General features: G+C 38.3%; 9 protein-coding genes and 1 long non-coding RNA gene across 14 annotated transcripts; 8 read left to right on the top strand and 2 right to left on the bottom strand.

Annotated features, from left to right (window-relative positions):
* The first annotated feature begins 873 nt into the window (after window positions 1-873).
* arhgap4b (Rho GTPase activating protein 4b) lies at window positions 874-23,475 on the top strand. Of its 2 annotated transcripts, none has more exons than XM_060895121.1 (24): window positions 874-1,223; window positions 6,068-6,512; window positions 6,691-6,862; window positions 6,946-7,108; window positions 7,189-7,251; window positions 8,344-8,517; window positions 8,762-8,890; window positions 10,116-10,337; window positions 10,466-10,567; window positions 10,818-11,003; window positions 11,141-11,225; window positions 11,360-11,387; window positions 11,747-11,843; window positions 14,284-14,344; window positions 14,450-14,527; window positions 15,980-16,108; window positions 16,320-16,425; window positions 17,904-18,134; window positions 18,232-18,287; window positions 18,575-18,746; window positions 19,372-19,470; window positions 19,572-19,757; window positions 20,724-20,808; window positions 21,000-23,475. In XM_060895121.1, the coding sequence occupies exons 2-24, from the start codon at window positions 6,446-6,448 to the stop codon at window positions 21,207-21,209; spliced, it is 2,901 nt and encodes a 966-aa protein (XP_060751104.1). In that variant the 5' UTR covers window positions 874-1,223; window positions 6,068-6,445; the 3' UTR covers window positions 21,210-23,475. The 2 variants fall into 2 exon arrangements, with proteins under 2 accessions (XP_060751104.1, XP_060751105.1); XM_060895122.1 differs by having other exon boundaries at window positions 18,620-18,746.
* A 3,560-nt stretch (window positions 23,476-27,035) lies between these two features.
* On the top strand, window positions 27,036-28,418 carry cav4b (caveolin 4b). Its single transcript, XM_060894990.1, has 3 exons — window positions 27,036-27,224; window positions 27,908-28,095; window positions 28,268-28,418. Exons 1-3 carry the CDS (start codon window positions 27,036-27,038, stop codon window positions 28,416-28,418), a joined length of 528 nt encoding a protein of 175 aa, XP_060750973.1.
* Window positions 28,419-30,684: 2,266 nt separating this feature from the next.
* On the top strand, window positions 30,685-41,071 carry ikbkg (inhibitor of nuclear factor kappa B kinase regulatory subunit gamma). 4 transcript variants are annotated; one of them, XM_060893881.1, is made up of 15 exons: window positions 30,685-31,012; window positions 32,056-32,110; window positions 32,218-32,412; window positions 32,511-32,797; window positions 32,909-32,980; window positions 33,866-34,054; window positions 36,549-36,610; window positions 36,815-36,862; window positions 37,049-37,151; window positions 37,226-37,341; window positions 37,424-37,576; window positions 38,175-38,265; window positions 38,422-38,565; window positions 39,807-39,981; window positions 40,433-41,071. In XM_060893881.1, the coding sequence occupies exons 3-15, from the start codon at window positions 32,229-32,231 to the stop codon at window positions 40,552-40,554; spliced, it is 1,746 nt and encodes a 581-aa protein (XP_060749864.1). In that variant the 5' UTR covers window positions 30,685-31,012; window positions 32,056-32,110; window positions 32,218-32,228; the 3' UTR covers window positions 40,555-41,071. The 4 variants fall into 4 exon arrangements, with proteins under 4 accessions (XP_060749864.1, XP_060749865.1, XP_060749863.1 ...); XM_060893882.1 differs by lacking the exon at window positions 32,056-32,110 and having other exon boundaries at window positions 40,436-41,071; XM_060893880.1 differs by lacking the exon at window positions 32,056-32,110 and having other exon boundaries at window positions 30,686-31,012.
* Window positions 41,072-41,813: 742 nt separating this feature from the next.
* Window positions 41,814-43,854, top strand: ssr4 (signal sequence receptor, delta). Its single transcript, XM_060893901.1, has 6 exons — window positions 41,814-41,972; window positions 42,285-42,403; window positions 43,016-43,090; window positions 43,178-43,267; window positions 43,411-43,476; window positions 43,579-43,854. Exons 1-6 carry the CDS (start codon window positions 41,921-41,923, stop codon window positions 43,681-43,683), a joined length of 507 nt encoding a protein of 168 aa, XP_060749884.1. The 5' UTR covers window positions 41,814-41,920; the 3' UTR covers window positions 43,684-43,854.
* A 1,319-nt stretch (window positions 43,855-45,173) lies between these two features.
* On the top strand, window positions 45,174-51,007 carry sephs3 (selenophosphate synthetase 3). Its single transcript, XM_060893694.1, has 8 exons — window positions 45,174-45,576; window positions 46,296-46,399; window positions 46,554-46,661; window positions 47,525-47,679; window positions 48,019-48,109; window positions 48,242-48,341; window positions 48,906-49,118; window positions 49,223-51,007. Exons 1-8 carry the CDS (start codon window positions 45,294-45,296, stop codon window positions 49,510-49,512), a joined length of 1,344 nt encoding a protein of 447 aa, XP_060749677.1. The 5' UTR covers window positions 45,174-45,293; the 3' UTR covers window positions 49,513-51,007.
* A 6,886-nt stretch (window positions 51,008-57,893) lies between these two features.
* On the bottom strand, window positions 57,894-74,825 carry avpr2ab (arginine vasopressin receptor 2a, duplicate b). Its single transcript, XM_060894527.1, has 6 exons — window positions 74,511-74,825; window positions 67,383-67,733; window positions 65,747-65,992; window positions 65,341-65,487; window positions 64,029-64,668; window positions 57,894-60,814 (listed from the first exon to the last, which is right to left on the bottom strand). Exons 2-6 carry the CDS (start codon window positions 67,722-67,724, stop codon window positions 60,612-60,614), a joined length of 1,578 nt encoding a protein of 525 aa, XP_060750510.1. The 5' UTR covers window positions 67,725-67,733; window positions 74,511-74,825; the 3' UTR covers window positions 57,894-60,611.
* Window positions 74,826-90,374: 15,549 nt separating this feature from the next.
* Window positions 90,375-100,540, bottom strand: LOC132862214 (isocitrate dehydrogenase [NAD] subunit gamma, mitochondrial-like). Its single transcript, XM_060894135.1, has 13 exons — window positions 100,283-100,540; window positions 99,859-99,906; window positions 97,554-97,651; window positions 97,371-97,486; window positions 97,215-97,275; window positions 96,580-96,712; window positions 96,244-96,377; window positions 95,526-95,628; window positions 95,189-95,335; window positions 95,001-95,095; window positions 94,487-94,547; window positions 92,653-92,781; window positions 90,375-91,693 (listed from the first exon to the last, which is right to left on the bottom strand). The coding sequence occupies exons 1-12, from the start codon at window positions 100,358-100,360 to the stop codon at window positions 92,677-92,679; spliced, it is 1,179 nt and encodes a 392-aa protein (XP_060750118.1). The 5' UTR covers window positions 100,361-100,540; the 3' UTR covers window positions 90,375-91,693; window positions 92,653-92,676.
* A 1,294-nt stretch (window positions 100,541-101,834) lies between these two features.
* On the top strand, window positions 101,835-114,495 carry fam120c (family with sequence similarity 120 member C). Its single transcript, XM_060893722.1, has 16 exons — window positions 101,835-103,183; window positions 106,225-106,471; window positions 106,588-106,670; window positions 106,785-106,913; window positions 107,115-107,217; window positions 107,389-107,462; window positions 107,568-107,845; window positions 108,352-108,598; window positions 110,005-110,176; window positions 110,583-110,832; window positions 111,226-111,340; window positions 111,444-111,653; window positions 111,738-111,954; window positions 112,334-112,469; window positions 112,595-112,658; window positions 112,858-114,495. Exons 1-16 carry the CDS (start codon window positions 102,650-102,652, stop codon window positions 113,137-113,139), a joined length of 3,141 nt encoding a protein of 1,046 aa, XP_060749705.1. The 5' UTR covers window positions 101,835-102,649; the 3' UTR covers window positions 113,140-114,495.
* A 5,720-nt stretch (window positions 114,496-120,215) lies between these two features.
* LOC132862234 (uncharacterized) lies at window positions 120,216-126,208 on the top strand. Its single transcript, XR_009650002.1, has 3 exons — window positions 120,216-120,258; window positions 125,350-125,417; window positions 125,732-126,208. It is a non-coding gene; the product is annotated as an uncharacterized LOC132862234 (long non-coding RNA).
* A 650-nt stretch (window positions 126,209-126,858) lies between these two features.
* On the top strand, window positions 126,859-131,422 carry hsd17b10 (hydroxysteroid (17-beta) dehydrogenase 10). Its single transcript, XM_060894699.1, has 6 exons — window positions 126,859-126,944; window positions 129,201-129,365; window positions 129,622-129,786; window positions 130,084-130,212; window positions 130,297-130,405; window positions 130,847-131,422. Exons 1-6 carry the CDS (start codon window positions 126,921-126,923, stop codon window positions 131,035-131,037), a joined length of 783 nt encoding a protein of 260 aa, XP_060750682.1. The 5' UTR covers window positions 126,859-126,920; the 3' UTR covers window positions 131,038-131,422.
* The last annotated feature ends 12,757 nt before the right edge of the window (window positions 131,423-144,179 follow it).

The following is a 144,179-nucleotide window of genomic DNA, read 5'->3' on the forward strand; positions in this document are numbered from 1 at the left end:
CTTTGTGTTTCGTATTCTTCTGCTTTTAGCTCTTAACCACACAAACACACCCTTACTAATGGAAAAGTAACACACTTATCGACACAGATACATGATCTCATGTCTTCCCTCCCCCACTGTTGGTCTAGATGTCTTTGTGCATCTTCATAACGCTCTGCTGTATATGTCCTACGTGATGTGTTGTACGTGATGGCCGATCGGGCACCTCCGTTTCCTCTGAGATACTGTTTTTGCTGCTTTGGCACAGAGAAATGATAAATTGCTATTGTTTAAATGGTTATCATACACACAAAGATGGAAGAAATTGAAAAAAAAAAACCATTAGCATGATATGTAACACACCTGTGATGAAATGGGTTGCGTTGTACATGTTTAGAATAGTTGCTGTGTTTCTGTGTGCAGAAGCATCAAGTGGTGGCATTGTTATTGTGCACAGCTAACCATCCTTAGTATTGATTTGGTCACGACTCTCAGGGTCTGCTTTCAAGCCACATCATCTGCAGGGTGGTCGCTTTGAGTGGATTCATGGCTGTAAATCACCACCTTGGCACTTGTGTGTGTGTCTAAGGGAGAGTGAGAGAGATTACAAACCCTACATCCTACATACATGTGGTCTGCTGCTGGTCACTGAACACAAATACAAGGTCACAATCATCAACACATGGTAGGGAGAGAATGAGACAAAGGGAAAACAAGGGATGAGAAATGGAGGTGAGTGAAGAACCTGGACAACAAGAAAGCGTATTCATATCCATCCTTGTATTTATAGCAAGCCTGCGGGGAGTGGGGAGAGATGGGGGCGGGGCTTAGTTTATGACATCCTCTCACGGCGAGGGATTGGTGGTGTCTGAGAGCGCAGTCGTGTGTGTGTGTGTGTGTGTGTGTGTGTGTGGGAGAGAGAGAGGGAGAGAGAGAGAGAGGTCAGAACAAGCAGGAGGGGAGCTGTTTTCTCGTGTGTATTTATGTGCGCGAGCGTACGGAAGAGAGAGGAGGGCTATTTTGAATGCGCGCGCGCGCGACAGAGAGAGAGAGAGAGAGAGAGAGAGAGAGAGAGAGACTGATACTGTGTTGAATGTGTCACAGGGAGAGAAATCAAATTGGTCTGTGAAATCTCTTTGACTCCAACACAGTGTTTGTTCTCTGTGTTCACGGGTGAGGGAGGGAGGGAGGAGAAAAGCAAGAAATCGAGCGAGAGTGACAGCCAGAAGATTATAGAGAATGAGGTAAGGGTTTGGTGTTATTATTATTGATGCATGTAAATCTAATGTCTGCACTGTGTGTGTGTGTGTGTGTGTGTGTGTGTGCGCGCGCGCGCCTGCGTGTGAAAGCCTGCAGCTTTGCTTCCCTTCTGATTTACGCACAGATGCATGTTTGTGCATGAAACAGGCAAACTGACATATAAGCCATTTATTTTCCTAGAGCTGTCACTTCACCAAAACTGAATACAGTCTTGTTTACAATCTATGAATAATAGCAGTCTTTGATGAACTTGTCTCAGTAACTGTGATACCTGTAATCTATATGCACATGGATGTGCTATACCTGTTTGTGTGAAGGTTATTTGCCATTTGAACTGCTCGTGTGTGTGTGTGTGTGTGTGTGTGTGTGTGTGTGTGTGTGTGTGAAGATGGAGAGGTTGATGGCTGATGAAGGAAGGACACCACTAACGGTTAAACATTATAAGACTGCTTCCTGTTTCATTATGTCTCAGCATTGATCTGTTTCAGACAGCTGGATCCACCCCCTAATTTTTACCCTTCATCATCTCAGTCTCTGGGATCCCATAAGCATTTAAGGGTTAAGATTCTTGCTCAAGACCCCATAAGTAGCTCACAATGTTCCAGTCTCATTGTACATTAGAACAATAAGCACTGAGCTTACACTCTTCCTTCACCTCTCATTAGTGTCTGTCTCTCTTTCATGCATCTCTCACTCTTCATTTCCTTTCGCAATTTCACTCTTCTTTCTTCATCTTCTTTAAGATAAAATCTTTCACTCACTTCCTTTCCGTCCGTCTCTTACTGTTAGTCGGCGTGTGTTCTGACAGATAGATCAAGACATGTTGTAGTACTTCAGAAATGAAAGCAGCGTTTATCCATCTCCTCATTCTCAAAGCAAATGCAAGTGGGGAAGATTTTGGAGTTGACAGGCTTCATGGCTGACAGGCGAGTAGAGATATCTTCTTTACCTAATTGGTTAAATATTGGTGGTTCACATCATTGTTTTTTTATTCTGGCTACAGAAACCATTATCAAAAGCTCATATATTTTATTTTGAGCTGCCAGAAAGTGAGGCTCTTTCTTGTTAGACACTTATTTATAAAATTTATTTGATTGATTGGATTGATCTTGCTTTAGTTTCTGCATTTGCTCACTAGATTAACGTGTGGCCTTTCACATAAACAGTGTTTGGTACTACAGTGATATGAGGAGGTGTGATGTGGTGAGTGTGAACACATGTCTTATTAATACAGTGAGAAGATAAACAGACTAAGGAGCTTCTTTAACACAGCTGAAAATCCGCTTGTCTTAATCCCGTTGCTTATTACGCATTGCAGCTCTGTAATTTGTACCTATGTTTAGCAGAAAACTGGGGGATTTTGGTGCACTGCATTTGGTAGAACTGAGGGTTTGTATTTCCAGGGTTTTACTGAAGTAATAGAAGGAGTTGTAATGTTGAGGCAGTTTATCTTTAAATGCAGTTTGTGCATTTCATTGCTGTAAGCAATACTGTAAGCTATCTCTAAATTGAAATAAAGAAGGCTTCATTATCATTCTTTAGGTTTTGGTATCTTTGATCTCACAATACAGTAGAATATATTATTACTAGTTGGTATCTGTTTGCAGTTTGCATTGTGTTGGGTCTCTTCTGACGAGAGTAGTTAATTGACTTACTGTAGCCTTCCAGTCAGCTCAAACCCATTTGGCCATTCTCCTTGAAAATAATTCATCAACAAGGCATTTCTGCCTGCATTACTGCTGCTTACTGGATGTTTTTCTTTTGTGTTTTTTGTGTTTTTTTTTTCACCATTCTGTGTAAAATCTAGAGAAAGTCCCAGAATTACAGTAGTTTCCACAGATGCCATAAAGTCACTAAGATGGTCAATAGGATGCTTTTCCACCATTCTCCATGATTTTCCACCATGAAGTGTTCATAGCTGTAGGCTTTTATTTGTGTCCCTGCCACATGATTGGCTGAATGGATAATTGCACGAATGGATAATAATTGCAAGATGTACAAGTGTTCCTATTAAAGTGACCAGTAAGTGTATGTGTGTGTGAGTGTGTTTAAGTGAGTGAGTAGGTGGGCAGTTGAGTGGTTGAATGGCTGTATGTGTGTCTATAAGTGTGTGTAATGAGCTGGTCCCTCTGCTTAGGGAAAGATAAGGTCTAGTTCTTGGTGTCATCTTTGGCCCACTGGGAGCGTAAAACAGGATTGATCTCATAGACCTCTAATTCCCTGCAGCTTCTTAACTCAATACAGCAGCAAGATCAGGTTTATTCAAGCGTTTCCATTTAGTCGATACTGCCCTCACACACATTTATTCCACCCCTTCATTAATATATTTCCATTTAAAACAAATATGAAAGGACTGCACGAAGATATAAATGGTTATGTAATTGGATGAATGGTCATTTCATATTATACTTACAGACATGCGGTCTTAGTGGCTACATTCTTTTCTTTGACAGCAACAAAGTGTGTGTGTTTGTGTGTGTGTGTTCTTTTATTAGCCATGGCAGAGAAAATACAAACCATAAGAGGACATGATTCACTCTTGAGTGCACACATAAGCTGAGCCCAGGCCATTTCATGCTTAACTGCTAGGTTGGTCAAAATCTAATAATTGCATGTCTATAATAGTTGAGGGATGTGACCTCTAAACTTAAGCCCTGTGCATGCCCTGGTGTAACTGAGTCAGAGCTACAAAAGGATAAATGTGGGCAGCCTAAGCGGTTGATGGAGACAGTGTAGTGCGGTGACTTGCAGGGTCACTCATAGAAAGTTACTTAGTCATGCTGAACACCCTTCATCCCCCCATCTCCTACACACACATACACAAGATACACACACACACAGAATTCACATAGGCTCTCTTTGTGTAAAAGCTCCTACAGCTCAGATGAAAGTCCCCTCTGTGCCACTTCCATCATGGCTACATCAGTTTCTTCAAAAGTCTGCAGGGTGTCTGTGTGTGGGGGGGGGAATGGAATCCTCATGAGAGCTTTTTTGACACAAAAACAGCTTTAATTTAAACTAAATAATTGTTTCCTTTTGATTAAGATTCATCTGATTATGGTTAGATTTAGGTTTAGCATAAAACTTAATAACCGCATTATAAATCATGCCATTGGAAGTTACTCACAATGTTGGCAAGACGTGTGTGTGTGTCTGAGTGTGTGTCTGAGTGTGTGTCTGAGTGTGTGTCTGAGTGTGTGTCTGGGTGTGTGTGTGTGTGGGTGTGTGTTTGTGTGTGGGTGTGTGTGTCTGAGTGTGTGTGTGTGTGTCTGAGTGTGTCTGAGTGTGTGTGTCTGAGTGTGTGTGTGTGTGTGTGTCTGTGTGTGTGTGTGTCTGAGTGTGTGTCTGAGTGTGTGTCTGAGTGTGTGTCTGAGTGTGTGTCTGAGTGTGTGTGTGTGTGTGTCTGAGTGTGTCTGAGTGTGTGTGTCTGAGTGTGTGTGTGTGTGTGTCTGAGTGTGTGTGTGTCTGAGTGTGTGTCTGAGTGTGTGTCTGAGTGTGTGTCTTGTGATTTTCACAAGATGCTAGGAATACACAACAATTTGCAGGCACACATTGCTGGACCTCATGAGGTACTCTCCTACAAGCTTTTATTTGAAAACCTAAACAACTCAAAAGAGAAAGAGTGAGAGACAAATATGACTCAAGTCCCTCCACCCTGTAACAGGACCAACACGGCCACCACTCTGACGCATCCCACGCAGGATCCCCAGGACGACTTCGGTTCCCCACAGTGACTCAGACTCTAGGAAGTGAAAGGAAATCTTTTGCAGAACTGTTTCTCTCCTGTACATTTCATTACAGTTGAGGATTATTAAAATGAATATTGTCAGTATTCAAATTTTATGTATAATATACTGTGCACACCACAGAGGACATTGACACATTAATTACATCAGTTTGTTAACTAGATTTAAAATACAACAATTTTGCGTGCCAAATTAATAAATGGTAGTTTCAGTGCTTTATAATGACCTCAGATATTTCCATAGTCACTGATGCAGTTTGCTGGAGTATAAGGCAATAAATATAAACTCTTCCGGTGTAAGTATTTATGAATTGTGTAAATAATCAGCAAAATAATCTTGTTTTATTTATCTTTTGAAATGTTCAGCAAAATTTGAAAAACAATAAAAGTGCCACATGATGTGAGCTTGTATGTTGATAACGTTTATTTCTATGATTTTGACTGTCTGTGTCCTGTAGAATAAAATAAAATTACATTAAATAATGATAGAATTACCTGTACAGTAGCAAAAATAGAAATTTATAGAGAAAATATCAAATATATTCATATGAATATGGATTTGTGGCTAAACAGTATGACTATTAGGCATAAAGTGCTGATGTGTTCTTCTTGCTAGCAGATCGTATCTTCTTAGCTTAGCATTTAGTTTAAGCAGCTGCTAGCTATGACCTAGAAGTTACACAAATTTACCATAACGTAAAAGCATTTCATTCATCCCTTTACTCCTAGAAGGGAAGGGTTTAAAATATCTGCCAATGTACACAGAGCATGAAAGGAAACAGAATTGTTTGGAATTGAATATTTTGAAAGTTTAGGCATAGGTATGAGAGGAACCTTTATGAACATGGCACCTCAGACACTGATGCCATGAGAAGGAGGTAAACAATCTATCGTAACCACATCTTAACACAAGACATGGCTTTCAGTACTATGTGAACAGGATGCGTTGGTTAGTGTGTCTGATGTAAACCGGATGTGGCCAGGTGTGCTGAAGTTAACTATTTTAATTATTTTTCTCTGTTTCTGCAAGAAATTCACTGTAAACTCTTCTCTTGTTCTTGGTCTTTTCTTTTTGCTTCACAGGCGAGGACAATCACATTTATCCACTCGCTCAGGAAACAGATAAAGACAACTACTGAGTTCTGCCCTGCTTAGTTATACAGCTGAATCTATAAAAGCACACAGAATTGAGATCAACTGCAGCGCTGAGGAAACCGATAACTGTCGCTAAGCTGACTGAAACAGAAACACACACACACACACACACACACACTATCGTTTCTCTTTTCCGTTTCTTTTTTTCTTTCAGAAGATTTTTGTGTATGTCAGGCAGAGCAATCAAAACGTCCAACTGTGACTGGTTCTTTTCCTCACTATAAAAGGGCTGTGGGTTGTGAGTAGTAAGAGGACCATTAGTACACATTGTGACGATTCCTGATACAGCATAGGATTTTCAAGAACATGACATCACATGGCAAACTGAGGAAGGAAAGGGGGTGTCTGGCGGAGTATGAGACGCAGATCAAAGGTAAAGTTGGGGACATGGTGATGTTTTTCTTTTCTCGCTTTCACTCTCTTGTTCTTGTTTTTTTCCCTTTTGATCAGACATAGTCATGCTTTTCAATGTTGTCTGATTTAGTCACACTGTTTCTGCTTACCATGTCCTGAGACTTCCCCGGTCTGACCCTCTGTACCTCTTTTTTCAGAGGTGCGTAGTCAGCTTTCAGAACAGATGAAAGTGTTAGATGCACAGTTGGAGCAGAAGACCCAGCAGCTCCAGGATCTTAGTGATTATTTACGCCGTCGAGGAGAGATTGAGTCTGAGTATGCACGCTCTCTGGAAAAACTCAGCGAGAGGTTCACCCTCAAGACCAAAAAGTACATCTGCTTAACCACTTGCACAGAAATTCTATATCAGATATATGGGGCTCTGAGTTAAACGTCTTTTCTTTGTCCTTAAGGAAGGACCATACAGACCAGTCTGTGTCGCAGTGCTGGTCAGTACTGCTAACACAGACCAAGCAGGAGAGTCGGGACCACAGCTCACTCAGTGAGATCTGCTGCAGCACTTTCACCCAGCGCCTGTCTCACTGCATCGAAGACACACACCGCCTGGCCAAGAAGGTATACACATGGCCAGAGAGTGTATTGTCTCCGTTTCTCTAATGAATTCACAGAGCTGAAGATATGTGTTTGTGTTGTAGAGTAAAGAAGTGGGTCTCCAGATGCAGGATGAACTCCTCAAGGTCACAACTGAGCTGCAGACAGTGAGTGTGATTTTGCTGTGTAATTGAGGCCAACCTGCATGTCTGTGATTAAACAGGATCAAACTAGACTAAACAAATTTTCATACTCCACCAAAATACTCCAAATGTTTAATTAGAGAAAGGGGTGCTTTTTATAATGTACATATGCATTCCTTGCAGATTGGTTGTGGATTTTTTGTTTAATATGCTTTGCAAGAGCACGTGGTTTAGTGGTTAACACGTTTGCCTCACACTACTCGGGGGATGGGGGTTGCCATATGTGTGGAGTTCTGTATTTGTTTTTTGGGGGTGTGAGTGCATGTGCATGATTGTGGCCTGCGAAGGACTGGCAACCAATCCAGGGTCCTGTGTAATATAAGCAATACTGGATATGGATGGATGGGTGGCTGGATGGACGGGTGATATTGTACAGTGTTGTAAATTGTGATCATGATAATCAATTCTTTTTACTACATTAATGAATTCATTTGTATTTTATAAGTGATTGGTTATATTTACTTTACCCCCGGGCAACAGGTGAAGTCTGTCACTCAAAGCTCCTTGCTATGACAAAAATAACATGGAAACTGTAATCATTGACCAGCTCTGGATGTGCTTTCCATTTATTCAATCACAGCATTCATATTCAGCCAACCAGCCTCCGGTCTAGAAAACGTCCAAAAGTAAAAATTCCCTAAATCTGTTAGAAATTATTTGACATGAAGACATGGATGAACTTATTGTGAAGGATGTACTGTGCAACTTTTATTGTATGTGAGCATCACATGATCAAAAGCTTTTTAGGATCCCTGGGGCAGGGCATAGATCCCCTACCCCAGTGGTCTTCTGTGGTCGAGCCCAGGTCACATATCCTGATTAAAACTACCCACTCTTCTGCCAGCTGGTTGCTCTCTGAAAGTCTTCACCCTTCACAGAACAGCTTGCCTGTCACGAGTGTCTTGGCTCTAGGCACTTGGCTTGTGTGATTGTGTGTGTGTGTGTGTTCTTTATTTTGCCGAATTGCCAAGATAAAACATTTCCTTTGTTACCTATAAAAACCTGTCATTAACCAGTAAACTAAATCACGTGTGTAATTATTAATTCCCACTTTAGGCTCTAAAAACTTATCACCAGTACCACTCCGAATGTCTTTCTGCTGAGGGCAAACTTAAAGAAGCTGCAAGACTGGAAGAGAAACAGACTAGTAAGGGTTCTGAGCTCAGTGCTGGTCAATCAGGAGGGCAGAGACGCAGCTCAGTAAAGAAGATGGAAAGGCTAATGGAAAAGGTACAGCTGAGCTTGTTTTTCAGTTTGTGATGAGCAGTTTGCTTTGTCTGAAGATGGCACAGGAAGATGTATCGGTTCATATCTGTAACCCTCTGCTTCCTCTGTGTGTGTGTGTGTGTGTGTGTGTCTGTGTGTGTCTGTGTGTGTCTGTGTGTGTCTGTGTGTGTGTCTGTGTGTGTGTCTGTGTGTGCGTCTGTGTGTGTGTCTGTGTGCGTCTGTGTGTGTGTCTGTGTGTGTTTTGCAGAGGCAAGGGAAAGTACAAGAGACCCAACTGAAGTGCACTAAAGCTCGCAATGACTACCTGCTCAACCTCGCCGCAGCCAACGCTGCCATGAATAAATACTATCTTGAAGACATCTGCACTCTGATTGACGTGAGTGCCATGATAATGCCAGTCTGCTGTCTGATCTCTGTTTTACTGGAAAATATGTTTTAGTTCCCTATTCTCAAGTAGCAGCAGACCTATAATAGCTTAGTTCTCTGTATTCTCTGTTCATGGTGCCTGGTTTCATCATGTGGTATGAAAATATTTGGAGTGTCTACAATTAACTGCCAGTCTGCAGCCGCTGCACAATACTTTTTTTAGTAGACAAATTTAAAGATTTCTCATTATGAGATAAGACTATTAAGCTTTTTTTTTTTAGACAATAATATTTCTTGCTTGAAATGGTCTTGTTCTATTGCAAGATAAATTGGCAAAATTCAAACATATGTTTTGTACAAAAAAGCATGACATTAATAAAATGTAAAAATATGCGTAATAATTTAACATGGCTTTATAATAATCTCATAAAAAGAAATTTCCTGTATGCTTAGGCTATGATTTTTTTGCAGTGTGCATCTATGGGGTTTAAATTCCTGTGCTTAGTAGCCGAACAGCTTAACATTGGGAAAACTATGAGCAACTCCTCAGGCTACTATGGTCTTAGACTGCACAATGTAGCATGCATATTGGATTGTGTTGTATCTTTGTTTGTACAAACCACTCATGTGCTACGTGCTGTAAATGACACTGGAATTCAGGCTTCAGATGTGACTGCAGACTTTGTAGAAAACACTTATATAGTTATATATAGTTATAGTGCTATAGTTATGTGTGATTCTGTAAATAAGTGAATAATCTCTATTAAGGCCAGATAAAAGCTTTTATTCATTAATAAGGAAAGCATTTCAAAATGAACAAAATTATTGGCAATTAATTATAAATCTGACAGATCAAGATTGCAAATTAAAAGCTTGATGTGAAAACTTACATCATGCACATACACTGTGATTTTATACTCTGGCTGTAGTATCTTTTGGTCTCATTAAATCGTTTGCATAATAACAATAAATTATTAATGCATGATAATAAAAAGTGAAATAAATCTATATTACCTGTAAGGTCCTTTCACTCTTGCTGTATTCTGTGCTGGATCAAGTGCTATTTTATTAACTGCTGATGTGGCAGTCATGTTGGTAAATTACCTTCTTATTTACATACATGTATAATCAAATTAGTTGAAATGATTACTCCAGACAGACTAAAGTTACCTTAAAGCCCATAGCCTACGTGCTACTTCTACAACTCATTCTGTTGTCGTCATGTCTGTCTGCAGTGCACAGATCTCGGCTACCACCTGTCTGTGACACGGGTGATGCGTGGCTACTTGTCCAATAGGAACCGGGCACAGCAGAACCTCAAGAATGGACTGCAGCAGCTTGAAAGCGCGGTGAGTGCTATGGACCAGGGCCAGGACCGAGATGCCCTGCTGCAGGCCCATAACACTGCCTTCTGCCTGCCATTCCACTTTCAGCACCAGCCACATGAGGGAGACCAGGTAAAGATACCCCCCACCCCCCAAACACACACATACACCTTGTGTGTGTCAGAATCTGTTCTAGGTGCACACTCAGACATATAATGGTACTCTGTGTGTGCGTGTGTGTGTGCATGTGTGTACGGCAGGTTTGTGAGGTGAGTGCAGACTGTCAGGTGAGGTATGAGATGGACACCAGATACCAGCAGTTGCAATCCAGGCTGTCTACCGTTACCCTGGAAACAGAGGAGGTACATATAAACGTGCATAAATTGAATCAGATCTCTCCTCATCTCTATTAATAATCAACTCTACTATTTATTTCTGTGTCCTTTTTTAAATTAATACTGCCTTATTTTGACCTGGTCAAGTATACATCAAATACAATACAAGTTAATGATATATGTGAATACATATGATATATTTTTATAGAGAAGTGAAGATGAATAATGTTATATTTATCTCATATGCAGACTCTCATGTCATTTTATTTTTTCTCAGGTCAGTAAAACTCTCAAGGCCACCTATGCTGCTCTACTGGAGAGTATCTGTGATGATGACTGTAACCCCAACCCTGATGTCTCAGCTAGCCTATCACAGGAGAGCACAGGCGATGGCCCTAACACCAAGCTGAGCTTAACCAAGCGCAGAGCCAATCAGCAGGATACAGAAACCTTCTATTTTAATGTAAGCACAAAATAAATCTGGCATTTGCAAATTTGATTCTTATCAGCATGCATGCTAAAGTTCTTGGAATACAAATTGACAAACAGAGTTGATTACTGGTAAAAAGCTGTGAACTATAGTGTAATTTTTTTTTTTAGAAAGTAAAGGAGCATTTCAATGGGAGCTCACTGATTTGCAAACTCCAGGCCAAACATGACCTGTTAAAGGAGGCCATACAGAAAGGTACAAAAAAAAAGGCAATCTTGTGATCTAAAACAGACATGTGCGTTCCATCTTACACTAAATTGTAAAGGAGCACAACTTTGCCCTATTATTTTTAATCTCTATTTATTTTTTTACTCATTTCATTCTTCCAGCTGAGGCAGTTGACAGTGATCCCTCCAGGTACAGTTTATTTTCTGTCTATATGTCTATCTGTCCTTTGTTTTGCTACTGTTTACACATGGGTGTGTTGCTGATCCTGACCACAGCCCAGACCACCTTTTTTCATTTTCACCTGTCAGAGCTCACTGTATGTTTAGAAAATCATGAGCCAAAGTCACTGAGCTGAATCAGGAGTGTACTCTCAAACTCAGATAGATAAGACTTGACCTAAAAGCGGTAGATCCTTTCAAACATGAAGTTTTTTACTGCAACACACCAGTGTGCATGTGTGTCTGTGCATGAAAATGGAGTGCATGTTTGTTACATGCATGTAATGATGCCATGGTTTCACAGTGGAGTGCCGTGTATGTATTTCCCAGAATGCAGTCTGGTAGGTCAGTGCGTGTGCGGAAAGCCAGGCCTTGCTCCCAGTACAACCACAAACTCTTCTCTGGAAACATGCTGTCCTTCATCCAGGTACAGCCCTGTGCTCCACAACAGCCTTTAGCTGGATTTATGATGCATTACTGCAAAGCTCCTTTCTGCCACGTTACTCCTCCCTTCAGCTTCTGTGATACGAGATTCCCTGTCACTGACTCTCCAATCATGTGCCATTGTTTCACAGTACTTGTGTGTGTGTGTGTGTGTGTGTGTGTTTGTGTGTGTGTGTGTTGCTTGCTTAAATTTTGCCTGGCTGAAACAAACAGTTTCTTTGCTTTGTCCCTGGAATTCTTTGCTAGTCTGATACACCTACACTAAGAAAGGGGAAAATTATTAATGTGATTGTTAATAGTATGAGAATGTGCAGCCATTTATAGTGCCAGTTCAAACTATTTCTACATTAAAATCATATTTCCCCATTTCCCCTTTGTGATCATTTCCTGAAACTGTTCCTGCTCAACTGCTGTGTTTTGTACTTGCATGCTTAAATGATTGCGTAAAAGACTCTGAATTGATGCGTCATTTTGTATTTCTTCCATGAAGTTACACTGCTTGGTATCTGTTTTTGGAAAGAAATAACTATTGTCAGCTATGTTTGCTTCCATTCAATAAAAAAGCTGTCTGTATCTGAGAGACAGCAGACGGATTTATATCTTTAAGCAGCAGTGTATTGTGCGTTTGCATCTTAGGCATGTGTAAGTTTTCGATAAATACAGTTATGGCTGTTGTGATTGAAAAAGTAATATTCTTTGGTTACCTGTCCTACGTGCTGTGATGCAGTGTTATAGTCAATCTGTCCTCCTTAAGCATCGTTGCTTCTTTGAGCTTCTCCAAAGTCAAAGATTTGAGAATGCATGTCCGCTTGTCTTTGGATACCACCACATTCTGCATATATTGATAACTTGCGCTTGGATCAGTATTCTATACAGCGTCATTTCTACCACTTGATATACAGGACTCATTTAAATCCCATAGTGCATTGCATGGTATGATATGATTTATCATACAGTGCAGTGTGTAACTAAAATTATGTGGACACTTATCCATCACACAGATATGTGACCATTCCAAAAAAAAAATGATGATGTTGATGATAATGATGATGTTGTTCCCCCTGATATCAGTCTCCACACTTTTATGAAGTCTTTCTTAGTATGGATCCAGATTCTTGACATCACCACTATGACCAGACCGAGCTAGTAAGCTATATTAAAGTTATTAAAGATAGCTTTTCTAATCTTCTCTTGGTCAGTGTATGATAAACATCCATTCCACTGATTGCTAAACATTTTTGTCTGGGACTTGTTTTGATAATACGCTTCCTTTTAAACAGGGCTTTAAGTAATGAAACACATAGCACTTGGAGCTCTCTTAGAAGCTTGCTCTATTTTCCTGGCCATGAAATTCTTTATCTCTGGTGTCCTGGCTGGCCACAGCAGAGTACATGTGCATCCTTGAAAGCTTCTAGGTGACGGAGAGAGGTGCATGAGTCTGATGGGACTGCCATCTGGCCTCTGCTTATTCAGCTAGTTTTCACAGTGCCATCTTCCTTTTCCTCCTCTCTGCATCTCTCTCCCTTTATATTGTTAATTAATCAGAATGTCAAACTGCACTGTGCATTAACCCTGGCCCATCTCTTTCTCTGAAGTGGACACTAATCTATGGGACGTACTCTCTTGTTATGCCACACTATTGTATAATGCAGTCAGGAACACACGACTGTTTTTCTCTTAAGTGAGTTATCAGTGTGTGTGGCCTCTTGACTCTAAAATGCACACATTTCTGGTTGAGTGGTTGGAAATTAGATTAACACAGAAAAAACAAGACTTTGTTTGCTCTGAGCCATGCTGACAGTGTATTACTATGGATGTTTAAGCTGTGGTGTCCAGTTCCTTTGTGTAAATGCATTAAAATTGCTGTTGCTGCCTGCTGAATATAAATGGGGAAGCAAACGTAGTCTTGTGCTAATTGCTTTTCATCTGACTCTTGTTTCTGCTTTTTATCTGTCTCCACCATCTACCCCTTACCCCCATTGTTTTTTCTTGCTTCTTTCTTTCCTCTTTTCATTTGCTTTTGGTTGCCTTGGAATATTTTCTGTCTGTGGATCTCACACCTTCACTTGCCCTTGCTGCATTTTCTTCTTTCGAATATTTTTTTTTTTTATACTCTTTCCCCTATAACTGTTCTGTTTGGCTGTTCGGTGCATCAGGAGAAGAAGGCGGATGTCTAGGACTCAGGTACTTCTTTGCTTGTCCTAGACAGACTTCCTCAGTACCTACACACAGGCTGTGTACATTAATGCACTTCTTACATTAACCTTAGTTTAACCCACACTTCTTATTTTCTATCTTATGCTTATCTATGCAGTATTATACTGTTATTATCACAGCATTGTGACATTCCCATTCTAGTAGCCTCATTTAAAGCCACTCATTGTAATTCTCATGATCTCTATTCGTGTCTACCTGCCTAACAGAGCTCCGGGCAGCAGATTCCCTTAGTGGTGGAAAGCTGTATTCGCTTCATCAACCTCCATGGTAACCTCCAGGCACCAGCTTTCCATGATTCATGCTACTGGATGAATTATGTATTTGTAATTCAGATAAATAATAAGTTTGCAACTGAAATGTGTTTGTTTTAAGGTCTGCATCACGAGGGCATATTCAGAGTGCCGGGTTCTCAGAGCGAAGTCAATAACATCAGAGATTCATTTGAAAGAGGTAAGAAGATTAATCAGATTCTGTTCAGTCATTTTCACATTGTATTATCATTTCCGAAAGAATTGTATTTCGATTTCACACCAAGTTGTAGTGAACACAACCCCAGTCCCCTGCTTCATATGCAGTCTTTATATCTCTGAGCTGTGCCTGTTGAACAGACTGTTTATTAGTCACCACTGAATGTACTGAATGCTTGCTTAAAAGCAGAAATGGCCTGGCCAGCTCACACTAATGCCTTGAAAAATACTTATTTATACTTGGAGGCAAACTCTAAAGCTCTCTGGAGGTAACAGTGCATTGTGGAGTTGGCTGTACATTGATGCATGAACTTTTATGCCATCCATAATGAATAACACATTACTGATAATAACCCAAGAGAAGGGAATGGGGAATATCACACTTAGTATTTGGAATTATTGATTTAGAGTATTTCAAGTATATCATGATATTAAGTTATCTATGCAGGGTGTGACAACCATTTCCTAGCATGTCCCTGAGAACAGACAACATTTATAAATTCTCTGAAAAAAATAACAGGGTTATTATCCAGCCAAACAACATCAGAATGTACAATGGGTAATGGATATCGGTACTTGATTGGTGATTTTGTTGGTGGTTTGTGAACAGGACAAGCAAGTAGTTTGTGTTTAACAGCCAAAGCACTGGGGTCAGTCAGTCAAAATCCCAAATTGTAACTCCGTAATGTTATGAATGGATAATTGCTATTAAATCATGGAAACCAGGCTGTGATTTAATGCTCTGACCAGGATAGTTTTGGGTTATGGGCCTGCAGCCATGGTTATCTTAAAACAGTGGAACTGTTGGGGATTCTCTTTATGGTATACAGGATGATGTACAGTATGAACCTTTAACCGGGTAGCTTTCTATTAGTGGCCGATGAAAAACCAGCTGGTGTATGTGGTAAGCCGTGTTGTGGGTTATCAATCTCTGAAGATGTTTTGCAGTGATGTGGTCTATGAAGCACAACAGAAAAATGTTTGTGGTAATAGCAGAGAGGTTAGTCGCTGCATTGCTTCATCACACACTGTCCAGTTTGAATCGGCTTTCTAAAAGCTGGTTGCCTGAGCTGAGGGCACATATTACAGTGGTTGCTCTTCTTTGGTGACTAAAGGCTTGGATGAGGATATTTTATCAGCAAGGACCATATAACATCTAGTCACTATATCTGCAAGCATGCTTGTTGACTTCTGCAGATTTTCTGACTCAGACCGCAAACAGAAAACAGAACCCCCCGAAACACGTCTGTACTATGCATCTTGCTATTATTATTATTATCATTATTATTCATAGTAGTAGTAGTTAGAATTGGTCATTCAGTGTTAATGTTAAAGTTTTACTCTGTGTTAATGCTATTCTTCAAGCAATCATAAATAACAGAAAAAAGACATATTTATTGCATTTATGGTGCGAATAAAAATGTCTTTCTCCCAGGGGAAGACCCTTTGACGGACAGCGAGTGTGACATTGACTCAGTAGCAGGAGTTCTGAAACTGTATTTCAGAGACCTGGAGAAACCTCTCTTCCCAGAGGAGAGCTTCAGTCAGCTGATGGAGTGTGTCCGTAAGATAACAGTCAGGCACTTTTGTCTGTGTGTGGTCTAATGAATTGATGCTGCGATGTTTTATTGTGCTACTGTGCAAACCTTTATAGCTTAGATGGTGATTTAGAGCCATGACATGTTATTGATTGAAGCTACTCCAGTGTCTAATGCACAAGATGTGATCATGTTCATTTGTGTTTCTCTAATCCACCTTCTGTGTGTTGTCAACAGAAATTGAGAACCTTGCAGAGAGTGCAGCACAGATAAAGCTAGTGGTTTCCTCCTTCCCCAGACCCGTCATCATAGTGATGCGTTATTTATTTGCCTTCCTCCATCAGTGAGTAGTGCTGCCATTCTCTCATTATAATGAGCTGCAAGCACAAATAGGAAGCAATACAATTCATTAATGGTTTAAACTGGATATGAAAGTAAAAAATATGTAGTCAATTTGGTTTGGATGTGAGCAATTCTTTTTTTTTTTTAATGTCATGCAAAGAAATTAATGAGGCGTTCAATATCTGGTGTGACAACAGTATTCTCAAACCCACTTTGACCCCCTGTTAACACGGACACGTACAAAATGGTATGGAACTGAACTGAGGGACAAAACATTCTTTCAAAATATATTCCATCAAATAATGTTTTGGCGGTTTGTGCTGTCTAATGCATCAGTCTAAAATCTCCCACAAATGTACAAGAAGACTGAAGCGTGTTCTGAAGTGAGCTATCAGTTTAAATGCCCAAAGTGCCACCACAGTATAATAATTTGTCACATGTCTGTAAATTACGGAATCAATAGAATGTCTAATGTCTCGCAGATTGGGACACTTCTGTTTTTCATACCTAATATACCTCTAGAGCATATATCCCCTTCAAAATGATGCACTTGATGTCTTTTGACTTTGTACTTATGCACAAAATGGTATGTATTCATAGACCTAAAATACATTTTTAAAAAAAAATTAAATGATGGGGAAGAATCTAATCTGACACCACAAATGACCAACATGAATTCGCAAAGTTGTTGCTGGCATTTGCATCTCTATAAACATTAAGTTTCTAGAGTGAAAGTAAGAGCCCAGGAGTTGTTAATAAGACTAAACGACTCGAGATTGTAGTGCTTTAGAAAACAAAATGCAGCCATATGCACATCATTATGAAAATATCACTACACACAGAATGAAAGGAGCTGATTAGATTGTATATCATGGTAGCACTGTTAATTTATGCATTCTAACATAACCCTTCTTAATGATGCTCTGCAGGTTTCTGACATAATCTTGCTCTTTTTTTCTTGCTGATCATAAAAATAGACATATTTCCTAGTTTCACTACACTATGCTGCTCTACTCCTCATGCATAGGTTTTGTGTATCAATAAATATTATTATATAATGTATTGCATAAAAACTGAGATAAAGAGATTTATATTTATTACTTTTGCACCTTCTTTAATGCCAAACAACTGGGAAGCTGAAGATTTCAATGATTCTGTGCATACAGTAGCCTCAGTTATCTGATTATGGCCGAGAGGCACTTCAAGGTTCTTTGTGTTGTGCTTTTCTTTTTGCCATGAGTGTAAAGAGTTGCCAGAACCTGACTGGCCATTCTTTGCACACTTCATTTATGGACATGGTGTTTTTTGGCCACATAACTGGATGTTTTTTTATTTGCACCATTCTGATTTTTGATGCATCCAATTTTATTCAAGGCTAAATGCTTAATAATAATCATGGATAAGGGTTTATATGGTCTTTAGGCATAATATAAATGTGAAATGAACATACTGTGTGTGTGCGTGTGTGTGTGTGTGCAGTGTGTCTCAGTACAGTGATGAGAACATGATGCAGCCCTATAACCTGGCTGTGTGCTTTGGACCCAGTCTGCTGAGAGGTGGGGCTGAGTCGGGCGATGCGGTAACTCTGCAGCCCCAGATTAATGCCCTGGTTAAGACCATGATCCACCAGCATGAGAGCATCTTCCCTGGCCCTGCTGAGCTTCCAGGCCCTGTCTATGAGAAATGCATGACCTTAGAGCAAGAATACTGGTGAGACTTTTCATCACCAGTGGCATTAACATCTGCTGGTAATGATAGACTAATTTTCTTGATTTATATCCAATAATATCTGCCTTTCTGTCTGCAGTGAACCTATTATAGAGGAGGGTGAAGGAGAGACTGAACATGCTCCAAGTGAGGATGGTGAGGAAGAAAAATTCTGTTTATAACCTTGATAACACTTACAGATATACTTTTGATTTCAAATAATGACTAATTATAGTGTAGACATTTCCACTATTTATAAAATACTGTAGTAAAATAGAATTAAAATACAGTGCAAACCTGTGCATTGGGTCAAAAATGCTCATCTCTATGTTTGTGTGTACATTGTCTCGCTTGTGTGCCATCATGTGTGTTGTGTCCATGGGCCATGCTTTGTTTTGTGTATATATGTGTGTGTGTGTGTGCATGTGCGTGTGGTTGTGCAGAGTGGGAGGCTGTGGCTATGTTTGATTATGTTGCACGGTCTGCAGCCGAGCTGTCATTCAAGCAGGGGGACCATGTCCTACTCCACAGCAAGGCCTCTGCTGACTGGTGGAAAGGAGAAGTAGGAGGAGTCAAAGGCCTCATTCCTCATAAGTACATCAGTGTGCCTGAGGGGTGAGAATTCCTTTCTAATGACGTTATTACAAGATTTTTCTACAGACAGTCTTTCCAGAACTGGTCCTGTGCACGTTTAATGTCTGGAGGAATAATTACAACTCTGTTCCATGAAAAAAAACACTGTTCCATGGGCTGTGGAGAAATGTGTGCAAATATATCTCCATTGTTGTCAGTGTAAGAATCTGCATTTTTTCAGTTAATATATTTTTTATTTATTTTATTTTTTATTTTTTTTCACTGAAAATGCAGTTGCCTCTTTTTATTATAGCCTGGAGTTATATAGTCATCATCTTGAGCACTGCACATGGTTCCCTTTGTATATCAAGAGGAGGGCTGTATCTACTCCTACCATTGCTTTATTCCTCACTAGGTTTCCACCAACCTTTAAGCCAAATTTGCATTATCATTAGCCATGATGTCTGGCAAGAGAAAGTACCATTTAAGATAATAGTAACATAAATGTAATAGAATGCATGTTTTATAATGTAATGCAGTTTCTTCACTTTGATTTCACATTCTGATTTTCTTGAAATGATTGAAATACATTTACCCCATACTCATATTCCACTCATTTTGTTAAGTCCTAAACTACAATCATTTATAGTATGCTCCTCTAATCCAGGGCGGTACGAAAGCAGGAGCGAGGGAAGAGGGAGGAGAGCCGAGGCGGCAGCACGGGAAATCTAGCTGATGAGCAGCAGCAAGCTGAACACAGCACACGGTGTGTCATTAACAGAGGGCAAATTTTTTTTTCTAGATACTGATTTATCCTTTAAAGATTTAAGATGTAACTGCTGAAATCTTTATATATCTCACTCCCAGCATGCGGGTGAACAGTGATAGTGCATCACTTCCTGGAAGGCAGCGGGCCGGCAGCGGAGGTGGTGTTGTGGTAGGAGAAGTAGGGGGTAGTGGAAACATCAGTCCAATACGCAAATTCCCCCTTCAGGTACCAGAGGGACGACTCATCTTCCCAGTTCAATCAGCGGGAATGGCCCGGCAAATCAGGTAGGAGAAAAGAACAGACAGCAATGAAATACAACAATATTATCTCAGTTGATTAGACAATATAATATGCTCATCACATTATATAATTAAATTAGGCTCTTAAATGCTCTTGTTTAAAATCTTAAAGACTCTGATCAGAAGGTTGGGGGTTAAAGCCCCTGTCACGTTTGCCCTCTGTTCCAGGGGCAACCTTATCATGTCTGACCCTGATCTCTGACCCCAAAGATCTCAGATATGCATAGAAATCTTCACTATAGTGTAATGCAAATATGACATATAAAGGCCATCACCACATTTTTTGTTCTCTTTGGATGAATTATGGTTATTTAATAAATTCATAGTTCACATTTATTCTGGAGTCTGGAATCAAATGAATACATTTAGGGTCAATGTAAAGCCCACATGCATCTGCAGAGAAACGGTTTATGAAGAAGTCAGAGATACCAGATTCATGGATTCATTTTTCGAATCGTGTCATGATTGTTGATTGCTAAACCTCGCTGCTGACTACAAACCATCTGAAACTGAGGCCAAATTAAATCTCATTAGATATGGGATATCTAATTTGCAGTGTGCACATATGTGGAAATTGAATTGTCTGATTAACCTCAGCAGTTCCTACAGAAGTTTTTTTTTTTAATGATTGTTGCTGCCAAAAGTGCTTGATTTGTGCTGCAGAATTTTCTGAGCTTTTTTTGTGGAAAACTAGTTAAATTGGTGAAATTTCAAGCACATGATTCATCTCAGTGAAGACTTTTAGCTAATGACTTTCTTGTACTTTTGCTAAACAAAATAGCAAGATAATTTTACTTGTTTTTTTTTTTTTTTTTTTTTTGGGGTTTGCATTAATTTCTGCAAACAGTGATTAAAGGTGTGACTGTTCAGCACATTAAACCACAAAATCAATAGATCAATAATTACTGAGTACACTTATTGATATGGAAATATAAACATGTTTTTTTCCAGTCTACACGAAAGGAGACATACTTTGGACAGCGTCAGGCCCATTGGAGGAACAGCAGAGAGGCCGACAGTGCAGTCTATTGATAAGGTCTAACTTACTATATTTTACAGCTTTTTTTAGTGTTTTATTGTATAAACTAGTACGTCTTAAAATGATCTGACTGACCTGTAAAATGACCTGTTGGTTTTCATCTCAAACATCCGAATTAACTCTCTATTTCTCTCTTTATCTCTCTCTCTCCCTGTCTTTATCTCTCTCTCTCTCTCCATCCCCCTCAGGAGGTCACCCGGCAGATGAACTCAGTATTCAAAGAACTCCTTTCCCGGCAACCTCCTCAAGAGAGCAATGTTTCATCAGCTGTACCCTCTTCCTCCTCCTCCTCCTCCTCCTTAGCATCCAGTGCACCTTCTCGGCAGTCCGTAAAGAGGGGAGCAGGAATTGTCCTGCGCACCCGAGGCCTCTTCAGACCCTCCGAGCAGCAGGACTGATGGAGGAGAGATGAAAGAAAGAGAGCAGAAAATGCATGAATGGAAGGCAAGGGAAAGAGCTAACACAGCAGAGATTAATATATTTTTTCTAAAGTATAATATGATGTTTGTGAGACCTCAGTTCTGAAAAAAAAAATTGTTTATGAAAAGTAACTTCGGTTCATGTAGTGCCAGTGACTCAGCCAGTCATTCATAATGGTATTGAAATGACTCACTGGTCATGCTACTGGTTTTGTTTGTGCTTAACATAAACGTATTGGTACGTAACGTAGAATCTTTTTCTTTCATTTGTTATTGCCCCTGTTCCAATGATCATTTATTATAGTGGTGTGCAGTCGAGTACCTTAATTCTTTTTCTTGCATTCATGCACTGTTTTTAACATGCTCTTGCAACAGCACTTCACATGTGGTACCCATTGTCTTTAAACACAATGCATTGCTTGCTATTTGGCTTTGTAGCAACCAGTCTGAACTTACCCAGAACTATTTTTATTTCTTTTACTATTTTTCTTTCTTCTGGTCAATTTCTGGTATCTTCTACAGTGAGTTGTGTTTACTAAATCTCTCAAGTCTCAGAGACATCATCTCGCATTCAACTCACAGCTGCTGTTGATTCCCTTAAGGGGGAATAATGTGAAAGTTAATAAGAACATGTTAAATGCCGTTCTGGAAGGCAGCATTTTATAGTAGTGTAACTTTCACTGTCATTGGGATTTATTGATTTCTCTCTACAAACTTTAAAAATCCACTGCTTTATTGCATTAATGCAATGCATTTGTCATCTATTACTCAGAGAGGGAACACAGCTATAAACATAAATTTTCATTCTGGCTGCAACTGGAATAGACAACTATTTTTTGAGAATTAATATTTTTATAGTAATTAGTTTTTTTTTAATGATTATTTTAGTTTTGGCTTAATCTTTGCTATTTAACTTGTTTGCTTAAATAATTAATTGTTTTATTTTTCATTTTGTTAGATGTTTATATTCGTTGACCTGACCTTATTAAACTTTTTTGTTTTCAACTATTTCTATAGAAGAGGAGTTGCATTAAATCTAAACAGATCCCTTTCCTTTAAAAACAACCAAAAAAAAACGAAGAATTCTCTAAAACCCTTTTAGTCTCCATTTATTAAAACAATATACACTGAAAATGATGAAATATGCAATTTATTCTAGGACTAGGCTCTGCAAAGTAAAAAAAAAACCTTCCTAAGTGGAAAGACCTTATTTTGGTTTCTCCATACATTAGCGTGATATTTTCCCCATAGTCTTTATGCAATCATATGTGTAATGTAAAAAAATTTCAAGTCAAAGATCGTTGTACAGGAAGTGCAATAAGTGAGACGTGCACACACGGACACACACAAACACAAAAAGTAGGAATAGTGCGATAACCAAAATAAATACAACTGCAGTATGTTGCTTCACTTCACCGCACAAACTTATCTTTGTCATGCACAAAACATCTGCTGGATATCTGACAAGACAAGTGTATATAACACATTTGATAGATCAGGGGCAGCTAGAGAGTGGGACAGAGATACAGGAAGAGTCGTAGAGTTAAGAGGACTGACCAAACTGTGAACGAGCGGACGCAACCACAGGTAGTACAGCAGCACATTCACTTCCTACTAAAGCCCTTTGTACACCTCTCATAGGTTCCTCCTGCTTTGTACCACTCAGAAGAGGGAGAAAGGTATTGACTAAAAAGCAGCTTAGCCTGTAAAGCTGCATACTGCCTTTAAAACACAAGCCAGTCTGACTAGACTTGATTCATGTCTGTCAGTTTTTGCTAACTAAAGCAATGCACATGAGCTTAATTGGTCCTTGTGCCACTTTCAACGAGGATACAAACATAAATTAAAAAGCTAAGTAGCTACAGTAAGTGCATTCCTTACAGGAAGATTGTTTATTTGAAGTACCTGCTTCTGGAACCCAAGATTAGGGAAAATATTAGACCAAAGAACCTTCAAAAGCTCAGATAGTCAGAAGCTAATGGTTCAATAGATTATACATATATGAACGGAGGGAAAAAAACACCATGAAATTTGCGATAATATCATATATATGGCGCGTTACAAGCTGACCAGGCTTTTAGTCAATATCTGCTTCACTTTTCTTCTTTTTGTGCCGCTCACTCCTATATCCTTTCTGAAAAATGTGTTTCATAATGTGTTACATAATGACAAATGTGTTACATAATGACTTGTTGTTGTATGACTTGCAATATTATCACAATAAAATGATCGACATTCTAAAACACATTTGATCAAGAATGAATTTTCTGCGTCTGGGTTTAAGAACCTCATAACTCACCTAACCAAATATTATCATTTGGCAGTAAAAGCTTTCACTAATTAATTTCTCTGTTAATCGATATAGCTACTATTTTATATTTAGTTGATGACTTAATAAAATAAAATGTGTGTTTGAATAGTCTATTCAGTTGTAATATGATCTCTCTTCCTCTATAAGCATAGCTATATCATTCCTTTCCCAAAAATAACCCAATGTTCCTCTACTAATTCTTCACTGAGCACAGACACATGCTCCCACACACCACACTTGACTGACACTCATGCTATATGATACAGGCGAGTAGTCAAGGGAAAAAAATGAGGTCAAAACTACGGGACTCCCTCATGTCTTCTTCTACATTCTAGTTTATACTGTATTACAGACCAAGATATATTTTATGCATCTTATCTGATAAGAAAATTATCAAGTGGAACGTGTTTCAGCAGATATAAATTGTACAGGAGCATACCAGGACTAAACTGAAGGTAAGTGAGAAAATATTCACTGATGCTAAATATACCTATATTATATATACTGTATATAATCCATATTTATCTAACATGACACTAAATCACAAACATGGAATTAAAAGATTTAAGCTACACTGTTTCTAGCAAGTACATGAATCAATCACTTTATAGAGTGACTGCATTTGATGGCTTGTCACAAGTGGTTAGAATGTAAAGCCACAGTAATGAAAGCATGTGGCGAGACCTGTATGGAAGATATTTAGCTATTCATCCAAAGCAGCTGTTCTGCAGCCTCGAATTAGTGGAGAAATATGTTAGGATTTTCCCATAGGTCCAGTTGTTTTAACTTATTACTACAAGACATTCAAAACGACCTGCAGGAAACTTCATACCATAGACATACCGTAAATCTACAGCTATATTAATGATCACAGCCTTTCCAAACTGGACACGAGCCAGTTGATCATTCATCTGTGGCATTTTCCACATATTACATAGGTATATTGTCAAAGTTTGTCAAGAGTCAATAATCACTATCAGCATTATTCTTATTCTCATTGTTGTTCTTATAAATTATATCAGTCTAATCATATACATTGCCGTGAAAACGTGTTGGCCCCCTTCCTGGTTTTTTATTTTTTTGCATGTTTGTCATACTTCAATGTTTAAGATTCTCACTCACTCATTTCTACCGCTTATCCGAACTACCTCGGGTCACGGGTGTTTAAGATTATCAAACAAATTTAAATATTAGTCAAAGATACAAGTAAACACAGCATGCAGTTTTTAAAACAAGGTTTTTATTATTAAGGGAAAACAAATTCCAAACCTACATGGCCCTGTGTGAAAAGATGTTTGCCCCTAAACCTAATAACTGGTTGGTCCACCCTTAGCTGCTAGAACTGCAATCAAGCTTTTGCGATAACTTGCAATGAGTATGTTAAGGAATTAACTGTGGAGAAATTTTGGTCCACTCATCTTTGCAGAATTGTTGTAATTCAGCCTCATTGGAGGGTTTTCGAGCAAGAACTGTCTTTTTCTATAGGATTCAGGTCAGAACTTTGACTAGGCCACTCCAAAGTCTTCATTTTGTTTTTCTTTAGATATTCAGAGGTGGACTTGCTGGTGTGTTTTGGATCATTGTCCTGCTGCAGAACCCAAGTTCGCTTCAGCTTGATTTCACCAACAGATGGCCGCACATTGTCCTTCAGGATTTTTTGGTAGACAGCAGAATTCCTGGTTCCATTTATCACAGCAAGTCTTCCAGGTCCTGACGCAGCAAAACAGCCCTAGACCATCACTCTACCACCACCATATTTTACTGTTGATATGATGTTCTCTTTCTGAAATGCAGTCTTACTTTTATGAAAGATGTAATGGGACACACACCTTCCAAAAAGTTCAACTTTTGTCTTGTCAGTCCATATTATTTTCCCCAAAGTCTTGGGTATCATCAAGATGTTTTCTGGTAAATTTGAGACGAGCCATTATGCTTTTTTTGCTCGGCAGCGGTTTTTGTCTTGGAACTCTGCCATGCAGGCCATTTTTGCCCAGTCTCTTTCTTATGGTGAAGTCATGAATGCTGATTTTAACTGAGGCAAGTGAGGCCTATTGGATGTTCTTTGGATGTTGTTGTCTTTTGTGGATGAGTCGTCCCTGCGCTCTTGGGTAATTTTGGTCAGCCGGCCACTCCTGGGAAGGTTCACCACTGTACCATGTTTTTGCCATTTGTGGATAATGGCTCTCATTGTGGTTCGCTGGAGTCCCAAAGCTTTAGAAATGGCTTTCTAACCTTTTCCAGACCTTTTCTCAATCACTTTCTCTCATTTGTTCCTGAATTTCTTTGGATTTCAGCATGATGTGTAGCTTTTGAAGATCCTTTGATTTACTTCACTTTGTCAGTCCGGTCTTATTTAAGTGATTTTGTTGATTGTGAACAAGTGCGGCAGTAATCTGTCCTGGGTGTGGCTAGAGAAATTGAACTCAGGTGTAATAAACCACAGTTAAGTTATGTTTTAACAGTGGGGCGAATGCTTTTTCACACAGGGCCATGTGGGTTTGGATTTTGTTTTCCCTTAATAACACTGTTATTACTGTTTTTAACTGCAATAATAAACAATAACAAAGTAACAAAGTATTTTAAACATGTGCAATAACAGAAATTTTGAAAAACGTGCAATAACAGAAATTTTGAAAAACGTGCAATATTACCTATGTGCAATATACATTTTTTTATACATTTTGTTTTGTACATACTGTATATTATATTATGTCTCCATTATTTTTATATATTTGCATTTTATTACTCTTGGCTGCTGTAACAGTGAAATTTCCCCATTGTGGGACGAATAAAGGTATCTTATCTTATCTTATCTTTTCTTATAATAAAAACCTTGATTTAAAAACTGCATGTTGTGTTTACTTGTGTTATCTTTGACTAATATTTAAATTTGTTTGATGATCTTAAACATTGAAGTATTACAAAACGTGCAAAAAAATAAGAAAAAACAGGAAGGGGGCCGGGGGGCACGGTGGCTTAGTGGTTAGCACGTTCGCCTCACACCTCCAGGGTTGGGGGTTCGATTCCCGCCTCCACCTTGTGTGTGTGGAGTTTGCATGTTCTCCCCGTGCCTCGGGGCTTTCCTCCGGGTACTCCGGTTTCCTCCCCCGGTTCAAAGACATGCATGGTAGGTTGATTGGCATCTCTGGAAAATTGTCCATAGTGTGTGATTGCGTGAGTGAATGAGAGAGAGTGTGTGTGCCCTGTGATGGGTTGGCACTCCGTCCAGGGTGTATCCTGCCTTGATGCCCGATGACGCCTGAGATAGGCACAGGCTCCCCATGACCCGAGATAGTTCGGATAAGCGGTAGAAAATGAGTGAGTGAGTGAGTGAGTGAGTGAGAGAGGAAGGGGGCCAACACTTTTTCACGCCAATGTATATGATTAGACTGATATCATTTATAAGAACAACATTGAGAATAAGAATAATGCTGATAGTGAAAATATTTGTTGTTTTACAAATTATTACATATTTGTATATGTATATAGTCATCATGATGTCTGATGAATACTTGGTGGAGTGCAAAATAGACGATGATGATGACAGTGACAATGACTATGATAAAGATGTGATGAAGATCCACACCACACCAACTCCACCACCACAGTTCTGCTCCAGCTCCCAAGTGTCCATAAGCCATTGTGAAACCAGAGACCCCTATGGGATCAACAATCACTTGAAGGTGAGGCGTTAATTTACTGTAGGCAAAGTTTTAACTAATATTAAATTCCAAAATGTTCAAGAAATTCAATTAAAAATGTTTTACATGATGTAGACGGTCCTGCTCAGAGGTTCATGCATGTATTTATAGGTGGTGATTACGGGAAAAATGTTGTTGTAACATTTCTGACATGACTTGAAGGCAGCATTAGATTTAGTTTAGTTTTATGTGTGACTTTTTTTATTCCTTTTTTTTGTACATGCCTGCAGCAATTTGTTTATAACAATTTTTTATATGTCATATTTTTTATATGACATATAAACATAAATAGTTCATAGTTAATTTAAAAAACAGCCCCACCCTATCCATGTGGTTATTAAGCATGAATAAATAAATGTTGTAAATACACTGTTCATATTTACTGTTATGAATGTGATCTTTTTTTGGTCACACATGCTTATTATCTGCCTGCTACAAATCCTCTAGCTGGCCTGATTGTCCCAGGATCCCATTCAGAAAGCTTTTATATCTAGCATAATGAATAATATTTGTATCTATTTTTTTGGTCCTTATAACTAATGTGTTCATATTCAGTTACATACCTAGTGTGTACAATATATTAAATTGTTAAAGGAAAAAGTATGTGATTTTTTTTCTCTCACTGGCTATCTGGCTCTTTTTGCTTCCTCTTGCTGATGCTACAGATGGAGTTTAGTGATGTTTTGGCAGAGCCAGCCTCTCCACACAGTTATGAACGTGTTTGGGTGTACAGTAGCATTGGGTTTGAATCAGCACGAATCTGGAGTTATCGTTGCCTCACGACACTTTTTGCAGTCCCAGTTTCCTTCCTTTCTGGCTGTCTTTTTGCACTGCTGGCCTGCCTACACATCTGGTAAGATTAATCCTTAGAAATCACACAGCTTTCTGTGCACTACTTGTCCTGTTACACAGTTTATGCTCAATGAAAAGCGTGCATTACTGTTGTAGCCATAACAGATGCAAATATCATATGAATTCAATGAACATTCTAACAGATGTGTTGTTCCTCACTTCCTTTTTGCCAGGTGTGTGATGCCCTGTGTACAGGTGTGCCATACCTGTTTACCCTGTGTGCGGTCCCTATGGAGGAGTGTGGTGAATATCTTCATCATGCCAGTCTGCATGTCTGCTGCTCACTGTTGTAGTGGAATACATGTATTATTCTCTAATGAATGAGCAATAATTATGTACTGTATTTCAAGGTTCAGGGCTCGGAATGAATGGAATATAAAGAATGTTCAAATAACTGCTGGTCACTGTGTGGCTTGATATAACAAATAGAACCAGCTGTAGCTAGTACAGTATATGGGTGTTACACATTTTATTTGGACAATAATGCATTATTGTTATAAGTTATTACAGTAAATATTATACATTTTGGTTACAGTATGCTGTAGAATAGTGGATTCCTTGTTCCTTGCTACAGCTAGATTGTGTTTATAAGCTACTGTTATGTCACAAACATAATGTACCTACTTCACAGTTTCATTCAACAAATTTCATCCATACTGGGTTACCTTGTACTGGTAGAAAGGAGGTTTCCCTTTATGAATTATACATATATATATTTTACATTTACAGCATTGTTTGCACTTTGCTTTTGAATGATAGTACACGTCAGTGAGACAATGCACTGGATGCTGCTGCCCTCTAATGGTGAGCTTTTAACAAACATCAATAGAATTAGGTATATTTACATGTTCCCTGGTAGCCTGTAGGGTATCAATGACAGAACTGAGCTGCCAAAGAACACCAAGACATAGTGCAGAGTCAACAATATCATTTCTAGTCTATATTCTTACTGTTATCTATCCCAATAATCTTTATAATGTTGTTACCTACTGCCCAACCCAGTCCCCTGGAAACCTCATATAAGAGCCCACTGCATACATCTTAATTAGACTCTTCCGATCGGATGGACCCTCATTCAGTCTCCTTGGGGACTTTCTTTCAAACAAGCTACAGTCCGACAGCTGACCTTCCTCAGCTCTAGACATTAATGTTTCCCTGCTCAACTTTTCAGATAATCACATTGTGTCTGACACTTTCCCCCTCAATAACCTGCCCATAATCAACTATTGATACCCTTCCACACTATAAATCCCATTCGATTTGCTCCATTCTCTTTCCTCCCCCTTTGGCAATACAACTGATACTGAGAAGCTGATTCCACTAGATTAGTAAAACTGTCCACTCGTTGACCTCTCTGCAGAAACACATAATCTGATAATAACATTTTGGGGCTCATCTGGACAATCATATATCATTCTTGCCTCATATTGCTAACCTGGCCTGGTGATGCAAGATTCTCCTTTACGACAAGTGGATCCAGACATTTTCCCAATAGAAGTCATTCAGATGCTTGTCACCTTGAGATAGGACTAATGAACCTCACTTTTCTCATACACAAACACACACATGCACATCAACTGTATGGACTGCACAGACCTATACCAATTACACACTCTTCCGTTATACATCCATCAAACTGTTTACATGTTGTTTTGCACACTGTTTTTTGCTCTTTGCATATTTCAGTTGATTTTTCACAATATTTTACATTAACTTATGCGACTGCTGCTGTAATACTGTGTTCATTCCAGTATTTCTGCACATGTAATATTGACTGAACATACAGTATTTACACTGGTCAGCACTGTATTGTTTTGTTTGCCTTTTGTCCTGCACTGTCCTTTTGTCTTTTGTCCTGCACTGTTTGCACCAGGTCACAAAGATGCACTTTATGTATCTAGGACTAACTTACTGAGTACTTATAGGTCTGTCTTTGCTTTTATGTAGCACCATGGTCCTGGAGAAACGTTGTCTTACTTCACTGTGTACTGCAATAGCTATATATGGTTGAAATGACAACAAAAGCTTCTTGACTTCCATGCTATCCAACTCCTTACAGCTGATCCAGAAAGGAACTGCATTCATTGTTTACATTTACAGCATTTAGCAGACACCCTTATCCAGAGTGACTTACAACTGAGCAACTGAGGGTTAAGGGCCTTGCTCAAGCACCCAGCAGTGGCAGCCTGGTGGACCTGGGGTTCGAACCCATGACCTTTCGATCAGTAGCCCAACACCTTAACCACTGAACTACCACATCCCACATTGTTTGCTCTCTACCCAACTTGCTCAAATATCTAAATCTTGTTGTCCACATTATTAGACGACAGTATATTCCTAATTGCTTCAACAAAAAGTTTTAATCTGAAAATGTGCACGATTTAGACCCTCTCTATTGCCCAATGATTACACAGACTGACTACACAATGGAATTGCACCTACCGTGTGGTACATATACCTGATTGAATGGGTGTAATTAAACGACTTGTAAATGATATAAAAAAAATAATCACGTGTATTACAGGCTTTTATAGATGTAAGTGTAGAAAATGTGTGCAATATTTGCGCATGCGCAGTGTGTGTCGGGCAGGAGACGCAGGTTGGGTAGTGACAGGGCTCTGCGGCGGTAGCGCTGCTGTGATGAAGTGCGGAAGAAACAAGGGGAATTCCTCAGAACTATCCACCTACATGAACCTATTGAATTGCGTTGCCTTAGCAGGCTAGGCAGAAAGCAACGTTTATTTTAAATATGGTACTAATATCTGGAAACCATTGTTAACCAAAAACGTTATTAGCGTTAAACGCTTTTCTGTCGCCTCAACAAGTCTTCCGCACTCAGACCATCGCTAAGTTAGCTATCTGTTTTGCTAGCTAGCTATCTCGGCTAAAGCTACAAGCTACGCGTTAAGGACTGCCAGGTAACATTGATATGGTTTTCTGTTTTGGATTTTTTCTTTTAAAATCTGATATACTGCGTATTGATCTCGATTCGCATCGTGATGTTACCTTTGTTGTTAATGTTTTATTAGCTGTGTAGTTAGTTCTCTATTTTGCTAGCCAGGTAGCTAGTTAACTAGCTGAAAATATAGCTAGCCGGTGAGAGAAATGTCACTGAGACGCCGAAGAATCATGTTTAATTTTTAAACATACGCCTGAATATTAGATAACGTAATTCAGTCTGCCGTCTGTCCGAGTTACGAATTACAAATGAAACGGTTATAACTAAAATAAAAGTTTAATAGGTCTGATTGGTCGTGATTCTTTCAGCTATGGCATTTGCACTGACGTGACTTAATTTGGTGTTTCAGTCGAAAATGTAGATTAAGTTTAAAATACACACACAGCAATACAGGTCGAAATAAAAATGTATGTTTTTGTACGTGTTTCTTAACGTTGTAGACGCAAATAAACGCACATACGTGCAAAGTGTGTCTTGTCGATGTTCTAAATGTAATTTTATAGTTTGTGATGTATAGAGATAAGAAATAATGATTCTTATGACTTGTCCTGTACTTATTACTCTCTAGATCACTGCTTTTCATCCATTGTGTGTGTGGAAGATCTGTTTGGAGTTTGTGTGTCTACTCATTACCTCTTCAAAATCTTTAGCTCAGCTCAAATGTTTTGATGAAACAACAAACTACTTTGGTTATGCTTATCAGTATAGTTTTATTTTTTTCTTCCTTGTGTTAAAGGCAGTTTGTTCCCTTTTACTCCATGGGGAAGATGTTAAAAACTGGGCTGGTAACAAATGACCAAGTGTCCTGGGACCAACAAGAGGATATGGTTAAAAACAAGCTCTGTTTAATTGTATTGTCTCTTATTTAGTCAGATTACTAAGTCATTGTTAAATCTGTTTAGATTTGACATTGAGGTGTGGTGTATTCCATATGCTGTTGACTAATGTGGAAATCAGTCAAAACCTTTGTGACACAATCTCCCTGACTTTCTGTTTCAAAAGGAAGTACGCCAACATACAGAATTAAATCAAAGCATGGACAGCTAAGCAGAAATGAGTAAGCTGTAGAAAGAACAAAGATGACCATTACTAAAAATGAGGTTTGGAGTAAGCTTTAGTGCTCAGTAGTGTCAGTCACAAACATGCTGTGTTCTGTGTGTCTAGGGTCCTAGGACATGGTCCAGCCCCAGCCTTACGGGGTCAACGCCTTTCAGTGGGACATGGCAGGAGAGGAAGCAGTGGGGGCTGCCAGTCAAGGCTCACTAACGACAAGTTCTCAAGGATCACTAAGGGTGCCACCTGAATTAGTTGGACATGAAGTGGTTAGCAGACTTATTTTGGATAACCACCAGTTACGAGGTATGGTAAACCATTCCATTCAAAATGACTAACGCAGTGTCAGAGTTTTGTATTTGTATGTCATTGTGTGAGTAAGTGTCTTTCTGACTCTCCCGCAGAGGCACTTAAGAGGAGCAATGATGCCCTGAAAAACAGATGTGAGGAAATTGAGGGATGGCAGCGAAAATCTAGAGAGGAAAGAGAGTTTCTGAGTGGCAAGTTTCACGAGGCACGGGTTTTGGTTGAGCGACTGGCTCAGGAGAATAAGAATTTGCTAGGCAAACTCAACTCCAATGGCAGTCATGTAGTATCTCAAGGCATTGATGTTGGCACAGAGACAGCATGTGAAAATCGGAACAAAGAGAGTTCTTGTGCAAACAACAATGGGCTATTAGATAATCCTAATGTAAGTCTACACAACCAGTGGCAAATCTCTTTTTTTACTTAGACATTCATTAAACATGATGCCTATCCAAAACCTCATTCCTATTTGTTTGCTTTTGCCTTTCATTACCAGGACCAGGCCATGAGTGAGCGGAAGGTTGATACAGAACAAGACACTGAGAGACAGACAATGCCTCGAAGTTTGGTAGAGAACATGTTTTCCACTATACACCACAAAGTTTCTACTTTGTAATGTCTATTTATGTCTTCTAGTATGAATAAATCCCCTCAATAGTTGTATTGACAGTTTTGGTGAAAGCTTGCCCTATGGGCTAGAGGTACACCTGCGACCACTCTCCCAACCCCTTTAAGCGGAGTGCCTGCTTCCATAAATCCATGGACTTCTATGGGGGTTTTTACACCTGGTCACTTCATGCATTTTCTGTGATCGGATAGCTATCTGATCGTAAAAAGACCAGGTCTAAATGACCAGAAACAAATGTAAATGCTGTTTTTTGTAGCATAACCGTTGTAACGAGTTTTTTGACTTCTTTTTGATTGCATTCTGAAAATTCCGCATACACCAAAGCGTGTTCCATTTCAATTACCCCAGAAATGAGGTAAAATATATTTGCATTTTGGGTGGGAGTGGAAAGATCGGATCGATATCCGATTCGCCAAGACACATTTATGTGGCCTAATGTAAATGGAACAGTTTTAACAAATCAGATAGCTATCGGATCAGAGAAAACACATGAAGTGACTAGGTGTAAAAAGGCCCTTTGATTTCTTCCCTTTTAGTTATAATTGGTATTTTATTCTCTTAAGGCTGCTCCATGTTGCTCTTTTTACCATTATAAAAAATTCCATAATACAGCTTAATTTTGACTGGTTACACAAGCTTGATAAATGATTCTGCACTGTGCAAGCATTTACTAAGTTAAACATGGTTGTTACCCAATTTGTAGGGGTGGAAAAGGACACTTACTCTTCTTTTAAGTAATCCTTTAACCCTATGTTTTTTGCTTATGGGTAAGAGTAAAACATTTGTGGCTGGTTTGCTAACTCTATATTCCTCTGTGTTCTGTAGCCTAGTGAAGGCTCCAATGATATCCTAAGGATACTGAAAAGTCATAAAGAGAAGCTAGAGGAAGGAATGAGAGAGCTTAAGAGAAGAAATGAGGAACTGGAGAAAGCAAAAATGGAGAGAGAAAAAGAAATGGAATGCCTTCAGAATACTGTGGACCAGCTAAGCTTCAAACTGACACAGCTTACTCAGGTGCTTTCATTTTGCATTCACTAAGTACCACAGCTAAACGTATGACCTGGCCCTCTGGTATACTTTTTTGGTTTACTTTTTTTTTCGACATTAGTTTATTAGAACTGAAATCATGGGTGTTGGCAATATGGCAACAAATCACATTGTGATACTTTCATGTTTTTTTAGGATACATAAAATTGGGTGTTTATTGGCTGAGTGACATCAAAATAAATATTAAACACATATGTTCAGAAATGTTTAAAAAATTGTATTTCCATTTTGTATATAAATCCTGTGTAACCTTTAGAGATTGTTGTGTGTGAGGATCAGTTTCACAATTTCTCAAACCAGCCCATTTGACACAAATAATTACACACAATACAGTCACTCAGAACAATCATGCAGGAGTCACATTTTTCCTCATTTTAATGTTTGATTTTTGGTTTAGTTAGTAAAGTTGCATATGACTTTATGATGTTGTATGCTGTACCACAGGAGTACCACTCAATTTCTGCCAGGCTACATCAGCATTTCTTCTATAAACCCAGGCTCTGAAATGAGAAAAGGATTTTTCTAAGATCTAGGATTTAAAGTGCATGCACTATTGGGTAATAACATTTATTATAGGCCTACTGATTATAATAAAAGTTATTTTTTAATGAATCCATTCCTTTTATAGTTACATTTATTGCATAACAGCAGCTGTTATGAGAAACAGTATTAGCCAATTGGGATTATGCATCTGGCCTACTTCTGGCCTATAATCCAGATAGCTACACTATAAGCACAGAGATAGGTAGGTGAAAGCCAGTAGCCTGCTGCAAGTCAAAAGAAGTTACATTTACAGCAATTGACAGATGCTCTTAGTCCTGGGATTCAAACTTGCCACCTTCCAATCAGTATCACTTTACAGATAGATGGTTCCAGAGCTATTAATGAAATTTTTATTATTCTTAGTGGAGCTGTCTCAAAGGCATTTATGGCAACAATATCAATTTGGAAACATTGATTTGTTGCATCATATTGTGCCTTTAAATAAAGATTAGTGTCATGACCGTGCCTACTGTTATCTGACCTCTACCTGAAATGTCACTCACCAGTTTGATCGCACAGGTCAGGGACAGCAATCATGATATTAATTTGTTATTTCCTCATACCACCAAAAGTCATTTCTGTTTACAGCTCTGCCAGCTCAACACTCAGCTCATTGGTGGCTAGCCATTGTGCATGTATATACATTATGGTTTATGGTAACTACCCATTGGATGGGAGAAGAAAAGGTTGCCGTTTGCAATTTTAGTTAAACACTGAGAGGTATAAGCTGCCCATGCTGTATGGTGGCGCTTGCTATGCTGTGGATCTGATATGAGTTCTGGTTAATGTGAGAGTGTTGATGTGTAGTGCACCACAGGCTATTTCAGTATTACTTTTTTCAAAGTTTACACGCGTCACAAAAAAACCTTGTTAACTAAAAAGCCCTGTGGTTGACTCATGCCCTTAGTGTTACATTTTCCTTTCACTGGGACAATCCCTAAGTTCACACTAGCAAGTGACAGGTCACTTGGTTAGTATGAAGTTTGTCTTTGGGGGCATAAAGCAAGCAACGCTGCTGCTGCTGTCTGTAGCTGTGTACTATCTTTCAGAAACAAGGCATTTAATAAATGCACTTTAAATGAATTGTGACATTTTAAAAAATTAAAAAAATAGGTTTTTTGATGTACAACAAAAATGCCAGGCGTATTAATATAAAAACACATCACGTGACAACAGCAGCAGCAAAAAACAGATTTAAATATGTATTATTTTTTCATTAAAAAAAATCAACATCTGGATAAAGAAGGGATACGGTGGAATGAGAGTCACAATCCAGATCATCACAACCCCATTGAGATAATGTGGTGAGATCTTAAGAGAGCTGTAAACAAACATAAATAAACTGAAGCAATGTTTTAAAGAAGAGTGGGCCATAATTAACTCATAAATTGCTACAGAATCTGTTACTTCAAGGTATTGTCTTTTGGTTCTACATACTAAACTATATGGTATACTGCTTATTTTTTGGGGGGTAAAATACTACATATTAATATCTGTGGGATTTTTTTAGTCACCTGAGGTTACTTGTTTGTTTAGGAAGTTGTTGAGGGCCGACCTAATTATTACCTAGACCCATTGATGAATTAAAAAAAAGTGTGAGTAGTGCGAGCCTCCATTAAATTCCCCAGCACACACACAAACACACACGTTACATGTTGCAAGATGCCGTTTGCCATGTGTCAGAGCACAGACCTCAACTTTACTTTACACAGTTTTGGCCGTGTATCTTTATGATTTTGTGTTTTGTGCTCCTTCCACATGATTGGTTGTTTGGATATTTGCTTGAGGTGTACAGGTGTTACTGTTAAAGTGGCCTGTGTGTACAGATCTGTAATCTTCATAGTATTACTTTGAAGATAGTAATCACTTTGAAAGTGTGCTTAAAATTTAGTGTCTGGGTCTTTTTTACTTTTTACAGACTGGTGCTGTAACAGAGGAGACATTTCAGAAAACAAGTGCTTTTACAGTGTCTCCAGAAAGGTACAGGCCTATCACTATTTATTTATTTATTTATTTTTATTTATTTGCAATGGCCAATAAGGACTCAGATCTACTGTGTGTGGGTTCTGTAGAGGGTTTGACAATGAAAAAAATCCACTTTTCTCTTGATTATCAGTAAATGAAACTTTTTCTTAGTGACTGTCTTAAATCACGTTCATTTTAACCTTCTCTGTGTCTGCTTAGCTTTCACTTGGCTAAACTAACAGAACAGCTTCAGGCTACTCAAGGCAGGTGAGGAGAGCTGTGCTTCACTGTATGTGTGCATGTACAGTACCTCCTTCCCTTTGTTGAGTCGCCATGAGTCCATTTAGAGCATGTTCATTAGCTGTGTAAAATAAGGAACATCATTTGATGAGGTACTCGAAAAGAAAGTTGTTGATTTGGATGGATATGCCTTGTATTTGTCCTGTTGCTTAGGTATAGAGAGCTTCAGGAAAAACTGAATCTACTAGAACAGAACACAATGCAAAGGGATAGAACAGAGGCTCTACTCAAACAGAAAGAGAAGGAGTATGTTCAGGTATGCACACGATTTTCACATCTCTCAGACCATTGTGTACGAATTGGTACGAATTGTTGTATTTTGTTTTATAGTTGACCAAGGATAGTGAGGCTCTGAGGGCTCAGGTCACTTCTCTACTTGGTGAGCTGAAAGAGCGTCAAGCATCCCTAGACAAGTGTGAAGAAGATAAAAGACGTATAGAAGAAAGGCAAGTCAGCATGTTGTGTGCGCACACGCACGTTTTAGTGTTGTATGTGTCATGGATAATAACCTCCTATGTATTTCCTTAGGCTGTGCTCTAATACAGAGAAGCTGCAGACTTTAGAGCGCGACATGGAGGAGCAAAAGAAACAGCATTGCGTGACTGTAGACAAGTTATTTTTGCAGACGCAAAATCTGGAGGCAGCACTGAAGAAAGAGCGGGCCGTCATTGTGGAGGAGAGGTGAGGTCCAAGCTGCTGCTGCTGCTGCTGCTGCTTCTGAGTTTCTAAAGGTGTCTGGGGACAAATCAAAGGGTGATGCTACAGTGATTTGATCGAGTACTGTGCTAAGTAAATTCATTCGTTCTGCAGGTAACTTTGACAGAATGATATAGAATGACCGCAAAAAATATCTACTTGGTGAAAACAAAAACTAGGTGAAAATATTTTTACACTGAAACTGAAATACACTCATTTTGTTTGTTGCTCTGATACAGCACCAATGTCAGTGCTCAGGGTATTGGCCAGTATTGGCAAGATTTCTTTTACTAATAAATGCAATAGTTGTTTAAAAAGTGTTGCTGTGAGTAACAAAATTCCTTTCAACTTTTAAAATTGACAAAAAAAAAAAACATTGGTCTAAATTTTGGCAAATCTGTCATATTGGATCATCCCAGTACAGGTAGAATTTTTGACTAGGTGTTGAATCAGCACATCATTTCATGCAGTATGCATACTGTCCATTTGCTAGTAATGGCATGTGTTCATTTGCAGCTTGATGAATATTGACTGGTTTAATCTATAATTGCTTTTTTTTCTCCATTAATTCATTCCCTTCTAGGAGGAAGCTAGCTCAACTCCAGCATGCTTACACCTGTCTCTTTCAGGATTACGACACCAAACTGAAAACTGAAAAACTACCCGGTCACAGGGTGTGTAAAATTAATTAGCTATTTAACCAGTTGTATTTGGAGTGATTTCATGTAAGGAAACTGGGTAGCTCCACTGGACTGAATAAAAGACAGGAGAATGAAGTGTATAATGTTTTTCTCTCTGTCTGTACTCTCACATGTTTGCATCTCTGTTAGAGTGGAGAAACGGAGACACTTACTCAAAGACTAGAGGAAGCTGAGAAAGCTCTGGCGTTAAAACAAGCTCACATCGACAAACTCAAGGAAGAACTGGAGCAGCAGAGAGCCTTACAGGAGACTATTGAAGTGCTCACAGCACAGGTCAGCATGAAAAATCCAAAAAATCTCTCTTCGACAAATACACATGCGTCCTTCATTGGTAATTGTGATGTTTTCATCACTAGATCTAGTTGTCTCTAATTTGATTTGTGGAAGAGAAATTTGCTCAGTCTGGTTTAATAAAAAAAGAGTAGCCAGCAACTACATGTAGCTAAACTTTCTTTTGCTAAACAAACTCAACAGTGGTGGAGTCGAAATGACAGAGCGGAGTCTTTTTCACAGTGCTGTTGTTTTCCCCCGTGTTGGGAGGCAGAGCTGCACAGTGTACTTGTACATCTTTCTAGGGGTGTGGTGCAAGTGCCAAAAATAGTAAGATTGTGCTTTGTGCTTGCTTGTCTCTTGCTGCACTTATACCAGCTAGCTAATTAAGGCTGGATTGTGTTGCAAGCAGCTCTACGGTCATGAAAATAAGTTGGCAGGTGCTTCAAAGGTAGTCCAGATATACATGTGTGCTTATGTTTCAGTGATACACAAATGACACAGATTGCAAACCAGGCCAAACACAAATAGCATGTTTAAAAAAAAAAGACATATGTGGGATATTTGATTCGTGTATGATACATGGTGTATTAACAAGTTCAGTGCAGACCATCTTTACAATTGCAAGTTTTTCTTTTGTAAAACATACACAAAATAACACACTAAACACTTGAGACTCAGATTAACTGCTGAGGCATAAGACTTGGGCTCCAGAGCTTTCACTCTAGACAACTTTTCTGCTCTAACAGTGTGCCAATCATTGCTGTTTATGATTGAAATTATATTTGTAAATTGATTTCGTAATGATCATATTTATGCTTAAATCTATGCAGCTGGTATGTAGTGATAGACATTTGCTGCTTGAAATTTCCAGCTAAATGTTACCAGGAAACATCTAATTATATTCATATTATATACTGGGTCAGATATATTTTCTACCAACCTTGTGCTTTTCAGTATACACTAGGCACAAATTCTACAAAAATTTTTTTTATTTATTTGCAAATGTGACTGTTTTAAATGAATGCTAAATGTTTAGGTATTTCCCTGTTAATGTTGGAGGTGAATGGAAAAGTAAAGTTTCCTAGAAAAAAAAATAGATTTTCAGCTCAGGGTATTGTTATCCTGTTCCATCGTACACAACTAAATATCTGCTCCATTTATTTGGTGTATAATGACAGCCTCCCCTTTTCATGGGAACTACAAACTACTTCCATCTTTTTTATACGTGTCCTCTTTCTCAGGCCGAGATCTTCAAATGCGACTTCCAGGCAGAGAGACGAGCGCGAGAGGAGCTCAACCAAAAGAAGGAGGAGCTGCAGGAAAAACTGAACCAAACACTCACCGAACTCAATCTCCTCAAGCAGGAGAAGATGCAGCAACGACACATGGATAGTTACAGACCTCTTCCACCACCTGGTATGCACTTTAATATCTCAGCTGCTATTCCTCTCTAATCCTGTCTTCATGTTAACAAGCGTCAAGTACCTCGTCTCACTCACAGCTTGACTGTTATTGTTTTCACTTGTGGGCATGTTGTAGCTGTGTCTTAATTAAGATGAGAAACACTCATAACTATATCTAGCTTAGAAATGAGATCTTGCTTTATAGCTGTGTCTGTCACTAAAATCAGACAGTGTCATGCATGTGTGTCATGCATGTGCATAGAAAATGAATAGTCAGGTGGTGCTACGGCATGCCAGAGGGAGAATGGTGGTTAAATCCAAATTTCCTACTTATGTACATTTAAAATCTATGTTTGGGCAACAGTGTTCTGTGGGTAATACTGTAGTATTTTCTGACATTTGGGTATACATCGGAATATCTTAACAACTTTGTGACTTACTGGCCTGTTTTTTTTCTCTGGTAGCAGTAATTCCAGGTGCAGGGATACAACAGCCAAATCGAAATGAATACCAGTGTCCTAAGTGTCAGTACAATGCTCCGGATATGGACACCCTGCAGATTCACGTCATGGACTGTATCCAGTGAGAAGAGGACAGCCACGTATAGAAAATAACGAGCATGATCTACAGAGGTGGAATCATATCAAAGGAAATTTAGCGTAAACAATCTAAGCACAAAAAATAATCATTGAACTGAATTGTTTTTGTAAAAGAACAGATCCGATTATTGCCCTTTGCAACTGACCAAAAAAGAAGATATCTAGTGGTTATAATGGACATTTTATTTTGGAGTGCTGGAACTGTCCATAGTGTACTATTTGATATAGTATGTTAGTTAACTGTTAGAAAAGATGTTGTACTGCGTCTCTGTGACTGTGTAGTGTAACGTACTGCACGCATTTTGATGTACAGCACAAGTCTGTCAGTGACAACAGTCCTTTTATAAATGTACTATTTGTCATTCTGAATGTGTGGATTCTGAATGTATGGATTCATATCATTGTGTGTTAATATTGTCTGTCTGTAATCTTGCTTGAATGTATTAAATACTTTGTACAGACTATGATGGAGAGTTTTAAAGATTAAAAACAAATTGAAATTGGTTCCAGGCCAAACATCACTTTAATGCATCTGAACAAATCTGGTCCAGGTTTAATCTGAATGATTTGAAATAAAACAGGTCCCTGATCTAACAACTGGCCAAAAGCATCCGTTGAAGTCATAATGTGAAGTGTGAGCTGAGAAATGATTTCGATACCAGCGTTTCAATCTTATTACTGACCTGTACCCTACCATCATGTTGAAAGAATGTCAGCATGGTTGATGATAAATACACTCGTGTCCAGATCTGAACACCGGTTGCATTATGTTCATCCTACAACAGGAAAGATGGCAGGAAGATCCTAAAAACCTCAACTAAATAGCTGGCAGGTGCAATTACAATACAAAGATTTATTTACTGCAGTAAGGACTTCTCAAGGGGAACATATAGTCTCTCTCTCTCTCTCTCTCTCTCTCTCTCTCTTTATCTCTATATCTATCTCTCTTTATCTCTATCTATTTATCTCTCTCTCTATCTATTTCTCCTTATATATACACCTCTCTATTTCTTTCTCTCTCACACACACACACACACACTCTCTCTCTCTCTCTCTCTCTCTCTCTCTCTCTCTCTCTCTCTCTCTCAGTCAGTCAGGTAGGTCGGTGTGTGGCACTTTTGTAATTAGTCTCGTCTCTCATGTGCCATACTTATGTTTTCCAGACTTATTTGTCGTTGTGTTGCTGTAGTTTCGGCGGCTTCCCCCAGAGGGCGCTCTCTCTAAACCCGACCAACACCATACACAGAAACATGACGTGTCTGTGCATTTCATTGGCTGATCCTCCGACTGCTCATCTCTTTCCTGCCTGAAGTCGCTTTGCTTTGGGTTCTCGCGACCAACTAAGAAAGCAAAATGAGGCGAATAATTGTAGCTGTTTTGGCTTTCTGTCTGGCTCTTTGTGCAGGTGGATATGTTTTTATGGTTTATATTTTACTATTTGTGACATTTCAGCGTAAATCTCAAAACTATTCGTTATTAAGATAAACTTAAAGCATCCGGTAGTTTATCTGTAAAGTCTGATAATAAAGTTGTTTCTGTTACATTACCTTTCTGTACTGTACAATAAAGTTCATTTAACCTTCAGATAGACTTATAAAGTTCTGCAGTGTGTGAATAGGTGATTATAGTGGAATCCCAGGCTTATTTAGTATGGGGCTGTTTCATGGCTTTGGATAAAACATTCATGTTTGTAAACAATATGTGTCTCTTCTCCCAGCTGATACTTGCACAGAGCCAGTGATCTCCACCTCATCATACACTACAGCCGATGCCCTGATCTCCTCTGAGACAGTCTTCATTGTCGAGCTGAGCCTGGCCTGTGGAAATGGAGCACAGGTAAATAAATAAATAAATACAGTGTTGAAATCAGCTTTATGTACACCTTTTTTAAACATTTACCAGCTGGATGACTCTGGTTAAATAGTTTGTCTGAATTTGATGATCATTATTAAGGTAACCCTAGTGTGTGGGTTTTTTTTAAATTTATTTTTCTCCAGGATTCATTGTGGAAAAATGTAGGTCCACAAAATGTAAACTTTGTGTTCTGTAACACAACTGTAGATGAGATTTAGATTCCCAGCTGCTATTGTGTCCATGTTGAACTTTAAGGTACATTATATAAGATTTTCCTTTCCCCCACCCAAGCTTAGATTTGTAACGCTTAGGTCAGTGTGACATTGGAATGATTTCTGGTCATGGTTAGAAATCTCTGCCCCCCTGCATTACAGTGGCCTGTAAAGTGTTTATAAAAAGACTGACAGAAGGCAAATGCAAACACACACATGCATTTCAAACTGGCGGTTCTATTGTCTAAATATGTTTTCTCAGAAAATTTAATAAACTTTTGCTAAAGCCAAATCTTCTAACTATTTTCCTCCAGTACCTCTTACTACCAAATCAATCTGCACCATAACCTAAGCAAGCTCTTCTGCCTCTCTCTGTCACTAGAGTGTCGCCCTCTACGCAGACGTTAATGGCAAACAGTTTCCTGTGACCAGAGGTCAGGATGTGGGAAAATATCAGGTACATGATGTCATATGTAGGTTCGTATTAAACCCACATGACTTGCTTTTGTTACACACAATTCACCTGATTATTTTTTGTTTGCAGGTTTCCTGGAGTGTTCCCCACAAAGAAGCCAGCTCAGGCACATACCAAGTGAAGTTCTTTGATGAGGAAGCTTACAGCACCCTGCGTAAGGTGTGGCAAATTGATTCAAATCTTTATTTCAGATGTTTAATATATGAAAGAAGGTGTTTGCTATGACGGAGTAGTTGCAAATGGAATCTATAAAGCCACCAATTTCATAAATGGTGTAGATGATAAATATTGTATTTTTTCAGGCCCAGAGAAATAATGAAGATGTAGAAGCTATCAAGCCTCTGTTTTCTGTCAATGTGGAGCACAGGGTGAGTAACGTTGTACTTTTCGTCTTCAGTGGACATAAAAGCATCGTTGTACTGCTGTTTAAACCACCTTTCGATCGAAACTATGCTTTGTCTTTATTCCAGGGTGCATGGAGTGGTCCTTGGGTGTCATCTGAGGTCCTGGCAGCTGTCATTGGCATTGTTCTATACTATTTGGCTTACAGCACTAAAAGTTCAATTCAGGCATAAAATATATCAAGTGCTAAAATTGTGTAAAAACTTGGTCATGTAAAAATACTCCATAACAGCCTTTAAGTATTTCTTGTACCAGCAAGTTTTTTTTTATGTAATTATCTCATTCTGGATTTATGAATATCTGCTTGTCAATGAAATTCATTGAATAAAAATGAACATTTTTAATGCTGTCAGATTATTATTTTTTTGCCATCAGACGAGCACAAATTTTAAAGCTAGTCATTGCTGAACATTTCAATTAGTAAAATAATAGTTTCATGTGTTTTGGTTTGTTCCAACTGCCTGGTAGTGCTGGCCAGTTCGTGAACGAATCGTTCTTTTGAACCGGTTCTTTTTAGTGAACTGGACGAACCAGTTCACCAAATCGGACTGATTCGTTTTAAACAGTTCGCGTCTTGAGTCAGCGCTGATCCACAAGTTACTAAAGTTACTCACTTTAGGTCATGCCTGACAGCCCCTCCGACTCTAAATAAACTAATATCCCGGAGTATATGTAACTACTGTACACTGAACTGAGACACGTTGTGCTGAGAGAACTGAGCTCGAGCTGTTGATACTGCGCATGAATCACTGAACCGATACAGCGAATCATAGGTGCAGAACTGAGAACTGTTTCTTTCGGACGCGTCCGAGAACCGATGAGCTGTTGATACTGCGCATGCGTAAATCACTGAACTGATACAGTAACAAATGTAAATGGTTATGATTTAATGTCTTATCAACGTATGAGTGTTTAACTAAGTTGCATTAGTTTTTGAAACAACTGATGGAGCGAAAGAAACATTTCAAAATTATGCTTTCTTTTTAAGTTTTTGTAAGTTGATGGTTAGTTTATTAACTTTACATCTTGCCTGTAATGCCTGTACTGCGTGTTTTAGTTGCAAAACTTAAATGTAAGAAACGTATTCAACTAAAGTTATGATTACAAAGAACTTTTGTAATCATAAGCGGGATGAAGGAATTTACGTCATTGTGAATTACGTCATTACGTCAGGACGTAAAATAACTGGTGAACTGGATTATTGAACTGGTTCATTAAAACAAACTGTCCGAAAGAACCGGTTCGCGGAAAAGAACCGAACTTCCCATCACTACTGCCCGGCTAATGGCTGGTCAATACCATTTAAAAAAAAACGGGGGGGATTGGGTAAGATCATACATTACCGATTATGATCTGTTTAGTCTAAGGTTATTTTTTATCAAGTAGGATTTTGTATTTTGTTTGCTAACAAGGGAAATAAAATGTATAAAGATAAATAAGTTTTTAGTTTAAAATACGCAATTGGTTGATAACTCCCTGTGTTTGGCTTTAATGGATGGTATCGACCGAAAACGGTTTCTGACTCTATCCCAAATGCCTGCTTACTCCCTATATAAGTACACTATATAGGGTGTAACATAATGGTTCATGCTCCCTTTGTAGCACACTACGTTCTCAGTAGAAATTAATTTGAGATTAAACCTTGTACACGACAGCTAATATGTTACAACCGTTTTTACATCATCCGTGTTCACTTCCTGGTAGGAAACGGCGTTTACTAGTCCACGCCGTTCGTTATTTCACCATCTGAATGAGAGGCGATTAACTGCCGAGAGCTTTAAACATGTCCGTTTCACCACCGTCGTCCGCTTCGGCAGGATTCTCGGCCTTTTACCCGGCCGGCTACCAGGCTCCAGAAACCCATGGACTGGACCGCACTTTTCGACTCACGGCCTTTTCCGATATGAAGGGATGAGGGTGCAAAGTCCCGCAGGAGACTCTGCTCAAGCTCCTGCAGGGACTGGAGCCCGACGCTCATGCAGGACCGGACGGAGCGGAGACAGGAGCCGGGGACGAGGCCTCAGACTTCAGTCAGCTAGTTTCAGTCTCACACGGTCCCCGGTTAGGTGAGTCAGGCTACACTACACCACATAACTGCAGTAAAGGACAAAGTTGTACTGCAGCTTATCATAAATACTAAAGAATTTCAATATAAACGTTTATTGTAGTGGTTTACCTGTTTACCTCTTCATAAATATACACCTGGTTAATATTATGGTGTGTAGCAGGCTGCACTGTACCTCCACCATCACTATGACAACGAGAGATGTTCTTGTTTATCATAAATAGTTTGCTATTTGTTAAAGCTGTTAAATTGCTTACAAGTGCTTAAAGACACTCATGAGGAATTTGGTTCCGGCTGTTTGTGACTCTCAAATGTACAGACATAAATAACACTATGCTGTACTATACAAGACAATACAGACGATGTGATACAATATAGACAGTATGAGTATTAAATTTGAATACAGAATATATGACTGATCAGTTATGTACATAAAGTGGGAGAAGTGCATGGTAGTGCAAATAAATAATAAATAACAACTTTATGTGCAAATATATAGTTTTTTTTTTAATTTAATAAATCAGTATTTTGTTTTTGTTTTTTATTCTGACTGGTGTGATCCAGTACACTTGAACTATGCACTACTGAAGAAATAATTCATCAACACTCAGCTTGACAACAGCCTGTTTTTTCCAAGCAAACCAGCTTGAAGGAAAAGGTTGTGGCTTCTTCATAATGATAACATGTAAAATTTCATGTAAAATCATGTGTATGTTGCAGGCATTGGGATGGATTCTTGTGTCATTCCTTTGCGGCATGGAGGTTTGTCCCTGATCCAGACTACAGATTTTTTCTATCCATTAGTTGAAGATCCCTACATGATGGTAAGTGTTACTATAGAAATCTTGCCATGTTTCTTCAACTGTGCACATTGTCTTTATTCATCTATTAACATTGCATCGGTTACTTATTTCATGTTAACACATCATGCATCGAGCTGAACTTTGCTCTTGTAATTAATCATTATTCACATTCTAGGGTCGTATAGCATGTGCAAATGTACTGAGTGATCTGTACGCCATGGGAATTACTGAATGTGACAACATGCTGATGCTACTGAGTGTCAGTCAGAGGATGAGCGAGAAGGTGAGATGTCTAACACACACATGCACGCATGCACGCACACCACCTGTATTCAGAATAATAGTAGATTTTGTGGTTTGTAGAAACCTGTAGTTTTGCATAATGCTTTTGCCCAGTGCTTATTTATAATGTTAAAGAAATCCCCTCTGTGTTGGGTGCTCATACTTAACACTCTATGGTGTAATCTTGGCAACAGAACTATTTGTATTCATTTGCAATAACTAAACATTGTTCACTTTATGAAAGAAAAGGAAGAGTTGTGGTGTAATAGTTGTGTTGCAGTAATCATGTGACTCTGGCATTTCAAACATCTTGCTGTTCACCCCAAATTGTCTTCAAAACAACTTTATTTAGCTATTTTCCTGTGGGGAAAGTTTCTATTCATAATAATAGGTAAATAAAGGCTCAATTTAACAGGTATATTTGATGATTTACTAGTCTAGTCACAAGCACCATATTCATAACTTAGACTAATATGATTGTCAGCTTAGATGAATTTGCAATAAGGAGCTGCTGCTGGTGACTGCAACTAACCGCTTTTCCACAGAGCTCCTTATAATAAACCTCCATTTACAGAATGGACACTTTTTTAATGACTCTTGTTTGCTTGTACAGCTTTTTATCTAAGCTTTGAAACCTTCTGTCCTTTGCCTGAAAGGCAATGCATTGTGCAATGTTGTGCAATTTTAGAGTTGCGTTAAGTAAACCGAGGAACCAAGTCCTCATTTTCCTGCTTTTGTATTTAAAATGATATGTATTTAAGCTAAATGAAGTGTTAAAATATACTTGAACAAGCTAAATTAAAGCACCATCATGATTCATGCTATCTATTTTACATATCTATTTTCGTGGTCTTTTTGTTATAGGAGAGAGAACAGGTGATGCCCTTAATGATGAAAGGGTTTCGTGATGCAGCTGAAGAGGGAGGCACGTCTGTGACAGGCGGACAAACAGTTGTGAATCCTTGGATCATCATAGGGGGCGTAGCCACGGTAGTGTGCCCACCTACTGATTTCATCATGTGAGTGGTTTTACTTGGAATATTGCTTATATATTTAAATACTGTGTGTGTGTGAGGGAGAGGGCATCACCTGTAACTGTACATTTGCATAATGTGCTTGCCCTTAAATACATTTTAACATGCTTGCCCTTAAATACATTTTAACATGCTTGCCCTTAAATACATTTTAAGAATGTTATTTGAAGTACTTGTCTAAGGAGCTCGATGGCAAAAAAAAATGTCATGTTTTGAGTGAAAATATTCTAGGACATTATATTACACTGTTTATATTAAAATCCTTGATGGTATGTGAAATATCCATAATGACAAAGTTTCATTTCTTCTACGTTTTCTGCGCAGGCCAGATGGTGCTGTACCAGGCGACGTGCTTGTTCTGACAAAACCTCTTGGGACCCAAGTAGCTGTCAACGCTCATCAGTGGCTGAACATAGTACAAGTTTTTTTTTAAATTTTATTTATTTATTTATTTTTTATCATCTTTACACATTATGCTCTGGTCTGTGGTAGTTTACTTTGTGGTGGTTTCTAATTATTTCCTCAATTTCTGTCTTCATTCTCTCAGCCAGAAAAATGGAACAAGATCAAGCTGGTGATCTCAAAGGAGGAGGTGCAGCACGCTTATCAGGAGGCCATGCTCAACATGGCTACCCTTAACCGCACTGGTAATATGGCAGAGAATGATGAAAATAATTCTCATAATGTCTCATATGTACTAAGCTTCACTACAGTCAAGCCTGATGTTTTTACTGCATTTGATGGGAATATTATTTATACCATATTGTGCCTTATTGAGTAATACCCATCATCATGTCTCTGTAACTCAACATGTTTAATAGACCAAAAAAAATCTTTTCACAAATGTTACCGTAAGCTGTTTCTTCATCTCATTTTCCTGGCTTTGTTACATTGAAACAACAAAACTTTTACTGAGCAGTGGAATACATTACAGTAAACGGCACCGCATCCGCGTTTAATATTTTGATTCCCTGCAGCAAAATTGGAAATCACTCTGGAACTGTTCATTTAATGTTTCGAACGCACTCAGTGGTTAATTAAAAGTCTGCGCTGATTTAAATGTGTTCGAGTGAAGATGTGCAGTGCAGGCGTATTCCAGGACTGCTTTAGATACATTTTTAATTATCTTTCCTAATTACAGTTGACAGCTTGTAAGTCACTCAGTTAAATGCAGAGGGTTCATTTTCTGTGATATTTTCATGTTATTTTAGCTGCTGCTCTAATGCACAAGTTCAATGCACATGCTGCCACTGATATCACCGGCTTCGGGATCATTGGACATGCACGGAACCTGGCCAAGCAGCAGCGTAATGAAGTGGCCTTTGTTATCCACAACCTGCCAATTCTTGCTAAGATGGCTGCTGTCAGTAAAGCTGGGGGAAACCTGTTTGGCCTTCTGCATGGCACCTCCTCCGAGACCTCAGGTCAGGGTTTGAGGAAAAAAAACTAATCTATGTATTTTAATCTAAAGATAAAATGAATAAAGTAATCTATAGTTTTTTAGACACTTTCCCCTTGTGCGTCTCAGGCGGTTTGCTGATCTGTCTGCCGCGAGAGCAGGCAGCACGTTTCTGCGCTGAGATGAAGGCGAGCCGGACGAGCTCACTGGGCGATGGACAGCAGGCCTGGATAATTGGAATCGTGGAGAAGGGTAGCCGCTGCGCTCGCATCATCGACAAGCCCCGCATCATTGAGGTGCCATATCGTGGCCTTGCTGCAGGCAACACACAGCAGGAGATCACCAACACTATCACTACCGCCGCAGCCACCAACACCTGCAGCAGCCCAGCGGAACCTCAGCCCAGCCTGGCGCAGTGACACAGCCTCTAACACAAGCTCATGCTCACGGTTCATTTTTGTGCTTTGTACATTTCACCTCTCTCTGTGGGTGTGGCTACTCCGGTTGTGCAAGTTATTGAGGGTGGTAATGTGTGAAATGTGTGGTATGTAGTTTGTGCTGGTAAGACTGGAATTTGTGTGAGCATGTGAGCGCACGTCTGTGCCTGTGAGAGCGAATGTGTGTGCGTGTGAGAGCGAGCGAGCGAGTGTGCGTGTTAGAGGGAGTGAGTGTGTGATAGGGTGCTTGTGTGATTCGGAGGGAATGAGAGAGGGGAGCTGTGCATTCTCACTGCTTTTCATTTCATCTCCCTGTTCAGCCAATGGGTTGAGAGCAACAGACCAAAAATTTTCTTTTTACCTGGTGGGAGGTGGAATGGATTGCTTGTCCTTGTATTTTTTTGTCTTTTTCCATCTTCTTCAATTCTGTTAAACTCATAAACGCTTCCTCCCATTTTAGAACTGGGTTAAAGGTTTTGCTGAAAGAATGTTTACCAGGCAGTTCAAGCGTTAATTGAGAAATTGAAACTGATTAGAGCCATTTTCACTTTTCCATCACATTGATAAAAATTCCAGACACTTTCGATCAAATGCGTCTTGTTTATGACAATCGGAGCCAATTAAATACATTGGAAAACATTCTTTCAGCAAATCTTGGGGAATTCAAATAATTACAATCAAGCCAAATGTATTGCTGAAGATATTTAATACTGGCAAATTTAATTTATTTGATATTTAATTATATAATTTGTGTGTGTCATAGTTTTGAATGCAATCAACCAAATTAATGTTAATTATCTGATCATGCTGGTGCCCTTGTTTTAGTTCTGATCAGCTTGACTTTCTTCTGAAGGTCTTTAGCTGTCTGTGTTGGTTGAATGACTTGTTAGACATTCATTTAGGTTTCTGAAACATGTTCGTTAGTATTAATTTGTGAAATGTTTTGCATTTGATTATGTGCTGTGAATCTGTACTGAGGTTATTGTTGATGTTTTAAAGTCTTAGCTAGTAATGGTGCATCTCTTTCATCGTGTATTTGGGCTGCAGTAGCTTTTGGGAGGCGTGCACTTGGTTTTGTGTGATGCTTAGAATCATGGCAAGCCTGTCTTCCCCTTAATGCAGAGGTCTTTCTCACTTCTATCTCTGTGCTAGCATTCTCATTTTGATCATTGGAAAATCGGATGTCTGAGTCCTCGCTGTGTATCGAAGAGAGGATTGAGCAGCTCTCTTTGGTCCTGTGGGCGAGGCCAGAATCCCAAAGGCATCAGCTGAACGGCTGCAGTAAATCAAAAGCACTCAACCTTCCTGATCATGATGCGTTTCCTGTTAAACCCCAGCCAATGGGGAAGGGAGAAGTTGATGTTTATTTGTAAGGAAGGGTGGGAACTGGTCTGCTTCATCTGTTCAGCTGCCTCAGGCTTTGTCCTGATTTACTGTCATCTTAAGATAATAAAACTGATCAAGGAGTTTGTGTAAACTGTCTCTGTTTTGCTTCTTCACTCAGTGATGTATTTTGTACTTGAGCACCTAACAGATGTATGCTATGCATGTAATTGTGATGTGTTTACCACAAGGTGGAAGCAGACTGCAGTATCTGATCATTCACACTGCTACGTGTATTACATGGATTCATGCACACGTGCAGTCCAGACATCAGGCCTGGCCCGTGTCCGCATGAACACGTGACCTTATAAGCTTAGAACTGATGACAGTAGTGCTATGTACTGAACTAATACTCACACCTGTCTGGCCTGGCAACGAGCACACACCCATGCGTACACACATGCATACACACATTATATATATATATATATATATATTTGTCCCTTTGCTTTAAAAAAAAAAAAAAAACAACAACAGGGGAATCTGTCAGTTCTTCAGGAGACTGTTGCACTTTACTGCAAACAAAACCCACCAGCCTTCGTTGGTCTGTAACTTAATATGGTGTTTTCGTTACCCTTATTTGACATAAAAATATTTTTTTTTCTGTAGGATAAATACAGAAAATGTAATGCAGAAATAATAAACATCTAAATCAAATTTTAAGCACATCACGTGGACATCTTTTTTCTACATCATCTGGACTGCTGGGTGTGTTTGTGATGATTACCTGAGCATGACGGGGCAACACAATGCACTATGGGAAGAATTCCTTGTGCAGTCTTTTGAAGAAAAAAGATCAAGTTGTTCCTCGAAACTCCCCAATCTGATCGAGCATCTGTGGGATGTGCTGGACAAACAAGTCTGATCCATGGAGGCCCAATCTCACAACATTATAGGACTTTATAAGGATCTTCTGCCAATGTCTTGATGCCAGATACCACAGCACACCTTCAGAGATCTTGTGGAGTCTATAGAATATAGTATATTTCATAAGCAGTAAGTAAAATCATGAATTTGTGATATTAAGTGTATTAAGTGCTTTGTACAAATTATCAGATCTTCCTAAACTCCTAATTAATTAACGTGTTCAGTGTAAATCTAAATTAAATTATAAAGTAGACTTAAATAAATCAAATCTTTTTGTTCTGAATAATGTGTTGTAATTAATGTAATACTATATGATAGTATATATATATAAGTGAGAGAGAGAGAGAGAGAGGGGTTGCTTTTTTGGTTGCCTTCACCGCTAGTTGACCCTTGTTAAGAGGCCTGCTGTTCCAGATAATAGCCTCATGAAAAATTGTTCTTTTGGACACAATGCCTGAACAAGTCTCAGCTCACACATAATGTTATAAACAATAATTTCAGTTTTCAAAAGCTGAGAAAACCAGATGTAATGCTTGTCACAGCTTCAAAAATATTTTCTTTCTCCAAATCCCTATTGTTTAACACTACAATTAAGTAAAGAATGAAGAAGTGTTTTTTTTTCTTCCAGAAACCATATTGCCAACAGTTTGTTGACACCTGAGAATGTCACCCTCATGTACTTTTTGAACATTCCCTTCCAGAGTTATTTTCCCTTGGCTGTTTTAATACCATTCACACTCCTGAGAAGGCTTTCCACTAGATTTTGGAGCTCCAAATTCCCCAGATCTTAATATGACCGAGAGTCTATGGGATGTGCTGAACAAACAAGTCTGATCCATGGAGGTCAAACCTCACAACTTACAGGACCCAAAGGATCTACTGCTTCATCTTGGTGCCAGATAACTCAGCACACCTTCAGAGGTCTTGTGGTCAAGTTGTGGTCTAGTGTCTTCTATTGTAGTACAGCATGTGTTCACTGGGGATTTGTGCTCATTCAGCCACAAGAGCATCAGTCAGGTCTTACACTGATTTTAGGTGAGATTGTCTGGGCTGCAATCAGTGTTCCAGTTCATCCCAAATGAGTTCAGTATTTTTGGTCAAGCATGAAAAAGTAAATCTATGCTTGCAAATTATGTAGTTTGGAGAATGTACACATATGTGTGTGATGGTCAGTTTATGGTCATATAGTGTATTTTAAGGTTTCTGTGACACTGGACTCTAGTTGTCTACATGGTCATAACTGTAGAGATTATTCAAAGCCATTATTAAAACCAAACCCTATTTCTAAATCATGTTGGATCAGTACTGATCAGGGGAGGTTAGTACATGCTTTTTTGTGGTTGGAATTGTATTGAAATAATTTGCCAAGTTTGATATGAAGCTATAATGATTGTCCTCCTGAGACCTAGAATATTTGGTGTATATTTTTAATATCCCATTGTTATTTGTAACTGCACTTGGAAACAACAAAACTTTAAAAGTGCCCTAAAACAGGGAGTTGTGCACGTAAAAATGATCTCCTCACAGAAGATACAGGGTCTCAGAGGGATCTAAACTAGTTAAAAGAAACTTTTTATGACCACAGTATGATTCAAGTGCATTTTCATTTTCATTATGTCTGTAATAAAATAGCAATGGCAAACCCAGATGACAGGCCTGCAGACCTCCTGTGCTTTTCCCTTCACATTCCCTTCATATTTTACTCATGCACAGCAGTAAAAGTGACCTTAATGAAAACAGGATAAGCTATAACCTGTAAAAAAGTATTGCAGCATCATAAATTAATACTCTCCATATGACATCTTGACAGCTGTCATATCCAGGTTTCCAAAGAATAATTTAGTACAGCATTAAATTTATCCTGGACAAAAAGTGTCTGTGGCCTTTGCATTGTTGCTAAATCCTGCTAACTGGCTATGTGTGTGTTTGTGTGTGTGGTGATATTGTGTGATAAGCTCTGGATCCTTTGCAACCCTGACCAGGATAAAGCACATACTGAAGATGAATGATTGTATTTATTTTGACTTCAAAGTAAACTTGAAAGCACAGTTTACAATGAAATATAGCCAGTTCTCCCTCTAGAACACAAAGATGGAGAGGCTGAGGATTTCTTTTTCAGAATCTGTGAAGCCACTATGTGATTTTTAAGCTAAGAAAGGAAGTTCCAACCACAGGCCACTTTATCCAGGAGCTCACAAACTCATAAAAATCTGACATTTGTTTGACATCTGTTGCCGTTTTATAAGTCAGGTTATACAATTCCTTATTTTCTTGAGTTGTATTGGTAGCTCAGTGTTTAAGCTGTTGCTCTACTGATGAGTAATGAAATCACATCCTGTCCCTACTGGGCCCTTGAGAAAGGCCCTTAACACTTGACTTGTCAGTCGCTCTGGATATGTGTGTCTGCTAAATGCTCTAAATGTACATAAAATCATCAGACAAAGCACTGCACAAAATGAAAGTAATATGAATAAAATTCTTTTTTAAACAAATCCACGAATACAGCTTTGCTGCTGCAAATATCAGTGCATCTGTAGTATTTAACTTTCGACACTGTTAAATGAATTCCTAGTTTCTGGTGTCACATAACATTTGGCCAATTTGTCATAAACTGCTGCTTAAGTCAAGAAACTGCTGCTTAACTTCCAGAATCCAGTGTGTGTGTGCCTTTGCCAAGCAGATGGGTAGTGCATTTCACATACTGTATTTCATGCCGTTTTCATATTGTGAAATTTCTCCCTGTTTCTCTTTACTGCAGTTATACAGGCTAGCCTACTGCGGTTATAGACAGGGCCTCTAAGGAAACACGCACACACACACACATGCACACACACACACACACACACATACACACACACACACACGCACACACACATGCATACACACACACACTTACACACACACACACACATACACACACATGCATACACACACACACTTACACACACATACACACACATGCATACACACACACACGCACAGGCACACACACATGCACACACACACATGCACACACACATGCATACACACACACGCACACACAGGCACACACACACACACACACACACACACACACACACACACACATGCACACACACACACACACACGCGCACACACACATGCACGCACACACACACACATGCATGCACAGGCACACACACGTGCACACACACACACATACACACACACATGCCTTCCACTACTTAGTCCTTCTAAATCTTTCTTTTATGAGCACCTTACATATGCATAAATATCTGTTATTAACCAAAGATTTAGTGATGTGTGAAAATGCAGTTGACCAAACTATTTTATAAAATATTACATTAAAATATGATTGCATAGGTCTATATTTTGTCCATCAGAGTTTAGAAAACAGATGAATTTAAGGTGGATTTATTACGCAAATCAAAGGACTATTAAACCCTCTTGAACCCAGGAAAGCTTCCCTTGCTGGTTGTCCCCCTGTGGTGGAGATGCTTCATTTAGTTTTAGCAGTTTGTTAGCTCTGTTCTAAATGAATGCAACCGAACATGGAGAAAAGGATCACTATATAAACTTAGATTTCTATTTTTGGTTGTGTGTTTTCAGCACATATGGTTGATGACAATTACTTCCCCACAATAGCTAGTGTATAATGCATCCTGTATGAGCAATTTGGAATTCAGCCAGTCAGAGTGAGGTCCTCTTCTGTCCTGCTATAAACTAAAAACACATTTAAAAACCATTTTGTTTCTCTTAATCTGTCCATCTGTTTTCTCATTTTCTTTTCAATTGGTATGTTTTTCCTTCCTGAAGAAATCAGCTCCTAAGTACACACATGTGTTGCTCCTCTTCCTAACACCCCATTTCCTTCCTACATGGTTTTTCTAAAACAATGTCTTTTTTGGAGCTCTTCATGCATTCTCTCACAAATAGTTCAATCTGGCCTGCCTAGTCTCAAACTACCGGGTCTCCAGAGTCTGCTTGGCTGTGTGTGTTATCAATACTAACAATTGGCTTTAAGAAAAGAACTCATTAGCACTAACCAGACAAACGATGACTCATCTTATAATAGTGTGTCAGCAGAGACTTTAAATTGCCACCTTTTATGTCACCTATCCTTTGCTTTACTTTCTTTAGATTTATCTACCACATTTTCTATTAGTGTAGGTGACCTGGTCACTTAAGGACGTAACTGTGAAAATGAGAGTGTATAAAAAGAATGTATAGAAAGGGCTCTTGTGGTTTGGACTCGGTATCAGATTTGATTTTCCCCCCCATTCTACAAACCTTCCCATTGCAGCTCTTCTCAGAGCTCTGTACCTACATATGGACCAGAATTCAAACTAATCTTGTGATGTCTTTATCATTTTTTGATGAGAATGATTCCTTTCCTCTCCTCTCCTCTCCTTTCCTTTCCTTTCCTTTCCTGCCCTGCCCTGCCTGGTTTGAGATGAAAAGATGAGCATGGGAAATTACTGATATTTAAATCTAGATGTGTTAAATGACTTAGGATGTAACAATATTGATGGCAAACCTCCCGGTCTTTAGATAAGCAAAATTATTGGAACAGATCTTTATATAAGTCGTAATATTCAATATGTGGCTGCATCTAGTGATTGCAATAACTGCATCAAACCAGTTAGCCACAGACCTCAGCAAACTGCAGCGTTCTTCTTTTGTGATGTTTCTCCAAGTTTGTACTGCAGCTTCTTTTAGTTGTTTGGTTTAATTTTCAGGGGTTTCTCCATTCAGTCTTCTCTACAGGAGACAAAATGTTGCTCAGCTGAGTTGAGGTCTGGTGACGGAGTGAGGTCTAAAACCTTTTTTGATGAACTTTGTTGTGTTGGCATGTGTTGAAGATATGATGAAGATCCTCCCAATTAGATCAGATGCATTTCTTTGTAAATTAACAGATAAAATGTTTCTGTAACCTTCATCTTACTGCTGATGATGGTTTGTGTCTCATGGTATGGCCTATATATTTCTGCTCTCAAAGTCTTATTGGGTTGTTGTTGGTGTCAGTAAATATTGTTTTTTTGTTTTTTCTTCACAGCTCACACAACCTTTCTCATGTTTCTCTCACAATGTTGTTCATCAGCTGCTGTTGTTTTTCTTGGGTGACCTGTTCGATATCTGGTTAGTACAACAATGATTTCTTTTTTTTTCCATTACATACCAAATTGTTGTATTTTGTTTGCCTGATGCTCCTCTGATGATTCTGTGTGGTTTCTAACTTTTTTAACACATCTCTGTCAATTTGACTAAATGAAAGCTGAAATTCTGATCTATCAGCTTTCTAGCTTTTGATATCAAACCCAAATGACTTCAGAAAATAGCAAGAAAAAAGAATTGGCCACACCACTGCTGATTGATGATGGTGGTGTGTTAATATGGCAGCTGGATTGTTCAAGCAGTCACAATGTTGTTTGCTGTACTGTGTCACTGTGTTTTTGTAAAAGGGAGCTGAAATGAATGAAACACTGCTATGGAGTCTCATTATCATCTGAGGCAAGGACACAATTTTAACGAAAGTGCCGCAGGATAATTGTGTTATTTGGGAGAGCGGGACAGGAGAAAGACTCCTTCTCTCTCGTCTATTTTCCCTTCCCTTCCCTTCCCTTCCCTTCCCTTCCCTTCCCTTCCTTTCCTTTCCTTTCATTGCCTTTTATTTCCTCTCCTCTCCTCTCATTTCCTTTCCATTTATTTCCTTTCCTTTCGTTTCTTTTCGTTTCTTTTCTTTTTTTCTTTCCTTTCCTTTCCTTTCATTGCCTTTCCATTTATTTCCTTTACTTTCGTTTTTCTTTTCCTTTCCTTTCTTTTCTTTTCCTTTCCTTTTCCTTTCCTCTCTTTTCTTTTCCTTTCCTTTCTTTTCTTTTCCTTTCAGTAGACATGTAAACCATACCTTTGCACTCATCTTTGCACTTTGCACATCTTTACAGAGCCCTGTAGCTCTTATTTTGAAAAATACTTTTTATTTTTAAAATATTATTGCCACATATTATTTGCCATATATTAATTACTTTTCTATATAGTTTATCATTTAAAGAAAAAACAGTGAACTTTTGTAGGTATTTAAAACATTTATTACAATGTTTATTATAATGGAGATACCATACATCAGGTAGGAACATTAAATAAATTTTCTTTCTGTGAAAAAAAAACAAAACAAAAACAAGTTTATAATTATACACTGACTACTGTATAGATGTTCAGAATACAGACACAAAACCTTCTCACGCAGTTGTTAATTTGCACAATGACTTATCAATCTCATATCAAGTAGTTTAGGATACCAACAAAATATTGACAGCTGCTCAACATTATAGACTTGCTATGATTAACATAAAAATGTTAGTCACTGCAACTACCCATTAAATGAAAGTGTTGTTTTTACCTTTCATCCGTTTTTAATATAGTGACAATAATCTACATGATGCTACAGTTTGAGGAAAAAACAAAACATATAATATGGGCACTTTGCAGAGGTAAGGTTTTGTCAGTACGATATATTAACCTATGTATATTTTCAATACTTCAACATATTGTTAAATTAGAGCATTTGTAATTTCTTTTATACAAATAAGTTATTCTACAAGTTCTGAACAGAATACAAATGGTCCCCTAATTCCAACCATAAAACACATTTGTGAGAGCAGAAACAGGCCGGAGGTAGAGCTGAAACTATGGTAAAAGATATTATTTCTGCTCTTTATTCTGCTTTATAACAGAACTGGTAGATAATACAGAGGCTTTATATTATACATGAGAGTACCAAAGCTCTGAACAGATTCAAAAAGCTACACAGAATTACATCATTGCAAAAGGCAATAATTAGAATGGTGTCCTACGTGTACAACATGGTGGGTTTTCATTTATTTTTAGAGTGTTATATTATATTTAAGTCCTATACAAAATCTTATAAAATAGAACCTTTTAACTATAAGTACACTATATTGGCCCCACCAGTTTGAGAAAGTGGAGGCTGTAGCATCCTCTTGAATAAACACAGTCTATATTGTGTTGCACGTCTGTACCATCACACAATGCTTTGGCTTCAGCTTGCCCTTGTGGCCATCCATGTGCCTGATTGACTGGTGAATGCGAATGAATTTTTTTGAGCACCATGCCAGTGATGCTATGTATTTCACTTAAATCTAAAGCCAAGCAGTAGAGCTCACTTCCATACTGCTAATAAGTGCTTTTCTGGGTATATTCCCTAATTGCATTCTTGGATTTTAAAGTACCGGTAAATTGTAACTCTGGCTTTGTACCACCAGGCCGGTTTCCTTAAGAACTAGTGGAGAATTCTCATTTGCTCCTTTCCTTGATGAGTAATGACAACAATATCATCACCTGATAATCATGATCATAACACCATATGGGTAGCCTAGAAAAACTTGTCCTCTGGCCATTCACAAGAGACTCAGGTGGTCTGGCGATCCTCGATTCAGTCCTGCTGATTAATGCGCAGGGCTTCATCAGCCTCTGATGTTATTAATCTCACTGCACTGCTGTTGAAATCAGTATGCATTCCCTTTTCCTGGTTTGAAGCTTCTGTTCACATGTGAGACATTATGAGAAAGCCCTGCAACTTTTTTGGGTGACTGTACCACAAAATGTACCACAAAATGCTACACGTTCAATCAGCGTTGTTCAGTGGAAGAACCTTCTTGACTTTCATAAGACAGCCTTAATATCAGGCTGCAGTGCATTTGCTGCTGCTGAGCCATAGTCCTGCACTGTGCTCTAATCATCAGAACACCCTGATGAGAGGCTGTCAGCACTCACTGCTAGGGTAGGCTCATTATTCATACTTAAAGAATGAGAATCAGTCATAGAGAGTACACATGAGACTGTCTCTGTATGCACGGCAGCTGTAATAAGCTCCTCCATGTGCTACACTTCATTGTGCTGTTGTATCAAAGTGCTTGCATTTGTCTCATGCCTACTGCCAGCTCCTCTTAATTCCAGCATTGTAAAGGCACTCACTCTTCCTGTTTGAGGAGGCTGAGCAGCTGAGCTTTCTGCCTATTTCTGTTCCTTTTACCTTCCAAGTGGTTGCATGTCTGCTGTTCACTTCATACCCTGCTACAAACATCGCATTGTCAAAGGAAAGAAAGAATGTTGAACCCACTTCTTCATCTACCCAAAAAAGACGGAATGGGAAAGAGGACAAGAATGATGCGGGGGTTACAGTCATGAAGACAAGATGGAAAACTTCCTTGACTGTAAATTTCCCAACAAGGAAACAAGTAACAGGTATATTCCACTAGCGCTAAAGGAAATTGCCCTGGCAGTCCAGAATGAATAGAATAGAAATGTCAGTTTTGGGAAGTGCGTCTCTAACTGCATTTTGTGACAAACTCTAGTGTTCAGCTCATGCTGTTTTTTTCCCAGCACCATCCAGCGCTTCTTTTATAGTAATTCTGACATCATTCATATCTGGTAACCTGAAATAATCTGTTTGGCAGTGACACAGGTGTCCACAATAGTCTCAACCACTGTTCTGTTCCAAACAGTGGCATCTGCTCTCTGGCTGGTCTTCTACCAGTCTGGAGTAGTTTTCCTGTTCAGACATTTGGCAATGTCTCACATCCTCACAGCTTATTCTTGACTCGTCTCCCAACTATCACACACATACATAAATTCACACACATACATATGCAAATGTCTGTTCCGTCGCTTACATTCAAATCACTGAACTTATAACGTTTCTCCTTCATGATGCTTGCTGCCCATGGGGCACTGCCCTCTTAAATATAGCCAATCTTATATCGTATAAGCGTTGTGAGAACTGGTACTGGTGAATTTGAATCCGGTGGTTAATCCATGTGTGCTTGAAGCCATGTTAGTAGATACTGTCCTTAGTGGTGGTTGAGGTGTGTGTTGTAGTGGAGTCGTCGGGCAGCGAGCCTCGGCGTGGGGCGGACACGTTGCAGCGAAGCAGAGCAAGCAGCTCACGTGACACACTGCTTGAAAAAGCTGTGTAGATCCAGGGATTCGTGCAAGAGTTCAAGCTGGCCAGCAGCATCAGGATGGTGAATGCTACTCCTGCAAAACAGAATGCAGGTTTCTTTTTTATTTCTTGATCACTTAAGAGGAATAGGAATTCTTATGTAGATCTGAGGTGGATGTTCCTTTTCTCAGGGTTGTCAAATCATACTTGTAGGTCCTGATCGTTCTCTCATGCCAACCCTATATAGAGATTAAATATCTCATGGAAAGACACCTGTAATACTGCCTCCAGCTCTGGGCTGCCAGACGTACATATTGTAAACCTGCCATTAATGTATAACATGGAGCTCGGACCAATTATAAGTAGAAATGATAAAACAGTCTAAAAGCAGATAATTATGTCTAATCTGGAAACTTTGTCCTTACTTAAGCATTATATTTGTCCTCTTTCTGTGGTAGACAGTTTGTAAAACAGAACAAATCAAATTTCTTTCCTGCTTTCCAGGAAAACCTGTTAGTGCTAAAGATTACACAGCTTAAGCCAAATTATGCAAAGGGTAATCAAAGGTAAGTCAGTTATTTTTACACAAAACCTCCAGATGGCTGTAGGTGATCATTTTAAGATGATGACAATGAGGGTTTGGTTAAAAAAAAAAAAGAATTTAGGGTTGGTAAGTTAACACATAACTTAACATACACATAACTCATAATAATAGGTAACTTCTGGGAATTAATAATAAGATTAACAAAAGGAGATTTTTTTTACCTACATAATGTAACAACAGCAGTATTTGATTTATCAAAACTATATTATAAGTGTATTATACTCAGTGATTTGAATCTACTTACTGAGTTACATGACAAGAAAAACTGAGAGAAAAAGAGGCATTTGATGTTTCTGTTTCTTGATTCTGTTTTATAGCCGGAAAGGAAATGAGGAAAAAGCTAGTTTTAGAGAATACATTATGGTTTTACTGGTTTACCATTATGCTTTCATGAGCCTCATAGCCTTATGTCATTCAAGCTTTTTATTGCAGAATAACCATGTAACAATACTCTAGCTAGGACAGGACACTGCCAGCTCACTGAGCCCTGAATAATTCAGATACTGTAAGTCGAACTCAATATCTGGGCATTAAGCGCCACACTAGGTCAGCTGAGAGAAAAATCGTCACTGAGTCATTTGAATAATAGGTCATTACTGCAATATGAGAACAGGGGTACATGGTACCAGTCGTACTGCCAAATCAGAGGCCATCTGTTTGGTGAGGTTCTGGTTACTTGGAAACCGGCTGGGCAAACTCCAAGAAGCCTACTTTAATTTAGACATGGAAATGCTGCACAGGGCCAGTGAGATTACAGTGCACCTTGGTGGGGTTACATCTGTGCATGTACATGTGGACACAAAGTTGACTACAAAACGGTTTGTACCCTTCATGACAATGACCAAAAGTGAAGCTCAAGAACTGCATTTTGGATTCTTTGGATTCTTGGATTATTTATGACTCTTTTAAATGAAATGTATAGAAATATCATTTATTCTAATAAATATTATATAATATACATATAATTATAATATATCATTTAAAAGCATTATTAAATTGTATAATTTCATTAATATATACATTTTCTCTCCTGTAGATCCATCCCTTTTGTGCTGAAACTAACAAGACCCCAATTAAACTTCTGAAACTTTAAATGAAATGAAAAAATCCAAAGATAACAACTGATTTCATTCTGTGGGATTTTAATTTATTATAATAAGACACTATGGTGAATTGGATATTAGAGAACAGAAAAGATTAGAATTGGATTTGTAATATAGTTTAAGTAAAGTAAATAAAGTCATTTATTTGTATTTTTTTTATTTACATTTCCTTTTGTTTGAATAGTTTTACATTACATTAATACTTTATAGTTTATTATATTTGTTGGATTTAAATGTAAACGACTGCTGTGGGAATGAGGGTAAATTTTATGTGCTTCAATTGAAAAAAACATTTTCAGAGCTTAGTACTTAAAATAAATATTGGTATTGGCTAATTCTTTAGGCTTCAGTATTGATCAGAAAAGAAAATGTGGTTTTGTTGCATCTCTAGTAGCTTTAAATATAATACACACACCTTCCACTTTAATAGGAACATCTGTGCACCTGCTCATTTATGCAGTTATTCGGTCAGCTAATCTTGTGGCAGTAGCACAATGCTAAACATCATGCAGATACAGGTAATGGTCTCTGGAGTTTATAGAGAAAGGTGCAAAAAAATAAAAAAAACATTGAGTGAGTGACAGATAAAAGAAGTCAGAGGAAAAGGGGCGGATCTGTTCGAGCTGCTAGGAAGGACATAATAACTCACATAATTAGAACCATGGTGAGCAGACAAGCTTTTCAGTATGCACATTGACCTTGAGGTGGATGAGCTACAACAGCAGAAGACCACATCATGTTCATCCTGTCAGCCAAGAACAAGAATCTGAAGCTATTATGGGCGCAGACTCACCAAAACTCTCTGGACAGTTGCAGATTAGAAATAAAATCCAGTTCATTGAATCTGTGTCCATGATAGACTCCGATACATCATCCAGCCCATATGGCACCAACATCTATAGCGCGATAATGTCACAGGGATCACAGTTTTGTTCCTGTCTGATTCTAAACAGAAACTGAAGCTCTTGATCCGTATATGTGAGAGTGTATATGCCTGACTGTGATTCTGTAATTCTAACTAAAACTACAAGCAGCTACAACTTTATTTATTTTTAAAATGTTGGATATATTGACTTTACTGTACTATGTATTTGACACATACTTAATATATTGGGGATCATTTTGGGAGCTTAACCATAACTATCCTCAACAAACAAGCTTTAAAAACAAAACATGTCTTTTATACTAAGCACAGTTATGTTTTTCTTGGAGATTTGATATTTCTGGAATTTGGACTTCTGGAATTGACTTTGTCTTAGTCTATCTCCTTTGGTTTGTTAGTGCGAAAAATAAAAGTTGTAATGCAAAACCAGCAGGTTTATATTATTAAGAGAAAGAGAAATTTAATGATCCTTCATTTATTTCCTTGTGACAGTCTTCTAGCTTAGACTGAAACTGGTGAAATGTGCTGTCTGTTTACAGAGCACTTGACATGGAAGGAAAACAAACACTGGGAATGCAACCAAGCTATTTATTACAGGCTGTAACATGAGAATGGTGAGCATAAACAACAATCACACCTCTGCTGTTTTCTGTAACCTGTGACAGTGCAGGTGCAATAAAGAACCATGTAATGAATTTGATTCACATAATCTCTCTAACCTTGGTCTGGAGGGTTCGGGTCCCAGGCCGCCCACAGCTGGACGATGAAGAAAGGAGACCAACAAATAGTGTAGACTAACACTATGACCAAAGTCATCCTCACTGTCTTTGACATGGCCTTAGAAATGCCAGGGGGAGGTGGTGGGGGATGATCTGGTAACACATCTGGCCAGAGTTCAGGAGTTCCTGAAAGTTGGCCAGCCATTAAGGATGAGGCTCTGGACTGAGCGCGTGTACTATTGGCTGTCAGAGCATGTGCGTAAGATGGATCAGATGGATCAGGAGAGAATTTCTCTAAGGGTGGGTTGTTTGATGTGGAGATTTCTGTGGGTGGCAGGGGCACAGAGCAGGGGTCACAGGAATCACAGGGGTTATATGTGGAGTTTGCAAATGGCTCAGGGCTGGACAGATTGTCATATGAACTCTGAAGGTCTGTAGGGGCGGAGTTACTGCAATGACATCCATGAATATCAGTCTGATGATTATGGCTACCTTGTGAGTCTCTGTCTCTCCCATGCCTCCCATAATGCCCTTCTTTCTGAGGGAAATGAAAGACCACAGAGTTCCTCTTAAACTCTGCTGTCACCATTCTCTCTGACTTCAGGTAGATATTGTTGTGTATCTCTCTGAAGATACGCACCTGAGATGGAGGAATTAAACAGTTATTCACTGGCAGCAAATTATGAGAAACATGTAATATTGATATAACGAGCAAAGTGAATGCTGTATTTACTTTAAGAGGAACTGATGGCTGTAACAACAACAAAAAAAAAGCTGAAATATTTAATCATTGCTGATTCCATTACTTCACTGTTTTTACAATCTTCTGTCATCTTCTTGCTATAATAACAATGAAAGTTTTCATATTCAGACTCTCATGGTAGAATGTCATCTGAGATCATGGATCAAATTATAATGTCAAGAGACCCAAAATGAATCTCTTTTTTCTATCTAAACAGTTTATATATTGAGACATGGCTTAGAAACACATCCTCTAGCATTGCTGGAGTGTGATAGAAACAGATCCAGCTGCAGCACAGAACTGCTGACTAACAAAGAAGACTGATCTGATCATCTCTGTCAGACACAGCACTCTGGCTTGACAAATATTTGATGGGTTATCGTACATACTGTATATAAACACAACCTTAAGAGGAATGCCCTGCATTAATCTGAGTGATATGGATGTAGCAGAAATTTTGGGTGCAGATAAAGTACAGTGAAGAGGAAAATAGACTTGTTAGCCAAAATAGACAGAGAGGCATTATAGACAGAGAAAGGTGTGTTGAATGGTTGAAATTAGCCAAATTACCTGACACACTGTGATGATGAGGGCTGGTAGAATGAACACAGCTATAGTCATCCAGGTGACATAAGCTTTAAGGCCCCATGGTTCAATAAAGTGGCCCCAGCACTCAAACTCCCCTGGCAACACTTCAGTCCTTGAGAAGATGAACACCTACGACGGAGAGTTCAGACATGGACATCACAATATCCCTCGTACACCCAGAATATAACAAATAAACAAAAATAATAAACATAACCAACTAATATTCCCATAAACCCCAAATAAAACCCTCTACATCCTCTCATATACCCCAAATATAACCCTTTATCACTGCGTATCTACTCCAGATATAACATGCTATTTTGTCAGCTTTATTTCAACTAAGGTCAGACCTCAAAGACAAATATGCTCAACATCCTGTCCTTCACACCTGTGGCAAACTGAGTGTCAGGGCCAGGCCCCAGGCCACCATTATATGCATGTTCCAGCGTGAAGGTTTGCCTCCACGGTACGCTTGCAGAGGGCAGCAGATGGCATAGTGGCGGTCCATTGTCATGGCCACAATCATGTACGAGGAAGCAAACATGCCCACAATCTGCAAGTACTTGACAAAGCGGCACAGAACGTCTGGGCCCTGGAAGCGCTCTGTGATATCCCACAGCAGCTGCGGCAGAACCTGTGGGAATAATGGAGATAGATGTGACTAGATGAATGGCACACCCTGAAGCTCACTGCCAATTTATTGTCCAAGGCTTCCAACTGTGACTCTGAGAAACGGAGGAAACAATAGTGAGATCTCCAATATGTTCAAGAATGGGGCAACAACAAGGTGCAGATAGGGAGATTTGATACTGAGCTGTACTTTCCACACAGTGCAGTAAATATAGCATGAAATAATGGCTTTTATGTTTTACAAAATTCAGCTAAGAAAATGACTAAAGAACGATATTAGAATACTTATTACGTATTTAAAAGTTTCTATAAACTTTTTCAGGAACATTGTTTCTGATTAAACTTCCTGCATTATTCAAAAAACATCTGTATGTTTTACTTATGGCTGCTTCACGTGGGTGACTTTGCGACATTGCTCATACTGCCTTGTCATATAAATAACAGCTACTTATTATAACAATAACAATCAGTTTAACAACAACTAGTTCACACTAGAATGCATAAAGGAGGCGTATTCGACTTGTGGTTTTTGGATAAAACATAAAAACATTCCTTGATATTACAAGCATTCCTCAAAAAGCTTGTTTGTGACTCTCGTGATATTGTGATATTTCCTGGTCATAGGTTATGAAAATAAAAATTTCTATTACTATCCCAGGTTTTTATAAAGGGCTCAAAATAACCCACATGCATTTCCTATGATTTGGATTCATTATGTGTTTTATATTTTTTTCAAAATTTATTTTTTTAAGGATTGATCAAAAATGGAGTTGGCAATGTTCATTTTTTTGACAATTTTACATAACCAATTTTGTTAGTAAAATGGTTAATTATGTACTTTAGGATTATCTATCAAACACATCGCCTGCTGCGTATCAAATCTTCAGCTGTCCAGTTTCTGTCTAGTCTCCACTGTTGTGAACAGTGTTTATATGATATGCTGTAGCCTCTCTGGTTTTTGTATGATTGTGTGCTTTGTGTTACTGCCACACGATTGGTGGGTAATTGCATGTATGCTATTGCTATAGGTGTTCCTATTAAATTGATCAGTTTGTCTATATTTAATTGGGAAGTATATAAATCAATAAGATAGAAACATACAGATTTTTCTGTAATCAAGTCCTCAAAATATTATAACTATCCTGAAGATAAATATAATAACAAGACCATTTTCTTTGAAGCAAACAACTAATTCAAATATAGATCATTTTGACCTGATTGCATTTGCGTAGGTTTTTTTTGGCTTGTGAATTCTAGGCTTAAAGAAAGTTAGTGTTAACAATCATACAATGTTACAGCAACATTGCAAGAATTTTTTCACCACCCGTCCTTACAATAAACTGAAATTATTATTCCTCTTAAATCCACTTTATCTTCAACTAAACAACAGATACCTGGAAGAAGGCCACCACGAGGTCAGCCAAACACAGGTTGATCATGAAGAGGTGCATAGGTGCATGGTGCTTTCTCCTGCGCAGCAGCACCCACAGCACAAAGCTGTTGCCCAGAGTGGTAAGTGCCAGCACCAGGCTAAGCACACCGATCTCAGCCTGTGCCAGAGCCTGGTCCCGTACCCTGGCTGTGCCTGGCTGCGAGGTGGGGCTCCATGTCACCTCTGTGCTGTTCTGGGAGGGCAGCAACCACAAGAAAGTGTCGGTGCTGCTGAAGCTACTGCTCAGGTTAAACAGAGAACGATTGGACTGAGCTGAATCCACTTCCCAGGAGGCCGCTGTCATGCCGGTGGCCTAGAAAACAAACATCAAGAAGATTAGCAGGAAAAACAAATGGGTGCGTATCTGCACCAATTAAGACACTCTTTTAACAAATAACCCTAAATCCTAAATCCAGTCGGATTTCAGTTGTCATATTGCTGTTTCCTTGAATTGCTCTCATTTGGAAGGATATGTACAGAGGCAACACTGAAGAAAACCAGATTGCATATATCAAGTGAGCTCATTAAAAAAATACATCTCTATAATGCTCAGCAGATTAACGGTGCAGCCTCAGCTATTGTTTTAGCAATGTTCGACAGAAAGTGCTTAAGGCTCTCATTAAAACCAATCTGTCTTTTCAACCAAAACTTGAATGCAATTAAATCTCCATCATGTCTCGTGGATCAGTTTTGAGGCATTTTCCCCTTACACATCAAAGTCAGCATGAGAGATAGAGTGCATAATTAAAATAGACTTAAAATGCTGAAGTGGCTTTCAGAGCCTGTGAGGTCTGGACTGTGTGGTCTTTCTAATGAATTTATGGTAATTGGCACCTTTGTTGTCTACACTTATGACTTTGTTTATCTTTCTATGGTGTAAAGCTGGGGTCTGTAACAAAATGTGTAAAGGTCCTTTTATATATAATTCCTTGCTTACAAAGGTCTGGATAAAACCTAATCAGTACAAATGCAAATAATGATTTGTGGATTTAAATAAACCAATTTAAAGTTAAGAATGAACTCCTTTGTCCTTTCCTACGTGAAAATTCTGTTTTCCACTTCACCTTTAAAGCATCCCTGTTGGCACCTTGCTAATAGGACCAGGCAGTGCAAATCTGTAAGAGACTTTATCCATGTAGCTATTCAGTATTCACGATTCAAGATTTTTTTTACACAGTTATACACAGTGTATACACAGTATGAAGAAATAATAAGAAAGAAAGAGAGGTAATAGAATGTAATGTGCAACATTTTTACAAGATGGAGGTGGCACTGTCATTTTTTTGTGTTGAGAGCAAAAAGAAAGACTTTTTTTATATGATCACTTGTGTTTGTAGAAGGGTCAATTCTTTACTAATGAGTTTTATTCTACACTGACTTATTTTTAATCATTTTCTAGCAGTATCAAACATTTTATTTTATTATTTTTTATCTCTAAGAACATTCCGTTACTTGATGAACGCCTCTTCCATATACAGTATATTCCATTTTGTCATAGCAATAATTTTCCACATTCAGCTCATTACAAGCGTTCAAGTATTGTTGTGACAGTGGAAGGTAAGGTGTACTTTTTAAAGAATAAAATATATCACAGTTTGATTTTGAAACATAAATATTCGCAACCATCTAGCTACAGTACCAAGCCAATAGTGCTAGCTAGAAAACATTTAGCAAGTCAACTAAACTCACTAACACGTTGCCTGGTGTGTATCAAATCTTCAACTGTCCAGTTTCACTGGTCTGATGAGCTTCATCCAGCAAAATAATTTACATGCACGTAAACATTTGACAGGATAAGCAAAAGCAAATCTGCTACAGAAGCCAATCTGCTTCATTACTGAACCATGGCTAGTTATTTTTCATATATTGGTCACATCTGGTACAGTACTCATGGCTCATGAGCTGATGACACTGGTGTAGAGTAACTATGGTCGTTGTCATTATGCTCATGAAGATGTAAAGAAAGAAAATGTAAAGAAAGTGCATGCTCTTTTTTAAAAATACTTCTATGACTTACTTAAGTTCTCTGTAAAGCCTTTAAGCTCTCAAGAGACACTGATGAGGGAAAGGAATGATGATAGATGGAGTGCAGTGGATAGAGTTACAGTGGGAAATTTAAAGCAACAATCGATAAGTGCTGACCGAACACTGCAACCTTTCCTGGACTTGTTCAGAATTTACTAACAGAGGGTACGGCCATTAAGAAATCTTTAGCCATAGATGTATTGGTGCAAATGTATATAGTTACTGTATATAGTTTCGAAAAATAAAAAAATAAAAAGAATTTGTGGACAGAGGTTTGCATGTATCGTTTCTGCCATCAATTTTCAGCATCGTTGTTCAGAAGCACAGTCTGTGTTTGTATTTTTCAGTCTTTATTATTCCTGTTTATGAATCTGGGATTTGGTTCTCCCGGGATCTTTGTACATCCATGTTGTATGTGTGTCAGTCCAATTTGTATCCATTTGTTTTGTTAAAATCAAAAGCCATTTTAATAGGAACACCACATGCGATTATCAAACCAGCCGATCGTGTGACAGCAGCATAAAATCATGTTCACACCAAACATTAAAAATATGACTGTCACTGTTCTGGCATGGTTGTTGGTATCAGAAGGGCTAGTGTGAATACTAGAAACTGCTCGTCTCCTGAATGCACAGAATGGCAAGAGAAACAAAGACAAAATCCTGTGAATGATGTTTTACCAGTCTTCAAATGTCCACGCTTGACGAGCCTATGCTACAGTAGATACAGTCTCATATTATTGTTCTTGGCTGACAGTACTAGAACCTAATGTGGTCTTCTGCTGTTGGAGTCCATCCACCTAAGGGTTTGGTGTGTTATGCACACCAAATGTATTATGTATTATGTATTATGCTTTTCTGCTCACCGCAGTTGTAAAGAATGATTATTTTATGTACTGTTTCCTTCCGGTCAGGTAACACCAGTCTGTTCATTCTCTTCTCATCTTTTTTGTCAACTCAGGATTTCTGCCCACACACCTGACTGTTTTTGTTTTTATTTTCACTCCATTCCATGAAAATGCTCAGAGACATGTTGTGTATGCAAATCACAAGAGATCAGATGTTTCAGACATACTCAAACCACTGACAATAACCAATGTTGATTCACTGAGATCACATTTTCCCCATTCTGATGTTTGATGTGTTTGACATGTCTGATGCTTTGGCATGTTTGCAGGATTGGCTGGATAAAAGCAGGGGCACAGGTACACCCATTAAAGTGGCTTGTAAATGTATGTTCAACTCTCACTCACAGCTTTATTGTCTTTCTCGTGTCTGTTTTCTTATTTGTATTAAGCTAGTACAGTCCTGTGAGTGATTTTCTAGTATCTTTTGCAAAAATACTAATCATTTACATAACCAGTTCACATATGATCATAAGTAATGAAGGTGATAACCAGCTGATACACAACCCCCAACTCTATCTTTCCATACAGTACTCCCAAACAGACGTCATATTTTCCTTCATGCCTGCACACACATTCCCACCATGCCACTAGCCAAACGCTTCCTGAGAAACAAATCCCTCTGTTCAATCAACTCCCTGAAAGGAAGCTTACAGGTGTGAAACACAGTGTCCACTGAGTGCCATGAAGTGTGCTAGAAATTAAAACAGCCTCCAACTGAGCTTTAAAAATCTCCAAGAAGTCTGCCTTTATTCCATTACAAACAAGTTTGCCATTTTATATCAGCTCTGAGATCTCAGATCTCAGCACAGAGATCTCGTTTCCTCTTTCTGCCTTTGATTTCTCTTCCTTTATCTCAGTGGACTGCTTAAGAAGAGAAGCAGTCAGTGATATGTTTCTAAATATATTCCAAAATCCCTGTTGCGCTCCTCCTCGAGGTCAAAAGGGTGAAAGATAAAAAGGAGATGGTGAGCTAGAAGTTCTGGGACAACCACTGAGACCAGCAGCATTTTCACCTGCTATTCATCTGTTTATCTTCTGCTCCTCATCTACCATCTCCCTCTCTCACCCTCTTATATTGCCACACAGGACCTTGTTACTTGTGCTGTGCTCTCTCAAAAATGCCCCAGGTAAAAAAAAAAAACAAAACAGTAATATATTAGTAATTGATCTATATCTCCATTTGTGCATCTGTGTGTGTGTTTTATGAATAGGGGATATTGTGTGTGATGTGGATTTGTTTATTTAATACAGTTTTTTTTATTCTTTACAGTTTTGACAGTTAATAAGCAGAGGAGACTAAATTCTACACCTTGACAAAGAAATTGCATTTTACACTTCGAAGTTCTATTCCTAAATTAATACTGCCTCTGGGTTATACAATTCTCAATACTAATAGCACCCCCTACCCCACCACCCAACGTTTTTTTTTTTTGCGACTTTCGAGAAATAAATATCTCAATGGCAAATGAAAAACTTGTGCACGTGTTTCATCCCTCAGCATCTGGTTGGCTCTTCTGTTTGACTAACCCGATTCCACCCATTTTCTCCTTTAATGTTCAACCTCATGTGGTCAGTGACCCACAGGCCCTGTGTGGCTCCCACCTACTATTAAAGTCCTCTATACAGACACACCTTCATTCCTCACCTAGTGTTTCAGGATTGTGTTGTGTTTGAATAACAATAACAGAATAACAATGAAAGTTGTGCACCTTGATGGCTAAATTGATTTTGAGTTAAAAATACAGGCTAAAAGATTGTTTTGAGGAAGGACGTCCACTTCTTTCTACATTTTGTAATGTTGTCATGCCAACAAAGCATGCATTGAGCTGGAAGCTAAGTGTGTGTGAGGCAGAAAGAGACAAAGGTTAGTAACTCGGGTGTAAACATACATTTGCTTTGATCTTGAAAATAAGCCCTAATATGCACTAATAACCAAGCTATACCCACATTAACCTCTAATAAACTGCCTTGTTCAAACACGCTATTGCATAATGTCTTACACTGCAAATAAAACCATATTGTCTTCTTATTATTACATTTATCTGGAATGGCAGATATTACAATTTTCCTTTGGGTACAATTTAACTAGAGACCTAGAGTGACTTTGAAATCACTTTTAACTCCATAATGTTAAAAAATAATTTCTTGTATCTGGTACATCTAATAGGGGACACGGTGGCTTAGTGGTTAGCACGTTCGCCTCACACCTCCAGGGTTGGGGTTCGATTCCCACCTCCACCTTGTGTGTGTGGAGTTTGCATGTTCTCCCCGTGCCTCGGGGCTTTCCTCCGGGTACTCCGGTTTCCTCCCCCGGTCCAAAGACATGCATGGTAGGTTGATTGGCATCTCTGGAAAATTGTCCATAGTGTGTGATTGCGTGAGTGAATGAGAGTGTGTGTGTGCCCTGCGATGGGTTGGCACTCCGTCCAGGGTGTATCCTGCCTTGATGCCCGATGACGCCTGAGATAGGCACAGGCTCCCCGTGACCCGAGGTAGTTCGGATAAGCGGTAGAAAATGAGATGAGTGAGTGGTACATCTAATTTACAAGCTTCTAAACAGATGTATTTATACTAATTGCACCTGTTTTTAAATATGTGATATGCCTGTGCAACAGGTAACGATGCCACCTCACAGCTCCAGGGGCCCAAGTTTAATCCTGATCCAATTCATGACTCCTCCCAAGAAATTGCTGGGAGGTAAATTGGTCCAAGGTGTGCCTGCTTTACACAATATTTTACCCTGAATAGGCTTCAAACTCATCAAGACACTGACCAGGATAAAGTAGACTCTTTAAAGTAGATAAATAAATGAATGATGTTTAAAAAATAATGCAATTTGCTAATACATTAGAAGAAATGCCAATGTTCAGATTGGATATTTGTATTTGCATACAGCACAACAATTAATAATGTTTACCTAGTAGGAGACACACTCATGATTCCAGAGCCACGTGAATGATGGTCAATATCTCTGCATTCACCCATTTTCAATTTTTTTTTTATATTTACAAGGTTTAAGAATAACTCTCAACTCTAGCAGGTGCTTCACTTCTGCAGGAACCTTCTTTAACATCGTATCCACCTTTTATTACCAGGAGAGGTAACGGTTCATCCACGTCACATCTTAGCAATGTTTTTTGCTTAATAAAACAACAGATTGTGGTAAAAATGTGCTTTTATAGTTACCGGACTGTATTTAAGACCATATACAAGAATGTCTAAAGGACCAACCCAACTTCTATGCAGAGAAAATAAAGCTGACAAAAACTAGTCGCAGAATATAACCTCCAAACAAATGTGCTATGAATTCCTACAGAATCTTATAATTATACATGACATCACTGACACAGAGGTCACTGATGCACAAGCTTTACATAGGACACATAATTAACCTAACCTGACATCACACGTACATGGCTTTAGAGCAAGAATAAAAGAAATCAAACACTGTGCATTGAAATACAGCACAAACAATACAGCAATGACTGTACAAACAATACAGCAACCTGAATGACTATAAATTCTTTCATCAGTGTGTGTCACTGCTTTCTTTAATTATGCCTATAAATCAAGCGCTGTTGCGGTTTGCTAATGCAAATTTCTGGATTTTTTTTAAACAAATAATACTAATTGAAGTGACTCATTTTAGTAAACATCAACAACAGCAATGATAAAAAAGCAATGATGACACAATGTAGTTATCATCGTCGTCGTCGTCGTCATCATCATCATCATCATCATAATTAGTTAGTAATAATAGTGCTATTAAATTACTATATTACTACCTTGCTGGTGGTATTATTGTCCTTGGGTTTATCACTACTTAATTTAAAGTGACTTTTTAGAATCGTTTTTTCATCCACAAGCATCCTGAACTGTGTAAACAGAGAGCGTGGGAACATCTGGGCTACTATACAACATCTGCAGAGCATCAAACTACACCATTACAAGTTATAGCAAGATGGTATGTATATTTATTATAGATATATATCTTGTGTAGTATTCCACGTCTGAGATTACTCAAAATGCCAAGCAGTCCACTGTTAACACTGCTGGTGTCAACTTTTTAAAGCCTTATCAATGTAATCTTGTTAATACCTTATTAAAGGAATCTGAGTAAGCCTGAGTATTATTCTGAGCTGTTTCTTAGTTACTGACCTTATCAGTCTGTAGGCTGGTGCAGCTCTGTCCCAGCGCTCAGTGCCTCTGTTTAATCCACAATGCTGTCCTAATGAACACCGAGTCCGTTTTCTTCATATTCATCAGCGTCTGAGCTTCTTTACATTTCATTTAGCCGCCAATCGGCAGCTCGTTTCATTCACAATTTCTCCGAAGTCTACAAAACACCCGAGTTGCCAGTTCATTCTAGTGCCTGAGCTACAGTTCACTACAATATTATTAATAGACTAGAAGGTTACACTGTAAGCTCAGTAATAGTTTTACTTCATATAAGGTTACTTTTAAGACTCTTCAGAAAAAGAAAGAAAGAAAGAAAAACAGGACTATGTTTCTATGAGCTATCGATTGTTGGCGTTTCCCGTTCTGTATTTATGTGTTCTACCTAAACGCCAATGGCTCCTGCGTCTCCTCCCTCCTGTCTGTCTCTCTCTCTCTCTCTCTCTCTCTCTCTCTCTCTCTCTCTCTGAGTGTGTGTGTGTGTGTGTGTGTGTGTGTGTGCAGTATCCCGTCAGTAATTTGATTGATCTTAATCACTCTAGTCAGCAGTTAAATCAGAGACAGTATTATGTCAGTAATGTGATAAGTCAGTATCAGTATTAAACCTGGAGTTTTAATTAAAATCAATACTACAGCAGTGATTAATGAATATCAATATTAAGTCAGTAGTTTAAGTAGAATCAATTTAATCAATTAGTATTTTTTTAATTTTTTTATAAGAATTCAATTAAACCAGAATCGATATTATGTCCATGATTAATCAGTAGTTAAGTAAATATTAAATCAGTAGTTTATCTAGAATCAAGCTGATCTAAGTAATCTCAGTGTTAAGTCTGGTCTCGTAATTATAAATCCATATTACTTCAGCACTGTTTGTATTGTGGAAGATGTCTGCTAGCATGCACGCTAGCTCGTATTAGACGTTACTGTAACATTTGAGCATTTAAAATTATTGATTCATGGTGCTGGGTCACTTTTTATTAAAATGTTTTTATTTGAGCAAAGAATATGATATTTTTCTTTTTATTCCAATGAGAATTTCAACACAGTGAAGACATTTGCATAAAATTGTCAAGAGTTTTTATCATTGATTTCTTTTTTGTTGCCACATATCTTTGCTTTTAGTAAACTGTTACTATATGAAAACAGTTCATGTGTCACTTACATGCAGGGTCAATGCCAGGGACAATGTTTTCTCCATTTTTTTTTATTCCCTCAATTTCTGTCTTCTCTTACAGATTTTGTTTCTGAGACAGAGCTTGAGAAGACTGATTCTCACAATGTAACCTGCCAATCTCCTGAGGATTAATCCACCCACATCAGAGATGCCAAGTTGAGATTTAGAGAAGAATAAGTACATTAGTTTTGACAGATTCATTTGGCAGAAGAATTAATCACATTTCATGGAATGGTGAACATATGGCAATACTAAGACTTGTAACTTGAATATCCAAACACAACTCAGATTATGTTACTGAACATGATTTAAACACCTGTTCTTCTGACAGAAACTGTACAGGAAAAAAGTAGAATGAAATTCACCAGCTGTATTTTTCCTTCACTTTGCATGTGCTTAACTACTTTGCCAACCAAAACAGAGATTTCCACCAAGTTCCTTTCTGCCTCCTACTGGGTCCTGATAATCTATCTGTCCATCCAGTAGATCAATAGCAAAAGGAAACTAATAGGGAAAGAGTGCTATTGTTTTAGATGTCGAAATTGTGTTGTACTGGAGCAGGAGAGCTGGTGGCACCCCAGATAAGTGGGAGATCTGTGATGTTTGGGTAAGTACTGACCCTCAGTGGTGGATTTATGTGAACTTTACTTCTTTACCCTGACCGCAGAGACACTGTCGTGGTTGGTCTGACCTGGTGCAGGCAGCCTCCTGTCTTTTTTCAGTGTGCAACAGACTTTTTTCTCACATCAAAGGCTGAGTGTGTGTCCATTATGTGCTATGCATGCTATAGTATTATGTGTGCTATGTATCTAAGTGAGATTTGTTATTTCTTCTTCTTTTCTTCTCTTTTTAACTCCCCTCTTTTTTCCATCATGATTAATAATTAGTATTAAAGGAAACAATTCCCCATAAACAACTTTTAATTATCTTTATAATTAACATATGATCTTTAGTAGCATTCAATACTTATTTTGTAATCATTTTTATAACATGCTGTACTATTTTCAGTTTGATCAACTCGCTTATTTTTGTAGTTTTTTTCTACATTACTCATGATGCTGTTTGCAAGTCCTGCTGATAGTGGAACCAGTAGGATTTATTATTTGTTTCATTTCTACCTAAAGCGATTGATGCAGCAGTGCTTTAACTCTTTGGTATGTTCAGCTCTCATCCCTCTTAAAGAGCACAAAACTGCTCAACAGATAAAGTTTTAAATCATTTCGTGTTAATGACATTGTCTGTTACATCTAAATGAGCAGAGTTTCAGGTACATTTGCATCAGATGGCTACGCTGCATTCTGGGACTTTCAGTTCAACATATTTATGATGTCTGCATTACGTGTAGACTGGATTTTTCATTAATATCATGTTGAATGTTGATAAAAAAAAATGGTACACAAGAAATCAAAAACTTAACTAAACTTAACTGTAACTGCTCTTGCAATGTCTCCATGTGGCATCAGGTCAGCAGACCTAAAATTTGTGAAAATTTAGTAACACATTAAACACATCACAAATATTTTAATATAGTGTATTTATTGTATGTGAACATGGTGTGTTTAATGTTTCATGGTGGACTTTACCTTTAACTCAGTAGTATGAGGAGTTATTTTCTGTTTTCTGTTCCATTAGCATGTCAACTAATTAAACTCCCTGGATCCATTCTTGTTTTTACACACCTTTTCTATTAGTTTCACTGTAATTACAATATGATTTAAAGCTTAAAGAATGAAACCTAAATAACAAGTTGAGTGTGTAAGGGTTTAACATCAATAGCAGACTGCTTACCTCAACAGAAATACAGTTTGTATTGATGTATGTGTGGTTTAACAAGCCTTTTGTAGGCACTAGGCATGGCGGTAAAAATACACGTTTCATCAGCGCTCAAAGAGCTGAGTGGGAGTGCGTTTACACATCAGCAGTGCTAGTAGAACTGTTACTTCAGAGAACTGCACTGCTGACTGAGAGAGGAACAAAGAGAGAACCTATGTTAGATGGTTTTGGATGTATATGAAGAATGTTATGTTTCTTCTCATCATTCCTTTTTTTGCTTTTTATACAAAAAAAAAGTTGGTTGTTTCCTAGTTGCTACTATCATTAACATTGTTATTCTAATCAGCTCTCCCTCTATCCTCTAAAAATATTACTCTATATTTGCGCAAACTATACACCAAGGACTCTTTGTGCAAAGTCACATTTGGTGCACACATGCTTGGAACTCATGTAAATCAGATGACAAATGAGAAACTCTACTGAGTTTACTCAAACTGTTGGCAATGGACTGAATCTTCTGTAGGAGGGGGCCACGTCTGTCTTCAGTGCCCTAAAAAACTACTCTCAGCATGGGGCATTTCCCAACTCTTTGCTGACTCTGGAGCCAGGTTTAAGATTTAAGCATTCCTGTTGCTCCGCAGTAATATTAGGTTCTTTTAATGCTCTGTCAGTTAGGTAACAACTTCATTTTTGTCATTAGGTATTAGTCTGTATCCAGGATTTGTAGATAACTATGTATAGAATTTGAAGCCAGAGCATGTATTCCACTTGAGGCTTGGTTTAAAATTCCACAAGAAAATTGTATATATTTATATATTCTCTCAATAATCCTTACTTTCATCAGAAAATCCACATAAACGTATGCATATGTCAGGCACATAAAAAGGTAAAGCAGAAGGGCATTAGAATGAGTTACAGTTCAATTATATGTTACAGCCATTTACATTTTGTGCGTTGTCCCCTGAGGGCCTTTTTAAATGGTTTGTCCCAGGCTTGGGCAATATGCACAGTAAGCCTGATTGTGAGCCATATTCCGTTATGTATAGAGGATAAAAGTAAAGGTTAAAGGTTCAGGTTTGCAAAAGCATATGGAAGCCAGGTTTGGCCACAGGCATGATGTCATCTTTACTTAATGTTTAGGGAATTCAAAGTTATTACAGTGTGTTGTTTTGGATGATCTACAGGCCCTTCATTTCCGGACTGTTTCTTCTAAAAATCTGTCAATGAATAATACAAAAGACTGATATGTGCATTGCAGTTCTTAGGGGAAAACAGAGGTATGGAATTCTGGAATCAAGACTAGCAACTTGGTTCCCACTTAAATGTCATTCCCATGTTGGGCCCCAAGCTATGCTTACACTGACATTTTAATCACATTTTAAGCAAACAAAAGATGTTCTCAACATTTAAGCACATTACTTCTTCTTAGTATAGTTGTTAGGATAGATTTTCCTCAGTACAAAAAAAAACACATGTATACACATTCATTCAAGCCCCTGAAGGAATGCATACTCCTCATTTATGCATTGACAAAGTAAAAGCATTTCTATTTTTCATGTTACGTTTCTGTTCAGTGTCTTTTTTTAAGGGCTTCCCTCTTCAGACATATACACACACACACACACACACACACACACACACACACACACACACACACACACACACACACACAAACTCACTTTCAGGCTTTTGTTACAGCAGTGCATCCACATGAGCTTAATCAGTCATTATTTGATTAATATATTGTGGGATAATTAAAAGAGGTAGCATCTACATCATCTTCTCCCCACTTCAATGCTGCTTCATTATGACTATTTTTCATTGGTGCCTTATTAGTGACTAACCCTGTCCTCATTTTGTGAGTGCTACAATAATTAAACTCAGTGTCTACCTAAGATTATCCAACAGAACTGTATAATTCGGCTCACAGTACATAAGGATGCACATCCTCCAATTTTTCATGTGGGCTTGATTGTGATTAATTACATTTATGGCATTTGGCAGACAACCTTATCCAGAACAACTTATGCTTTGTCTCATATACAACTGAGGATTATGGGCCTTGCTCAGGGGCCCAGCCATGGCATCTTGGTAGACCTGGGATTTGAACTCACAACATTCTGATCAGTGATCCAACACATTAGTCACTACACTACCACATCCCTATCATTTGCCATGAAACTGCACATTAGCTCATAATACTGAAGTGGAGGCTTAGTGATTAGCACGTTGACCTTGTACTGGCTACCTGTGTATGTGGAGTTTTCTTGTTGTGATTGCATAAGTATTCACCTTCTTGCTGTGAGATTCTTAAATTTGTTCAGTTGCCATCAAAAGAATTTGTTGAAAGGAGGACACCACATGGGCATGTTGGAGACTTAGCAAGCATGTCAGTCTGTGGTCTGATGTGACTAAAGCTGTACTTTATGTCCATAGGACAATGTTTTACCTTTGAAAGAAACACAAATCTGCTCACAACCTTCAGAACACTAACTCTCAAGTGAAGCATGGTGGTGGTAGCATTTTTTGGGGGGATACTTATTCTCTGTTACTTCTCTGTACTTATACTCTGTTGTGTTGCATGTGATACGTTGGAAATATTTTGGGATTATTGAACTGAGGTCGGGTTTAAGTCCCGGCAATAATGAACGTGGCCTCAGGGTGTACAGTTTCCCACTTGCTTATGTTCCCATAAAGTTCATTCAGTGCCTGGTCTGTGTCTGGTTGAGAAGGGATGTACACTGCTGTGATAATAAGCACTGTGGCCACTAGCCAGTATGGCCAACATAGAAGCATGAGCTATTCCAAGGAAGATGGGAAAAATAACTTGACAGAGTGTACTTTACTTTGATCACACCAGAAGATATTGATCATAAAACATACATCCCTGCCTCTTCTTTTCCCAGAGTTGTCTTTTGTCCTGTCCACATAGTGCATGGAGAACCCTGTGAGCTTGATGGCTAAGTTTGGAACCTCTGAAGGTGTTGAGGTTTGGCAGATAATGCAGAAGTTCTTTGTCTCTTGTTGGTAGTAGATCCACATTCTCAGCTCATGGTGATTGTTGTCCGAGGATACCATTGTGTTGTGGGGATGCTTTTCAGCAGCAGGGACTGGGAAACTGGTCAGGGTTGAGAATAAACTATTTGAAGTCAAATACAAGGTAATCCTAGAGTTGCTACAAAGGGTGGTTTTAAGAAGAATACTTATACAATCAACAGAAACTGATTTTGGAGTTTCACCAGAATCACCAAATAGTAAAAATCCCAATATAGTCAGTGAAATTAATGAGTTAACTTCAAAAGTTTTAAAATAAAAAAGTCCCAGGGGGATGAATACTTATGCAAGTCACTGTACAATCCCTTCTCAGTCCTTATACCAAACCTTTTCAGCCATCTGAAAAAAGGGCGCTAATGAAAATTTTTTAACCATTGCCTCAATGCTAATGAACCATTTGAGGTCCTCAGTGGTACAGTATAAATTTTTAGCTGGTGATCTGCTCCATTGCCATGCTGTTGGTGGTGATGGAGGTTTGCTCCCAGCCTACTACAAGCTCCTTGATGTTCCTGGCACCAGTGTGTCAGCGTTCACACTTCTACTCTTCTCTCCTCTCTCATTTATGTTGATGATCAGACTTACTAGTGTTGCATCAACTTCAAATTTGGTGCATTTGAGCTGTGTATGGCCACACTTGTAGGTATATAGGGAGTACATGAGAGGGCTGTCCTCTGGGGCTATAATGTTGAGGGTCAGTGTGGAGGTGATGTTGTTGATAATTCTGACCACCTGGCATCCAGCTGCACAAGGAACTCTCTAGGCCCAGAGCCAAGAATTCTAAGGCAAGTCTGGAGAGCACAATGGTATTGAATGCTGAGCTGTAGTCCACAAACAGCATCCTCAAATATGATTTCATTTTGCCTAGGTAGAGAGCGGTGTGTTGGGTGAAGGCATAGAATAGCATAGTCGGTGGTGCGTTTGCTACAGTAAGCAAATTGCAGTAGGTTGTACAAGGCAGTCAGCACAGAGCAGATGTTGTCTTGTTGAGACTCACAAAGCATTTGCTGAAACTAGGGGTCAAAGCAACAGGGCACCAGGTTATTCAAGGGCATTCAAGGCATTCAAAGAAACTGGTTTCTTTGGTACTGGCATAATAGTGCAGATTTTGAAACGTGGCAAATAGAGACAGGGAGAGGGAAAGGTTTAAATGTATTATTTTTATAATTCAACCTAATTGGCTTGTGCATAATTTAAAGACACTCTTGGGGAAGCTGTCTGGACCTGGAGCCTTGCAGATACAGTATAGTGTTTATTTCCATTATTTGGTGATGTTGTTAATTCCATGCCTCATTTTGTTTTTGCACTAGCATTTTCATGTTCTGGTGTTTTTATGGAAGGCATAGCTAGCTTGTTTATACTTCTCCACATTGCTGGAATTAAAAGCAGATTTCATTCATTTAGGGTCTGAATTGTTTTAGTCAGCACAGCATCTATACATTTCATGATGAAACATGTCATGGAATCTGAGTAAATCTTGATGTTGCCATTGGAGGCAGACTGGAAATCTCCCAGTCCGTGTGATCAATACAGTCCTGTAGCATAGAATCTGTTTGGTCTGCCCAGCGCTGAATCATTTTGGGGTCAGGTGCATCCTGTTTCAACTGATGCTTGTAAGCGAGAAGAATCAGAATGGAAGAGAGGTCCAATGGAAGGGAGAGTAACACTAATCCCAACTGTGATAATAAGTATCATGAATTACCTTTTTGTAGCCAATATGGCCGACACAGAAGTACAAGGTATTCCAGTTCAGGGTCGAAAAAGGACATCATATGACATCCTCTAATGACATCACAAATTTTTACACTGCAATGGCTGAATGGACTTAGCCTTATACCAGCACCAGCACCAGTGGAAGAAGCACATTATCAATAAATCTCTACTGTCACTGCAGTAGACAATAAAGAATAGGATTTATGGGTCCAATTTGCTGAAAGGAGTATGAGGGAGGGATTTTTAGGCATCTTGGAAGGTAGAGTAGCATTAATCCAAAACCCAGTTTTACTGTGTGTTACATGTGATGTGTTGGAATTATTATGGTATTATTGTTCTGAGGTTGGCTTTGTTTCCTGCTTTTTCTGTTCCTATACTGTTCCTTGAGTGCCTGGTCTGTGTCAGCTTGAGGAAGGATATACAAAGATGTGATAATAAGTGTCAAGAAATCCCTTTGTAGCATTTACATTTCCAGCCTTTGGCAGACGCCCTTATCCAGAGCAACTTACATCTCATTTTTAGACAACTGAGGGTTAAGGGCCTTGCTCAGGGGCCCAACAGTGGTAGCTTGGTGGACCTGGGATCAAACTTACAACCCTCTGATTGGTAGCCCAACACCTTAACCACTAGGCTACCACATGCTGTAACCAGTATGGCCGGCACAGAAGTACAAGGTTCCAGTTCAAGGGGAGAAAAAGGACCTCATGTGAATTCTTCTAATGACATCACAAGTTGTTGACTATAAAACATACACCTCCTCTCCGTTTTTTTTTTGTTGCCCTATCCACACAGTGCATTGAGAACACTGTGGGCTCGAGCCTGGAACCTCCACTGACATCCAGGCTTCAGTGAGGTGGATAATGCAGTTTTTCATCTCTCATTGGAGGAAGATTGGTGCTCTCAGCTCACAAAACTGGGTGAAGGGGTTGTCCAGATGTCTTGCGGTTGAGGATGCTGGCCCTCTTTCCCCATCCATAATCGTAACCAGCATTCAGCAAGTAAATTCTAATACTACAACATGAGAAGGGAGTTACTGGCTGAACAGACTTAGAATTAGACAGTGGACCAGCACTGTGGAAGAAGGTCATTAAATGTCTACTATCATTGCAGTAGACAGTAAAGAGTAGGATTTAAAATGGTTATTCAATAATTAAGGTGCATTTTAATTTTTAAAATCATAATAATTAAACGTTTTTTGGATTGACTTTGAATTTTTCTTTACATGATCTTTGGAAAATTCAACTGATGCATGTTCTATGCTATGGCAGAATACAAAAAATCTTAAAAGACATGATGGTGAGGTGATATTTTTGTCATTAATACTGAACCACTGTATATAAAATATTAAGTTACAGTTACCTATGAGTAGGTCAACAGTCATTTTGGATCAGATACAGGTATAGAAGCATTCACGTTTAATTAATCAGAGTTAGAGGAGACAGATGGCTCACTCTGTGGGTATATAAATCCAAAGAGTCATAAGGGCAGCTGAGCAGGGAGGCTGAGAAATGAATGGAGATGATAAAGATTAATAGTTCAATATTGAGAAGTGTGATCTCTCATCACATACAATGTCCAGGAAAAGCATGAACTGTAAGCCTCATGTCATGCGTACACACCATTCTGCTGAGAAAACACAGCTGCTATAGAGGCTGCATGCCACACCATGCTATAGATAGACCACTTTCCAAGAGTGATAATGCCACTTTTCCCTTTAGTCTTCTGCGTATTACATGGTCCTTATATCAGCTGACTTCATTTTAATGAATGAGTCTTCAGTTATTGTCATTAGCAGCAATCAGAATGGGTGGTGATCCATTCTAATCATTCAGTTCCCTGGAAGCCTTTGGAGGTTTTACTCAATGACCCAAGCTGTGCGACCTGTTGTTTTCATGTGAGGCTGTCTGCTGGGTGTGATTGGGTTGAGTTGAGCATTGGAAGTGCTTCATTAAGAGAGTCCACTGTTTGCATCTGCAGCGTTCATTGTAAGATGATTTCCTTCATTTCCTTCACTTTGTCTTGCTGTGTCATGTCCTGATTATTGTCAGTTACTTGGGTCTTTGCAGTTCACGGCCCAAAGTGGAGATTTACATCAAATATGGGAGATTCTACACGGTATAGCCTTTTCAGCCACCAGGTTGCAAAGTCGCTGTCATTTAATCATTTCCACATTCACCACTCTATTATATCAAGCCATGTTGTCTTGGAAACATATGAAATGCAAGCTGTGTTGCAAGAGAAAACATGTAAATTGGAAATAAAGAGACTAGATAGCTGTTCTCTCTCTAACTGGAAGAAACTGAACCTCGTTGGATTTGGTTACAAGAAATGTTTTGTTTAGAAATGCATATAGCAGGATTCGGTTGTGAACAAAGCCTTCCATTAAACATAATCAAGCATAAATTTCAGTATGTCCTTTTCTATGTTTGTCACATGAGGCACTGTTTAAGGTTGGAGAATAATTGTGTTTTGTAGAATACAGTACAAGCTTGGCATATCAGCCTACCACACGTGTGGATGTGTTGAGGTTGTGCACTGGAGAGCAATTTATCAAATATACATTAATTGCTATTTAAATAAAGGGCCTCATTTTTCAACCATGCCATATTTAACTGTGATTTACTACAGAAAAATGACCAGTTCTCCTTGGTCAAGGTGGCTTTATGTACCTATGTGGTTTTATGAATACTGTATGTATCCAAATAATATCACATGGGATTATAGGATAGATGCCTGCATGCCCTTATTTTTGGTTTTAACTGGGAAAGGAAGTGGATGCTAGAACTATTTGGGAGGTTTAAAAGCATTTTTATGTTTGTGCATCTCTCCTGTGATAAATAGTCATCTAATAGAAAGCCTTTTCAGTAACACAAATAATTGGACTAAGGAATAAACTCTCTGATTGAAAGCATCGATGGAGAGGAAGAGAAGGCAAACATCAACACCACACACACTGTTTGTTTCTTTCTGGTAATTGGCTTAGGTCCATCAGGACATGCACATCCGGGTTCAGGGAAAGCTTTTTTAGCAAAAATAATAAGACTCTTAAACATCCGGTGATTCCATTGCCTCATATGCTTCAACTGTACAGTGTGTATACATTATTTATATTACACATGATATACACTCACCAAAGACTTTATTATGAACACATGAATATCTGCTTATTCCCATAATGTGGCAGGAATGTACTGCATAAAACCATGCAGCTACAGGTCTAGGGCTTCAGGTAATGTTCACATTAAATACCAGAATGGGAAAAAAATGTGATCTCAGTGACTTTGACTGTGGAATGGCTGTTGGAGGTTTCTGATCTTTGGGGATTTTCACACACAACAAGATAAATATCCAGTGATGGCAGTTCTGTGGGCAGAAATATCTAGCTGATGACAGAGGATGGCCAGACTGTTTTGAACTGATATGAAGGGTATTATAACTCCTATAATCAATCTTAGTAAAGATTAATAATCAACACGAGTACTTGTGCACATTACAGTAAAGAAACTTGTAGTTTCCTCCAAAGCTTGGTCTCTGGCAGTGGTGCTGACTAACCTGTATTACTGTTCACCAAAATATAATATAATATAAATATTAAATCTTACATATAAAATAGACATAAAATAGAACAAGGGTCCTGGTCATTATAGTCTTTCTAGATCACAATGTACTGTTGTTCACAAATGCTAAGCCATTTTGTCTCAGACGAGTGCCTAACACAGTCAGATCCAGAAATGATGTTTAGGTTGCTTTGACAATTATTAAAAATTCTATCTTGCTTGAGTCGGCCTGAACAGTTATTTCCAAATGTAAGGCTCGCCAGGAAGCTGAAGTGAATAACAGTTGAGATTAAAGGGTTATCCAACATCCAATGTGAAGAGTATTGCATGGTTTAATATTATTTATTTTGCCAGACTGAAGGCCAAAGAGAATTGGTATCATGTGGTGAGTGATGTTTCAAAATTTTTATACTGCAGACATAAAGAAATTAGTCTGAATTCAAAGTAGTTGGACGCAACCTACTGTATACATAATGTCTGGAAGAAACTCAGAAGACAATAAGAAGAACAATTTGATATCGTATTCCAGACTCAGTTGCCAGCTGTCCATAATAAACAGTTGGACATGACAGTACTTTGTCTGGCAGCCACCACAAATGAGGAATTGGTCCTTCATTAAACTTGGAATTTAATGAAGAATTAGTCTTTGATTAAATCTTACAGACTCAAGTGAGTTTATATAATGTCCTATGTGGGTTGAAGCCACGTGTGCATTTGGTTTAAGGGAATAAACAGGAAGGGTAAATACAGCTGTCAATGGGCAACATAGGAGTGGAATTAAAAACCCAGATAAGGAAACAGAATGAAGCAAAGAAGGGTGTGATAATGAAGAACTAAATAATCCCAGAGGAAGTGTATTATCTGAATGCTTTCCTTTATGAAACAATTGGTTATTAATGGAGGAAATGGAAGAAGATTCCAGCATTACTAAAGAAAGGAATTCTTATAATAATGAAGGAAGTGAAAACAGATAGAAAGTAGTGGGCAACGGATGCTTTGATTCTAGGAGGGGAAAAAGGGGTTAGTTACGTGTGTGTGCACATAATAAGGACGGCTAATGTGTGCAGACAGGTCACGGTCTAAGAATGTTTGAAATGACTTTGGCCTGCAGCAAGAACAAGCAACATGCATAAGGGAGCTACACACAACACACACACACACACACACACACACACACACACAGACACACACAGAGACACAACACAGGACACATAGTAAAAAAGTTTAACATGCTTTTTAAGTGCATGCCAAACTCATGATTAGAATGTGATCTTGGAACACTTACTTGATTTTGCTGCATCAAAGACATGAAGTAACAGGTGTCTGCTCTTTTAGCCAGCACATAACTACAGCTGGAGTTTTCCAACATAACTGGAAACACACAACATAATCCCACACACACACGCACACACACGCACACACACACACACACACCCACCCATGAAATCACTCACCATTAAACCGACCCCCAACCAACACCACCAACACACACACACGCACACACACACACACACACACACACACACACACACACACACACACACACACACATAACCATTTGCATCTAGTATATGGCTTACCCTCTGTCAGCTATCCTTTGAAACCTATTTATACAACCATGAGTAATAACTTTAAACTGATTTGAAACACAAGTGAAAATAGACCTTAGAATTTCCAGGAAGAGGACCCAGTGCTTGTCTTTTGCATAAATGAGAGGAAACACAAGAAAAACAGTGATGGCAGCTGATCCATTAAGGACAGAACATGTGATCATGGAGAGTTTTATAGGCATAGCACACCTGGTGGGACTCCGGAAGGGTGTTGATTCTGGAAAAAATAAGACAGATGGATGACAGCAGGCATTTTGAGAGGGAGCAAGAAAGAGGAAGCCATGCAAGTAAAGAAAGAGGAATGGAAAAGGCAGCAGCTGTTTAGGGAAAGAGGGGCCCCGGGAGAGGGCCAGGATGTGCAAAAGTCAAACCACATAATTTAATTTTGCTCTCATGGTGCATGGGTGGATTGCTGAATTCACACTCATCTTGTGTGCTTCCCCGAAATCAGAATCAGAAATCAGAAAAAACATGGTTCACTAAGCACACTAGCACACAAGGATTTTTTCTGGATTCCAGGTGCTCCCAGTATTTACAGTAAATTCAGCACACAATTTTATATATGACTATAGGACTTTGCAGCAGGTCCTGAGGTGCATGGCACATGTCCAGTAAGCACAACATGATCACCAGTGAGCTTGCTGGCATGATGACACACAAGCAGCTGTGTGTGTAAGTGTGTATGTGTGTAAGTGTGTACTTAAAAGGCTCAGAAGACAAATAAGGCAGAGAAAGAAGAAGGTGAGATGTAGAAACACACTGACTTTGGGTTAATTAACTGTACTAACCCACAATAAAATAATTTTGGCTTATGTGTGTGAGTACATATTTTAATGTGTGTTACAAGATAAATAAATGAACTTGCCTCTGCTGGCCTTTATCACATGCTGAATGACGAGCTACAACTAAGACCAGCAAGAAACTGTTGTTTTCACACACCACCCAAAGATTTTGTTTCCAATGACAGCTGCTGTAATGGATTTTGGATCCCTGCAATTTGATATAGGTAAGCACAAAGCTGGAAAAACAGCCCGTTTAGGTCGGATCTGGTGTGGATCTGCAATCAGAGAACAGGAATTTCATCAACTCCAGCATTTAGTGGGTGAGAGAATGCTAGAAAAGATGGCAGTGGTTGTGATGGCTCATGTGGGAGTTATAGATTCTTATTACGTTCAGCCCATGGAATGTAACTGAACTGCCTTCTTCACCATGTTGCACTTGGCACCCAGCACACACCATATACTACAACCTGTATTAAAACTCCTACTGTTCTGGGGATTCAGTGTTTGACTGAAATACCAGATGTTTTCCAACAGGATCGCTAAAGAAAGCAACATAACCTTTGACAATGTCTTATGTATTACTGTATGCATAACTCCGTATGCTTCTTCTCCTCACTTCTGCTCATGTCATCATTAAGTATTAAGTGTTTTTCTTCTTGTTCTGTTCACTGTAAAGTAAAGCTGTCTCATACCCTGGTGTCCACAGGACAGCTCACCCCCATCTCCTGGTATAAATCCACTCTGATTGGTCATAGAGAACCAAACATATGTTAAACAAACCAAACCTGCAAGAAAGTGTGTGAGGAAAAACAAAGCTATAAATATTGTAAAAATTCCACAGGTCCTTACCAGAGAGTCCTGTATCCAGTAAACTGTTTTTCCTTTCTTTCAACACTTTTTCTCTGCCATTCTCTTGTTGGCAAAGGCAAAGAATTGTTTCTTTGCACTACTCAAATGCTTTCTCATTACGAGAAAGCACTCAAATTAGCTTGATGAACACAGGCCATTTTATTTATTAAAAAACACTCCAATTTCTCCCTGTTTCTCTACCTTACACTGTGCTTTTTTATATAGTCTTAGCAGCTCCATTCCTGGTGCCATTAAGCAAGTCAAAGCCTCATACCTGCTCAAGGAAATGACACAAGGAAATAACACAGTATATTCGTGGACATGATCTGCAGTCAAATATATAAATGCCATAATTATAGATAATATTTCACTGAAATAATAAAACAAATGAACATTTAACAAAAATAAACTTAAAATAAAATATCAAGCAAATCAGTTCTTGTCTCTCTAGTGACTACAGTTTTTCTTTCTTTTTCTGTTTTTTTTTTTTTTATATTATTTTTATCTTTAGGTCAGTATATTAAGTATATTATTGCATAAAAAAAAAAATAATAAAAAAACCACACAACACCCCGATGTGACCGTGCTATCCACTAAGCCAGCCTGCCCTCCTAACTTCTCATCGTCAGACTGAGGGAAAAATTGGAGGCATATCTACTAGTTCATAATCATGTCAGATTTCTTATTTACAGACTTTTGATTTGCCATTATTTTTTACAATAGATGCATGATTGCACCAGGCAAACTGCTGGTTTCCAAATGCTCTATTTCTGCAGACCAGCATGTGGACTTCATGGTTGCAGATATTTTATGATGGAAAGAAAGCATAATTAAACAAACTTTTAATAGAATTCTGCATTAGACCAAGAAATACTACATGAGTGAGGATGTAAGATCATTTGGAATTGTAGTCGTTAAACTCCACCTACACTGATTTCAAAATAGAATTTATAGAAATGTACTTTTAAATAGCAATTTTATAAACAATGTTCTGTGCAAGGTGTTGGGCAGCCGTGAAGATGCTTCCCCCACAACCTAAAACACAGCACAGTGATAAATACGCAGTGTTCATAGCAGCGGCCCAGAGCATATTTCATCCATATGTGTGTACAGATGTATGCATTTATAATGTTATGTAATATTTTGGGCTGCTTTGTTACGCTTCCTTTAGTTTGATGACTGAATTTCAGCACCATCTATTGGTCATGAATAATCTGTAAAACAACAGGCATAATTTTAATCAAATGACTATTCTTCAAAGCCAAACAAAACAAAACAAAACAAAACGAAACAAAACAAACAAAGCATTCAAATGAAAGACTATACACAATAAGTACTTTTTGAGGTGAGAAGTATTTATTGCACAAACTCTCACTGGCTTATACTTTATCCACATTACTACATTCATGAAAAACAATAATACAGTTAAGTATGCTATTACTATTGCAGATTCCTGATAGGAGCTTTTCTATATTTGCCTGAACATTAACACACAAGAAGTATCAGATTTCTGTAACAGATTTATGTAAAACAGAAAGCAGAGTAGACACGGTCTATTTTTCTACCCACATACAGGAAACATCACTCATCACAATACCTGGCTTTATTTTTCTTTTCTATTTTTTTTTTTATTTCTGCTTGTGTAAAGATCCATAGATAGCATTCTTATGGCTTTAGATTCAAACTGCATTTCTTACAGACTAGTTGAAGTGTTAACCGTGTTTAAGGATTGCAGCGTTTGTTGGTCCAGACAAACAGCCTTAAAATAAATCACACATCATTTTATGAGCACAGTAATCCTCGGTTCCACGTATCTGTAATAAATCTAATAATAAACCTGGGATTGTACAGTTGCCAAAGGAAGATTTAAAAAAGTCTGGATAACTATGAGAGGAACATGACAGTAACTTAATATATCCCTGGATATTTATGAACAAATACGATCATTTTCTGTAACGCTAATCAAGATGTGTCCGTTTCCTGCGAACTGCTGATTGAATTACATGTTAAAAGTGTTTTAAGTGTTGTGTAAATGTACAATACGGAACATCTGTATAAACAGTACAGAGAAATGTGTCTGGGAATCCCTGTTAAAGGTGTTTGTAGAAGGTGTGCTTCCATACCTTCTACACACCTCAGTGTGTTGAATATGTATTGAGGTTCATATTGAGCGTTAGTTAGTTAACAATGTCTAAGTGTTTTGCTAAGAATGCTTACTTTTGACGTGTTGGATCTTATGTTGTGTTCGAATAAAATTGGAAAGTTGTAACTTTGACTTGTTTTGAATTCCATGTCAGGGGGTTTAAGAAGTGATGTCAAATCAGTATGGCTGCTCACAAGATTATACTGAATCAACATACACATATTAGCTTGTTGAATATTTAGTTAGCTTGTAACGAGTTAGCTAGTTCGATTGAGGTCAAAATTTGTTTCTTCAAGTAATCATTGGATATTTAAAAAACAAAAAATCTGTAACCGCTAACTGCTAATTTTAAATCACTGACACAGTTTTGCCTATTATAACTTTATCCTATATTTTACATACAGTGAAATTTAATTAAAAAAGCTATAGCTTAAAGTCACACACACACATCTGAACACATCCACATATCGGCTTCATTCAGTTCTGTATATATTGATTGAAGACTTCTGCCTAAAAAAGCATAAAATACAATTATTTATCATTTCTGGCACATATTTAAGCTCTAGTTGGTGTGTATAAGAGTTTTTTCATACAGCTTTTCATCATCCATGTTAAAATGTTGTGGAATACACAACAATTAATTAATAAAACACTTCAGGACCTGCTGCTATACTGTAGGAGCAAACTTTACACACTTAAGTTACCTCCCTGAAGTTTCCAATAACAGCACACCCTGAAGTATTTTATTCTTCTTATAGCACAGCAATACTGTCACACTACCATTTTTTATTAGTTACAAAACAACATCCACATTTGATCTGTTTAGAGTTATGTTTAATATTATGTAACATTAGTTCCTGTGATCATTTCTGTCACCGCACCTATAACAAGATTCATTTTTTCATTCATTCAAAAAAACAAAAAAAAAAGATTCATTCAAAAAAACAAAAAACAAACAAAAAAACCCACAGCTTGTCATGTTATAAATAAAACACTTGGATGTAAACCCTCCGTTCTGAGGACTTACATCTGTATCAAATTTAAAGTTACTGATCCTTCCAAAAATGCTCCATAGCTGTCAAAGTAAAAACAACAGCTACATTTAGATAAAACTTTTTTAAGAATCCATTCGCACGGTATGTTCTGCTATAGAAGGTCCTGTGTAAGCTGTGACTATGGAAATGATACTATATCAGAACGATTGATCGATTTGTTTTAATGAAAATCAATTTATTAGCTATTCAATTGCTGCTACTTAAAAGTATTAAATTAAGTTCAATTCTATTAATTATGTTATTCTATTCAATTATATTAATTAATTAATATACCCTTTCTGACCAATCAGAATTCAACATTCACTAGAACTGTTGTCTGACTGCTGCATGTCTAAACATTGAAGCATTACACAACGTAATGTTACATTCTCATTGCTGTCATTGTTGTTTTGCTTATAGAGGGAATCTTCTGACCTGAGCTTCAGGTGATGTGGTTGTTCAGATGGGTTTGGAAATATGCAGTCGGCTCCTCTGAACCTCCTGCATTATGGCTTGCACCACCTCAGATGTCGTGCACTGACCCCCCAGATCAGCTGTTTGTAACTTGCCAGGTAGGAGGGAAACACAATGAGGTAAAAATAAACAAATAAATAAATATTTAATGGACAATTGTACAGGACATTATCTAGAGTCACTTTTATGAGGCAAGTAATGAGTAATTTTGAATACAGAGAGTGCACACTATAAATAAGGACATTATAAGGACGTACTTCTGGTGTACACTTAAAGCTTGAGAAAGTACACAGTACCAACTTATTTAGAAATTTGATCTTTGGAGACACATACGCCTAAACAACCAGGCTGATGTACCCTTAAATTAAGAGATATCCTCGTACATCAACAGTTTTGATGCATTGCATTAATAAATAATTCATGAGTCCCTGGAGAAATAGTGGTCAGGCTCTCACTGACATTGTCCACGTTTTAATTCCTGGCCAGTGATACTCCCAGAGCTGATACTGAGCCTGGATAAATTGGGGAAGGTTGTGTCAGGATACACTTCAAGAAACCTACAGTACCCACTGCCTCTCCAAATATCCTGCTCACCCTTGCTTATACCTCTCACCATCCTGCTGACTGGAAGGTGCTACAGGTGTATCAATGCCCACAACACAGACTGATGAACAGCTTCAACCACAGAACCATCAAGAGTCTGAATCAGCATACACTTCTAGGACAATCAGCCTCCATTCTCACCTATCAACTCTAATTCCCTCTCAGTACATATGAGTGCAGTGGACACATCTTCAGTGCACACACTCACATCCTTCCATGCTGCTAATGTTTTGGCATGACATCTGCTTCCAATATTTAGCACATCTTTGCTGCTAGTTTTTGCAACTTTTTGTACTAGAGATTAAAACAGGGAACCAGTGTTGGGAGTTATTAATTTTATGAATTAATTTCATTAATTTTATTTGTGATGCTACACTTCAAAAGGCTTTAATATATTTGTAGTTTTTTAGAAGTTCAGCTTTCTACCTAGCTTACTTGGTTGTGAATTATTTGCACATGGTTAGAACCAGCAACTAAACAAAGTCACAATACTCTTCTTACAGAAACCCAACAGTGTCCTAAATTATACTGATAGAAAATGTCCAATAAATTGATTTGCATTCAATTTGAAAGAAAGAGTTAACCAGATTGTAGTAGTGTTTTGTACTATTAATGTTATATATGTGCACCACTAATAACACATATCATCACCAATGCATAATACACACACTCACATCCCCTAGTTATTAAACCTAGAATCTCTCACTCTCTCTCACTCATCTTCTACCGCTTAACCGAACTCAGGGTCGGGTCACGGGGAGCCTGTGCCTATCTCAGGCGTCATCGGGCATCAAGGCAGGATACACCCTGGACGGAGTGCCAATCCATCGCAGGGCACACACACACTCTCATTCACTCACGCAATCACACACTACGGACAATTTTCCAGAGGTGCCAATCAACGTACCATGCATGTCTTTGGACTAGGGGAGGAAACCAGAGTACCCGGAGGAAACCTAGAATCTTTCTATTTAATTTACTTGAGTATTTTCTATCAAAATAAGCTGCAGTTTGAACATACTTTTTATACTTTTTTTCACTATTGCTTAATGTGAAACTGCACACCAAAGCTTGTTTGGTTGGTATGATTGCGAAAAGGTGCCTTACATGAGGCAGTCATCCCAGGGTCATAACTTCTATTCCACATACTTGAATAAGATTGAGCAGTTAATTGAATGAAGTTCAATCGTACCTCAGTCTCAGATAAAGTTGTAAGGACTGCTTTCCGAATTATGCTGGCATAATCATGAAGTCTAGAAGAAAAGATATAACACAAATAAATGTTACCAGATTTTGGCACAACCGGACAATTAAACAAATAATGAATGCAGAACATGTCAACAGAGCAGCTTGTAATATTTAGAGCACTCTACTGCCCGAGGGGCAAAATGCAATTGCAGTGAAAACAGCTGGCCTTTTCCCCCACCAATCCTACCCCCTCTGTGCCTAAAGATTTGCCTTGTAAGGGAAAGGTGTCAAGCTGGGTGTTGAGCTAATATCTGGGGAAAAAATACAATAAAACAAGAAACAAGTTTGAAATTAAGAACTAGACAGATCAGTTGCATGGTGTTATTATGAAAAGGAGTTTTTCCCAGGGTACCTTCAAAATCTAATTATTATTAAAGCTCTGGAACTAGTTTTGCTTCATAACAATCTGCATCTTTAAAGTCAGCAGAGGATTCTAAATCTAACTTCTCTTTACACACTTTAAGTGATCCAGCATGAGGCAGCTGGCCAACAGTGTAGCTGTGGGGTTTGCAGTGTTCTTGTTAGCGATGCTTTTCCCAGTGTTCCTTGTGGCCTGCAGAACAAAGCAGAAAAAAAAATTATGATAATCCTTCTAAGAACTCTTTTATCAACAGTTAAAGTATGACGTGCGATTCCTCTCTCTTACTGTTTCAAAAACAGCGTAGTCTTTGCCATAGTTGGCTCCTGGAACTAAACCTGGGCCACCCACCAGTCCTGCACACACATTGCTCACCACGTTACCATAGAGGTTTGGCATCACCATCACGTCAAACTGTTGGGGCTTGGAGACTAGCTGCATGCACAGAAATAAACAGATACACAGCATACTGTTATGGCTCACGTGCCACCAGCGATACCTGTGTTATGTCTGATTTTCTGCATTAAATCCTTAGAGGAATCAACTCATGGTATATAACAAGCTTAAATTGCCAAATTTGCAGTAAGGTAAGAAAATACTATGTAGAAAATTAGTTCACAGATACCTGCATGGTGGTGTTATCCACAATCATGTTGTCAAAAGTAATATCTGGATATCCAGCTGCTACCTCCTTACAGCACTGCAGGAAGAGACCATCACCCAGCTTCCTGTACAGAGCAAAGCCAAGACAAAATGGAGCACAAAATCTTAGCCAGTAAATCATTTCAGTTTTTAAAAATGGCATTGTTTCCGTTTAGTGTCTTGCATAAGTATTCATTCTCTTGACATTTCCAGCATAGTGTTGCACACTGGAATAGACTTAATTTATTTAAATTGACCTAAGTGTGGTTTTATCATCAATCTACACAAAAGAGCGTGAGATATTTGAATGAATAGTGATGTAAGAATATGGTCAATTATTTACAAATAAACAAAATGTGACTGTTGTGATTGCTTGAAGCTCCAAAACTTGTCAGAGGACATACAGTACCTAAGCTAAGAGCATCATCAACACCAAAGAGCTCTCAAAATAACTCTAGGACAAGGTTCTACTATTCCACAACTTTTTACCTCTCATATGTGTAAATAATTCTGCAAACTACATTTGTTCCTCACAACTTTGTGTAGATTCATGATGTACAATCCCAAATAATAAAGTGACATTTCTATATACAACTACTAGTGCAGCGCATAATTTAACATTATCTATGTAATATCTTTTTTGCTTTAAACAGGAAATATGGAATGTAGAATAACAGTAAACATCGCAGAGTGAAACTGACATGATGTTGGCTTTATGTACAGCAGTGACCCTGCGGCGACCTTTTTCTCTGGCAAGTTTGAAGGCATACTCAGCGATCCGCAGTGAGTTCATCCGTGTGATGATCTTCAGACACTCAACAACCCCTGGAACATTCTGAGGAAATATAAAGTTTCAATGCACTACAGATAATTATCATTACATTCTGTATATTCATGCTGTTTTCAGTGAACCTAGCAAATTTATAATTGCTTATTGATTTGTTTTGTCAATTAATTCTTAAGTAAATATATAAAGCAATCTGTATGTGTGTGTATGTGTACGTGTGCATCACAAAAAGAATAAAACTGGCACAAACCTCATGCTCTAAGCTGCTGTACTCTCCTTCTGTATTTTCTCTAATGATGATGATGTCTATGTCCTTGTGCCGGGTTTGGACACCAGGGAGAGTCTGGCAGTGCATCACATTAGCATACAGGTCCAGGGATGTACTGAGGTTTTAAACAAGGGACAGCTGTGTATTTTGCAACTTTTGCATTGCTGTTATGTATTAGATTTGATTTCCTTTATAACACTCTTTTAACAATAAACACTGTCACAATGCAGCTTTACAGATATCTGAAACATGTAGATGGCTACATAGCAAAAAAAAGGTGACAGTGACAGGGAAACTCCCTGAGATGACATGAGGGAGAATCCGTGAGAAGAATCAGACTCAAAAGGATAGCCTTTTCTCTTATAATGCCAAATAGTAATAAATCAATTACAAATGTGTTGAAAGAGTGTTCAGTATTTACAGCATACTGAGAATCCTGGTGAAGCAGGCGAAGATATTTATGATTAGAGCAGTAGTTCTACAGAATCCTGAAGAGATTAAGTTTAAGCAAGGATAGACATACAGTATATGTGGGACTATCTACAGCAGCAGAGAGTGTGGATTTCAAACTTACTAAAAAATTAAGCTGTTTTATGAAGGCAAATGAATAATAATACCGAAGCAATTTGTTCCTGGACTTGTGAGAGGGTGGTAGTTTGTGATTGGTCTCTATATTACCTAAAAAAAAAAGAGTAGCATGAATAACTATAAGACCTACTTGAAGTTAAGAGAATAAATTTTAAAACCTGTCCACCTCCACAACCACATCCTACCCTTCAGTGCAACTCCGTTGCGTCTGATGGCTGTGACAGCATTATTAATATCATCCTCTGACAACGACGCCGAATCCACTTTCACCACCTCAAAATCCACAGGGATGCAGCAGAACCTGTGAAGATCTAAATCTGTCAAACTATCAAAATCTCCCAAGACCCAGAGTAAAACTTTTTCCAAACCTGAACAGATCCCGGACGTGGCTCAGAAGTTCAGGTCCGATACCATCTCCAGGAATCAGAGTTACTGTGTGTCGGCCTCCGTACTTTGCAGGAGGGGGCTGGAGTGCAGGAACAAGAGATAGATTCACATGAAAAAAATCACCAAATTCTATACAAAGTATAAATGGGCACTAACACCAAAGCAAAGTTCACTAAAGTATGTTTATGGTTAATGCTGTAATGGTGAGCATCCAAATATTCTATTTCTACTCAATGGGTGGAATGGCAATAAAACCACAACTATATTTTGAAGGTGCATTTTGTGAAGGAATTTCCCTTATTATAATAATAGGGTTTAAGTGTAGTGCACCTTTATAATATAGTGGTACAGTGCACTGCATCCACACACAGTACTCACAATAACCTTGCCAGAGATTGATGATGATGAGGACGATGCATAATTAAGGTGAGTAGATAGGTGAGTGAATGTGATGGAGAGAACAAGTTAGTTATATGAAAATTAAAATATCAGTGCCAGTGCTAATATTTGTACAAATAATATCCATCTCTGAGTCGTCATCATGTTAAGTCAATCTATGTTTTATCCAATTTATCACTATAGGAGTAATTAATGACTAGCTCATACACTATATGGCCAAAGGTATATGGACACCTATAAGTGAGTCTTTCCCAAACTGCAAAGCTGGAAGCACATAGTTGTACATACTGTGTGTTTGATTTAGTGTTAAGATTTCCCTTCACTGGAGCTAAAAAAGCCCAAACTTGTTTCAACATGGCAATGAATGAATGTGGACAATCTTGAGCCTCAACCGCATTAAACACCTTTGGGATAAACTCCCCTCCTCACTTTACATCAGTGTCTGTCTTCACTAATACTTGTGGGAATGCAGCCAAATCCCCATTTTCCAAATTCTTGTGGAAAGCCTCTACAGCAGCAAGAAGACAAAATCCATGTTAGTACCCATGATTTTGGAATGGGAACATATAGGTGTGATGGTCAGGTGTCCACATACCTTTGGCCATATAGTGTATGCTGCTATGTGAAATTAAAAATCCCACTTTCGGCTCTGTCTCTCAGTGGATAAGGACCAGGAGAGAGATATAACAAATAACAAATGCTAGTTACTACATTACTACACCTCTCTGTAATCATATAGTCATAAGGCAAATTTTGATACATATAAACTTTAACTAATGAGACCTAAAAAAATAAGACTTAATACCATCACTGTTATCTATCTGTACACTTTGTATACACAAAAGGCAGATTGTATTGTGACAGCTAGCTGGTTTTGTATCATCAGAGTTATTATCATGCTAGCTAACTTTTGAGAGATTAGGAATAAAGGTGTCATTAGCAGCTAGAAATTAGTCTTGGATGTTTCCCATGCTCATTGGTTAACATTAGTATCTAAAATCAATGTAACATTTATGCTTTTCTTTACTTAAATTTAATTTGACACTTAACCTAATTTCTTCATGAGTATTTATTTAGATGAGTAGTACACTCAAGAATTTGGGTACAAAAAATACATTTTAGGTGATGACTGGTTGGAAGGTAATAGTAAGAGATTATATTATGTAGTTGTTGGGAAAAGATGTTAATTTATTTTCAGGAATAGTGAAGTGATGTTCATAATAACATGTTAGAAGATGGAGTGATTTTTCAAGACAGAATTTTGAATTCATTTCAAATTAGGTTCAAATTTACATGTGCAAGTCCAGTGAGATGATTTTCCTGCTTTCATTTACATAGAAAAACACAACACAATTCAACTTGTGAGTTTAGTTACAGGCTCTACGGCCCATTGGTTCCCAAAGTGTGGTGTAGAAATCATTTGTGAGGCATAAAATGTCAGTGTTCATTTGTTTAATAATGTTACGAATAATACTTCCAGAATGATTTCAAGATAGAAAAATTTGTATATATTCGATCAAAAAGGATAAAGTGATTAGTAGAGACAAATTAATGCATGAAAGGGGTCTCTTTCTTTCTTGCTGTAAGAACCTTTAAAGAAGGAGATACAGTCAGTGTCAGTGGAGATTCCAGCTTAATGTCTATCATGAACACCTTTGGTTTAAAAATCACTGGTCAATCTCATCGCAAATCTTGGTAAAGGATATCAGGAGCTCACTGGTCAAATCTTGAGCACAGGTTACTGTATGCATGGAGTTTTGCATCTTATGCTAATCTTATGTGGATTCCGCTGAGTTCTCTATAGCAAAAAAAAAAACCAAATTTGTATATCTAACTTAATATATAATTAAAACCAGGAAAGGACACAGGAAATGGTAGAACACTTACAGTGTAGGAGGACTTCTCTCTTCTGTTGCATGTCACTGGTCTTATCACCTGTCATTCAGAGATACCAGAGTGACAGTTATAGACAAACTGACATTAGTGAAGTTGATAAAACAGCAGATTCATGTGTTCTCTAACATAGCAGCAGCACTATGTATTCAACGCACTACATTAGTCCATAGAATGACAAGATGTAGCAGATAGAATTCACAACTCATACATTTGAATGTGGTTTGACTTTGACGCTTTGGCGTTTAGGAGGAAGTAACAGCTCACAAAAATCTCAATGACCTTGTAGACGTGGTCGTGTTCAGACACACCGGTGCCGTGAACACGCGGGACAATAACAGCACTAAAATAACACATGAGGGAACTTAGACACGTTAAACCACGACACTGACGTGCTGAATCATTAAAAAAGCCTTACATTGACCGTGTTGCCCTTTAATCCGAACAAGGGCTTCAACACCTTGGACAGCGACAGCACTGACCTAGCAGATGACATCTGGCTTGCAAATATCAGAAGGCAAATAATAACGCAAACAAACAAATAAAAATCCCGACAAACAGTTCGTCAGCAATCCAAACAAATCCAATAACGTAAAGCCGTTTCACGATCCGTACAAGGACAGCCCTGAAGGATTGTTTGGCTTTAGCAGGACACTGTTCCATCAGCGCCACCTGCTGACATAAACTAGCTACTGACGACACTTTTATGAACCTAAAGGCACCAAGACCACAGACAAGAAAAGTTTGGATTCTAATGCATATATTATGCAATGTATATAATTATGATTTTGATTATGATTTTAGGTCATCTAGTTGTCACTTGACTGATATAATACAAAATTGTTCATTAAGTTACATTAACATTCGAAAGAAGAAATGTTCGTGTAACTTGTAAGTAGAAACTCTAAAATCCCTAAAATGTATGTTCTTTTATTTTCTGCTCCAAGACCCATCAACCATTAAAAAGAAAGTCCCTTCATCACCAAAACAAATTAAATATACTTAATAGCTGGCTATGGGTAAAAAATGTAATTACATGATTATTATCTGTTAAATTACCTAAAATTAGGAGTTTATATAGTTAATATAGCTCTGTTTATACAGGTAAAGCACTCTACTGTTTTTCTTTTCTTGTTTTTTTTTTGGTAGGCTTAAAAATGAATAAAAGACTTTGAAAGAACTTTCCATTGTTTTTATTAGTTATCAGAAAGGTTTATAAAGTCCAACAACTAAATTACATTTAAATAGTTGACTTGTGTAATTACATAATCCAGACTACAGACTACATTCCTTTGTAAAGTATGGTGATTTATCTGGTAGTTTATTATATGAATATAATAATAATAATAATAATAATAATAATAATAATAATAATAATAATAATAATAATAATAATAATAATAATAAATAAATAAATAAATAAATAAATAAATAAATAATTTATATAAGTATAAGTATACATATTGCTACATTTAACGATGCTTAGACAGTTGTGAATAAGGTTTATATAACAAAAAGCGGATGCAGGAACATGAGACACAGATGTAAAGCTGTGTTGTGTACACAGCAGTACTAAAGCCTGGGGCTGTGTGTTAATGCCGGTGTGGACATAACAGTCAGCTCAGGGTTTGTAGGCCGCTGTTAAACGGTCAGTCCGTGGAAAGTAAACCTCACACAGATCGACTTCGGTAACCGGTAAAGAACCAATCCGCTTGATTCGTGATGCCTCAAACTTAAATTGTATTGTTTCGTGTTACAGATAAACCTATATATTTTTGAATTAACTATTCGTTTTGGACTTTCATTGGAATCTGGGTCACTGGTCAAGATATTGGTAGTTGTAGTTTTATACGCAGTCTTCACGCTGCTGTTAATTACCCATAAACTACATTTCCCATAATTCCAACAAACTAACCCCTCCCCTTCTGCCCGTTCAAACACCACGCCCACTATTTCTTAGTCCGCGGGGAAGTCGCAAGATGGCCGACGTCGCTTGAAAGTACGTTCCTCTCCTCAGTATGAAGTTGTGAGTGAGATAGAGAGCGAGGGAGCTTACGGTGGCGTTTTGTTTTGTTTTATTTTAGTTATTTTACTTTGTTTTATGTTTAACCTGCCATTTCATTCCGAAACGCACATGTCTCAGATTTCTTTCGGCTAGTTGAGTCGTCAGTCATACCGGGCTAACGAGCTAACTTAGCTACCTAGCTGGTGTGTTCGCTGCAAAGCTGCAGGTTTAGGCTTAAATCAGTTGGATAACGTCTTGTCGATTTCAATCACTTTTCTGTTCAGACTTTACACAACACAACGGTTGCAATCAGATACTGTTTAAGAAACTATCCTAACAAATTGACCGGATTGTTCTGGCCGTAAGTTAGCCGAGGCAGCGCTAGTTTGCTAGCATGTAGGATTATATTTTGGACCTTTTCACCGCCGTCGACATCACTAGAGCCGCCGTTATCTCTCACCGTAACGTTGTAAACTCGGTCATGGTTTCCCACTAAGTCGACATTAACATTAATCCGTGTGTAATTTGTTTAAAGGCGACGCATTAAACGCTAAGTGAAGAATGGATATACATTGCGCTCGGATATAAACTACAGCCTCGCCCACGACTAGACTTTCACATATTTTACACGACTCGGTTTGAGACCGTTTTAAAGTTCTACGCTTCTGAACTCGGTTAATAAACATTTATAACTCTGGAAAGGGCGGTGCTCATCTGCCACATCTACTAGGCGCGCGCGCACACAGACTTCAGACGTAAACAGGACCGAAGTACGTAAACATGGGAGTTCAGGGCTTCCAGGAGTATTTGGAGAAGCGATGCCCGGGTGCTTCGGTTCCGGTAGATCTCCTCAAACTGGGCCGTACTGCGAACCGAAATCCTCCACACCACCACCACCACCATCATCCCCATCCTCACCATCATCCTCATCACCCAAACGCATTGCACGCTCCTCTTCCACCGCCGGCGCGCATCCTCGTGGACGCAGATTCGGGCCTGCAACGCCTCTACGGCGGATACCAGACCGACTGGGTGTGCGGCGGCGAGTGGAACGCCATGCTCGGCTACTTGGCAGCGTTGTCACAGGCCTGCCTTTACCAGGGCGGCCTTGAGCTTGTCGTGGCCTTCAATGGCACTCTGGGCAAAGAGCGCTGGCCCGAGTGGGCGCGCCGAGCACAGGCCCACAGACAGACGGCGCAGCTCATCGTCAACCACGTGGGCAGCAAAGGCACACCGCCCCCGCGCGCCTGGTTCCTGCCGCCCGCGTGTCTCAGCCACTGCGTCCGCCTCGCCATGTTCCGCTTCCGCGTGCGGGTGAGTGCGCCTCATAACCAGCTGTGAGACAACTGTGAGTTACACAATCAGATTTTCCCCCAGATTTAAAGTTTCACACGTTAAAGCGCCTTATTCAGGGTCTCATTTGTCAGCAGGTGTTGATTCACTTTCTGTAACAGTAGATCCTGCTGCGAGGCGAATAATAGGCTTAAAGTTACTCAGTAGTCGTTTTAATCTTTATTGTGTCTTTAATAACTTTACTGAACTTTCCACATAATCTGATCCTAATAATAAACCTGAAAAAATATTTATCACATAAAACTTCAATCCTATCAGTAGTGATGTTTATTTGTTAAGAGACATTAATTTAACATTTATGGAAGGAGTATCGAGTGTCAACACTGTAAAGGTCAGTAAGTTTTTCCCCCAGGAAAGACTTCATAGGCTGTAATGGGAATGACTGTGTATCCTTTCTATAACATGGCAGGAATGCATTTGTCTCTCTCATTTGTCTTGTAGTGTTAAATAAAACTGTATGGTTAAATAAACTAAATCTACTAAACTTTGTTAACTAAGTGGTATCGGTTTAACACTGATGTGCTGCAATAGGAAAGTCTTTAACTTTAGGTTGATAATGGCCTCACTGTGTGATTTCTCCTGTTGCTTACAAATAGTGCATGTATCTTCCTAAAAGTAAAACCTGCTCACTTTTAAACATAAATTTTTCGAAACTATTCATTACAATTGCTTTCACGTAACAGCTTGAGTTTGCCTTGGTAACATGATACCAAATGACATTATAGCTTATTCGCTTATATTAAAACTTTGCTGAACACCAAACGGCTATAATTTCAACTTCATTATTCTGATAATCATAGATTCATTTGAATACGGTGTTACTTGGATATTTATTTGAAAAGTGGTCATTTGTTTGAGTCTTTCTTTACACTGGTGTTATTTTGGATATCGTTTTGGGAAAAGTGGGGGCACGGTGGCTTAGTGGTTAGCACGTTCGCCTCACACCTCCAGGGTTGGGGGTTCGATTCCCGCCTCCGCCTTGTGTGTGTGGAGTTCGCATGTTCTCCCCGTGCCTCGGGGGTTTCCTCCGGGTACTCCGGTTTCCTCCCCCGGTCCAAAGACATGCATGGTAGGTTGATTGGCATCTCTGGAAAATTGTCCGTAGTGTGTGATTGTGTGAGTGAAGGAGTGTGTGTGTGTGCCCTGTGATGGGTTGGCACTCCGTCCAGGGTGTATCCTGCTTTGATGCCCGATGACGCCTGAGATAGGCACAGGCTCCCTGTGACCCAAGGTAGTTCGGATAAGCAGTAGAAAATGAGTGAGAATGAGTGAGTTTTGGGAAAAGGCAATAAACTCGATGTTCGATTGTTCTCTAACAATCACCGATCGTTATTCTCGATTATTTTGGAGTCTAGACAACAGAATCTGCAGCCTAGCAAAATAAATCACCTTCTAGCTTAACATGGTGAAAGAGAACACTGGATCTAGCAGGCTTTTCCTGAATCAGAAAACTGTAGCTGTGTCAAGTGTCATACTAATGTATTATTTTCAGGGATGGACAAATCACTAGCCTGGGCCCAGAGGACATGCAGATTATATACCTGGGCTGTCTTTATACAATCATCAGCACACTGTAGGCGGAAACACAATATGACAAAATGGAGCACAATACAATACAGTGTAGAGCAAGACCTCGTGTATCTCATACAACTGTACATCCTGCTCACACTTAGAAAATGAAGACAGTAGCTGTTCTTTTTCGATTGCACAATATAGCAAGCAGCTGAAACACCAGCCAAATCCAAATATGATTTTGAATGAAAGAATAAGTATTTAAAATTGGTTTTGTCAGGAAATGGTTTAAGCACGACTACCATCTGCAGTCCCAAATTACTAGGGGTACAAGAATGTTATAACTTAGGGACAAGCTGAAGAACATTGGGCCTTATATTGTTTCGATCTCAGGACTAATTTTGCAGCAGCTCTAGTCTGGCTGTGTCAGTATTTGAACAATGATAACGTAGCCCCATGTCATCTAATTGATGACCCACAATCTTGTGTCTGCTTTTATTTATTTATTTATTTTTTATTAAAAGCTGAGCAGGCTATTTATTGATAAAGTGAGATCTCAAGAGTAAATAAAATGGTTTATTGGTTTTTATTGAGAGAACGGAGATAACTACCTGGTCAAAAATCTACTGTGTGTCCCATTTGTAACACTGAGATATACTGTAGGCTTCATTGAAGTATAAATGTGGATTACACATTGTTAAAGAATTGTTAGCTGAGATGTCAAGGCTTGGACATCTGAAAAAGTAAGCAGCTTTCAGCTAAAGTATAACAGCATGATATGGAACGTGCTATTTCACATAAACCACAGTCATTTGCAAATGGCTAAAATGTGTAACTTATTAGTCTATTAAACTCACATTTTAATGGTTTAGTAAGACTTAAGGTTGTAGGATAACAATCTGTTAGAGAAATTAGTTAATGTTATTACTTCACTGTAAAGTCATAAAATTATTGTTATGCTTATTATGAGAAACTGGAAAGTGATAACTATTGTTTAGACGTTTCAGTGCTTATACTCCACACTCTGATGGTTACAAAGCACATGCTTTAAAAATCTGTTTAGTAGTCTACGATTATCTGGAATGTCTGCTATACAAGTCCCTGTATATGAGCTGTTACTATAAAAGCAAAAATGTATTAGAAGATATGTAATAGAAGATGTGTTAATTCTGACACATATTTCATGTTAGTCAGATTTACTGTATAATAAAAAAAAAGCACACTTTCTGACCAATCAGATTTGAGCATTCAACCAAGCGATGGTATAAAAAAAATTAAGCTTGCTGATTTTACTTACTGCTTAATAGAAACCATAACATTTGGCAAGTTATGTTTTTTTTTATTTATTTTTTTTATTTTAAATTCACACACTTGCATATAGTACAGCACTTGAACTCACTGGTAATTTGGAAAGGAGGATAACATTGCACAAAGAAGGCATGTAAATTCCTGGGCTAATTTCCATTTCTAATTTCCATTTCTTTCTGTAGGTAGTTCAGACCCTAGAGGACCACCACCAGGAGGTGCTATCTCTGTACAGAGACTTTGGATTTCAGGGCCTGATTGCACAGGACTCCGAGTTCGCTCTATGCAATGTCCCGGCCTATTTCAGCTCTCATGCGCTCAAGCTCTCCTGGAACGGCAAAAATCTGACTACTCACCAGTACCTGCTGTCTGAGGCTGCTCGCCAGCTGGGCCTCAAAACCCAGCACCTGCCCATCTTTGCTGCCCTGCTTGGTAAGCAACCCTTAACACAGTGAGCAAGACCACAGTTTGGCCATATGTTAACTTCTGGTACATTTCAGCTTGTTCTGAATTATCTGGTCTAATCCGATGTATTCTTATTTATTTAGGTAACCACATTCTGCCAGATGAAGACCTGGCTGCCTTTCATTGGAGTCTGTTGGGTCCAGAACACCCTCTTGCCTCCCTCAAGGTGCCATGAATATTTCTCCTGTTAAGACAGTTTTTATTACTGCTATTTCGATGGTGAACTGGACAGGAAACATAGCCTCTGCTTCTGTTTTTATTGTTTCTCTGCTCATTTTAGGTAAGGGCTCACCAGTTAGTTCTCCCTCCCTGTGAGGTTGTGATCAAGGCTGTGTCAGAGTATGTTGCATCTATTCAGGACCTTGGGAATTTGGATGCGGTGGCCAGAGATGTATTCAAACAGTCTCAGGTACATCATAATTATGTTTTTTGATTGGTCTAGTATGCTATTACTGTGAAAATAATTATCATTAATGAATTGAAATGCCATAATGCATTAAGTTATGTTATTGTTCATGCTGTTGCTGAGTTAAAAAAATTAATATGAAGAAATGGTAACATTTTATAGAATTAAAGTAAACCTGATTGACAAACGTTATTTTTTGCACAGTCTCGGACCGAAGATAAAATTGAAAGATTTAAGAAGGCAGTGGAATACTTTTCAGCGGCCAGTAAACCCAGACCTCTTACCATGGGACCTTCTCCTTACCTCTGTAAGTACTGTCCACATGGATATGCTTTTATAAAACTGGATGTAATGCAAAACTCTCGAGTAAATGTTGATTAATTGCTTTCAAATTGATCAATTGCTGCCTCAAATTTAGTGCTTACATTGTTACTGTTTATCACTTTTATAATTAGATCCTCTCTTGCCTTTTTCACAGTGCCAGGTTTTGGGCCTTGTCAGTTTGGTGGTCCTCCAGGCCACATGGGTGCAGTACATTCTGGGAAAGTCCAGGTAGAATTTTGTAAAAAAAAAAAAAAAAATTAATCCTTTTAGTAATTTCTGTTCTATGCATCTTCTGTGTTCTTGGTTTTATTTCTTCTTACCTTTTTTTGACAGGTTGGTCCACCCCAGGTATCAGGTGTTAAGGTGCCTTATCCCGGGGCCTATGGCCCAGGCCCAGCCTCCGCCCTTCTTTTCCAGAACCCGCCTCCACCACTGCAGGAATGCAACGATTCTCTTGTTGGGAAAATGGGTTTTGGTGATTGGTCCGCTCCTTATGATTCCACTCAAGTTGGGAACCGAATGCCCAATCACCACACAACTGTTCCTTCAGGCCCTTCCCCATCACCATCGTCGTCTTCAGATGGGGAGGAGCAAAATGACACCAGCACTAAGTGAGTTTTTTTCTCACTTAATGCTTCAAAAAACATTTCTCATCAGTTTTTACATAACTATAAATATTTTACAAGCTAGAGAATTTCAATAGATTTATTAAGAAACTTGGAATTATAAAAAGTATGTTTTTTTTTTTTTTTTTTTTTTTAAACTAATATGGTAGCAGCAGCAGCTCTCAGATTTACTGTGTATTATGTTGTGCTCTTGAGCTGTGCGGGAACATAGTAACGGCAGTACCAAACTCATTGCTGAGATTTCTGTGTCCTTTAAATGCCACAAGCTGAAGGTCTATCATTTTTTATCACAGCAATATAGAAGCCATGCTTGAAATTCAGAAAGATTTAGAGGTGTTTTAACACACAAGTGATGGTCCTCATTGTTTACATTGTAGTGAACCATTACTTTACACTTGTTTGCATGTCCTGTTAGATGTGCTACCATGATATGTGCTGATTGAGACATATACAAATTTGTCTCTTCAAACAAGCACTTTCTTGCTTTTCAGTCATTTGGCTGACAAGTCATCTAGATGGGAAGAGCCCAGTGGTCGTGGGGGTGGCACCTCTGGGGAGGGTCCCCAAGGCAACGGGAGTGGGCCATCTATTCCATCACTGCTGTCCATGGCAACACGGAGTCACATGGACATTACGACCCCACCCCTTCCACAGGTCAGCGCTGAGGTTCTTCGAGTAGCAGAGCACAGACACAGAAGGGGTCTCATGTACCCACAGATATACCACATCCTCACCAAGGTACTGCGGTTTTCCTCTTCTCTGTGGTTAATATTATATAAGAATGTGTATATATATAAAAATGTAAAAATTCAGTCAGACTGTCATTTCACTCATTATTTCTTTCTGTGGGTGGGGCAAAATCAACTTTCAGCAAAAGATTTAAGTGATTCAAATGTTTTTAAACGAAGCGCTTACATAATAAGGTGACTGAAGAGTGAGGCAGTTGATCTACTTATGAAGAAATGTTTTTTTAAATAGATGTTTGTTTTTATTAAATTGTTTCACAGCAACATGCACTGCTAGCTAAATGATACAGGGCTTTTGTCATATCATAAAATAAAGTTATCGGTTTTGTGAACAGTAACCTTGTAGTTGCGAAGTGCACCACAACTTTTTTTTATTGCATTTTAAACTCTTATAATGGATGTATACATAATATAAATAATGCACTCCTCCTTTCGTCTTTTACTATTCTTATGGTTGTAGTTGGAACAAGTGTTAGAATATGATCAGGAGGATCAAAACTAATTATTTGTATAACAGCTAAGTAGTTGAATAGTAGCTTAAACTTGCGGGAGCTTGTTAAACGTGTATATTTTAATCCATTACATAATTGTTTTTGTGTATCAAAAAGTCTACATATTGTTGTTTTACAAGTCTGATACTTTTGAAGTGGTCTCACATCTGTAAAACTTGGAAATGGTTAGGATTATTTTCCAATCATGTTAAACATCTGGACAAAGCAAAGATGTTAAGTTACTCAAAATGCTTCAGTTTCTGGCATATTTCTTAATATTAATGATCTGAGGAAATAAAAAGGTCATTCTCTGGATTTTAATATCCATCTGGGTCAGTATGCTATTGTTATGCTAGGTGGATCCCAATGAGAATGAATGAGTTATTATTTTTAGTATTTTATTTATTTTTATGAAACAGACCTGAGGCTAGTGAAAGTGGAATTCTGACCCGAGATGTTTTGTAATGCTATCCTTGAAACCTGAACTGTGTTTAAAATCTACTGGGCTTGTAATGTTGCTTTCCAAATAAAGTTAGTAAAATAAACACTTTTTAAAAAAAACTTTTGCACATGCTGTTCTTTAAAAGTGATTAGGATTTTATATTTCAATTATATATGCTAGTCAATACAGGGGTTGTTCAATTCACTATAATGTTAGATATTCACAAATGTGAGACAGCGAATAATGACTGTTTAACTCAGTAACAAGAACAGCTTATCCTATTGTGAGTATTCAAAGCCTGGTTTGTGGAAGATCTTTATGAAAAGAGAGTTTACTATGTGTATACTGCATATCATAGTTCAACAGCAGCAGTGATGTAAACATTTTTGACAATAGCTTTACAAACAGCTTTACAATCGCACTTTTGTTAAAATCTTTTATCTGATTGCTCACTGTGTATCTCAGGGGGAGATGAAGATGCCAGTGTGTATAGAGGATGAGTGCAACCCTGACCTGCCCCCTTCCTCTTTGCTGTTCCGCTCAGCACGGCAGTATGCCTATGGCGTGCTGTTTAGCCTGGCTGAAACCCAGAGGAGACTGGAAAGGATGGCCATGCGCAAGCGTGCTCCACTAGAGGGTGAGTGTGGGACAGAGAGTGTAATTAATTAGTGAAGCTTATAGTCAGTGTAGTAATAGTCACATTTATATATATTAGATATAATAGTGTGTATTCACAATTCGCAAAGGATCCAGTGACATCCAGGCAGTGTCTTAATTCAGGACTTTATTTTAATGAATGTATAAACACTAAAGCTTTCGGATTAGATCTTGCAGAGAAGCTGGACATCATAATGTAGTATAGCCTATAAACATAGATGCAATGGCACTTTCTAAAACATACATGTTGGTTTTCTTATCCTCAGCTGATTGCATACCTGCTTTTCATACGAGTGATATGACCAGCACGGATTTTTCCCCGTCTCCTTTTGCTATGTTTTACTTATGTCACATAGGTTGCTTTATGTTTCTCTGTGACTCTGCAGTACCCCCGGTGATAGTTAAGGAGTGGTGTGCCAGTAAGGCCAAGTCGGCCCTTACCCCTGAGCTGGTTCCTGCTATGTGTTTCCGCGAGTGGACCTGTCCTAATCTGAGGCGCCTATGGCTCGGCCGTGCCTCTGAGGACCGCAGTCGACGCACGAGAGCCTTCTTGGCTTGCATGAGATCAGACTGCCCTGCCCTGCTTAACCCGTCCAGCGTGCCATCGCACCTGCTGCTCATGTGCTGTGTACTTAGGTAGTGAAACTGGATACACAAATTTACATCATGCAGTACAGCCTTAGTATTTTGAGATTTGGGCTGAGATTTGGGCTGTGATGGGTTACACGGACAGCATTCTGTGAGCGCTGCATCATATCCAGGCTTTCTCTGGGTCTTTTCATATATTATAGCTTTAACTAAATCAAAAAATAATCTTTTTGCTCAAAAATACACAGGTCAATTTTTAACACGGAGTTCTGTGTTGCGAGTCCTGACGTACTGTTTTTATACTGTTATGTCATAATGTGCAACTCTATTTGAGCTTGCTTTCAGGAGCATTGGTTCTTGTCAGTAGAATATAATTTAAGTCTTTATAGTGTACTGCTATAGTCATTACAAATGATGGGAAATCTGTGTCCTTGCATTCAGGTATATGATGCAGTGGCCAGGTGGCCGAATTCTCCAACGCCATGAGCTTGATGCCTTTTTGGCTCAAGCGGTGTCTAACCAGCTCTATGAGCCTGATCAATTGCAAGAACTCAAGGTAGGTGAAATGCAAACTCTGAATATGGTATTTGCTTGCTTGCTGGGATAAATATGACAGTAATGTGGGTCTTATAACAGTGTCTGACATTTGCAATGGATAGGTGGAGAAAGTGGATAACCGTGGTGTACAGCTCGCCTCTCTCTTTATGAGCGGTGTGGACACAGCCCTGTTTGTGAATGATGTGTGTGGCCAGCCTCTCCCTTGGGATCACTGCTGCCCCTGGGGCTTCTTCGATGGCAAGCTATTTCAGAGCAAACTTGCAAAGGCTACCAGAGACAGGGCTGCTCTGCTGGACATGTGTGAAGGCCAGGTACAGATCCTATCACCTTTCTTACATCTTCTACTCCTTAATAATTTTTGGCATCTGCTGATTCTTTTGCGTTTTTGGTGACAGGAAGAGCTGGTGTCCCGAGTCGAGAAGATGAGGCAGGCTATTTTGGAGGGCATCAACCTCTCTCGGCCTCCACCCCCACCCCCACCGTTGCCACCCCCAGCCTTCCTTCCCCCTGCCATGGTGCCACCTTTCTATCCCATGCACCCACTGTATCCGCCTCGCCCCTTGGGTTCTATGCCTCCTCCACACCACCAGCACCGACCAAGAGCTTTCCCAGGTCTGAACACAGTCAGAGCTGTTTAGAGAGATTGTAAACTCAATGTCTGTCCCTACTCTTATTAATGTGGGTGTGTATTCAAGCGCAATAATCTCTACACGTTTACTCAAAACATGAGTTTGTGCCATTGTTGAATTTTGTTTACATTAAGCTATGATGAGTGTTCTTAAATCTGTAAAATCTCTTTTTTTGTTAGTATAAATGTAGCTACTAAATGAATAATAGTAAAATTAAGAGATATAGGTTTTTATAGATGGAGTTTATCTTTGTAATATAGCCATTTGTTTTAAATCTACTTTATCTTCAATCAGATTTAGATTTGTGTGGTTTTGTTTACAAGCTTATGATTTATATTGTGAAACTTTGACTGTCAACACAGGTATCCAGTCTATACCTCCTCAAGGCGGGAAGCTAGAGATTGCTGGCATGGTTGTTGGCCAGTGGGCTGGAAACAAACCGGTGCGTGGCAGAGGAGGGTTTAATGTACAGGTGGTATCAGTGGGAGGAGGCAAGGGGTAAGTAAATTCAGGAAGGAACACTATATTTTACTCAATTTGGCAACTTCTACACTAGTCAAAATGGTATAGTATGAAAATTCAGCGACATGAGAGCTAGAAACATTGTTTTATTTCTGATATAGAAGGGGAAAAGAAGTGATACCAAAAGGAAGGGGAGGAAAGAAAATAAACTCAAATCGAACACAGGTAATGCCTATATATTCCTTAACATGTTTTTTGTATTTGTATGTACAGTAACCTCGTTCATATTTACAAACATGCAAAATAAAATCCAAGAGACTATAAGTACGTAAGAAGGAGGGTTTTTATTTATTTATTTTTTAAAGAGATTGTGCACTTTCATCTTATGTTCATCGTTTAATTTGCTGCAATTTACATTCTCTAGAATCTTTCCTCCTCACCTCCCTCATCCAGCCCCACAAAGCTGGCAGAGGAGTCCAAACCAGTGGGGCGGCCCACCGAGAGAGCCGGCGTTGTATCCCAGCAACTGAACGGCAGCTCTTCAGGAAGCGCCACTGGCCAAACCGTTGACCTGCCACCACTGGCCCAGCCAATCCAGTGTGCCTTAGCCAGCAAAGACAACCAATCAGGAGATGGGGTGGAGGTAGAGGCCCCATGTTGCCTTGACGACTGCTCGTCAGATGGTGCACTACAAAAAGAGGAGTAATTACATCCCATAGTCTAACAAGAATGATTGAGTTGCGAGGGAATGTTCCAAGTTTGACTGCCTTTTTTCTTGTAAAACATAAATAGGCACAGTAGCCACTTCGTGTTGTCATAAAAATAATTTATAATGTTACAGATGCTGAAAACTAGAGATGGACAGTGTGAAAAGGGGTGTGGTCTATGTCACCTTAACAGTAGGTTCTGATTTGGAACTAAGCAGAGTTAAAAATCACAACCTTTTGATTGCACATTGCACTGAATCTCTTTGATTCTGGACCTCAGCCTTTCCACTGCCCCATCAGGGTTGTAGCATTGTGACAAGCTCTCAGTCTTTTCACCTTTCTAACTTTTTATTTTTATTTTTTTTTTATTTTTTATTTTAAAACAATTTAGATTGTTGGTTATATTTGTACTATTGCCTAAATATGGTGACAGTCAGCCCCCTTTTTTCCCCAAATTATGTCCTCACTAAATCTATACTTATAGCCCATGCATTTTAAGAGCAGCATACTTCGCTTAATAGACCCAAAGGATTTGTTTTTGAATTAACTCCAGAAAAGACATTGTCAGTTGAACCTTGAGCCATCATGCAGATTTAGTGCACCATGGCTTTCCCCCTTCCATCTATATAAAAACATTTAATTGCTGGCATGAGCTTTGTATTTACTATTTGTTATGTAGCAAATAACTATTGCGTTGACATTTTGACATTTGTTTTATGCATCTGAAATGCATCAGTGTAGATATAAGTCCCTTTCTCATTTTTTCTCCACATGTTAAGTGATTTTGTCAGCAAACGTAGTTTTTGGTAATTGGATCGCAGTAGTCGTCAAGACCTGCATGTTTCTTTTTTTTTTTTAATGATATTCTTATAATTTAATTCATAGTACTTAAGCCCTGTTACTAGAAGTATTGCTGTAATTTGCAGGCAAGGCAAATATTAAATTAGGACCCTGTTTAGAGTTAATAAATTGTCCCTTATTGAGCACTGCATAAAGTGAGACACTCCAGTGCTGTTGTAGGTTAGTGTCAAAGGGTTTGTCCTGACAAATAGTGAGATGGCTACCAGTGAATTTAAAGCTGCTTAATTGTGAGAATAGCATCAGTTCTTATTCATTATTAGGCAATAGCTCCAAATGTTTGAATACCTTTAAGGGAAATGAGTCATATTTTGTGTTTTTCTAACATTACAGTTTGAAATGAAGTTGTTTTGCAGCATACAATAAGGGTCCAAAAAAAATCCTGATTTTGTTGCAGAAAAATGGCTTGTCACACAATGATGAAATTACTTGCAGTAGCCTATTAATTTCAGTCATCCAGATTTTGCTAATCAAACTGCTGAGAGGTATGATGTAAAAAAAAAATATATATATATATATATATATATATATATATATATATATATATATATATATATATATATATATTTTTTTTTTTACGTTTCCCACGTCCTCTATCCAGTCAGTAGACATACATACCCATTGACAGAGCTACTAAATAGGGTTATAAACTTATTAGTTTTGTTTTAAAGCACCTTAAGCCCCAAGATATAGCTATTGATATGCAAGTCCCAGCACTAAACCGTAATGGAAATACTCCCTGAAAATGATTGTAACCCAACATAAAGCACTTGTTATTTATGTTTAATTAGTACAACTGCTTTTATTAGTCTATATAGACCAAGATACTGGGTTAAAGAAGTGAAACTCCTAAATTTGTGAGACAGTTGGGTGAAAAACCCACGCCCTCTAGTTATTTCCTTACATTAATATAGGATGTTCTGTTTCTGTGATGTTAAACCTATGTGTTGTTTCTATGATTGCCCATGGACCTCATGCACGTTTTTAAAAGAGCATTTTATTGAGGGGGAAAATGGGTTGAGAGTAATCCAAATGAACATAAAAAATCTTGCAACATGGAAACACAATTTGTCACCTTCACGCAAAGGAAGTGCTATTTTGAGAATTTTTTTGTATTATTAATTATGGAGATGTTGGGAGTGAGCTTCAATTTGTATCAAAGAACAAATACACTAGAGAGAGGCTCTTTTGACATCATTTTAATTAGAAATCTCTAATTCAGAATTCATTAGTGTCTGTGCAGGCATGTTAATAAGATGCACCTTATTTTGTTACAAGATGGATAGATGATAGTTTATCATGTGCCACAAATAGTATATCAAAAGTTCTAAATGACGCAGAATGACAGACATCTTTGTTTGTGTGTTCTAAAGGTTTTGCGGAATCCCCTCCATTAGTTTAACTTGTTTCAGTTTATATATGTATACCGCACAGATATACACACATAGTCAGCAGTAATCTTTTACTCACTCTGTGTCCATGTTAATTGCGGTAAGGACATATGACCGTATTGGACATATATGAACTATGACGGTTCGGTAGTAATCGAGACCATAGCACCGCAAATAGTGTACGTAAACCCGTAAGATACCGTACTAGACAAGCACAGCCGGTTATTCTGAATATCAGACTTTGGTTGTTGCATATGATGAAATTTCAGCAGTGCTCATAATGGAAGGATCTTCCATCAAGAATTATGCACGCCAAATACCAAGACATGCGGTAGGAATATGCTTGTTTGAATCTGTAAACGAGCAATTGCTTCAGACTTACTGTAAATCATTGAGTTTTCAGTTTCCATTTAAGGTAGATACAAAATTTCTGTAAGTTCAATAAGCAGGCACAGATTCTGGTTATAGAACACCAGTTATTCTATAGACTTACATTTAGCTTAATCTTAGTCTCAGAGATATTAACACCCATAATTCATACACACCCAGAAATGGTCGTAAACACGTATACACATATACACACACACACACCACATAACACACACGTGCATATGTAGATGTTTTCTTTTAGAGAGACACCAGTTAGTACAAGAGAAAATGTAATATTATTTAGGATTTCTTTTTGTATTTGATATAGTTGATTACTTGTAATGCTTAATTAGTGATTTCAGATGTGTGGTTCCCAAGTTACCCTCTGCAGAGCTTCTTATCTGGCTTTTATGTAATCTTTTTTTTTTTTTTTAAACTGTTCTAACCTTTTTCTTATTTGCCATTTTAATCAGACATTTGTTGAGAGTTCACTATTACCCAACATAGATGCAGATGTATAATAATTTACAGTGTTAAGTATTTTAAGGGATCTATGTTCTGATTTTTGAGGTTCACCCAAACCTTATCATATGCCTTTTCCCCCTTTATCCTAATCAGCCCTATTCAATCGGTGGTAATATAGAACCTGCACAGATTTATTCGTATGGCGATAGTTACTGTACTGCACTATTTGTTGCTGATTTACGAATTCCCTGTCTTGGTGTTGAATATAGCGTTACTAATACACACACTCGCAGTTTAAATGCTTGCTTTTTGTAGTTTTACAAGAATAACCAGATTTCGTCCCTACCTTAAAACCAAAAAACAAACAAAAAATGGCCGTCACCTTGTTTTTCTCTCGTTTCATCCAGTTTAGATTCTTGTCTTTTCACTTTATCATGTCTTGGTTGTGGACTTTCTTGCTCCTGATGCAGTGTTGTCTCCTTACCCCATCATACTAACAGTAACAATAATATTAACGACAATAATAATTACGCTTATAATCAGTCTGTATGTAATCGTAGGCAGAAGTTGGGAACGGATAATTTTCAGCTTTGAATACAAAAAAAAAGAAGAAAAACTAACCTTAATCCTTGGTTTGAAATTGAGAAAATTGTGTTTTTTTTTTTTCCCTTGCTAGTTTAAAAAAAAACAAAACAAAAAGACAAAAAAAAAAGACATTACTCCTTTGACCATTGCTACAAGTAGTATTAAATGCACTTAGCTCAGATAGATATTTGAAACTGTAATGATTATAGGTATCTTTACCATATAGCTATTGTTTCCGACCACTTCACCATTAGGGTAAAATTGTAGTCATCAGACTAAACCCGAACTCTGTCAAACACTTTAAGAAGCTTCAGTTAATCAGTGAAGATCGTTCAAAAGCTGATCGGTTCAACATTAACCATTGCGTCCTTGCACAGAACAGAGTTCTCTCTGCTACTAAAAACCAAAGTGCATACTAGCTTACTATTTGCAGACCCAAATTAGAGTTTCTTTGGAAATCAAGAGTTCTACTGGTGCGTAATTGAGATCATAACAGATATTATGGGTCCACTGACAAATACTGAATGAAGGAAACAACGTATTTACATCTTTTTGGTGAAATGTGGCTGAGGTGTGTGTTGTCTGGTTTCTTTGCTAACAGTTTTTTGTTTTTTTTTCTTTCCCCTGTAATGAAGTGTAACCTCAGATGCAAGTCTTGATGCGTTTAAATCCTAGCACCTTCCCCAGTTACAGTTTGGGAAATGTAGCTTCATCAGTAGTCATGGCTAGGGTAAATGTAAGCGCATAACTGTTAACAGGTTCAGACACAAGTTATTGAGAAAAGTCCTTGCTTGTGCATTCCTGTAGACTATTGTCTAGATGGTAGATTTGATTTTTTTGCTTTAAAAACTGTTCCCTTTCTACCCTAGCTTTTGAAGCCCTTCACGGCACAGGACCGCCTATGTGCTTTTGACCGGTGTTGTAAGGTTTTGAGCCCGTTAGCGATAACAGCAATGTGTTTTGTACATTGGCTCCCTGTCATCCCCACCCCTCACCCCCATCTTGCTGGATGAATGCCCTTTGTTTTATCCTTTTGTTTTTAGAGCATGTTGCCCCTGCAATGTTGTCAACATTTTAAAGTCACGACCCAGTCTCATTTGTAGGCAACTCGTTCTGTCATCCGATCCGTTGACCAGGATAAACATGTGGATGCATGCATCAAGGTCTCCAAAAGAACTTGTGTAGTGAAGGGTGAAACTTCATTATTATTATTGCTGTTATGGTTATGATCGTTATTAACAGTTTCTCATTTTTAGTCAAAAAGAAAGCACCAGGTTGTTTGGGAAAGAAACCTTTTTTATTTGTCTTGCCGTCGTGGTCCGAATTCATGATGCATTGAGAAGAAAGCCAAAAGGCTGAGAGAAAGAGTTTGAGGTTTGGCAGTCATGTTTGTATGGTGGGAAAATGACTTACAGTGCTGAAATAAAATTTATTCTTTTAGTAAAAGTTCTCTGTTTATTTATGTGAACTCTTATGTATATATGTTGTGTATTTTCTGACTCAGTGTAGGTTTTGAAAGAATTTTGACATTTTGACAAGCACAGTGCTTGAAGAGCTATTTGATCTCGTAAATGTTCTCAAATTGAACTTGAATCTGCTTTCTGTTAGTCCACCAACTTCTATTTTATGTCTAAACCTTTTCCTTTGATCTAAGGGAGATCATTAAGTGTGTAGGGAAAAAACCTGAATGCCACCTGACCATAACCTAGCACTATGTTCTGTTCAGCGTGCAACTGCTACTCAGATGATGGATGCGTGGAGCCTCACTGGTGAACCTGACAACAGATCTACACATGACGTTTACAATACAGTGGATTATATATGTATTTTTTATTTTATTTTTTTTAAATAACTGCAGTTAGGGTGCTCTGATTCTTTTAACCTTAACTGAAGTGTGTTCATGGTGAATATGTCTCACTCATATCACTGTACTCAATATCGTGTACACATACCATAATACTGTCACATTGATTGTATATCTATAAGCAACACAGCCCTTTTTCTTATCCTGCAACAGGGCAGGTTCAGGTTCAAGGCAGGGGTGATGAAAGACTGCAGACAGCTCACTGTCTCACTGGGATGGTCTAGATATGTGATTTAGAGATTTTATATATAATTACATTACCCACTTTAACCATTTCTGATATATCTGAGATGTGGAGCTTGTTTTAAGAGAAAATAGGATTACAAAGGTAAATAAAATGGAAAGAGAGTCTGCACATTCCTGTTATGATGGCAGGTTTTTGTGAAGTTAAAAGAAAATAAACCAAGATAAATAAAGTCAAGATTTTCCACCCCTCAATGTGCAATCAAAACTTGCAGTTCAATAAAAAGTTATATAACCCAGTTAAAGAAAACTTTACACCCCTAATCTAATACTTTGTTAAAGCACCTTTTGATTTTATTCCACCGTCTTTTTTGGGTCAGTCTATCAGCATGGAACATATTCTTAATTTCTTTTATGAAAACATTTTAGATCCATTGTAATTTCATCTGCTGTGCACAGCCTGCTTCGTCACCCTACACATTTATTTATTTATTTATTTTAAGCTAGATTCATGTCTGTGCTCTGGCTAATTCATTCAGAGACATGGATCTTTTGTTGATACTCCATTTTCTTTTATTGTACATAATGGCCTTTACAGTGGTCTTGATTACATCTAATGATTTGGCAATGTGGTGTCTCAAGTAGTCAAGGCTCTGGGTAGTTGATTGGAAGCTCTGGGTTCAAGCCGTAGCTCTGCTAAGCTGCCCCTGTTGGACATTCGATCAAGGCCCTTAAGCCTTTCTACTCCAGGGATGCTCTGAATGGACCATGAGTTTTTCACCTTCTGTATCCTGTGTAGCACAAGCAGAGATGGCAAAGGAGTTGGAGATGCATTTGGTACCACTTGTGTACTTTTACGTCTGTCTGGCTCCACTATAAAGAACTTTGATAGAAAAATATTTGATATAAAACATGATCATTAAGACACAATATGGCCAAGTATTTTTTTGTTTATATTGTCCCCAAAGAAGCCAAAGCTGCATATTGCCCAGTGTACTGATGCTGGATCTGTAATTTTATAACCTTCATCCACAATCTTGGAAGGTTACCTGTCTAGTCAGATTAGTGAACCAGAAGTAACTGGTGGTCAACATTCTAGCACCTCTGAGCAGTTCCTGTTTCAACACAAATCACAGGTGTATATTAATGTACTTTTCTACTCCAACTAATAATCAAATCATAATCGTGCTCAACAAAGCCGAGCACATCACCCAGGCATCGACTACAGACACAAAAAGGTGATGATAATGAAATCGATATCGAAATAATAACTAATAACTCTCAGTGTGTCCCAGTTTCCACAGCAACGCCCACTGAAACGTCAAATCTCGCGATATTATCTCACAAATCTCGTCCGGCTGCTGGTCTAAGATGGCGAAGACATATTGGAGTCAGTGTCTCAGGTGAGCAAAATCATACTATTTCCTTATTCGTGTAAATATCCGTCGGTGTTAGAGGCTTACTGTTCCTTTCTTTTAAATGTTTTAGAAAAACAGGAGCGGAAATATCCGAATTGCGCGTCTCTGAACCGTGTAGTTTGTTGCTCATCATTTCCAGCGGCCATTTTTAAGAACAATATACAGTATTAGCATGTCTGAGATATCAGCACTGTATTAGCTCGATGTTATTAACATGTTTTACACGAAACCTACATTGACTTCAGAGGGGTTAGTTTGGTCGTTTTGACGTGTCTGGTATCAATAGAGCTGTTTTCACCATTTCGACCATATAGCTGTAATTATATATATATATATATATATATATATATATATATATATATATATATATATAATGTTAGCTACATGTTAACCAAGACATTAAGCTCACTTAAGCTTCACCTTATAGATCTATACACCTCTTACACCTCCTGTAGGCAGACAGACACAACGATATCTGACCTGTTCGCTTTATTTGTGTTCAGTGTTTCTGCTATATTACACTTTTTACTATTGAAACTACTATTGAAGGTTCCCTCAAGCTGCATGGTCTTTATTTAAATGTATTTATTGGTGTAACTGCAGTTTTATTTCTCTCTTGTGGCATGCCAAAAAGTCATGTCTTTAGGTCCATGGTGCAACATAACAAGATAAACTGCCATAACATTAAATACAACCTGCCAAACATTTTGGAGGTTTCACCAAAAAGGTTTTGACCTATTAGGGCTCGGACTCTACAAGACTTGGAACCAAGACGTTAGCAGCAGACCTTTTAAGTTCGACAAGTCTCGAGGTGTAGCCTCTATGGATCAGACTTGTTTGTTCAGCATATCCCACAGATGATTGATCAGATAGAGATCTGGGGAATTTGGAGGCCAAAGAAACACCTTGAACTCCTCAAACCATCCCAGCAAGTGTGTGTGTGATATATATATATCTCTCACACACACACACACGCTAATTCTGGTGTTGTCTGGCCAAAGCCAGTGGAGCTGCACAGTGCTGGGCTGTGAGTACAGGTCCTGCTTGAGAATATTGGGCCTTTATGCCACCCTTATGGAGTCTGCTTCCGACAGTTTGGTCAAAAATCCTGCACACCCTTAGTCTGCTGGACTAGGTCATTTTGAGGTGCTCCTCCAGATCCTCCTCACACAAAAGAGCAGATAATCTTTTGTGCCCTTCTGTAGCTCTGTCCAGCTGCCCTCGTGTAATGGCCTGTCTCCTGCTATCTCCTCCAAATCAGTCAGGAAGGATAATTAGAGAGCAGTTGTCTGGCAGATTTTACCATCACGTGAGAGCTTAGATATGAAGGTTGTGGTCTTTTAGTGAGCAGATCTGACGCTTGGGGGACAAAAAAGTGACATTCATTAGCAGGTACAAACAAAAACCCTTGCAGTTTAGGCCACACCCACTTCTGGTTCCAATCCAAATACAGAACAAATATTTGGAGCACTAAACAGGACTAGAACCAAATATCACTACCTGTATCTATGTTGCATGTAGTTGGTCTAGTGATATTAACATTTTGTCAGCACCACTCTCAGACCACCACTGAGATAAACTACAATAACTGTCCAGAACAAAAATAATATCAGCACAACTCTCACTAATCTGATGATATTTATGTTCTGGACCATTGTTGTTTGAGTGTTGCTACAAGAATCATGCAAAAAAAAATGTTGCTGTGGTCTTGAGCACCACTGTTTCACTGCTTGCTTGACGAAATAAAACCGCTGATTGTGGTTAAGTGGTTAAGGTTTTAGGAAGTGGTTAAGGTTTTAGGAATTGAAGTTCTGGTTGAAAGTTCACGAGTTCAATTTGTCAAGGGGTGGGGTATATTGTGCGGCAAGTGAAGTCATTTCTTGAAGTTTGTCTTGGAAATATCGGTGAGTGTAAGTTTCTGTGTGACTTTGACATGGGACAAATTGTGATGGCTAGACAGCTGGGTCAGAGTATCTTCAAAACAGCTGGTCTTGTGGGGTTGCTGGTATGCAGTGGTTAGTACCTACCAAAAGTGATCCTAGGAAGGACAGCCGTGACAGGTTCATGGTGCCCATAGCTCAGTGATGGGTGTGGTGGAGTAAAGGCCAGTCCATCTGGTCTGACAACACAGATCTACTGTAGCACAAATTGCAAAAAAAAAAAAGAAAGAAAATTGCTGGCTATGACAGAAATGAGTCAGATCATGCAGTGCATCACAGCTTGCTGCGTATGCTGTTGTTACTTTGAAACCTATCACCAATCTAAATATTGTCACAGACCAAGTACACACCTTTGTGTTAACTGTATTCCCTAATGGCAGTGGTATCTTTCAGCATAATCATTTTCAGTGCTCCGTGCCACACTGCAAAGGTTGTTCAGGAATGGTTTGACGAACATGACAAATGAGTTCGAGGTGTTGACTTGGACTCCAATTTCTTCAGATCTCATGTGTGGGATGTGCTGGACAAACAAGTTTGATCCATGGAAGTGCCACCACACAACTTACAAAACTCATTTGCTAAAGGATTTGCTAATAACATCTTGGTGCCAGATACCATATGTGTGCATCTTTGCAATAGATCAGATACACAATCCATGTGCGTGTCAGTTCTGTGTTGCGAATAATCCATCAGCCAGATCATATCTGCTCTGCAGTGGACTTGCAGTTTCTTTCCACTGATGGGTGAGTTAGACTTGATAAATTGTGTGTAGCAACAGATTCACTAACACTGCACACATACACTAGGTTTATCTAATACATGCATTCTAGATTCCAAATAAAAGTGCTATTAAACCTAACTTGATAAAAGGACATTATTAAAAATTGCGTTTTATATACAAATAATTGAATAGTTGTTGATAACTTGTTGTGTAAGAGGAATGAAACCCTGCCATTAACTGAAGCTAATTGTCTTTGAGGTTCTAGCAGTCACACTATGTTGAGTCCAGTTGCATCACACAATCTCAGTGTGGATTATTTTCCCATGTAGGCTGTAGCTAATAACCATCTACTGCCAGGAAGATTTCTTTTATTATTTCGTGTTATTCTTGTGAACTTGATTAGCTTTGCTAACAGGGACGTTGTCTGTGTGAGACACAGAGCACTTAGCACAGCTTACACTGACTGATTTTAACACAACCTGAATGGTCTGTGTGTGTTTGTGTGTTTTCTCCCTGCAGCTCACTGGCACTATATATCAAAAACCAATTTCTCTGTAACCTTGCGAGGCTCGGCTAGACCTGGATAAACAATGCAGGGGTGATATGATCCATCGCAGTTCAAACTTTACTGGTGTTTTCAAATGTTTGCCTTTAGGGAGTAGTTTACTGGCATTTTAAAACAGGTGTACATGTTTGTCTTTGTACCAGTAGTTAATAGGATTGAGCATTTTTTCCCCTTCTTCCTCTTTTCTTTACAAGAAATTGTTAGAATATAATTCTGCCTCTCTCTCTCTCTCACACACACACACACGAAAACACGTGCAGGTCTAAGGCTGCTTGCACTATCACACCATCACCTTCCACATTTGAATCGACTTTAATTTCACCAGCGGCAGCGAGTTTATATAGAGATGTTTAATTTTAACTTAAGATAAATTGCTTATGCTGCAAACAAATGAGCGGCAAATTCGATTTACCCCGACAGTTTTCTGTTCGAGTGGATGCCAGCTGTAATTAAAGTCCAGTCAGACTTAATCTTGATCTCGTTTGCTGTTTACTTTTCATAGCTTAACTTCTGAATAAAACTGCTGTATTACGCAGGACAAGAAGGACCTCAGTTTAGAGGATATTTGTATTTTTGTTTTTTCTTTTTACACCATGGTTTTCTATATTTAGAATGTTGTACACAAAGAAGATGACGAGGGTGGTCATATGACGCAGAAATGTTGTTCTTGATATGCCAAGCAAATGTTGCTATTAAAGTGTTATTAAATTCTATTCTTAAACGAAGTGTTTTAAGACTGAAAGACGTCAAAAGATTTGCATTCGGTCTCCTCTCTTATATTAATCTTCTAAAAATATAGAATAAAGTTTCCAACTGTGTGTGTGTGGGACATGCAGAAATTCATTCATTCATTCATTCATCTTCTACCGCTTATCCGAACTACCTCGGGTCACGGGGAGCCTGTGCCTATCTCAGGCATCATTGGGCATCAAGGCAGGATACACCCTGGACGGAGTGCCAACCCATCACAGGGCACACACACACTCTCATTCACTCACGCAATCACACACTAGGGACAATTTTCCAGAGATGCCAATCAACCTACCATGCATGTCTTTGGACCGGGGGAGGAAACCGGAGTACCCGGAGGAAACCCCCGAGGCACGGGGAGAACATGCAAACTCCACACACACAAGGTGGAGGTGGGAATCGAACCCCGACCCTGGAGGTGTGAGGCGAACGTGCTAACCACTAAGCCACCGTGCCCCCCTATGCAGAAATTTGTTTGTTTAATTATTAGTATTATTATTTTTAAAGAATGTAATGCTAATATTTGATGAGATGAGAGAACAAGATTATGGCTTTGTGTGCCAGAGAGAGGAAGACTAAATACCTAAAAATATTTGATTGTAGTTTTATATCTAATCCCTTGGAAAACTTTGTAATCAAAATTCGTTCAGTTTAGTTGCAAAGTAAAACCGAACTGCTGAATCATTGTGTGTCAGTAGGTTTTTGTGATCTAAAGCATGAACTAGTAGACAATAAATGAAAATTTAGTTGAAGGTTATGCAGTCAGTAAGGATGAATATGACCAGTATTTCAATACAAGTTTCTCCCTTTAACACACAGTCACCTGTTTGCCATTTGAACACTCAGTTTTTAGTAAACTCTTGTGTTTATTGTAGTTTCCTTCCAACCCTTTCCGGATGTATAAACTGTGTTCAACTGGTCTAGACACCTGGTTGTATGTATGTATGCCTTCAAGGTTGTTTTAAAAAAACATTTGAGTAGTGTTTGTACCATCCACATTGAATGGAAGTGCTAAGAGTTGCTTTTGTCCCTGGTTTTTAAGTAGCTCTAACCCTGAATCATTGTGCTTGGTTTAATGTAAGATCTTTTTTTTTGTGTAGGTTCCTGAATAGGATACATCGAAGATAGCATGACCACGTCATGGCGTGACCTAAGTGGATGTTCTTGGGTATGACTTTACTGTTCCCGTCAGTCCAGAACTGATTTTTACATGCACCATCTGTATGGATATTTAAATACACTGCTCAAAAATAATAAGGGAACACTTAATCATCCTTGTCTAACACCATGTCACCTTCTAACACCTCATCTTTGAGTCCTGACTGTTCATTACATTCAGCAGCATTCAACATTTAGAGTATTTGTGTAAATTTGCTTTGTTATCTTTAAACTGGTTAACTAGAATTTTAAAATGACATGCAGACTTTTTTCTACTTTAATGTTGGGCTTAATATATTTTTCACTGTCTTGACTTTTTCACAGCTCATCCTGAAGTATATACACAAAAAACCCTGCGGTTCTTCCTACCTCAGTGTTGTGATCATGGTCTATGGTGCTGTGAACTGAGGTAGTAGTTTGTATAGTTTGGGATCACACCAGATCTAGGAGATAACTATACAGCCTACTGTCTTTCTCACGGCTACCTCGATGCATCATGGAGGAGAGAAAGGGCAAGCCACACGCTCCGATGAAATGTACTGCACGGGACATATCTGGATGTGGCTCGGTTGTGCTGAGGTAGTAAGTTGTGTTGTTGTGGGGACTTGGAATGTTTTGCCCTTTTTTTGGAGATAACTATACATCTTACTGCCTTTCATGCCAGAGTCTTGAACGTGAAGTTATTATAAATAATTCCATCATTAATAAATGATGTATTTTATTATGTATTGCTTCTGAATGTTTTTTGTTTTCTTGTCTGTGAGTCAAGAAGTAATTTCAATAAACTTTTTTTCTGAAGTACATTTTCTTTTTTTATTAAACCAAAATATTTTATACATCAGAAAATAATGGTAGCAGCATGTAGCATATATCATTCATTTTCAGTACCCTGGTAAGGCTCACAGTGAATGTGGTGAAGCAGAGCTTATCCAAGGTACACTGGGCAAGAGCCAGGAATACACCAGTTAATCACAGTGCAACACACACACACCCACACACACCCTAATCCACCTTCTGGTATGTTTTTGGTGATGGAAGGAGACTGTGTGAAACTCTTTGAGTTCAAGACCAAGCCAGCGACCCTGGTCAGCAACGTCTACATAGATGCACTACATTAAATGTCCACATAATTTGCTAGTTTCTATATTTTAATATTTCTCCTCTTCCTCCTGTTTTATGGGTAAGGAGTTGCCTTGGAGAAATGAGGAAAAAACTTGTTTTCAAAGAAAAAAGTATTTTTCTCCCCAAAATAGTGATAAAGGTTATAATAATAATAATAATAATAATAATAATAATAATAAAAACAACCCAGTAAACATTCATATAGTCTGAGAAGATCCAGCCTAACCCCTGAACTTGATGTTTCCAGCTTGAATGGACCTGCTCTGTGATCTGAGTGGTGTGAGCTTGTGTCAATCAAATAACCGTTAGCCAATAGAATAGAAGGAGGGGTGTATGCGATTGGTTTGTAAGGCCTTATTCTTCTCTGACGTTGTAAGCGCCGCCTCCAAACATGGCGAACATCAGAAATCTCAAGGTGAGAGAAATTGAATTGGAATAATAAATAAGAATAATGACTGAACCATGCATCAAACCTAAATCTTTGTCATGTGGTATCTGTTTATGCCTTTTTTCCTGATAGTTAAGCTGTAAACTCTAATGCTAATTTATTAAACAGGGCTTCCGGAAAGCTTTTTTGTTGTTTACTGTATGAAAATCTAATCAAAATGTCCACGTGGGATCATTTAACTTTCTCCATCAGTCTCTTATTCACACGTGTTCAGTAACCTCTTTATTCTGGTGAGGGTCAGAGAGCATTCGGAGCTTGTACCTGAAACCCTGGACCCAAGGCATGAATACACCCTGGATTCCAGTCTATCAGTGCATTTTACACACACACACACACACACACACACACATTACATACATACATACATACATACATACAAACACACACACACACTACATACATACATACATACATACATTCAAACACACACACTACATACTGTACATACATACATGCATACAAACACACACTACATACATACATACATACATACATACAAACACACACACACACTACATACATACATACAAACACACACACACTACATACATACATACATACGAACACACACTACATACATACATACATACAAACACACACACACTACATACATACATACATACATACATACAAACACACACACACTACATACATACATACATACATACATACATTCAAACACACACACTACATACTGTACATACATACATGCATACAAACACACACTACATACATACATACATACATACATACATACATGCATTCAAACACACACACTACATACTGTACATACATACATGCATACAAACACACACTACATACATACATACATACATACAAACACACACACACTACATACATACATACATACGAACACACACTACATACATACATACATACAAACACACACACACACTACATACATACATACATACAAACACACACACACTACATACATACATACATACATACATTCAAACACACACACTACATACTGTACATACATACATGCATACAAACACACACTACATACATACAAACAAACACACACTACATACATACATACATACATACATACATACATACATACAAACACACACACACACACTACATACATACATACAAACACACACACACTACATACATACATACATACATACGAACACACACTACATACATACATACATACAAACACACACACACACTACATACTGTACATACATACATGCATACAAACACACACTACATACATACATACATACATACATACATACATACAAACACACACACTACATACATACATACATACGAACACACACACTACATACATACATACATACGAACACACACACTACATACATACATACATACATACATACAAACACACACACACACACACTACATACATACATACAAACACACACTACATACATACAAACACACACACACTACATACATACATACATACATACATACATACAAACACACACACTACATACATACATACAAACACACACTACATACATACAAACACACACACACTACATACATACATACATACAAACACACACACTACATACATACATACATACGAACACACACACTACATACATACATACAAACACACACACACTACATACATACATACATACATACAAACACACACACTACATACATACATACATACATACATACAAACACACACACACTACATACATACAAACACACACACACACTACATACATACAAACACACACACACACTACATACATACAAACACACACACACACTACATACATACAAACACACACACATGTATACATACACACACACACACTTAATCACAGACACCAATCCAGTCTACTGTTTGGGAGGTGGAAAGAAACCCACACAGAAATAGTGAGAAAATGCAGAGAAGCTACTGTACACACAAACAATGGCCAAGATCCTAAAGCTGTGATAAGTTATTCATTCAATTCATCTCTCATGCATTTATGATTTTTCAGTAACCAATTTATCCTGGACAGAGTTTTAAGGTGGTCCATTTATATGGGAAAAAAATTCAATAATTTCAGTGTATTTATTGTGTAATATGATTACATTTTTATTATATAAATGGTGATAGTTCATAGAAACTGTGCCTCATCTCGCTGAAAATGGTTAATGATGTCTCCCAATATTCAGAATAACTTTACATGTCCTTGTTTTTTTCCTTGTTCAAAGGGAATGGTGGGGTTGGTTACAGGAGGCGCCTCTGGTCTTGGCAGGGCTACGGTGGAAAGGCTGATCAACCACGGAGCGAGCGCTGTAATCCTTGACCTACCCAGCTCAGAAGGCCACAGTGTAGCTGTAGCACTTGGCGAGTGCTGTGCATTTGCTCCAGCTGATGTAAGTACCATACGCTGGGATATCCGGAAGAGAACATCACACACCCGTATTAACCGTATATGGCTGTATAACAACTTCCAGTATTTGGTTCCTGACAAATTGAAATGAATGATAATGAGTTCAGCCCCAAAGACATTTCACTTGATTACAGGCTTGCAGAGACATGAAGTTTTTTTACACTGGAATTGCTACATGGCAATTTCTATTTATGTACATTGTACTGAGTGGATATTATTCTGTGGCTCTCCTGATCTAGGTAACATCAGAGACAGATGTGCGCTCAGCTGTAGATTTGGCTAAAGAGAAGTTCGGCCGTCTGGACCTGGCTGTGAACTGCGCTGGTATTGCTGTCGCTGTTAAGACATACAACTTCAAAAAGGACGTCCCTCACAGTCTGGAAGACTTCAGTAGAGTCATCAACGTGAGTGTATTTCTCTTCTAGCACCACCCTAATGTTGTGTAACTGGATTAGTGTTTGTAAAAAGGAGGGTTGAATTCTTTCACCTTGGGTTATAGAAGATGACCACTGCAACTTCTGAAGCTTGATGAATGAAAGTGAGATTGTGAAAAAAACGTTTGAGACACTTTTTCTTTATATATGTGGTGCATAATACATAATAAATAAACACAGCATACATTACCATTAACGAGTATACACCTGACTCGTTTTTTAATGCTCTTATTCTGTTCTTTTTTCTATTCTTTTTTCTTTTTTAAGGTAAATATTGCAGGCAGCTTTAATGTAATAAGACTGGCAGCAGGGATGATGGGCAAGAATAAGCCAGATGCTGATGGACACAGAGGCTGCATAATTAACACAGCCAGCGTTGCAGCTTTTGACGGGCAGGTAAGTCTGTATCCCTAATTTTCTTAGCACTCCTGTGATTCTGAATTCTTCCCAGTTTCAGTCCCCATTTCCTCTGTTTATCAGGTGGGCCAGGCTGCATATTCTGCATCTAAAGGTGGTATTGTGGGAATGACTCTTCCAATTGCTCGAGATCTTGCTCCTATGGGCATCCGCGTGGTCACTATTGCTCCAGGTCTGTAGTACATGCTGCACATGTGATGCATCTCTGTAATGCATTCTGCCTTAAACAGACACCTACTGTATATTTTGTTTCCTAAAGTTGTTTCCCAAAAGAATGTTTCCAGGTCTTAAAAGCCGAGTAGTCTTGTAAACAAGAATTAAGACAAGACAGTAGAAAAAGTTTTTTTTTTTTTTTTTTTTTTTTAATTTTTTATTTAAATTTTTTTCAGAGTGCATATGTACAATTTAAAAAAAAAAGACTTTTAAAACAATTTTTTTATTATAGGTACTAGTGAGTTTAAGATGTTTATGACCTGACTATTGAAGCCTTATTCATTGAGTTTGTTTGAATATTGAATAGTACATAATAAATAGTAGTAATTCAGGGTGACTGGATATGTATTGTGGTCTTTGGATATGTTCACATATGGCCCATAACTTCTCCAAACTGCAGGTTTGTTCTCTACACCGCTGCTTGCTGGTCTTCCTGAGAAGGTGCAGAGTTTTCTCGCACGGCAGGTGCCTTTCCCATCGCGCCTGGGTGATCCTGCTGAGTTTGCTCATCTCGTAACCGCCATTGCTGAAAACCCCATGATCAACGGTGAAGTGATTCGCTTAGATGGTGCCATCAGGATGCAGCCTTAAATAGGAGAGAACCACACAGCGGAGAAGACAACCCAGCAGGCTGTGCGTGTGTGTGTCTGTGAAAATAAAATGGGTTAATGGAATAGAGCCAGATGAACATTCCCAGTTTCAGTGCACTGCGGTTTTACTTCCCAGGACTCCCTGAGTTAAATTTATTCTGCTTGGGTGGTTTTTTCTTCAAACCTCTGGAAATCTGTAGATATATTTTATATCGAAGAGTGTTGCTCTGATTTTCCAAAAATCAACCTGATTTTGCTCTTCAGGTCAGAACCAGCCTTTATACTATTCTGGGAAGTGCCTAAAGTGCATTACTAAGATTTTGATCAGATTACACACAGGCACTGCAAATAATCAAGTAATAAATAATAAAATATCTTGCTGTAAAGCTGGGAAAGTGTTCTCATTCTGCTACTGTATGACACTACAGATACAAATGAAGATTACAGTGTATTTGACTGGCAGCTTTCACGTATGTGTAGGATTTTTTTTGTATAGTATTAGTGAGCTCTACAAGAAAGTTAAGTTTAGTAAAGGTGAGGTGAGGTAAGATACTTTGTCATTGTACACAGTACCATAAAATTTAGTGTGGCAACTCAGACAGCAACAAGGACATTTAAGAAGCAAGCGTTAAGAGTAAGTAGAGTACACCGTAAAATATGTACAAGATTGCACATCAGTGAAATGCCTTGATTATTGAAATGCACATATTGCACATTATATAAAACCATTAGAAGCATTTTGAACAGTGTATAAAATGGTAAAGTGAACCGTAGTGTGTATTTCTTATAGCGTCAAACGTTAAGCTTGGTGTAATGTAGTCAGTACAGTCAATAGAATTCACTGTTGATCTCTAAGCCGAACAGTTCCCCATTTTTGACTGACAGATGTGGATTTGTGCTTTGAGCCATTCTGCATCTTGGTCTAATGTGCATTGGTTTCTGAATTATCTTTCTGCTCACCACAGTTCAGCCGTTCCGCCAACTGGTGTTCCCAATAAAGTTGAGCACAGTAAGATTCATTTTCTGGCTTATTCATTGGATGAAAGCTTTTACCCAAATGAACAAATGTTAAATGATACAGATCTCTATTTAAGGTCATATTTAAATTGGCACTGTAACCAGTTTCAGTTATGAAAGAGATCTTTAATTATAAATCTGAGTGCAGTTCCTCAGAAGGTTAATCAATTTTCTGTATTAAATTCCAAGAATAAGGCTGCAAACCACACTATATCACCACCAGGGGGCAGCACTGATCCAACAAATGCCTGTCAGTGTCAGGCAATTTGGGCTGAAGCCCAAGTTCCAAGTATTTTGATTAGTGTTAGGTTGAAGACCATTTCAAGACCAAGACCAAAGACAATGGAGTCTGGTCCAGACTGAGAGTGAGATGGGGCATGACCAAGACCACCCATGACCAAGTCCATATCAAGACTACTCAGATTTACTCATTTGATGGTTCTATTATTTCCCAAACGGTTTCCCACCCAAAACTTAAAAAAAAAAAAAAAAAAAAAAAAAAAATGTACTTTGATAAATAAATACAAAAGGCATGTAAAGCATAGGCACGGTGGCTTAGTGGTTAGCATGTTCGCCTCACACCTCCACGGTTGGGGGTTCGATTCCCGCCTCCGCCTTGTGTGTGTGGAGTTTGCATGTTCTCCCCGTGCCTCGGGGGTTTCCTCCGGGTACTCCGGTCCAAAGACATGCATGGTTGATTGGCATCTCTGGAAAATTGTCCGTAGTGTGTGATTGCGTGAGTGAATGAGAGTGTGTGTGCCCTGCGATGGGTTGGCACTCCGTCCAGGGTGTATCCTGCCTTGATGCCCAATGACGCCTGAGATAGGCACAGGTGCCCCGTGACCCGAGGTAGTTCAGATAAGCGGTAGAAAATGAATGAATGTAAAGCATAGCCCATTGTTCTAGCAAGTGCTGCAGTGTAATCCTGTCATTGCATTGGGGGTTAGGGAGCATGTATGAAGTAAATGAAATGAAATGAGTTTATTAATTATACAAAATAAAATTTACTCATTAATGTCAGTTGAAATAAATGCAACAGAACATGTAAAGATTTGGAAATCAAAGCTCATATCCTTTAATTAAAGAACATAATTAAAACACATATTTTAATCATTTGTTTAGGCTAATTTAACCTTCTGAGACCAAAAACAGCTGTGCATTACAAGGACTCGTGCAGTATTATTTTAAACATGAGAAGTATTTTGAAACCTAGTCATGTGAAATGTATACTTGATATATAAATCCACATACAGAGACAGATGTTTACATTTTGTTCTGGTGTTTTTGTAGACCGAGACAAGAGAGAGTAAAATTTCACTAGAGTTTTTGACAAAACTGAAACCACTGATTTGTGGTGCTTGAGACCATGACCAGTCTCAAGCACCACAACAATAAAGTTTAAAAGTGAGAATGTATAAATCAGAATGAACACAGAGATGCTGTTAGACTGAATTAGCTTCAAATATAGAGGCACACCATTATTAACATACATTTGTTCATAATGTTCATCATGAACATCATTAAAATTCATTATAAAGGAGTAATAAGCATTCAAAACCTAAATATATATGATAATGAATTTTTTTATTTTCATGCAGTTACAATATCTGGAGGTAAAAAGCTGCTGCAGCTCGATTGTGGTTGCACGTCTCTCAGAACATGGTTATGTGAAGTGTAGAAATGAAAAACCTTTCTATTTATGCAGTCAGATCCATAATTATTTATGGACTGACAAAGAAATTGCTGCTTTTATGATTAGGGTTTAATCTAATGGTTAGGTGTGTTTGATATATAAATGATTCCTGCCATGATCATGAAGCTTTGACACTCAGGATCTTAACTGACACATATAGTGTTTCCATGATTTGACTGACAAGTCTTTCTGGAAGTCCGTTTCCCAAAAGGATTTTCTGAACAGCTATTAAATTTTTTCTTTTTTCCAAATTATTCTGAGGCATGTGAAGTTAGCTGACTACGAACTGTTGCTAATGGAGTAGCATAACACAGTATGAGGAAGTGCTATTCTCTACCTTCTGCATTTATGAGCTCACAGACACCTATGATTGGCTGGTGTTGCTGTGATTAATAAGGCAGAAAGATTTTACCATCTCGCTTTCCCTAAGAACACAATTTTGCTTTCTCGGACTCACATGGCTGTGGCATCATTAGGATTCTACCTCTCTAGCTGATATTGTACCTTTCAATAATCAATATGAGCTCAATGCAGACTTTCCAAGTTGAGTGAATAGTATGGGAAATGCAGCCCATTTTATATTTGACCCTCTCCTTTTTAAAGGACCAAACATTTGATTGCTCAACTGTTCCATGACTGTGTGTTATTCCCTCGCATATCACTTACTCACATTTGAAATCTGTTGTTGTTACCTCTCAATATAAAGTCCAAAGTGCTGTCACTGCCAGTGAAGCAAGCCATCATTGGGCTGAAAAATCAAAACAAACCCATCACACAGATAGCAAAAACATAAGGTGTGGCCACCTGGACGACCTAAAATGCTGAAGTGGACGATAGAGTTCTTTCCCAGGTAAAGAAAAACCTTTTACAACAGACCAGGTCAAGAACAAAATCCAGGAGGTAGACATACAGTACTGTATCTGTGTCAAGGCCTACATACAACACCTTAAAGACAGATGAGACAAAGATCAACCAATATTAGAATGATAGTAAGAGAAGAGAATGGAGAAGCAAAGGAAATACTCATGATCTGAAGTGTAACACCTCAGCTTATAATGTCGGTGTGCACAGATGCCAGTAGAACTGATTCCCTTGTATTTTCTGAAGAAGTGACTGGTGACATAAGCTGCAGGATAAATTCTGAAGTGAATAGGTCTTTATTATCTTCTCAGATTCAGTCAAATGCTTCAAACCCCTTTGGACAGTGCTCTACACTCTAGTTGAACAATGACCGGAAGCATAATTCGAAAGCAACTCAGGGTTTTTTAAAGGCAAAGAAGTGGAATATTCCACAGTGATCGAGTCAGTCACCTAGCCTGAGTCCAACTGAGCAGCATTTCACTTGCTGAAGGCAAAACCGAAGGCAAAAAACAGAAATCGCACCAAGAACAAGCAGAACCTGAAGCAGTTACAGTAAAAGCCTGGCAGAGCATCAACAGGGAAGAATCCAGTGTCTGATGATGTTTTCTGCTCAGACTCTCAAGTATTGAAAGTGACAGTTTAATTTATGATTGTTAGTTTTTTCCAATTACTTTTGGTCCTTTAAAAAAGTGCTGTAATTCCTTCACTGTTCACCTAATTTGGATGTAAATTCTCTCAAATTAATGTCTGCAATTTCTAAGAATTATTACATTTATACTGTAATAAACAACAAAATAACAATAACTTATTCAATGTCCAAACATTATGAACCTGACCGCCTCCTTCTGTCTGAGAAATACTGATAAAAACATACTAATCCTCACATAATACACAGAAACTAGTTCATGCCTTTATTGCCTGAACAAGCTCAAATTAGTCCAGAATGCAGAGTCCCATTGTAGCCCTATTTTATCTAACTACATAGTCTGTTAGTATAATTTTGCACTAATTGAACAGGTCTTGCTCCAGAGCAAATACTTTACGTATAACAGCTCCAGGCACTAAATAATCTCCCAGTAAGTGTTGTATTTAAACACAATACATCTTTGAGATTTTATACTATATTCGTCTAGATTCCTAGGGGTTTATTGTCAGCAAGTAAAAAGCTACATGGATATGCTGTTGTACTGATACTAAAAATGAATGACTATGAAAGGAGAGAAACTTATGTTCATTCAGGGTTCCTTCATTACCGTGTTATGTTTTACCTTTTCCATTTTTCCTTCTAGATTGAATTATATCTAGGCATTTCAGAGCCTCAGCTTAATCCGATACTATGTTCTTTTCTCTATCTTCAATTTATTCATTCACTAAACTTCAGCTTTGTTCTAATTAGTGTTGCGGAGGATCCAAAAACAATACCAGCAACTGTGGGATTAAAGCAGGAGAATTCATCCAGAAGAATTTATCAAAAGTGCTCTTGCACACAAACATTCTCCCACTCATTCACTCAGGGCATTTTAGTGTAGCCAATCTGCTTACCTGCATGGTTCTGGGCACAGGGAGGAAACAAAAAAAAAAAAAACCCAGCTGAAACCCCATGTGAACACAGAATCAAGCCCTGGACCGTGGAGATGTGGTGGCAATGCTACTCACTGCACTACCTTTTTTACCAGCACTTTCCATTTCATTCTGCTGGTGTAATGGAAATCAACTTATCAGACATTTTCAAGTAATATAATTGAATTCATTATTGTATTGCTGTAACTACAACCTTACACAGAGTTTAATGGTTGAGAATAACACTTTCAGTTTGTAGATGCTTATGAACATGCACTTGGGGCATCTCAGAGAGCAGATATAGATTTGACGTCTCCATTTACTTTACATACTGTATGTAATCATATGTTTGAAAAAAATCACCTTTTTTTTGACAACTTTTATATAAATATATTGCCTCTAGTAAGCTACTGTATGTAAAGGCAGAGATACTTTTGAAAAAAATACTGTCTATTTTTATATGTGCCATTAAACATCACTGTGGAGTTTGACATGACAAAGATATTCAGTGCTGAACTTGAACACAACCAAATGAGGAAATATCCGAGTTAACGTTGTAAAATTTCATCCTGCATAATGTAGACATGGAGAGTATATCTGCACACTTCTTTGTGCATTTGTCTTTAAACCTTCTTGTTTTTGTGATTAAAAAAAGTCATTACTTTGCTAATCAGACCAGAGAGGGTAAATAAAATGGAAATTTTGTGAAAACTATCCTCTTGCTGACTTGTCTCTAGCCTCTAGTAGTTATTATGTTTGGGAAGCTTGTCGCTGATCTAGCCACTATTTTTTGCAAACACTCATCACTTCTGCTAAATGATTTTTGTAATTACTTGGTTCAGGCTGCTGAAATACGTTGCTAGGTCCACATACACCAGATGATGGCATTGACCTAAACCATTTCTGAGACTGCAGTCTGAGTCCACATAATCATCCATCAACTGTCTTTTCAACTCTTGCTATGATATTACTTATTCATTTTGCACTCCTTATCTTCCGTGTTCTTATTCATTTATAGTTTTGTATGAGATGAGCATTTTTTCAGACTGCCTCAGAAATCTTTACTGTGTTGGAATCCCTCTGATAATCTCACTATTGTACTACTTCTGCTCTCACTCCTCCTACTGTAATTCCACTGTGCGGTGTCTAACAGAGGTAGCTGGGTTCTTCTTTTTGAGACTCAGTTCCTCTGAAATTTTCTTTCAATATCTTTGAAAGTTTTTCCTCATCACTGTCGCCTTTGGCTTGCTCAAGGGGCCCAAACCCAGATTTTTGCAAAGCAGCTTTATGATGATGAGTGTTGTGAAATACACCATATACTGTAAATACAATGAATCTGAAAATTGAAACTGGAGCAACCTAAAAAAATAAATATTAACAGAAAAAGCATCATAGCTTTAGCAGTAAATTATATGACTAAAACAACTTCAATCATCTTTCATGCATCTTTACCTCTTGTGTTTGTTCAAGCATGAACATTACATTTTATATCCGGAATTGCTAAATTATTGCAAATAATTTTCTCTGAGAGACAAATAGGTAAAAGTGTTGTATTAAGAGACAAGATGTAAAATTCATTAAGAACTGCTTACCTTTAATTAGAGGTAAAATCTGATTCATTTGAGTCTTGAAAGAAAGACTGTATAAATAATGGCATCACTGAGCCGGCAAGAGTGAAACACTGGATACAGCTTGTTAATCTCTTTATTGAACATGTGGACTGTGATTACATGAACTAAAGCCTGATTGATGCCAGTTAATCTGCTCTAAAATGCCAGATGTTTGGCAGTTTTCATAATGCCCATTGCCTTTAACTATGCCTCATTGCCACATGTGCATTTGAGAGTATCAGGTCCTTATTTCAAATCTGTGATTCAGTGATTTTTGGTGAAACACATTATATTTTATCACACATTGATAATATCAGGCACTGACTCAATATCATGGCTTAGTCATTTATGAGAAATGCTTCCTAATCCTAATAACTTCACACAGATTTGTATTCATCTATAATGAGTTGTCTTTTCTTATTGTATGCTGAGTTATATCTAATTCACAAGAAATGTAGAAGAAATGCAGTATAAAGGTGCTTCTTTGAGCCTTGAACAGACGTCTTCTTGACTTCTTTGTGTCATATTTTATTTTGTCTTTCAGAAATTGAACCAAAAGTTTTATCTATACAGGTAGGAAAGAGAAAATATAAAGAAAATATAATATATGAATGACATAAATAAAGTACAGATGTGTGCGATTTATTGCAATTTGTGTTTTTTATGTAGAATTTCATTTGCATTATATTAATAAAATCTTTCTATTTCTTCCAGTTTATACATTTAGTAACTGCACATTAAGTGCTAAGAGTGAAAATTGCAATTTTCTTTCTGAAAACTATTTTTTTTTTCATTATTTACTTTACATTATTTCACTTCACAAAACTCACTTGACTTTGGATAATGCAGATATTTCTAAAGACATCACAGTTCTAGTCTTCATACATCTTGGTTTTGGCTCAGATATAATAAAATCCCCAGTGTATGACTTATGCACTCACACCATATGTTACCTCCCATACTATACATAAAAAATCCAACTTCCAATATAAAATAAGGCTTAAGGCTGGAACGCTAAAGTTCATTTCTTTGACAATCACTTCAGCACATCATTATTTAGCTCTCAACCTAGAAATTCACTTTTGATTAAAAATGAAAGATAAAGTTCTTGTTAAAAGATATATCTATGGGCAATCACAAGTAAACATGTGGACTGTAGTATTTGTTAAAACTCAGCATGGCTAAAAAAGGTTAGTCATAAAGCATAACCCATCCTCATGAAGTAAATATTAATTACATTTTCTTCAGCCATGTTGTTTTTTATTCACTTGTAACTGGTCAGTGTACAAACAAAAGCAGCCGTTTGTACCGCTGAGCAACAAGAATCCCAGACTTCACAAACATCATCAGGGTCTACAGTGACTACAATGAGCTGCATCTGTTTGTGGGATTAAGGAACAATGTGTTTCCTAACAAAAGTGCATGGAATATAAAGAACAAGCTCACTGGGGCACATTTGAGCTTCAGTTTTTTTTACCTCAGCATTGGCTGCTTTCTGTTCCACAGAGAAGTCAAAAGAAAAGAAGAACGAGAGAACGGACCCATGGGAGACGTGGAGGAAAGGAGAAAGCTGGAAGGCTGGGAAGTGTCATCTATCTGGGTCAGGGAGAGCTGTTCTGACATGCCACAATCCATCTCTGAGATGCTCAGAAAAACACACACACTTGAATATACACAGAAAAGCATATACAGTACCTCAGAGATACAGACACTGGATGAAGAAAGATCGCATTCCATCCTGTCTTTTTTACTTATAGATTACAGCACGTTCATTAGCTACTGTGAAGAACTAGACATTGGGAGTGTGTGTGTGTGTATATCTAGTCCAAACTACATTCATTCATTTTCTTTCAACATATTTACAGCCTGGTTTCAATGCAAGCAGTCAGGATATCTGGGACAATAGCTCTATCTTTTTTCTGTCAGGATAAAAGAATGTACGGCTGCAGCGTCCTCAAAAGAAATACATAAACACACTTGACAATGCTAAACAACAAAAACAACAGAGGATTATTAAATGATTTTCCCCCACCCCCATCATATTTCACGGTCGTCAGTGACCTCAGAGATCCTGCCCCATGGGTTGATTTGAAAGCATGAATTATCACCCAAATCCACATTTACAACATCTTTCAGAAGCAACAATACTGTAACCCAGCCTGACACAGCTAATCTACCTCTCAGTCTTTATGGAAACAAATACATTTGTCTGAAACATTGGGTTCTGTGTCTTTATGGAGCCTTTTAGAGGCATTGTGAACAATTTTATCTGTGGAGTGCAGGCTATAGACGCTGTGTTGTGTAGTGAGAGAGAAAGAGAGAGAGAGAGAGAGAGAGAGAGAGAGAGAGAGAGAGAGAGAGAGTTTGAGAGTGTGTGTGTGTGTGTGTGTGTGTGAATGAAAGGAGATGCCAGCCACACATTCAGGGGTGGAGAATAGAAATTCACACAGCATTCATCAAAACAAGCCAGTCCTGCACAAATATATTCTCTGGTTCATTTGAGGTTCTGGGTTCAGTGTTAACAGCTGCCAATCAATTCTAGCTATTCTGCCATAATGGAGCACAGGACACTTTTTTATTCGTGGTGCTTGTTGGCACAAATGAATGCTTACTGACTGTCATCAGCATTTACATCTTTTTAACTATTCTGGGATAACCTGCAGGGGGGAAACCTCCCGTTATATTAATACAGGCAGTAATGACAGTGAAAATGATTCAAGCTGTTGTTCATGCCATATCACGAACTCCAGTGTGCGTAGGGGACAAATGTTCTTATTTATATCCCTTCATTAGGCAAACAACTTCACATTACACAAGTTAAAGCTGGACTATTGAGTTAATGTATTCAGTTGCAAGTCAAAAGTACTTGACCAAATATACTTCAGACTTCATACTTAAACTGAGTACAATGACGGCCGGTTTTAAATGCTGTTCATTGGTGGAATGTTCAGGACACTCAACACGCACTCAATTAACTGTTAGATCTGGATCAAACGTTGCTCTTTACATCAGGGGTTCATATACATTTTGCAGCCAGAAAACCCTTTAACTGTTAAAAAATTTCCATATACTGTCCCACTACAGAAAGAAGGACTCTTGTGCACTACTGTAGGCCTAAATGACTAAATGATTTGTCAATTCAAGAGTCAAGTCAAGAAGCTTTTTCTGTCATTTCAACCAGATATAACTAGTTCAGTGCATAGTGGAATAAAACAATGTTCCTCCAGGACCACGGTGCTACATAAAATGTAGAGCTACATAAAATAATCCTGAACTACGGGCTCTGATCACTATAGAGCTCTATAGAGTGCAAGTAAAGATGCGTGTGTCTGTGTGTTGCTATCAGTCCACTCTAGAAGTTTGAGGAGTCTGATGACTAGAAACTGATCACAGCCTTTTTTCCAGATGGTAGGAGGGTGAAGAGTTTGTGAGGGGGTGTGTGGGGTCATCCATAATGCTGTTGGCTTTGTGGATGCCGCGTGTGGTGTAAAGGTCTGTGATGGAGGGAAGAGAGACTGATGATCTTCTCAGCTTTCTTCAAGATTAAATTAAGATCCTTCATATGCATTGCACTATGCGCAGATTCCCAAACCAGGTTTTGGAGTAAGTACATGAAAGCCTTATTCCATACGTTTGTTGCAGGCTTCATAATGTCAGATTTCTCATGAATTGAAAACTGGAACCCTTTTGCATATATCTCAATTAAAACCAAACAGAAAACAAAAAGTTCTAGCAAGGCAAAGTCAGGTTACCTCCAGTTTCATCGAAAGACACCTCTGCCTCTGTATTTATAACTTAATCTTGAACATTAATGCAAAATATTAAAGAATTATGAGTTCTCACTTCGATTAACAGCATCATCCACATCAGTCTCTGTCTCATCACATGAGGGAAAAGTTAATCAGGGCATTTAAACACAAGCCTTGTCGTCATCTCTTTACTCCACTGATCTGTGGTTCACTTGTATGTCAGTGGGGGAAATAATCGCTGATTAAATACAGCCGATCTGTTCTGTTGGCTACATTTTTTGTAGATCTTTACTTTACAAACTTTGGTTTGAAACCATTGCCACCTGCATGGAGAGTGTGTAAGTTCATGTCTGTTTTGACAATAAAGCAACAGTGTAAGAGCATCATAGATATTTTGACAGCTGCTATATGACTAAAAATTGAATTGATTAAACTTTATTTTCATATCAAATAACTATACAGCAATCAATCAGTCAAATTTATGGCTTTTACTATGTTATGAAGAAAGACCAGACAAAGAAATCTTTAGTCAGACTGATTGCATTTACTGCTGTCTTTGGAGATAGACAGTGGACAAAGGTCAAATATTAGCTCCGATAAAAAAAAAACTTTTCTAGATTGTTTTGGTAAAATAAAGTTGTGTTGTTTGAAAATAGAAGTAATAAAGTATATTTTTTGGCAGAAAAACACCATTTCAATAATTTTTTCATTGCCTTTACAAAAAAAATGTAGCCACAGTGACATATATCAGGTTTTCTCAGACCATTAATCTGAAGCTGTACCCATTTTTTTTTTTTTACCCATTTCAACTTATAATAAATAAATAAATAAATAAATAAATAAATAAATAAATAAAAACCCAAGACAAGTTGGTCAGATTAGGACCCAATATTGTGCAGTTTCATTTCAAGTGCATTAGACTTTAAATCAACAGCACAAGGACATACTCCTCACAAACAATCTGTATTGCAAGCACTAAATCTGTCCCTCTGATCATCTTGTTTGTTTCAAACTTCCTCTTAGATATAGCTGTGGAAAAGCTTAGCAGAGATAGCCATAGAAACTTCTTATCAAGTGTGGACCACAATCACACAGTCAACTCAAACAGCATGATAAGAGAGTAGGTTTTTATTTAATTTCTTTATTTCTCATTTAGAGAATGTTATCTAATCTAGTTTAGACCCAAGCCCAAATTGATGCTCCTAATTCTGTGCCATGTCCACTGGGATGGGGCTGGTAAGTCCAGCTCCACATGCAAGCAACATTTTGGGAAATTGAGAGAAAGAGCAAGGCAGAGGAGATAAGAAATAATTATCAGGGCCAGTGAAGCATAGCAGCTTGCCTCTACACTACTAGAGTTGAGAAATGTAGCTCGTCAAGCCTCAGGCAAAGGCTTGCTTGAACCAGACATTCTTGTCACACCTACATATACACACATCCATTTTGCATGTACTTTGATTTTATATGCTAATAGACCATTCTATTCACTAATCAAGGCTTTTAAATGGCTCACAGATCGAAAGAGCAAGTAATAAAAAAAAAGGTAATATACTGCAGTCTGCTACAGTTAAAGCACAAAGGCCCATTTTGCAGTTTGACAAAAGATCCAGTATCTGAATTCAGGTTTTAATGAGAATGAAGGGTATTTGAGTTTTGTATTTCTATATATTAAATATGTACTTCAACAGCGGTTTATCAGGTATACCTGCGATCATGCCGAGATTTATTGTCTGTTTTAAGTGGTCGTACACTCTCTGACTGTAGCCAATGTTTACAGATCATAAGCCGTCATCTTCCTCATCCTGCATTGGAATGGGACCACCAAACAACCATTACTGACCAGCAGGTACAGAACATATTGTATGTACTGAATACTTATTCCAAGTGCTTTAGTCGTAATGATAATGACCCTGGAGATGCAGAATTTTGTCTACCAAACTGCTTCAAATGTCTATATAAATGTCGTCATGTCCCTTATTCTCTGACTGCAGTACATGATTGAGACTCAATCATGGCAGTTAGATTTTATTAGATGAAGAGCTTCTAAAGAAGAAGCAAAGAAGAGAACCTTCTTTTCACAAGAGTTTAAATTTAAGCTGTAAAAATGGCTATTAAATGTTTCAGGTCAGACTGAGACTCAGTGCTCCCTGCTGTGCTGGAATCTAATGCTCATTTTTCTACAATATGCTCTGTGCTTTTACTAGTGCAGGTTCACATGCACTGAGATTATACAGTCCCTTTGGAAAGCATTGGAACAGCAAGTCCAATGCTTGTACATTTTCTATACACTGAAGAAATTTGTGTTTGAGATGAAAGGATGAATATGAGACTTTCAATGATATTTACATCTAGATGTTTTAAACATCTAAGATCATGGCATCTTTTGTTTAAACCCGCTCATTTTTAAAATGTTCCAAAATATTTAAACATGTGACTGACAGGTGACCATTGTTGCCCTGATGTTCCATGTTAAATAAATTATTTAACCCTTCTGGACACTTACAATTTTCCCAATTTTCCCAATGATTTTTTGGGACAAACCGAAGAATATTTAGAATTTTTGACCAGGTCTATAATTTCCCGTATTCAAATTTTACACCCGTACCTGCGCTTTGAGACCAATAATGTCCATTAATTAAATTAAATTAATTTT

The sequence above is a fragment of the Tachysurus vachellii genome, chromosome 19, assembly GCF_030014155.1.
Source record: "Tachysurus vachellii isolate PV-2020 chromosome 19, HZAU_Pvac_v1, whole genome shotgun sequence".
In the NCBI taxonomy this organism is placed as follows: Eukaryota; Metazoa; Chordata; class Actinopteri; order Siluriformes; family Bagridae; genus Tachysurus; species Tachysurus vachellii.

Excerpts from the sequence above, each read along its gene's own strand:
- arhgap4b (XM_060895121.1), top strand. The coding sequence starts at position 6,446 with ATGACATCACATGGCAAACTGAGGAAGGAAAGGGGGTGTCTGGCGGAG. Across the intron at positions 6,863-6,945 it reads TTCACCCTCAAGACCAAAAA|GAAGGACCATACAGACCAGT; the intron begins GTACATCTGCTT and ends TTTGTCCTTAAG. Across the intron at positions 16,109-16,319 it reads TCAGCTGATGGAGTGTGTCC|AAATTGAGAACCTTGCAGAG; the intron begins GTAAGATAACAG and ends TGTTGTCAACAG.
- LOC132862214 (XM_060894135.1), bottom strand. The coding sequence starts at position 100,360 with ATGTCATCTGCTAGGTCAGTGCTGTCGCTGTCCAAGGTGTTGAAGCCC. Across the intron at positions 97,652-99,858 it reads GAGAGAAGTCCTCCTACACT|CCCCCTCCTGCAAAGTACGG; the intron begins GTAAGTGTTCTA and ends CCTGCACTCCAG. Across the intron at positions 97,487-97,553 it reads CACGTCCGGGATCTGTTCAG|GTTCTGCTGCATCCCTGTGG; the intron begins GTTTGGAAAAAG and ends AGATCTTCACAG.
- avpr2ab (XM_060894527.1), bottom strand. The coding sequence starts at position 67,724 with ATGACAGCGGCCTCCTGGGAAGTGGATTCAGCTCAGTCCAATCGTTCT. Across the intron at positions 65,993-67,382 it reads TCGTGGTGGCCTTCTTCCAG|GTTCTGCCGCAGCTGCTGTG; the intron begins GTATCTGTTGTT and ends TTATTCCCACAG. Across the intron at positions 64,669-65,340 it reads TCATCATCACAGTGTGTCAG|GTGCGTATCTTCAGAGAGAT; the intron begins GTAATTTGGCTA and ends CCTCCATCTCAG.
- fam120c (XM_060893722.1), top strand. The coding sequence starts at position 102,650 with ATGGGAGTTCAGGGCTTCCAGGAGTATTTGGAGAAGCGATGCCCGGGT. Across the intron at positions 108,599-110,004 it reads TATACCACATCCTCACCAAG|GGGGAGATGAAGATGCCAGT; the intron begins GTACTGCGGTTT and ends TGTGTATCTCAG. Across the intron at positions 111,341-111,443 it reads ATCAATTGCAAGAACTCAAG|GTGGAGAAAGTGGATAACCG; the intron begins GTAGGTGAAATG and ends TGCAATGGATAG.
- ikbkg (XM_060893881.1), top strand. The coding sequence starts at position 32,229 with ATGGTCCAGCCCCAGCCTTACGGGGTCAACGCCTTTCAGTGGGACATG. Across the intron at positions 32,981-33,865 it reads AGACAATGCCTCGAAGTTTG|CCTAGTGAAGGCTCCAATGA; the intron begins GTAGAGAACATG and ends TGTGTTCTGTAG. Across the intron at positions 37,577-38,174 it reads GCCGTCATTGTGGAGGAGAG|GAGGAAGCTAGCTCAACTCC; the intron begins GTGAGGTCCAAG and ends ATTCCCTTCTAG.
- ssr4 (XM_060893901.1), top strand. The coding sequence starts at position 41,921 with ATGAGGCGAATAATTGTAGCTGTTTTGGCTTTCTGTCTGGCTCTTTGT. Across the intron at positions 42,404-43,015 it reads CCTGTGGAAATGGAGCACAG|AGTGTCGCCCTCTACGCAGA; the intron begins GTAAATAAATAA and ends CTCTGTCACTAG. Across the intron at positions 43,091-43,177 it reads AGGATGTGGGAAAATATCAG|GTTTCCTGGAGTGTTCCCCA; the intron begins GTACATGATGTC and ends TTTTGTTTGCAG.
- cav4b (XM_060894990.1), top strand. The coding sequence starts at position 27,036 with ATGATGTCTGATGAATACTTGGTGGAGTGCAAAATAGACGATGATGAT. Across the intron at positions 27,225-27,907 it reads GGATCAACAATCACTTGAAG|ATGGAGTTTAGTGATGTTTT; the intron begins GTGAGGCGTTAA and ends CTGATGCTACAG. Across the intron at positions 28,096-28,267 it reads CTGGCCTGCCTACACATCTG|GTGTGTGATGCCCTGTGTAC; the intron begins GTAAGATTAATC and ends CCTTTTTGCCAG.
- hsd17b10 (XM_060894699.1), top strand. The coding sequence starts at position 126,921 with ATGGCGAACATCAGAAATCTCAAG. Across the intron at positions 126,945-129,200 it reads CGAACATCAGAAATCTCAAG|GGAATGGTGGGGTTGGTTAC; the intron begins GTGAGAGAAATT and ends CCTTGTTCAAAG. Across the intron at positions 130,213-130,296 it reads TTGCAGCTTTTGACGGGCAG|GTGGGCCAGGCTGCATATTC; the intron begins GTAAGTCTGTAT and ends TCTGTTTATCAG.